Source organism: Pan troglodytes, chromosome 2, assembly GCF_028858775.2.
Source record: "Pan troglodytes isolate AG18354 chromosome 2, NHGRI_mPanTro3-v2.0_pri, whole genome shotgun sequence".
NCBI classification, from domain to species: Eukaryota; Metazoa; Chordata; class Mammalia; order Primates; family Hominidae; genus Pan; species Pan troglodytes.
The window spans coordinates 17,533,041-17,673,945 of NC_086015.1; the positions used below are offsets into that span (position 1 = coordinate 17,533,041).

Here is a 140,905-nt window from a genome sequence, read left to right on the forward strand (position 1 = left end):
ACCATCCATACCCTTTTCCCTCCATCCCTCCTGCCCTCCTTCCATTGAGCCATCCTTCCTTCTTTCAACCCATCATCCATCCATTTCTCCCTCTCTCCCTTCATCTACCTATTCTTCTCTCCCTACTTCCATTCCTGCACCCATCCATCCTTCTATCCCTCTCTCTATCCAGCCCTCTCTCCCTGTATCCATCCATTCTTCCCTTCCTCCAGCCACCCATCTCTTCTCATCCTTCCCTTCCTCCATCCCTCCCTTTATCCATTTATTTATTCAATTTTTCCCACTTTGTGCCAGGCTCTGGCTTGGGCATGGGGGCTGAGGCCTGATTCAGACATGGTCCTTGCCCTTGCAGAGCTCAGTCTCATGAGAGAAGGGTAGTAGGAATACATCTAATGGAGAAAGCCCAGGGCAGAGAGCAATGCCTAAACCGGGCTCTGTAGGGTGAGTAGGAGTTTACCAGGAGAAAGAGTGAGTGCAAGGCATCAAGACAGAGAGAAGAGTATCTGCAAAGGCAGAGGTGTGAATGATGTGGTCTGGCTGGAGGGGCAGATGTTAGGAAATGGGGAGGCAGAGCAGCTGAGCTTGCTCACAGGGACCTTGAAGGCCAGGCTGATGCATTCAGACTCCATCCTGAAGGTGGTGGGGGCCCAGGAAGGCTTCTGGGCAGGGGAATAATGTAGGCAGGTGCATGCCTCCAGAAGGCCCTTCCTGGCCACAGTCTGGGATGCAAACTAGAGAGCAGTTTGGGATGCAGGTGAGGGCCTGTGGATGAGTCAGTACATTTCTCTCTGAGCATCTAGTCCCAACTTCCACAGTCAGGTTTTCATTTGGTGTCTGCTTGTAGCCTGAAAGTCCTGGGTTCAAGTCCTGATTCAGCCACTTCCTTAACCTTTCTGCCTCAGTTTTCTCAGCTGTAAAAATGGGAAGATGATGTCCTCCACTCCCCCAGCCTCAGCTAAAGGCTCACAAGCTCCATTGCTCACAGGGTCTCCGAGAGAGGGAGAACGAGTCCAGGAGGGCCAGCAGTATTTGGCCCTCCGCTCAGCATGGAGGAGTACAGGGAAGGGCAGGGAGCGGCAGGCCAGGCCCTGGCTAAGGGGCCACGACGTGGCTCCAGCTGTGGGAATGCAGGCCAAACCAGACCCGCTGGCTTTTCAATACAGAAAGCAAGAAATACAGATTCTTGAACTGTCGTGAGTTTTAAAGTATCCTGGCAAACAAAATGCTTTTGTGGCCCAGATCGGGGTTGCTGTGAAGATAAGCTGAGGCTGCACGTGTGGATGATGCCAACAAATGCAGCCCCTGACTCTTCTGCCCACCCACATCCCTCCCCTTCTTAAAAACAAGCCTCAGAAGGACTGAAAGCAGTCCTTCTGCAGCAAATCTCCCCAATCTCAGTGTCTGAGCTAGTGAGAGAGGAGCCAGTGCTCCTATGGTTTGACATAATTGCAAGCAGGAACTTGAATAGATATTTGTTCCCCTATGTTCACAGCAGCATTACTCACAACAGCAAAAAATGGAAGCAACCCAAGTACCCATCGACGGATGAATGGATAAAGAAAATATATGGTCTATTCATACAATGGAATATTATTCAGCCTTAAAAAGGAAGGAAATTCTGACCCATGCTGCAACATGGATGAGCCTTGAGGACATTATGCTCAGTGGAATAATCCAAGTCACAAAAGAACAAATACTGTATAATTCCACTTACGTGAGATCCCTAGAGGAGTCAAATTCATGGAGTCAGAAAGTAGAATGGTGGCTGTGGGTGCCAGAGGCAGGGGAAGGGGGAACGGTAGTCAGTGTTTAATGGGGACAGAGTTTCAGTTTGGGAAGAGGAAAAAGTTCTGGAGCCCGATGGTGGTGATGGTTGCACAGCAATGTGAATGTACTTCATGCCACTGAAATGTACATTTAAAAATGGTTATCATGCTACATTTTATGCTGTGTGTATTTTACCACAATTTTTAAAGAAAAGTAGCAGAGGTTCATGTGAGGAAGGGAAAGGCAGGCCAGGAAACTGGTGTGTGGCACTGAGTCAGCTCTGCCTTGCTCCCCAACTCCAGGGATGGCCACCTCTGTAACAAGATAAGGCCTCGTTGAGGCTGGACAGGTACATTTAGTTCCACCAGGGTGGGGCCCCTTGCTACTTCTGTGTGATGGGCCTGGCATGAGAGGTGTTGAGGGACAATTGCCTGCAAGAGCAAACTGGTCTTGAAATAGGACCTGTACACTCATCTGGCCCTATCTTTAATTTTCTGTAGAAAATGAAATATTTAAATATACTTTATGATACTAAGGCAGTTCTTTCCACTGTAGCTTGTAAGGTGTTGCCTTCTGTTTTTTTTTTTTTTTTTTTTTTTTTTTTTTTTTTTTTGAGATGGGGTTTCACTCTGTCACCCAGGCTGGAGTGCAGTGGCATGATCACAGCTCACTGCAGCCTCCACCTCCCAGGCTCAAGCAATTCTCCCGCCTCAGCCTCCCAAGTAGCTGAGATTACAGACGCCCGCCACCTTGCCCAGCTAATCTTTGTATTTTTAGTAGAGATGGGTTTTGCCATGTTGGCCAGGCTGGTCTCGAACTCCTGACCTCAGGTGATCTGCTCGCCTTGGCCTCCCAAAGTGCTGGGATTACAAGCATGAGCCACCGTGCCCAGCCTGGTGTTGCCTTTATTATATACATTTCCCTGTCTCTACTGAGGTGATCATATCACTTTCCTCCTTTACCTTGGTAAGCCAAATGCCTTGCTCTTCTAGGGTTAAGCCAAATTTGCCTTCCTGGATACCTCCTGCTGGCGGGTGATGAACTGCCTTCAGAAGCGGCTGCCCCGGGTTTGTTAGTGTTTGTACTATCGGGTGCTGCATCTCTGTCTCTGCATGAGGCTGGCCTGTGCTTTCCTTTTCTCAAACTTACGACCTCCTATTGCTCAATCACCCCCACCCTGCTCCCCACCCAACCCTTGGCCATGTTCACCAGCTCAGCCATCTGAGCTGGACCAGACACCGAGACCAAGAGCTTGGCCGGGGCTGTGGGGCGAAGCTTCCTGGGCCCTGGGTGGGGATGAGCTGGGGGGGCCTCTGGGGAGGGGAGTTAATGATCCTGGGCACGAGGCCGGTGGCCACTGGGACATAGTCACCGAGGGTGATGGAGACTTCCCTTAGCCTGGAGAGTGGCCATCATGGTGCGTGGGTAAGTGGGGGGCTCCTGTGGCTGAGCCTTAGCCAGACTCCCCTTCCCCATAACCCCCACATCCCTGGCTCTCCTCCCATTCCTCCTTCATGAAGGGAAGCTTCCCAATCCAAGCACCACCAGTTTTGGGGCAGCCTGAACTCTCTGAAGGGAAAGAATTCTCTTTTCCCTCCATCGGTGCTGTCCTCCTGGGCTCTATGGATTCTGGTGTGCCGTAATCTCCATCTGTGGGACATCCCTGCACACTCAGATTGAAAATCCCCATCAGGCTTCTGTCAACTTCCACGCTCCCCCCTCCCCACTGGGTTTGGATGGATGTGGCCTGAGGCACCAGGGATGGGGTGGGGAGGGTGTGGTCTGTCTTTCCCTGAGGCTGGAGACATTGGGGAGGAGGCCGAGTTTGACTCTACTGGCCAATTTCTGTCTCTGTGCCTCCTGGCTGCACTGACCAGTCACCAACGCCAACAATGCCTTTGGTATGGCCTTTGTCCACCAGAGCTTTTGTGATTCTTCCAGAAGTGTTATTGGGGGAGGCCCTCTCTGCATTTGGCTTCTGCTGGACCCCATCCCACCAGCTCAGTTCCTACTCCCATCAGGGTCCCCTGCTGCTGTGGTCCCCCTATGGCCAGGCATCCCTCTCTGGTGTGGAACCAAGGAGACAGCCCATGTCAGGCTCCCTACTGTGGTGACATTTGACTTTCAGAAACTCATGGGACCAACCCTGCCACCCCCCCTTGTCCTGCGGCTCTCTCCAGTTCTCCTCTCCCTGTGCCGATGGGCCCAGGACACAGCACTGCCAGTCTGCTGCATGAGATGACACCCAGGCTGAGAGGGAGGTGCCTGTCTCCCCACCTTGCAGGTGCCTTCAGTCTCCTAGAGATTTGGCTTTGGGCTTTCCTTTGGCTTTTTTTGGAGCAAGAAGGGAAGTGCCACTCCTGCCCCATAGCAACAGTTCACAAGCCTGGTGATTTCTGAGCTCCTTTTTTCTTCCTGGATGTCTGCATATTTAGGCTGGTAGGGCTGGCTGAGGAGAGGATCTTGGGGTGTTGGCAAGGGCTGCTGGCTCTCTTTAAAATGTGGGCGTCTGGTTGCTTCTTTGTCCTGAGTTTTGAGTCCTGGCCACTAATTCCTGCAAAAGGAAAGGGCTCCTCAGCACCTCGTTCTCCTGTAGGAGGCTCAGGCAAGGCTGGTGACCTGTCTAAGGCCCTGTGGTATGTTCTGATTCCTTCGGAGACTGGCATTACCACCTCCTGATTCCCAGATATGAACAATCCCTCTTGTCTTAACATCTGAGGACATAAAAGAAGACCTGGGGCAAGGATTTGGGTGCAAGTAGTTTATTTGGAAGATTATCCCAGAGAGCACAGTGAGGGTGTGAGGCAGGGAAAGGAGGAAGCCCACAAAGGGTGTGTTAGGTCTGGCACAGGGGCCACGCCTGTGATCCCAGCACTTTGAGAGGCCAAAGCAAGAAGATCGCTTGAGGCCAGGAATTTGAGGTGGCAGTGAGCTATGATTGCGCCATTGCACTCCAGCCTAGGGACAGAGTGAGATCCTGTCTCTAAATGGGAAAAGGCATGTTAATGAATGTCATCACTGGGAGCCGCTGGAGCTCAGTCCAGCCAGGATCCAAAGCGACAGTGCAGAGCACAGCTCAGAATTGTCCCAGCAAGAGACCTCCTGCCCTGTCCCCCATTGCTTGAGAGGGGCTCCTGGAGGCACTAACTCAGGACATGCCTGGGCTGCCCAGTCAACGTGGGCCAGATGAGCTCTTGCAAGCAGTGGTGTAGGTGACAAGTCATCTGTATATGCGGGAGCCAACCATGAGGCTGCAGGTGACCTCCAGCACCAGCTGAAGGACTATAGGCAGGATGTTGTCTGCACTGAACTACTCTAGCCATGCCTTTAGAGACCAGCAACAAAATAAACATCCCTGGGGGAACAGTGCACCACAGCCCTGTCTTTCATCAGCTACCGACGCCTGTATCATAAATGTGTGCACCCTGGCTTTTCACAAATTGAACATATTTGTGGAACTGGCACACAGCTCAAGAAACAGAACCTGACCAGCACGCCCAATCCCTTTTATGCCCCTTTACAGACACAACCACCCAAAGGGTACCTGCTCCCAACTTTTTTTTTCTTTTTTTTGAGATGGAGTCTCACTCTGTCGCCCAGGCTGGAGTGCAGTGGCGCCATCTCAGCTCACTACAACCTCTGCCTCCTGGGCTCAAGCGATTCTCCTGCTTCAGCCTCCTGAGTAGCTGGGACTACAGGTGCCTGCCACCATGCTCGGCTAATTTTTGTATTTTTAGTAGAGACAGGGTTTCACCATGTTGGCCAGGCTGGTCTTGATCTCCTGACCTCGTGATCCATCTGCCTCGGCTTCCCCACGTGCTGGGATTACAGGCGTGAGCCACCGCGCCCAGCCCCTGCTCTTCACTTTTAACAGCATAGATGAGTGTTGCCTGTTCTGGAACTTCACACAAAATGTACAAAGTGTGTATGCCATACTTGTGTACTCCTTTGCGTCTAATTTCTTTGGCTCTGAGCTATGTCTGTGAGCTACATCCACCTTGCTGTGTGTAGTTGTGAATTGTGGGTATTCAATTGTGTGGTGGCCCCATGATGCACCTGCCCATCTCCACTGTCAGTGGGTGAGGAGTGGCCTCCGGTTTGGGGAGCTATGGCCAGCCCTGCTGGGGATCTTCTCGTTTGTGCCTCCTGCCTGGAGGACACACGCTGTCCTGAGTGGAAACTGAGGAGGGAGATTTCTGGGTCACAGCACGCACATATGTTCTGTTTTGGTCCCTTCTGCCAAACGGTTTCCCACAATGGTCGCGCCATCCGAAACTCCCGCTGGCGGATAAACATTCCAGTGGTTTCCCTTCTTTGTCCACAGTTGTTATTTTCTGAGTTTCTTGCCTCTTCCACAATTCCAGTGGGGTGGAGCCACAGCTTTTCCATCCTCCCGCCAGCCACCCTTGTTCATATTTCACAGGTGAGAACACAAAGGTGAGGGGAAGGAGTTCCTTACTCCACGTCACACACCCTGTGGGTGGCAGGATGGAGACTGAAGTCTCTCCGGAGGGATGCAGGTGGTAGGGGGAGCCTGGAGGAGCGTGGAGCTGATTTCGGCTGCGTGAAGTTGGCTGTGGGGTTGAGAGCCGCCTCTTCCTTGAAGTTGTCTGGCAGGCCGTATGGTGACATCTCTCTCTGCCCATTCTCGGGCTTGCTGCAGAGAGGCTGCACTGTGCCCACTCTTCTAGAGGGAAGGTCAATATGGGATTTGGCACTTGCTGTGTGCTTTAGAAGACACTGTGGTCTCAGGCAGGAGCCTTGGGGGTGGCCGTACTGTGGGGGTCAGGCTGCCTCTGCCCCTCCTGGCTGAGCCCAAGGGCTTACACCACCACCTCCAAGCATCCTGCATTTCTCATCTGTAAAACGGGCCTGAAAGCAGGGCCTGCCTGGCAGGTTGGCATGAGCCGTGCATGAGACAGGAAGGGTGTATGCTTTGCCTGGCTCCCGCAGCCCCATGGAAGACTCAGATGAGGGCCTGGTGCAGCCGGGGTTGGGGCAGGGGTGGAAGGGAGTTCTCCTTGAAGTCCGTGGCATCTGGCATTCTGGGCAGGGGCCCAGACATTGAGAAGGGTGCTGGGATGCTGGGATGCTGGCCGCCCACCTGCCCCTCCTCCCACATGTTGGCATATGGTTTTGTTCAGCAGGAGCCAAGCTGTGGGGGGAAGTTTCCTCCAGAGAGCCCGGGGAACAAGGCCCCTTTGTCTGGTCTGGGGTCTGCCTGCTCCCTAGGCCTGGAATTATGGGTCAGACCTCAGGCTGGCCATCTAGGGGCACTGTCTGTGATGGAGGAGGCCGGGGTCACCCTCTGTTAGATGAGGAAACTGAGGCAGAGAGAGCAAGAGACTGGTCCAGAGAGCTCAGTTTGCCAGCAGTGGAGGCAGGACTAGCTCTCTGCTTCCCAATCCAGTGTTCTCCCTTCTCCACCCTAAGATGGGTTCCCAGAAGTCCCTGGGTCCCTCATAGAGTTTGTTTGTGTTGGTGTAGCCACTCCTCTTTAACAACCCCCACTCCTCCAGCCCATCCTTCCCTCCTTCCTGTCCTTCCACTGAGAGTTTTAGAGTTTTAGAGTGTGGCTCTGTGCAGCCACACTCCCAGCTACCAGGAATAGAAGTGTAAACAAAACAGTCATGATCTTGGCCCTCAGGGAGCTTGCCATCCAGGGGCAAAGCCTGACGAACCCACTGACATTGATGTCACAGGAGTAGTGCCCCGAGACAGGCGCTCACAGGTGCTGTGGCTGCATAGTCCAGGGGGTGAGAGTGAGCCAGGAGAGCTCCTGGGAGGAGGTGAGGTTTCAGTTAAGACCTGAAGGCTGACAAAGAAGCAGCCAGGAAAGAATGTGGTGCCCTGGGGGAGGGGCAGGGTGCTCCTGGCAGGTGGCACAGCACAAGCAGGAGCTGGGAGGTTGCAGAGAGCAGAGAGTGGGTAAGCCAGTGGAGGAAGCAGGAGTCGGGGGAGGGGAGACCGTGAGCGGAAACAGGAAACAGCTCCCATCAAAAACGGAGACACAGACTGGAGCCAAACCACTTTAGGACCTTGCCGGCCAGGCTGCCGAGTATGGGCTTGACTCCGAGTCCCACAGGGAGCCACCGGAGGGCTTAAAATCAGGGAGTCCCATGGCCAGATTGTGCTTTAGAAATTAGTGATTGCAAAGAAGAAAGCAATGTTTTAAGGGGCAAAAGCCATGAGCAGAAATTTCACAAAAAAGAAAATGCAGATGGATGACGAACATGGCAAGATGTTCATCCTCATTAGTAACAAGGGACATGTGGACTAAAACCACACCAAGGTACCATTTCACACCTACTACACAGGCACACAAGAGTTGGTGAGGAGGTGGCACGCTTGGCAGCAACTGGTGGAAATATACATGGGCACAAACACTCTGCAGCAAGTATTTGGCATGAGCTGATGAGCCTAAATATGTGCATGTCCCATGACCTAGCTGTACGTCTGCCCTAAAGGACTCATACAAATGTCTACAAATGTCACAGGGAGACAGGCACAAGGCGGTTATAGCAGCATTATTTGTAACAGGAAAAACAAAACATGACAAAAACCAGAAAGCAATCTAAATATCCATAGACAGAGGATCATTCGGTATGCAAGAGCTGGTCAGTAGAATACTATACAGTACTGAAAAGGAATGAAGACCACCTGTAGGCACTGATGGATGCATCTCATCTCCTCAGTGCAATGAGGAACACTTAAAGTATGAGTCTCTTTATATCAAGTTCAAAAACAGCCCTAATTGAACAGATTAGGGGTGCATACAGAAGTGGGAACACTTTTAAGGAAACTCTGGGAGTTAGTGTGACTGGGAAGGGGCCCCAGAGAGGATTTCTGGGTCAAGAAGCCCATGCTTTTCACAGGACCCCTTTCTAGTGTTTGCACATAACCCGAATCAGCCCCTGGGCTCGTGTCACATTCTCTCCTGCTGGCTAACATTTTTGCAATGGGTGTAACCTGCTTGTTTTATTATTAGTCACCAACCGCAGGCGACTTGCTTTTCCATCAGACCCTCGCAGTGTGCTTGGCCTTCGGTTCCCAACCTAGTAGGAGCCAATGACCCTATGAGATCTGGGTATTTCTGGGTATCTCTGGGCTCTCATTGGCTGGATCACAGGGGCTTCCACGACTTGAGAGCCAATCACTGAGGAGCTTGATGAAGTCCCCTTCTGTCTGTTGAAAACTTTAGAGAGAACATATTTTAAAAATGTGTGCTAAATACATATCTGACAGTGTCTGAATTTAATGTCCAAGAAATTGACCGGAAACTCAAGGCTGCAAATTTACCTACCCTTTTGGGGCCATTCATGGATCGCTCTCCAGCATCTGGGAACAGCCCTCAGTTTCCACGTGGAGATTCCTCCCACCTGCTCAGGCCTCTGGGCACATATATGACCTGGGCAGAGCCAATCAGCACAGCCCATCCCCACTGCAGTGACTGGTTCAGGCCTGGGCACCTGAATTGAGTCCCTCCATTTGGGGAGAACCTTAAGACCAGTGCAAAAGTGCTGCATTCTAGCTGGACTTGAAGGGTTATGAGTTGAGTGACAAGGGGGGAGAAACTTGCTCCTGGTAACATGTTTGAGAGACTGGATCAAGCTGTGCTTGAAGTCCACCCTTGTACTCTGTCGGTACTGAAGTCAATAGTTCCCTTCTTGACTTAGCCTCTTTGAGTCAAGTATACTGTGACTTGCAGCAGTAAGTCCAGACTGGCACCCTTTCCCAACTTGTCATTCACACCTCCTGAGCCAGAAACCTGTGTGTGTGTGTGTGTGTGTGTGTGTGTGTGCGTGTGTGTGTGAGCCTGCCCCTCCCTTTCTCTGGCGCCCAGCATCACACCAGTCTGTGTCCTCTCCCCACAGTGTCTCTCCAATCCTACCATTGCCCCAATGCCACCAGCCCTGTCTGAACCCCATCATCTCCCACCTGGACTCTTGCACCAGCCTCCTCCAGTGGCTTCCCACCACTCTCAGAATAAACATGGAGCTTCTTCCCATGCCCACAGGCTCCCCCGTGAGGCCTGACCCTGCCACCTTCTCGTCTCCCCAACTATCCCTTCAGTGGACTCCTCAGCTTCCGGATCCCTTTCCCAGAGCCCACTTAACTGTCCTTGAGCACTTCCTGTGTGCCAGGCCCTGTCTGATCCTTCCCACTGGTTAACTCATGGAGCCCTCCCAAAGCCTGGCGATGTAGGAGCTGCTATTCCTATTTTATGGAAGAGGACAGGAAGCCCAAGTGGTTAGGAGCCTCCCAAGTCTGAGTTAGCACACAGCCAGGCAGCCGGGCTCCAGCTGACACTGTCCGCACCACCTCCCCTGCAGCACTGCCTCAAGGCGCTTCTTATTGTGTGGGTGTGAGGTTGTTGGATTTGTATCTGTCTCCCACTGGAATGTGAGCTCCATGTGGTCAGGGGCGAGTCAGCCCTACTCATGGCCAGAGCCCTGGTAGGATGCACAGTACCTGGCACAGAGTGGGTGCCCTGGAAAGGTTTGTTGAGTAATATTAGCTAATACTTATTGAGCACTTACCACATGCAAACCACCTCCTAAGCACTCCTAAGCATATAACTCAGTCCTCACAACAGCATGCCGAGGTAGGCAGTTATTTTATAGTTGGGACCCTGAGACACAGAGAGGCAACTTCTCCCAGGTCCCATGGCTACTAAGCAGCAGAGCTGGGCTTCAAACCCAGGCAGCCTGGCTCCAGAGTCTGACCTGGTAACCACGTGCTACGTCATCCCTGTGTGGGCGGATGGCTGCACAGATGGCTGGATGGACACTGAAGCTATGTTCCTGCTGGGGGTCAGGGTAAGTGGAGATCAGGGGCATGGAGCCGAGACTGGGCCCATGTCCCGAACATGTCGGGAGGCCAGGAACGACAGATGGAAATGAAGGATCAAGGCACACCTTGCGGGGGTCTTCTCTACTTCCAGGGGCTTGGCCAGCTGGCCAGTGTGGTCCAGAGGATGTGGGTCTCCCATCTGCTCCCTCATCAGGGCCCTGGTGAAGAGGCCTGGAGAAAGGAGGGGTTGAAGCACCTGGGGGAAAGCGGGAGGGATGGGAAGAGACCAGAGGGCAACTCAGTGAAGATACCCAGGACAGAGGGACAGACCTGCCCATGGCCAAGCAGCTCTGGACCTTCAGCTAGGAGGTCAAGGGACCCTGGAGTCAGAGTGTGTTGGCAGCTTAATACATCACCCCGAATAACTACTGCCAGTTTAGGTCACATGGCCTGAAGGCTGGAATGTGGAAAGTGAAAGTTCTCTATGGGCCGTGCAGACCACCCTAAGGACCTGTGCTCAGTCCCTGGAATAGTCCTGGAAGAGGGATGGCTGAATTGGCCCCAGGATACTAGAGCAGCTGGGGTGGCTCAGCCTGCAGAAGAGCAGCCTTGAGGCTTTGGCTGAGGAGAAGCAGACAGGCCAAGAGGACCAGAGGGTGGGGCCAGAACCCAGAAGGGGGTCACCTCTCTGTGCAAGGATGACTTTTCTCTCAACATCCAGAGTTGCTCAAGAAGAGAGGGTGTTGCCCTCCCACCCCATAGCTCAGTTCCTGGCTCCTTCCTCTGGGTTCAGCTGGGGCAGGGGCACCTGGGCTCTTTCCACCCAAGGAAGGGGGTTCCAGGCTCTGTCTTTCCTGGCATTCCGGTGGCCCATTGGGGCCCCAGGGCCTTAGGGCCGGATGAGGAAACACAGAGCCTGCTGGGCCGTGGCCCCAGGCACAGGCTCTGGGTTGAGAGGCCTAGACAGAAGAGCCTGGGACTCCAGGGGGCTGTGTGACTCACTCATGCTGCCTGGGGGGACCCAAGCTCAGCTGCCTCTGAGCTGTCTCAGTTTTGTTATCTGTGAAGTGGAGACACCCAGTGTTTAACCTTCAGCGGGTGGAGGACATGCAAGAGAGGCAGCTGTGTCTGAGCTTCATAAAATGTATAATGCAGTGACGATTTCAATCACCATTTCTATCATTGGATTAGTTTCGGTCTGTTAAGAAGCCCAAAGTGATTTTGCCAAGCAAGACAGGATTAGATGTGCAAGGAAATTTTGCAGGGAGGGAGCAGGAGAAGGCAGAGAGAGGTTCAGAGGGCAGCACAATTCTGACACTTGTGCTGGGAGAAGGGGAAGAAGGATTGGGCAGGAGGAGTCTTGGAATGTGATGCAATTCCAAAAAGCTTCAGCCAGGATGATGATTGGGCCTGGGAACTTTTCCAGCAGGTGAGTGCAAGGAGTCCTGGGTCTCTCTGGGATATTGCTGCATTCCCATTCCTAGCTCTGTGCTCTGTCGTTGGTTGGGAGCAGCTCACAGTGGCCTCAGTGCAAATGTGACGGCAGGTGTGGAGGAGCAGTCAGTGACCTATGCTGCAGAGATAAGTGGAGATCTGAGTGATACATCTTCAGGGCCACCATAATCCTAATTATCCAAAACCCGTCTATACCCAAGGTGGGTTGGGTCAAGTCCTGCCAGGTAACCAGAGGTTATTTGGAGCCTCAGAGGCCAAAGTTTGTTATTTAAACAGAGATGTGTTTCCCTTCTTCACATTCCTAGAAGGGGAGGTTTCCAGGTATAACTGGACATTCTTGCCCCATAACAAGGCAACCTGCTGGAGGACCAGCCATCAGCTGCATGGGACGGGCAGCCAGAGGGGCTCGGGGTTAGATTCAAGGGCAGCAATAAATGAAGGTTTCATGGATGGATGAAAAAAAGAACTGGAATAGAATATAGGTAGCTTACTATTCTATTTCTATCTTGGAATAGAGGAAGGCTTTCCAAGCACAACCCCAAAACCATAGACCACAAAGAAAAATACTGGTAGGTCTGTCTACATCAAATTTTTAAAATTCTATGTGTAAAAAAGTATATAACCAAAGCTAAACTAGAGGAGTCTGCAGCATGTGCTTGGCAGAAAATAGGTTGGCACTCCTGCTATACAAAAAATGCTTATCAGTTACTACGACCAAGATGGACACCTCCATAGTATATATGCCCTTTGTCCTTGCAACTTCTTGGACATAAACAAGTGTTCCAAAATATAGAGATTTATGTTTTTTTCTTTTTCTTTTTCTTTCTTTTTTTTTTTTTTAGAAATAGGGTCTCACTCTGTCTCCCAGACTGGAGTTCAGTGGTCAATCATGGCTCACTGCACTCTCCCATCTCTGCCTACCAAGTAGTTGGCATTACAGGTGTTAGAAATAAATTTTCGGTGCTGCAAAAGAAATAGCACTCAAACGTGAATTTTCTCAGCAAGGCAATTTTACTTCTATAGAAGGGTGCATCTTGCAGATGGAGCAAAGGTGAGAGCACACAAGGGAGGGGAAGGGGTTCTTATCCCTAACGCAGGTAGCCCCTACTGCAGTGTCGTTCCCCTATTGACTAGAATTGGACTGCACAGTCTAAGCTAATTCTGATAGAATACTGGACAGCTATTGACAGTGATTCCAAAGATTTCTGTTATTGATATCTTTGGATATTTGTTATTGATATCTGTTATTGATAGAAAAATGACCATAATATATCACATGATGGAAAATATTTATTAGAAGCTGTGGGCAGGCATACATACATACATTCATGTATATGTATAAAACAAAAGCAGTTGGGGCTGGATGCAATGGCTTATGCCTGTAATCCCAGCACTTTGGGAGGCCGAGGTGGGCAGATCACTTGAGGTCAGGAGTTCGAGACCAGCCTGGTCAAAATGGTGAAACCCCCGTCTCTACTAAAAATACAAAATTTAGCTGGGTGTGGTAGCATATCTCCAGCTGCTTGGGAGGCTGAGGCAGGAGAATTGCTTGAACCTGGGAGTTGGAGGTTGCAGTGAGCTGAGATTGCTCCACTGCACTCCAGGCTGGGCGACAGAGTGAGACTCTGTCTCAAAAAAAACCAAACCAAACCAAAACAAAACAAAAAACCCACCAAAAAAACAAAACAAAGCAAAACAAAAGCGGTTGGATGAGATTCTCTTGGGAAGATAGAATCTCCCAATATTGAATGTTTTATTATATGTAGTTTCTAACTTAGTTATTAAAATCAGAGCCAGTCTCTCTCATTTAACAAATGGGGAAACTGAGGTTGAGAGTGGGCAAGAGCCTTTCTGGGACCAGGCCCCCTGTCTCTGGGCTGCCTTCGCTGTCCTGTGGGCCCCCTTCAGCCCCTTAGGATTTCATAGTGTGGCCTTAGGCAAGTCTCTTCCCTCTCTGGCTGGCTGCAGTGGGGAAGGGGCTCTGAGGCTGCTCAGCCTATTTTTCCAGCCTGCTAGGGAGGTCCCAGCCTCTGAGACCAGCACCCTGCCTCCTCACCCTTCCCCCTGCCTGAAGAGTTGGCCCCAACAGCAAGGCTGGGCCAAATTTCATCACACCAGGCAAAGGAATGGGCCAGCATGAGTCACGAGCGAGCCGCGCCATAGGAGGTAGGGGCTGACCATTCCCAGACGGGAGTTGTGAGGCCAGGCGGCTTTCCTGGAATAAGTAGACTGCTTGGGAAAGTGCAGAGAAATCCCAGAGTGGAATAAAAGTTGTAATGCCTCTCCCCTACTCCTCTCCCCAGACACTCTATTCTATGCACTTCAGCCCTTTTTGCCACTCTGCCAAGGGGTCACCCAGTCCTTGTCCGCACACCCCAGCTCCCCACTACCTCACTACGATGTTCTCCCTCTTCCTCTAGAAGGGCAGGGAAAAGCGTGCGGACTCTGGAATTGGGCTGCTCCAGGTGGGGGCCCTAGCTAAGATGCTGAGCCTCAGTTTATTTGTAAAATGGGGGAAATATCTAGTACCTCTAGAATTGTGTAGAGGATTAAATGAACTAATCCGTGTAAGGTGCCTGTTAAAATGCTTAGTACACAGTATATGGTTAACAGACATGAGTTTATTTTTCATCACAATCGCTGCCCCCTTTATTTAAGGCAAACCACCTTTGGAGAGAGCCTAGACATCATAAAAAACGGAACCTCAATGGCAAACACCAGTGTTCAAAGGGGCCTGGGAAGTGCAGGTGCTGGACTTGGTGGGTAATTTGTCTCGGTGAGACGAATTCCATTAGCCAAGGCTCTTGGGTGATAGAAGTGAGCACACCAAATCTCAGGTGCAAGAAACCCCAACTAAACCAACTCAAAAACAAAACCCCTATTCAAATTGGCTGAAGCCCCAAAGAGCATTTATTGACCCCTGTAACTGAAAGATCCAAGGGCAAGGTGGCTTCAGGCCGAGCTATAACCAGGTGCTTAAACATCATACCATCAGAAAGCCTCTCTCTCCTTCCCCTCCTCTCAGCCCTTACCTCTGAGCTGGTTTCATTCTCAGCAAGTTCCCCTAAGAGGTGGTCTCCAAGCTACTGGCTCACACCCCCAGCTGGGCAATAGGGCAGAAACATCATTCCCTCCCCTGGCTCCAGGGCAGGCACAATCTGCCTTACATACAGATGCCCCTCACTAGGGCCACATACCCTTCCCTGAGCCAACCACCGTGGCTGGGGAGGGGATTCCCCAGTGGGCCACACCACATCAACCGAATGAACCACATCAACCCAGAACGGAGCCAAGAAGGCTCTGCAGAGGAGCCTCAGGGGCTGGCAGCTGGAGCAGGGGATGGGGATGGGCAGAAACCAAAGATGTAGACTGCACAAGTCTTCTTGGAAGGCTCTGAGTCATGAGCTTTGGTGGGAGACTAGAGAACACAGCTCGTCTATGACTTCTCAGTAGAGCATTTGAGCTCGATATTGAAGTGGGAGGGGTGGTTGTTAGTTGGGTGTAGGTTAGGCTGTTAGCTATAGCAAGGCTATAAAAGACTCATGTGAAGGTACAGGCCAGGTGTGGTGCTCCTCTGCTGCCCAGGGACTCCTTCCATGCAAATGTGACTCTCACCTGGTAATACCAAGTGGCTGTATCATTTTTTCCTTTAAGGCCGTGAGCCAGAAATTGTCCACATTACTCTGCCCCAATTCAACAGCACGACATGTTTGTGGTCCCACCTGGCTGCCAGGGAGGGTGGGAGTGAAATCTTCAGCCAGAAAGCCATCTAAAATTTCTATAGTTATGTTTCTTACATGAATGGTGGGGGCCGATGAGGGTTTCTGCCACAGGGTAGGAAGGATCTGGGTAGGTGGAACAGCATTCACAGTGGGATGGACAGGCAGAGAGGTGGGGAAGTTCCTGGTGTAAGAGAAGAAATCAGCTTTTCATTGGGTGAGGAGTAGGGCTCTGGGATGTAAGGACGGGGTGTAGGTGGGTGAAGGGCTGGAGATGCAGTGGGGATCCAGACCAGACAGAGCTTGAACTCGGCTCCCAGGAGTGACTGTGTCCGGCTCCCAGGAGTGACTGTGTGCCCACATGTCCATGCTCTGCTCATGCTACCTGCTGGCAGCTGCCCTCGGGCCTGGGCCTGGGGTGTATAGACTGGTGTGCAGTCCACTCTTGGGAGGAGGGAAGATGGGAAGAGACTTGTGCAGGCTTTGGGGGTCAGGGCCATTTCAGCAGGGACTTCCGGGCACTGGCATATGATCTGGAAAGGAGTACGGGGTCATCAGGGACTCCTGGCAGGCACATCTCATTGTTCTCTTAGACTCTTCACTCTGAGGAGGGACAAAGCTGGAAGAGGAAGGCTAGAGGGAGGTACCCCAAGTGGTGTTTTTCAAATCTGGCAGCATCTTACAACCTACTGGAGATTACAAAAAAAAAAAAAAAAGTACTGATGCCCAACTCCACCCTCTGGAGACTGGGATTTAATTGTTCTGGAGTAGAGTCTAGACAGTGGTATTTCCAAAACAACAACAACAACAACAACAACAACAACAAAAAAAAACAAAAAAGAGAAATTCCCCAGGTGATTCAGATGCACTGCCAGGTCTGAGAAGCCTTGTTCGAAAGCCTGGGAGCGGGTGTGGTGTCCTGGGTCTTCGTTGGGCAGCAGGATGGCAGGTGGGGCTGTCCCCTGGGGGAGGTGGGCCTATGTCTAGATATCTTTCCTATCGTGTGGAATTCTTCCCCTCGAGGGTCTTGGGGGGCCTGGACACTGACTTTCCTAGTATCTCTTGCAACTGGGGACAGATGGGAGACCCACACTGCCCCCACTGTGGCTGCAGCTGCTGTCAAATGGGAGGCGGGAGAGATGACTAAGCAGGCTCAGGGCCGAACCCACTGCTGGGGAAGGAGAGGCACTGTGACCCTTGGAGGGAGCTGGGGAGAAGTCCTGGCGGGGAGTCCGGGGCCCACCATTCAAGGAGTGGGCAGCCCTCACGCTGTCTGCACCCAGGTGGGCAGCGAGATTTTGGGCCCCGTCACTGGGCCTTTCTCCCCGAAGCTTGGTTTCCAGGCACACTGTGATCACAAATTTCTTTTCTCATCCAAACAGCTCAAGTTAGTTTATGTTGTTTGTGATTAACAACAACAAACATTTAATGGAGGGCTTATGATATACCAGACACTGCTGTAAGCATCTTAACTTCAAAACAATCCTATAAGGCAGGAACTTCTTTATAGGCTAGGACACTGAGGCCAGAGGGTTGAAGCCACCTGCTGAAGGTCATACAGGGAGGATGTGGATTTAAATCAAAGCCACTGGGTCCCAGAACCCATGCTCCAACGTAGGCAGCCTCCCCAAGGCTACCCAGTGAGGATGCAGACCCAGGAAGCTCAGCAAGGCTTCTCTTCCCAATCCAGGCTGCACAGGTGGGACAAGTGAGCCTCATGCCTGCTGGCCCTGGCGCCTCAGTGCCCAGGGAGCTGGTGAGATTGTCACTGATGTAAATAACTTCGCTGCCCACTGTGATCATTCTGTCTAGGCCTTATCAGCCTGAAACTTCCTCCAACCATGTCTCAGCCAGGCCCTGGGCCCCAAATTCCTGGTGGGTGATGCGTGCTCTGTCTGCGATAACAGTCTTGGAAGGGCTCTGAAGGGACGGCCGCTTTGGCCGCATCTCCGGCTCAGATAACAGGACGGGAGAAGTGTCTCCACTTTATCTTGTGGAAGGCGGGCCAGGCCTTGGGCTCCCTGGGCTGCACAGTGAGCTGCGTCTGGCTCAGTGCCTCTCCTCCCAGGCCTGGGCCCTGTCGGGGAAGGGAGCCTCATTAGCAGTTGCCCAGGGTCTCTATCACCCCAGGCCACTGCCCCTCCTTCCCCCACAGGAGGAAGGATTCAATCTGTCATTTACTCATCAGATATTTACTGAGCACTCCCTTGGGTCAAGTCCCATCCAAAGTACAGATAATCCCTGAATTACGATGGTTCGATTTAGGATTTTTTGAATTTAGGATGTTGAGAAAGCGGTACACACCCAGGAGAAACCCTACTTGGAATCCCCAGGCAATCATTCTGTTTTTCACTTTCTGTGCAGTATTCAATGAGTTACATGAGATATTCAATGCTTCATTATAAAATAGGCTTTGTATTAGATGATTTTGCCCACCTGTAGGCCAGTAATGGAAGTGTTCTGAGCACATTTAAGGTAGGCTTGGCTGAGCTATGATGTTCTGTAGGTTAGGTGGATGAAATGCATTTTCAACTTACTATATTTTCGATTTACGATGGGTTTATGGGGACACGATCCCATTATAATCGAGGAGCATCTGTACTTTCGGTTTGGCTCATTTCGGTTCATTTGATCTTTCCAATAACATTATAAGATAGGCTTTGATGTCGTTATGTTCATTTTACAGTTGAGGAAATAAAGCCCAGAGAGGTGAAGTAACTTGCCCAAGGTCACACAGCTGGTGTGTGGTGACTTTCTTAATGACCAGGTGATCCTACCTATAGTCATTTATAAATGAATAAGAGAAATCAGCCAGTGACAAGTACTGTAATAAGAGTGCGGCCGAGTCCCAGGGTGGAGAGTGGTAGTTGCTACCTCTGCTGGGGTCTCAGGGAGGGCTTCTCTGGGGGTGGTGGGATTTCAGCTGCATCTTAATGCAGGGATGAGTCAGCCACGGTGGATCTGGGGAAGAACATCCCAGGCAGAGGGAACAGCAATGGCAAAGGCCCTGAGGGAACAACAAGCACAGAGCTCCAATGGGGAAACGGGCCCAGAGGGAAGGCACCTGCCTGGGGTTAGACAGAAGTTGGGGCAGGCCAGGCCCAGGCTGCCAGCTCAGGCTTTGGCCTCTCCATCCGCTCCTGGCTCCTCTGTGGGTGGCCCCATCTAAGCCAATGGGCCCTTCCTGGCTCCACCTCCTCTCTGCTGTGCGGCCCTGGGCAGGCAGCTGCCCTGCCCTGTGCCTTTGCTCTTGGCTGCCTCACCCCTGTCCTGGGCTGCAGGGAGACCCCTGGGGGTGGGGGCGGGCACACTTTGGGCCCATGGCTGCTGCTCAGATGTGAGGTGGTGACCACCAGGCCATATGTCTCTGGACAGGGATGGGAGAGACTCAGAGAGACACAGAGACCAAGAGATAAAGTCAGAGGGAGATGCAGAGACCAAGAGGGACAGACAGAGAGATGACATTAGATCAGAGATGGAGACCCCGAAAGAGACCCAGAAAGGGATCGGTGTGGGCTGGGGGAAGAGACACCCCGGGGGTCACACAGTGGTCACAGGCATCCGAGCTGGGCTGAGGAAAAGGACAAACTGAACCTGTTCCAAAGCTGGGGGCTCAGTACCGCCTGCCCAGGCACGTGCAGCAGCAGTGGGGCTGCAGCCAGGCCCCCAGGGTAGGAAGCAAGGCGGGTGGGAGGCAGGGCCTGGCCTCTGGGCAGTTTTGTAGCCGGGCCCCTCAGGCCCTCACAATGTGCCCAAGGCTGCTGGGCCCATCTTCCAGGGGTGATCACTGAGGTTCAGGCTGGCTGAGGCGGCCGGACCCCAACCCCTGGCCCTGCCCTGTGGGCAGCAGTGCCAGGTCTGGCACTCAGAGGTTAGGCCGGGCGCAGGGAGGGTGCGGGCTCCGCAGCGAGCGCGCCGGGCGGCCTCTAGGAGCCGGGTCAGCGAGTCTGGGCTCTGAGCGAGCCGCGCCGGCCCGGCCCCCTCTCCGGCGGGCGGCCGAGACCCCGCCCCGGAGGCGGAGGCGGAGTCAGGGGAGGGGGCCGGCCGGCTGGTCCCGCCTCTCGCGCCTCCGCCCCGCCCCGCGCGCACACAGCCAGGGGCCGCCCGGGCTCTCGACGCGCCGACGGCCGGGCGGACGGACGGACGGACGGACGCCGAGCGCAGTGCCCCGCGGTGAGTGCACGCGGCCCCTCCCGCCCGGACTCATCCCCGTCGGTCCGCGCCTCACAGCTCAGGACTCGGGGGCGCTCGGACGCACCGACGGCTCGGCGGACCCTCGGACGCGCCTCGCGGGCTGCCCGCGCCTCCACCCGCGCCGCCGGTCCGACCGGGTCTCGCTCTCCCGGTCCCAGCGCCGGGACGGCCCGCGAGCGCCGCGACCCAGTGTACAGATGCGGGCACAGAGGCCGGCGCGGGGTGGGGGCCAGGGGTCCGCGGGCGGGTTCCCCCACCCCAGGTCCGCAGCTTCCTCTGCTCTGGGTTTCACTTCTCCCCCCTGGGCCAGCTCCCACCAGTCATCCCCTCTGGTCCCACTGCCCACCCCTACCCCGACCGCAGGACCCTGCCGCCCCTCCATTCCAGAGGGCCGGGTCAACACCCTCGGGGAAAGAAGACTAGAGTCCCTGGTCTAACACTACCCCCTCCATCACCCCCAAGTCACACTCACCGCCACACACGCACTCACACCAGCAGAAGTTTCTGCACGCTCTGCATTGGCGCACCCACCCTCCCTGTCACCACATCCTCCCTCTCCCAGCCCCATGCTCACCCCGCCAGCTCCCCCAGGCCAGAATCTCTTACACTCATCTCACGTCCCCTTAGCACACAATGCTCCACACACACACGCCTTGCACATTGGCACCCCTCCGAGGCATGCCTCTAGCAGACAGTTGTGTCTCTGATAAACACATGTGCCCTTACTGCCCTCTGACACGCACACACGTCTGCCACACAGGGGTAGCTATCACATGCATATCTCCATCATATGTATTACACATGTGTCTCTCACATGCGTGTGCTCCTCAAATACCTGGAATCACAAACACTGGGAGTGCCACACACTGTGAGTCTCACATACGAGTCACAGACCCCCACGACTTCACAGTCCCAGCCCCCCTGGCACTCCATGGGCAGTCCTCCCCTGTCCTAGGGGGTGGGGAGCCGATGTTGGAGGAGGGAGGTGGTTCCTCCTGACAGAGAGGCTGCTTACCATGGGACCTGGGTGGCTGTGGGGAGCATGGGGGTGGCTCAGCCTCAGGCTGGGCCTGACTCCTCACCTCCGTGCATCCTCTCTCCCTTCCCCTGCTCCAGTCTCCGAAATAGGGGTGCCCTTCCTCCCTTTTTTGCTGCCACAAGGAGTTGCCCATATCAGCTTTGCAGTGACCACTTGGGCCAGTCCCAAGCAGGCCTGAGCCAGCAGGCGTCCCCTGACAGGCCAAAAAGAGAAAAAGGGAAGTCAAACAGGATGGTTTGGGTGCTTGTGTCTACCCTGATGCCCCTGAGATGCTGGTCTGGGCCCTCGCGGAGGGAGCCCTGATGAATTGGGTGGCAGCTGAGAAGTGTTCCCTCAGCCTGGCATGGATTGGGAGCTGGTGTGTGTTTGTGGCTGATCGGGGCTCTGGGCCTTAACTTCCCCATATGCCAAATGGGGTGAAGACTCCCCAGCAGGAGGAAGAGAGGGAGGGGGAGCTACTCCCCTGGGGTGCACCCTTGACTTCCCGCCCTCCCCTCCTGCAGCTGAGCTGTGTGATGGGGGTGAGCAGGGGATGAAGTCAAAGAATCTTATTCCGGAGGCACAAACCTGCCAGCCCCGGCTGTGGCTGGCCCTGCATGTTTTGTTTGGCTCTCACCATGTTATTATTATTTTAAAAAATTAATTAGCTGCCAGCATTTACAAATTGGCAGTTTTCACGTAAAAGTCCGGATTTCCGTCTTCTCTTGAAAAATCACAAGGTCTGGTAGTTCAGGATCTGCATCTCCTGGCTGGTGCTGCCCACCCCCAACCCAGGGGATGGGGCAGGGGCGCTGTTTGGTCCCCGTCCCCACCTGGCCCTCTCATGCCTTCTCAGCTCCTGCCTGGCCTGCGTGGCCTTTGTGCGGCTGTGACTGCTGCATGCATTGGGCTGATTTTGCTCCATTGCCCGCCTCAAGCATAGGCCCAGGCTGGTCCTCCATGCATGGCTGGGGAAGCCCTGGGCGGGCCTCCTACCCTTCGAGGCCTTAGTCGTTGAAGCAATGAGTGGCGCCCAGGGCCCTGGGCCACAGGGCATCTTTGTGGTGGTGGCAGACACTTCCTGCTAGGCTGTGGGGGACGGTGGTATGGGGACCCCGTGAAGCAAGAGCTCATGCCAGAGAGCATTCTCCGAGGCAGGCTTTATTCATCACTTTTCTTCCCAGATCCTGCCACCCCTCCTGCAGGGTGGAACTCTTGCACCTATTTAAGAGACGGGGAAGGGGAGGTAGAGAAAGGGCCTCCCAGCAGGCAAGGGGGAGAGCTGGGGTTCAGCCCAGGATCTTTTCCCTCCAAAGCAAAGCTCTTTGCCCCTCTTACTGAGCCACTAGTGGGAGGACTTGGTCTCCTTGGCCGTGGGGGGAGTGCCCTGAGCCCATCCACACCTGACACGCAATAGGTGCTTCGTAAATGCTTGGGGCCTGCTGATGGTAAGTGAAACTGGGTTCTCTGCAGCAAATTCGGGCCTAAGGTGAAGATTGCACAGCCACTTGACCTCCATCTCTTGACCTCATGATCCGCCCGCCTCAGTCTCCCAAAGTGCTGGGATTACAGGTGTGAGCCACCGTGCCCGGCCCCTCCTTTTTTTTTTTTTTTTTTTGTAAAGACAGGATCTCGTCCTCTCTCTCAGGCTGGAGTGCAGTGGTGTGATCACAGCTCACTGCAGCCTCAAACTCCTGGGCTCAAGTGATCCTCCAGCCTCAGCCTCCCAAGTAGTTGGGACTACAGGCGCACACCAGCCAGCTAATTTTCTATTTTTTGTAGAGATGAGGTTTCACTTTGTTACTCAGGCTGATCTTGAACTCTTGGCCTCAAGTGATCCTCACTCACAGCAGGTGCAGGTGATTGGGTGTGATGAGGAGCTGCTGGTGGATTCTGGTTTGGGGAGGGGTGGGGTCTAATTGAGATCCTAAAGGTCCCTTCCCCTACACTGCTGCTGGCAGGGAGCAGGCTGGAGGGCAGCTGTGGGGATCCATGCAGCAGCATCCAGGTGAGAGAAGTTGGGGCTTGGATTAGGGCGGTGGCAGCATTGGAGGTGAGAGTGGTCAGATTTGGACTGACTTTGCAGGTGGGGCTGCCAGGATTTCTTGATGGATTGGAAGTGGAGTGAGTGAAAGGGGAGGCCAGGGTGAGGCTGGCTGTCCTGCCCCGTGGTGGACGTAAGCACCATGCATGGCTTCTGGTCCTTAGCAGCCCTCTGTCATCCAGTTTCCTTCCCCAGGTCCCCGAGTGTGGGCGGTGCAGGTGTCCGTGTGGCTGCAGGCAGCTCTGCCTCCAGGGCTCCTTCTGAATGCTGGGGCTGCAGAGGTCTACCCTCCCAATAGACCAGACAGAGGCGCTGCTCCTGTATGCTGCAGGGGCAGAGGGGACCACAGGGCTGTGCCTCCAGCCAGGCATTATAGGGTGATGGGAGCAGGGGGTTTGTGGCTTCACCTCAGGAGGGCCGGGAGCCGTGACTGGGTGTTGTGTGGGGGCGGCCAGGGAGGGGCTCCCTGGAGTTGGCGTTCCTGCTTTAGCAGCTCTATGAAACCCTTTGCCAGGGAGTGTGCCCAGGGCCTTGGATTCTCTTCATCACCCCACAGTGCTGGCAGTAGCCTCTGGTGTGGGCCAACGTTGTGCCAGGGGCTGGTGTACAGAGGAGCGGAACACAGGGCCCCTTTTAAGGTCATCCCCAGGGGTGCCTGCATGGGTTGCTCTGAAATGCTTTGTCGGGGCCATCCTGGAGGAGAACGCTGAAGCCATGGGAACTGAGGAGGCATCTAGCTGAGCCTGGGTGGTCAGGGAGGGCTTCCTGGAGGTGGTGCAGGCACTGTGATATGAAGGTAGAGGGGTGAGGGGCACCTGGGGACAGGAGAAAGCCTGGCTTCTTTCAGAGTGGGGGCTTGGAGGAAGAGTGGGAAGTAAGGCTGGCAAGGCCAACTAGACCCTGAAAACGGAGGCCCTCCAGTCCTGGTCTGCGAGCGAGCAACAGGCAGCCTCAGGGCGTTCCGAGCAGAGGAGGCGCGGCCAGACTGTGAGGTTGAAGGGTCCCTCTGCAGCCCAGCTGTAGGGGTGGGCCTGGAGAGGACAAGGCGGCAGGTGGGAGGCCTGTGAGAGTGACAGGGCCGGGAAACTGAGGCGCAGAGTGGGGCGTGCTTGCCTGCAGTCACATAGCGACTGAGGAGGAAGAGCTGGGACGGGAGCCAGCTCTGTCCACCTCCAGGTCCTGCCTGGCGAGCTGCCCTCGCGTACGGGGCACCACTGCACGCCCACACCACAAACTCGCCTCATCTGGGCACGTCCTTTCCCAGGGCCCCTCGTGGGTCAAGCCGTGCGTCATTTTGTGCCATTGTCTTCAGTTATTGGAATTTGGAAACGTTGCAGAAATGCCTCTCTCTCCCCTCATATATGGAGATTGTTGCAAAGCAAGTGCTGGTTTGGGGAAAGGTTATTTCCTTCCTCGAGGGTGGGGAGCCTGGCTTTCCTGAGAGGGGCTGTATTGTAGGCGGCCAGTGCGTCCCGCCCAGGTCTGTGTGCTGGTGAGGAAGTGGTGCCACCCACCTGCGCCGGGCCAGGGATGTGGAGGGGAGCACCCATGTGCTCAGGCAGAACCTGCCGGTCCCAGGTCTCACACCTTGTCGGGCTTCTGGTTGCTCATCTGTGAATCGGGGGCGCCCCCCTGGCTATGCTGACATTGTTGCCCAGGAAGAGCCTGAAACGGGAGGAGGGCTCTGAAGTGTGATGAGGCCCAGCTGGGCGCATGGGGAGCACCGTGGGAGTTGAGCGTTGCCTGGGCCTGAGCCCCCGGAGCCTGCATCATGAGGGATTTGTCTCCTATCCTTAGCTTCTCAATCTGGAAAATGGGCCTGGTGGTAGGGGCCCCCAGTAGGGTTGGTGTGAAGGCTGAAGGATGAATGGAGAGCCCCAGGCCCACTCTGGGGAGGCAGACAGTGCTGCTGGCCGTAGCTGGTTCTTGAGTGTGGCTGAGTGCAGCCACCCGTGTCTCCCGTGGCTTCTGTCTTCTGGCCACGGAGACACCATCATCTGTGTCGGGGCCAGCCCTTGGGCTTGTGATCGGGGTACCCCAGTGCTTGATAAGCCTCCCAGAGTTCTTCCCTCCTTAGCCTGGGACCCCCATCCTGGCCCTGAATTCCCAGCCCCAACCTTGGTCCCAAGTTGAGCTTTTAGATGATCCAGAAAGTTCTGTTCTTCTTAGAGTCTCTTCAAAATGAAAACACATCGTCAAAAAACATGGATGAGCACGCATGCGCGTGCCCACACACACGTTCTCTCTTTCTCTCTGTCTCTTGTCTGTCTCTGAAGATCTCGCTCATCACTGTGGTTTCTTAGGTATCTTCCCTAGTCCTTGGAGCAGAGACACTCACTATCCTCGTGGTGGTTGGTGTTGGCTGAGCATCTCAATGTCCTCCCTCATCTCTGCTCCCCTGCATGGCTGTGGAAACAAATTAATTTCACCGTTTTGGCCCATGGGCATCCCAGGGGCCCTGATGGCTGTTGTCTGATTATGGGGCTGGTAGAGGCAGAGGGCTTCTACGGGGACCTGTGCACTTTCTTGGGGAATAAGCCAGAGGGTGTCAGCTTCCTTTCTGACAGAGTGAGGATGAGTTTCACCACCGTGTTTTCGGCTGCATCCTCCTACCTCCTGTCCTTGACATCATACTTAATAACTTAATGTTATTTTAAAAAATCCCTTCCCTGTTTTGCTTATATTTACTTTTTTTTTTTTTTTTTAAATACTGAATTTCACTCTGTCACCCAGGCTGGAGTGCAGTGGTGCTATTCCGGCTCACTGCAACCTCTGCCTCCCAGGTTCCAGTGATTTTCCTGCCTCAGCCTCCTGAGTAGCTGGGACTACAGGTGCATGCCACCACACTGGGTTAATTTTGTATTTTTAGTAGAGATGGGGTTTCACCATGTTGGCCAGGCTGGTCTCAAACTCCTGACCTCAGGTGATCCACCCGTCTTGGCCTCCCAAAGTGCTGGGATTACAGGCGTGAGCCACTGCGCCTGGCTGCTTATACTTACTTTTAAAGGAAACCTTTGATCACAACTGTAGACAGAAATCAGGATCACTTGTCCTAAACCAGCAATACCCATAAAAATAAATATAGCATGAAAAATACAGTGCTTAGCACCTTAGCCACCTTGTATGCCCTGCCACAGCCTTGAGCCCGAGTGAGTGTTCCCTGGTTTTTTTTAATTTATTTTTATTTTTATTTATTTATTTATTTTTTGAGATGGAGTCTCGCTATGTTGCCCAGGCTGGAGTGCAGTGGCGCCATCTCGGCTCACTGCAAGCTCCGCCTCCCAGGTTCACACCATTCTCCTGCCTCAGCCTCCCGAGTAGCTGGGACTACAGGCGCCCGCCACCATGCCTGGCTAATTTTTTGTATTTTTAGTAGAGAGGGAGTTTCACCGTGTTAGCCAGGATGGTCTCGATCTCCTGACCTCATGATCCACCCGCCTTGGCCTCTCAAAGTGCTGGGATTACGGGCGTGAGCCACTGTGCCCAGCACCCTGGTTTTTAAAAAGAATGGTTGGCAAGCGTCTGAGAGGTGTGGGAGGCACACCCGTGCTGCCCAGAGACGGTCTCCAATAGCCAGATTGGTTCAGAGGGATTCGCGGGGACATTTCCTCACAAGATCACCGAGCGTTGGTGCTTGTCCCTGAAATCAGCTGTCCCTGCACAGTCATCTCTATCCCTGCCCAGGAAGTCCCCTGTGGTGGGGGCATCACATACCTCACATCTCCTGGGGCTGCCTTGGCATGTTTCGTGCTAGGCTGGGGTTGATGGAGGAGGCCCCAGCCCTCTAGCAGGAATGTCTTCTCTGAGACCAAGTGTCTGGCTCTCAGGGAGTGGCCATGTCCTCTGTGCCCCCAGCTCCGTGCCCTAAGACTGTCCTGGCGGGTTCCGGCTGCTATAACAAATGTCACAGATGAGTCGGGGAGGAGATTGAAGATGGACATTTATTTCTCAGTTGTGGAGGCTGGAAGTCTAAGCCCTAGATTTCGTTCCTGGTGAGAGTTTTCTTCCCGGCATGCACGTGGCTGCCTTCTTGCTGTGTCCTCACAAGGTGGGGGGTGGGAAGCGGCGGAGGGAGAGAGAGACAGAAGGGAAGAGAGGGAGGGAGGGAGGGAGAGCTAGTGAGCTCTGGTCTTTCTTTCTGTAAGGACACTAATCCACACATGGGGGCTCCACCCATGTAACCTCATCTAAACCTCCTAATGGGGGGCCCCACCCCCTGATACCATCCCACTGGGGTCAGGGCTTTCACATAGGAATGTGGGGAGGACACAGATGTTCAGCCTGTAACAGACTGGTTTAATGAACTGCTGAGGATGGAAACGCTGTAACACCAGCTGCTGGTCCCTGTGTGACCCCAAGGCAGGGTGTGGTGGGGAGGCCATGGCTTCCTGTGCATGGGATAGGAGGAGTGACCCCTCTTTGGCCCTAGACATTGGGGTTCCCAGGGTCTGGTTGGGCATCAGCACATGACACTGTAGCCCACCTGTGACCTGGGCTTGGTCCCCCACAGTGACTTCGGAAGTTGGCCTGCCCATTGCTGGAAGCAGGGGCCCCTTTGCACAGGCTTCTCTGTGTCTGAGGCTATTCAGGAGACGTAGGGGCCCCACTACATCCTCATGGAAGGACTAGTGATCCGTCAGCCCTGGGTCAAGTTGCAGCCACCAGGACCCCCTCACGCCCCATCTTTCTTTTGTCTCTGCCTTTCTCTGTGAGCCTGGTTGATTCTCTCGAAATGATGCCCGCCACATGGCAGGAAATGTGCCCACCTTCAGAACTTGCTGTTTCTTCCCCTGCAGGTGGTCTGTGCTTTCTTTTATTTCCACTTCAAGAGCTCAGGGAGGAGCTGTGACCAGCCCAGCCTGGGAAGAACATCTGCCCTGGGCCAGTCAGCTGTGGCTGGGGAGGGTCAGGAGGTCATGCGTTGATGTGGCCCCAGGCGCATGTCTGGAGCCATTCCCTGAGCCTGGGGACTGAGCAAGGCAGCCTGCTGCCCTAGGAGGGGTCTAGTCTACCGCAGGGACACATAACCCCAGCAACTCAGACATTTTGGGGTTAAGTCAGCCATGAATACAAGAAGGTGGTTCTTCTTTCTTTGTTTTCACAAATGTCAGGATAATTTTGGTTACAGGTGATAGAAAGTACAATTTCAGCAAAAAAGTCATGGAACTAAAAAAGTACAGGGTGTAGCTTCAGGCATGGCTGTATCCAGGGCCTCTGCAGATGCCATCAGGACCGGGTCTCCGTCTCTTGCTCTGCTGTTCTCCGTGTTCCATACTCCCAGGCAGGCTCTGCCGTGTGGTGGTCAGGTGCCCCAGCAGCTCCAGGCTCACCCTCGAGCTCAGAAGCTCTGGAGCAAGGCAGCCTCCTCCCAGGAGCATCAGTATGGGCCATGTGACTGGGTCGTGTGACTGCTCTGACCTGTCACTGTGGATGGGGCAGGGACTCCTCTCATTGGCCATCCAGCAGTCCACGTAGCCTGAAGTGTGAAGGGGGGTTCCCCAGAGGAAAAAGGCTGCAGTGATGAGACCCACTGTGCAGATGAAAGCATTGCTGCTCAGAGGGTCACATGCTCCGAGGTGCCCAGCAGCCTAGTGGCAGGGCTAGGTTCAAATTTGAGCTTTGATCTCTGGGAGTCCAGAGCTTGGTCCTGCTGGCTGTCTCCCTTGGCTTTGGCAGCAGGGGCTGACTGCCTTGGGGGCCTCCAAGGCTCTTGAGCCCAACGGTTATACCACAGACTGGGCCAGACCCCGCTGTTGGTTGTACACTGGCCGCCTCACTGGCAGCCCTGAGAAATTCCTAAATTTCAGGGCCGTGCAAATAAATTGGGCACAGCAAAGGCCTGAGGGAGTCGCAGAGAGACTGGGCTGCCCGCTCCCCTGGCTGCTGCCTCCTTCCAGATGCTGTGGTGGCCAAGGGAGCCTGGTTCTGCCGTAGGCCGGCCCCGCCTGCCTGTCTCCATCGCTGTCTGTCTCTGGCTGTCTGCTTGGCTTTCGGTCTGTGCTTCTCTCCATCTCTGTCTTGGTCTCTTTCTGTCTCACTAATGGATCTCTTTCCTTGTCTCTGTCAGTCTCTGTGTCTCTCTCTGCCTGTCTTTTGCTGGCACCACTCCCCCCACCCCGCCACCCAAGTCTAGGATCTCAGCCCTTTGTGAGACTAAAAGGCGGACACAGGAGTGAAAGTGCCTCTGTATGAAAGGTGGACACGTACCTTGGTTGTTTAGGTCACTTAGCCAGTGACTAGCCAGGTGACTTCAGGGAAGCCTTTTCTGTTTCTGAAGGCCCTTCTGGGATACTCACATTCATAATTCATCCCATCCTCTCTGCCAGCCCTGTGCTCGGGCCATACGGATTAATTAATCTACCCCTCTCCACTCACCCACCCATCCATATACCCACACACCCATCCATCCACCCGCCCACCCACCCATCTGTTCACTCATCCACCCATCCACCCACCTACCTACTTTTTTAGCCACCCATCCATTCACTCGTCCATCCATCCATCCATCCATCCACCCATCCACCCACCCACTTACCTACCTACCCATTCATCCATCTACCTACTTATCCCACCCTCAGGGCTTGGCTTTAAAGCATGGGGTGGGATTTGGGTGTTCAGGGTTCTAGGAGAGTTTCAGGAGAGAGGGCATCGCAGGTTGAGCTAATGATGAGAGAAAGATAAGGGGTTGGGAACTAGAGAGAGTTTTCCGGTTTAGCAGGAGTTGGGTTTGTGAAGGACAACAGAGGGGGATGGGTTAGGAAAGCTAGGTGGGGTTAGTTGGTGAAGGGCTTTGAATGTCTCCGTCAGGAGTTTTTTCTTTATCCTTGGGCCACAGGACTTCAGCCAGGGGTCTGTGAGTGGACTGCAGGGAGTCTATGAAACTCCCTCACATAGCAGTTTTAGGTATGTGCCCATATGTCTGTTAAGGCTCTTGGTTGCAAGGGACAGAAAACCTGGTCCAAGTTAGGTTAATCAAAAGGGGTTCATGTCATTGTGAAGTTCAGTTTTTCAGTTAGCTTCAGGCATGGCTGGATCCAGGTGCCAGGCAGCTATCACTATGACCCTGTTTCTCTTTCTTGGATTTCTTGGCTTTTGTGTGTTTTATGAGCAGGTGCCAGCCTCTGATGGTCTCCACTTGATGACAAGATGGCTTCAGGTACCCTTGATGTTAAATCATCTTAGTCTAATACAGTAGGAAAGAGAGAAGCTGTTTGCCCAGTGTTTTACCTGAGGTGGGTCTTACAGTCTCTAATTGTCCTGGTGTCCATCTCTGAGTCAGGTGCTGTTGCAAGGGGAATGGGAAGTGCTGATTGGAGCTCCAGCAGGGTGATAGGGCCACAGAACGAAATCTAGGGGCTGTTCTTGGAAAGAGGCTGAATATGTGCCAGGTGGTCAGAAACCACCCAGTGTCGCTGCAGAGCTTGGTTCATTATGTGCTTTTTTTGGTGGAGCTGGGTGTGTATTATCCATAGCTTTTTGCACATTCTCCAGGGGCCCAGAGCTGATGGAGAACCATTCAGGGTTTGGAGCAGGGATGAGAGGTGATGAGCAGTCCCTGGATGCAGGATCTCGGTCCAGGAGCAGACCATGTGGAGCATGCCTGGGGATTAGGACTCCCCCCGCCCCAGGCGGGGCATGGGTGTGCCTCCTTCTAGGGTCGGGTGGAGGGTGTGTGGAGCGCCAGGTGGGGAGGGCGGTGATCTCAGCCTTGGCCGTGGGCAGCCTCATTTCTCATCGCTCCCACCCTGGGAGTGTTTCCTCTTTGCAGAGGAGTAACTTGTGGGGAAGGAAAATACCAGCTCCCTTCAATGCCAAAAGCAACATTTTCTTTTCTCAAAGGTTGATTAAAAGTCACGGACATTAATCTTTGTAATTTTTCACGTGCTTATGTTGGTAATGAGATTAGTGATTGTGTATGTAGGGTCAGCTCTTACCTAAAATTTAGGGAGCTTTTTATTCATTTCTTGTTTTTTCTTTTTTTTTAGGGAGGAGAGGGAAGGGAGGGGAGAAAACCCTGGCTGTTCCACTTGAAAGATTATTTTTCCCACGGTTTTCATGAGCTCACCCTGTTGAAGGAAGGCCCAGTGACCAGTGAGCGTGTGAGGAGCATGGGGCACCTGGTACCCTAAGCCCCACCTGCGGCCCACAGCTTGGTCTGTACTTCACGTGTAGGGCTTGCCCTGGACCTGCTGTCTCCCTCCTCCTCCTTGGGGTCTCACACCACCCACCTGTGTCATCAGCCTCACCTGTTCAACAGAAAGGACCACAGACCTCTCCTCATCCTCCTGGCCCGGTAGCCCTTTCCTTGCCGCCAAGCTTCTGGTCTTTTGCACATCGTGCTATTATTAAGACATTTGCCCACGAGGAAATGAAGGCAACTGTAGTTTTCAAGATTGAAGCCAACTTGATTACTTTGCTCTGATAATTTGTGAGTTTCGAATCATTTCCCTTCTTTCTGTTTCTCCTGCCAACACCTTCTCTGGCTTTTGTTTCCTTTTTCTGGATTACTGCAATGGTTCTTTTTTTATTTTCTTTAAAAAGTCTCTCTTTCTCTCTCTGTCTTTTAGATATGGGGTTTTGCTCTGTCACCCAGGCTGGAGTGCAGTGGTGTGATTATAGCTCAATGCAGCCTCCAACTCCTGGGCTCCAGTAATCCTCCCGCCTCAGCCTCCCAAGTAGCTAGATACAGAGTCTCTTTGAAGGGAAAAAAAACCAGACATACAAAAGAGTACCTAAAAGTCGGTGTAGGGTGGTAGAGGAAGTTCTTGGATAACCACCACCTGGGCAAAGCAAGAGGATACTGCCCGCCCCCATAGGTCCTCTGATTTCCCTTACTGGCCACTAGACTTTGATGGTGACAACTCCTGCTTGACTTTCTAGTTCTGGTTCCTACATTTGCAGTCCCTAAATGATGTAGCTTAGATTTCACCAGGTTTTGTACTTTATGACTGGAATCTGTCCCAGATTTCTCGAAAGGGGTGTCTACAGTCTGTTCTTGAATTCCCAGTGTGCTGTGACCTAGTGGTGGCCCTGCCACCCTGTTGGGACAATGTCCACTAAATGTACCAGATGTTTTGCTGAGGTCCCTGGGCCCCGGATTCAGTGAGTGACTGATCGCCCTCTCCTTGGCATCTCTTCTTCCTTGATGTGTGTCCCCACCCCCCGCCACCTCTATCATTTTTCTTTGTGCTGCTCACTTCCCAGCGACCACTCTCTTCCTCCTTCCCTGCATGCCGGCTGCAGTGTGTCAGGCTGGTTTCTGCCTCAGGGCTTTTGCACATACTGTTAGTGCTGCTTAGGATACCATTCCCCAGATCTTTGCATGGCCACCACATTTTTGCATGATATCAGCAAGTAGGTTGCCTCCTAGGCCTCCTCGTCTGACCATTCTTGCCAAAGGAGCATGCGGTCTGTCTCTGTCACAACGCCCTTATCTCTTCCCCCCATCAGAACATTGGCTGCATGCGGGTAGGACTTTCTTTCATCTTGTTGGCTGCCATATCCCAGCACCTGCAGTGGGCTGGCCGGTAGCAACTGTTTGATGAATAGCTGCAAACTAAAGGACTCTAGCTCAACTTTCTTGGCCAGACAGACCTGTTCAAATCCCCACACCTTTTACTACTTATGTGGCCTTGGACAGATCATTTACTCTGTCTGGGCCTCAGTTTCCTCATTTGTAGGTATTAAATGGTTAAGGAAAATAAATATCCCTGGAAGCTCACAGTCCAGTGATTGGCATTGTGTTGGCACTGAGGAAGTGATAGTTAGACACGAACTTGATTAACAGCTAAAATCCCTACTTGATGCTTTGTGCCAAGAGCAAGTTTATTTTTCCCAGTGAACTAGATGACTTCCTCTTATCAGAGAAGGAGCACCGGGTCACCCTCTAATTTCCCTTTTGGCTTTGGCTGCCAGGAAGCATACTGCTAAGGGGAGGTCTCAGGAGCAGCCCTTACTTCCTGTCCATCTTCAGTGCAGTTCTTCTTCCCTTTCTTCTCCCTGTTCTTTGGTTATTTACGTTTGGCTCTACAGTGCACATGTGTGATTATTGTCCTTTATTTTGGTAAAATATACGTAACATGAAGTTTACTTTTTTTTTTTTTTTTGTGACGGAGTCTTGCCGTGTCGCCCAGGCTGGAGTGCAGTGGAGCGATCTTGGCTCACTGCAACCTCCACCTCCTGGGTTCAAGCAATTCTCGTGCCTCAGCCTCCCAAGTAGCTGGGATTATAGGTATATGCCACCACACCTGGAAATTTTTGTATTTTTAATAGAGATGGCGTTTCACCATGTTGGCCAGGATGGCCTCTATCTCCTGACCTCGTGATCCACCTGCCTTGGCCTCCCAAAGTGCTGCTGTTGCAGGCCGCGCCCGGCTGCGATTTACCATTTTAACCTGCTTGAGTGCACAGTTCAGTGGCATCATGGAAGTTCACGTTGTGCAGCCGTTACCACTATCTATTTCCAGAACTTTTTCATTATCCTGAACAGAAACTCTGTCCCCATTAAGCAGGAACTCCTCCTGCTTCCCACCTCCAGCCCCTGCACCCACCATTCTACTTTCTGTCTCTGAATTTGATGACTGTAGATATCTCATAGAAGTGGAATCACACAGGATTTGTCCTTTGGTGTCTGGCTTATTCACCTAGCACAGTGTCCTCAGGGTTCATCTGTGTTGCAGCACAGGTCAGAATGCCCCTCCTTTCAAGGCTGATAATGTTGCATTGTATGGAATATTTTGTTGATCCATCCATCCATTGATGGTCACTTGGGTTGATCCGTGTGACTCGAGTCTATCATGAATAACACTGTAGTGAACTTGGATGCGCAAATATTATTTTTAAAAAATTACTTTCTGGGCCTCAGGTGGTCTCAGGCCCACTGATAAATTAAGGGTAGATTTTTGGACAGTTTCTAGGATCAGGCTGTCTTCCCTGCCTCTGCCTGGTGTGTGGCTGTGTGTCTGTGCTCAGTAAACTCCATGGCCACTGTGGGTGCCCACCCAGGTCTCTCACCTGGAGGTGCACATGTCTCCCAGCGGCCACAGGTGCTGGCTGCTGATGGCTCACACCTGTGCCTTCTCCAGCTGCCTGCCCTTTGCTGGCAGGTGTCACTTCCCCGCGAAGTGCCTGGGAGGTCACTCTCCATGGTCTTTGGCCAGTGACTGACATGCCTCTGAGTGGGATGCACCCGGGGTGCCCCCCACACTGCATGGCTTCTCGTGGGTCACTGGACTCCAGCTGAGATGCAGTCTTGCCCAGCTCCCCCTGGCTCTGCCTGCTTTCCTTTGCCCTTCTCCTGAGCGCTCTCCCCCGACAGACCATGCCCTCAAGCGTCCCTGCCTCGGACTCTGCTTCTGGGGAGCCCCGTCTAAGACAGTGCGCAGCTCACATATTCCTCTGAGCACTGTGGGTCTTGCATTACTGTGGGCGTTGGGTTGGATTCTGATGCAGCTGACCTACTGAGGCCAACTACACCATGTGGCTAGAGGTGGTCTCCTTGGAAGAGGGTGAGAACTCCCAGCATCTATCACATATAGAAGAGGCAGGTCCTAACCCAGGAAACCAAGCTATTCTGGAGGCGACCCTGGGGCGGGGTGGTTGGAGGGGCAGGAGCTCCCACCTTATCCAGGCCTCTCTCCTCCTGGTGTGGACAAGAGACGCTCAGGCCTTGGAGTGTTCAGGCTGGTAGAGATGACTCAGGAAGCCCAACGATGCCAATGGGAAGGGAGTGTGGATCCAAATTAGCCCAGGGAAGCCCTGTTGCTGAGCCCCACAGCTTCAGTGTCAAGTGTCCTGACATTAAATGTTATCATTTTAAACTAATTATCAATGAGTAATATTGGCAGCTAATTTAAAAAGCACCATGTGGGCCCCACAAACACATCTGTGTGTGAACAGGCTGGGTGGCTGGTTTGTGCCTGCTCTCTGCTTGGACTTGGGCCCGGGGGCAGCCGTGTGGGCACAGCCAGCGGGCCAGGTGGTACTGATTATGGGTTTCTTTGTCACTGTCTTGTCTGTGAGTGTCTTGTGTGTTTATTTCCCTGCTGCCATCCCCAGCAGTCCCAGTTTGCAAGTCCCAGTGTTTTGATATAGCTGCTTATTATTTTTTTAAAAGAGATCCCCTGCAAATATTTAAAAAATTTTAAAGCCATACTGGCGCCAACCTGAGACTTTGTTCTTATCTACAGTTGCCTCATCAAATGGAGGTTGCCCAGTTAAGTTGGAATTTCAGATAAGTGACAGATGTGTGCCAAATACTGTACAGGACATCCTTAAATGCTAGACAGTTCTCCATCATTTCTCTGAGATGCCTGTGCACATCCCAGATCTGTATTTGCTGGATCTCATCAGAGCCAGAAGGGTCAGAACTGGAGGTGGGAAGACCTTTCCTTCCTGATCCAGCGTCGTATCCTGTGGCCTGTGTGCTCACTAAGGTGGGACCCCCCCCCCCTTTCCACAGTGGCAGCACTGGGGATGTCCCCCCAGGTGGCCTTGACCTTCCAGTGTCCTTGCCAGCCCGGAGAGGTTTCATCTGGGGCCTGCTGTGGATGAATGTGAAGGTTAATTTATCAAAGGAGGCAGTGTCGCTTTACTATAGGATGCGTGTTTGTTTTTGTGGTAGGTTGGGGCCCAGCCCTATCAGGACAGCAGAGCGAGGAGCTTGTGGCCAGGTGAGAGAGGCAGCTGGGGCCTGAGCCGCATCCTGAGGCACTTCTGACTCTGATGTGCCGGAGCCCTCCCTCCCCATCCTGCCGGCCCCAGGTGCCTTGTGAGGAGTGGGCAGGTCTCTAGGAGACTCACACTGCGTGCTGAGTCACCTGTCCCTGCTGGACACTCCCTGGGGAGACCCTGGCTGAATGTCTCCCCGCCCCCACATTGCCCTGTGCACGTCCAAGTGATGGCCCTGAGTACGTAACCCCAGGTGTGAACCCTGCTGCCACTTTAGAATACCCTGGTCCCCCCACCCACAGCAGGGATTTGATCAACAAAGACCAAAGCTGTGATAGCCCCACCTGCCGCTGGTCCTGTCTGGAGCCTGCTCTTGTGTCTCCACTCCGGTGGCAAAGCCTTGCTCACCGTGCTGGATGCACTCCCAGATGCTAAGTGCTGAGTGCCACTTCATGGTGGCTTGACGTCCTCATTGTCACCTAAATGTCCATTGTCATTTTGGCTCTTCCTGTGAAGAATGGGCCGCCAAATACAGAGGAATGGCTAGGCACAGAGGCTCACGCTTGTGATCCCAGCACTTTGGGAGGCCGAGACAGGGTGATTGCTTGAGGCTAGGAGTTTGAGACCAGTCTGGGCAGCAGAGCAAGATCCTGTCTCCTGCCTATTTTTTAATGCCGTGATATATGTTACGCACATGATACATAAAGCATTCATCTTTTAAAAATGCCAGCAGTTGCCAACCCTCACCCCTCCTAGGGTTGCAGCCTGAGGCCAGCCTGGACAGTGACTGGCCCGGTGGCCTCCACCTGCCAACCTTTCCTGTCCCCAGATGGCAGCCCGGTGACCACCAGGGGCCATATGGACCTGGTACAGACGTCTCTGAGTCGCACACTGGGCGTCAGAAGCACAGGGTCATGGAGTGCATGTGCTGAATTCTCACATGGGTACTGCCTTGCAAAGAGGCTGCTCCAGGTGACACTTCGGCCAGTGGCATAAGAATGATAATAATACCACTATCCTAGTGTTTGCCTTCCTGATGGGTGCAAGGGAGAGGCTGCAGTGGTTTTACTTTGTATCTTGTTGTTTCTTGCGTCCCCACCCGGGAGGGCTGGCTTGGTGCAGTGTGACTGCCTGGCTGGCCACCGCAGCCAGTCCCAGGGGCTTTGTTTGCTGGCCAGGCTCTGACTGCTGGGACTGTCCCCCCGCAGGGAGGTCAGGCCTCCTTCCCCACCCCATCTCCAGGGGCTTCTTTTTTCAGGTTGCTGAGGGGTGGGAGCTGTCTGCAGAAGCCGGGGTTGTGGGAAAACTCAGCTGGAGCTCCCAGGAGGGGCATGTTTGATTCTGTGACCCTGCAGTGTAGAGACTGTGCCCTCCTGCTTCTCTCTTGTACGAGTGTCCCCAGCCCTGCTTGCTTGTCTCTGGCAATAGATAGGGAGCTCACTCCTTCCCAGCAGCCTGGTCAGTCCCTGCCCTGGAGGGAGCGTTCTCCACTTGGAGCTGACATCTGCCATCTCCTCCATGCCCCCACCTCCCGCCCCACACATACACGACCCATTGGAAGCAGCTGTGGAGATGTGAGGACAGTGAGGTCCGCTATTCTCCCAGGTGAGCCACCCCAAGGGGCCTGGGCCCCCTCACCACGTGGGCCACTCCCTCTCGACACATCCCAGATGGTCCTTTCCCCTCCTGAGTGGACATACAACCATCAGACAGCACCAGGATACTCTGAGCTGCATGCCTTTGGGGGGGCCCAGACGACTTGGGGAACCTGGGAGCTCACACCCCATGTGACATCTCAGGGTGGCCAGAGCTCTGTGGCTTGAAACAGGAGTTGGAAACCTGAATTTTTATGTGAACGTTTTCAATTTATGCATGCTGGTAACCAATTTAAAATGAGAAACCCACTGTGTGAGCCAAACGAAAGGCACTTATGGGCCAGATAATGCTGGTGGGCCCCCGACTATGACCTGAGGTATGGTGGAGCATGTTCACTGGGTGGATGCAGAACCAGGGCTCAGAGAGGGCCAGGGCCGTGCCTGGGGTTGCGCAGCAAATGTGGAAAATGCAGAGTCAGGCTTGGGCCTGATGTTCTTTATCATTGCCCTGGGCCTGGAGTGGGGAGATGGGCAAGCCCGAGGTTTGGGATTGCTTGAGCATGGACAGAATGTGATGCTGGGGGCCTGGGGGGCCAAGGGGCCAGCTCACCCTGGGGGCTGTGCCGGTGAGCAGAGCAAGGGGATGGACTTGGTGGACCGGGTGGTGGGGCAGGGTGGGCTGGGAAGGAAGTTCTTCTGGAAGAAGTTCTAGGACAGCCCTGTGCCCTGTGGCTGGGGTACTGTCCTCTCAGGACACAACGTTCATGCCTAGGTGTGTGATGCACCTGAAGGCAGGAGGGCAGGGAGCTTGGGTCTCAGTTCACCAAAGATTTCCTTTTGTTTTGAGACGGGGTCTCCCTCTGTTCCCCAGGATGGAGTGCAGTGGCACGATCTCGGCTCACTCCAACCTCCGCCTCCGGGGTTCAAGCAGTTCTCCTGCCTCATCCTCCTGAGTTGCTGGGATTACAGGCACACGCCATCATGCCTGGCTAATTTTTGTATTTCTGATAGAGACAGGGTTTCACCACGTTGGCCAGGCTGGTCTCGAACTCCTGACCTCAAGTGATCTGCCTGTCTTGGCCTCCCAAAGTGCTGGGATTACAGGCGTGAGCCACCTCGCCTGGCCAAAGATTTCCTTTCTTAAAAGACACTGTCAGCTGGCACGGTGGCTCATGCCTGTAATCCCAGCACTGTAGGAGGCTGAGGCGGGAGGGTCGCTTGAGGTCAAGAGTTCAAGACCAACCTGGGCAACACAGTGAGACCCCTGTTAAAAAAAATTAGCTGGGTGTAGTGGTGTGCGCCTGTAGTTCCACCTACTGAGAAGGCTGAGGTGGGAAGATCGCTTGAGCTCGGGAGGTTGAGGCTGCGATGAGCTATGATCACACAACTGTGCTCTAGCCTGGACAACAGAGTAAGACCCTGTCTCTAAAAACAAACACAGAAAGAACTGTTGAGAGTGGACCTGAGGGCCTCTCCCTTGCAGTCTGGAGGGTCCTTGCTTTTGCTGACTGGGAGTAAAGGCCCTGATTCTCCCAGGGGCCCATTCCTAATGTCAGTGGCTTTACGGAGTCCTCCAGCTTCCTGAGGTGGCACCTCAGCGTGAGGGCAGGGGCGTCAGCCCTTGAGGCCCCAGAGGCTCCCTAGCACTCCACCGGCCCTGAGCCTGGTCTGGGCATGGGCTTCCATCTCCCTGCCTGTCCATGGCCCTCCACCGCAGCCTTCCCTGCCTCGGTCACACAACTCCCCCTTCCAGGCGCTCCTGGACTTCTGTCTTCTGTCCGCTGCATCCTATCCATCAGCAAATCCTGTGGGTCCTACCTTCAAAATAGATCCCCTGTGCCACCATCTCCTGCCTCTCTTCGCTCACTGCCCTGGGCTCTCTCACCTGCTCCCTGCTGGCTCCCGTGTCTCAGCACAGTGGGCAGCTGGGTGGGTCCCTTGCACTGGAGAGTCCCAGGCTCTAGCGCTTGCAGGCACGCCCAGAGGCCCTCACAGCAGGCTGGAAGCCCATTGCTCCGCAGTTACCACCCGTGTGCTGATGTGGCTCAGCCCTGGGGGCCCTCTCTGTCCTTCACCTTCCTGCTGCTGGTCCAGCCTCAGCCCCTTGGCCCTGCCACTCCCTGCCTGACGCCCTCCTCAGAGAAGCCCTCCTCTTCCGCCGGACTGACACGGGCTCCCCTGACACTGCCACGTCCTCCTTCCGTCTCCTTGATTCCCTTCATTTATTTCATCACGGGGCTCATGCCTGCCTGGCGTTCAGTTCTCTGCAGATTTGCTCTTGGGTTTATTATCTGCCCCTCCACCCCTGAGGGGTGTCAGTGCTGTGAGGATGCTGGGAACCTGTCTTGCTGGCTGATAAACCCCTGGTTCCTAGAGGGGCTGGGTGCAGAGGAGGCGTTCCTTTAGAAATGGGGCAGGCCTGGGGACCACTGCTGTGGTAACGAGTCCTGCTGTCCCTCTGTCACTGCCCTATGGGGCTGCACTTTAGGCTGGGAGTCGGAGAAGGAGCTCTTGCCTGTGACTTTGGGGAGCACGCTGTCTATAAGAGGCAGGTACGGCCACTGGGTCACAAGTGGGGCTACAGGCACTGGGGACTTGGGCCAGGGTGGAGGAGGGAGGAGGCATGAGGACTGGTGAGAAGGTGGCATTTGAGTGGCCTGTGCAAGATGAGAGGGGAGAAGAGAGCCCTTGGGGGAGTTCAGGCCCAAGGGCCTGTGGGAGGGTCGGGTTGGGATGGCTCCTGCAGGGCCTTGAGTGCCAGGCTCAGCTGGGAATCCAGACCTTTCCTTTCTGGCCATGGGAAACTGGGGTGGGCTGTGGGGCCGTGGCATGTCGGGGCCAGCTGCTCTCAGGCCAGACTGGGTTCCCTGGGAAAGGGGAGGAGTGGTGGGCAGGGAGGTGGCGGGGCTGTTCCAGTGGAGATCAGAGCTGAGACTGGAGTGGGGACAGGGCCTAGAGATGGAAGGAAGGGGTAGAGACCGTGGGGAGGGAGTGGAGACAGATTGCGGGGAGAATGGACATGACTGGGGGAGTTGGTGGGGTGTTAGGGACAGCAAGGCATCAGGATGCATTTGCCAGTGCTACTGGGGAGGGGGACAGGAGCGTCCCCTGGGGCTAAGCCTGCAGTCCCGAGGGTCTCAGAGGTGTGTTCCTGAGTCCTAGGGTCTGCGGGCTGGGGCTGTAGGGGGGGTCTTGTTCTTGCCCAGCATTTCCCCACTGACTGTATTTTCTGGCCAGCAGCTGTGGTGCGTGGCTGGGGACTGAGTCAAGGATCTGGGGGGAGGGATTGGTCGGGTGTGTGCGTGGGACTGTGCGTGTGAGACCGCCCAGGGTGTGTACTGGCACGTGGGCATGCTGTGGGTGAGACAGCGTGTGTGACTGCATAGAGGATTATGGGGCATATTGCCTGACGTGCCCTGGTGAGTGTGACCGAGTGGGTGTGGGGCTGTGCATGTGTGTGTGTGGGCACGAGGGCTCACTCAGAGGACCTGCCTCAGAATGCAGGTGAGGATGGAGGATGGAGTGGCCCAGCAAACACATGTGGGGCTGTCAGTGACTCCAGGTCAACACCTGTGGCACCCAGCGACTAGACACTCACCTGTGTGTGATCTGACCCATGTGTGGCGGAGCCTGTGTGTGTGTGTGAGGCAGTCCTTAGTGTGCTCCTGGGGATGAGAGCATGCGTGTGAGGTGGCTGAGGCTGGGCCCCCTGCCCGCGTGCGTGCCGGTGTGCACCGTGTCTGTGTATGCACACCCAGTACTGACAGGCTTCCTTTCTGATTCCCCCAGGGTCTTACAGGAGAGGGGACCGTCCTGGGCTGGCCTGGACCATGGTGCTGCTCTGGGAGCCTGCAGGAGCCTGGCTTGCTCTGGGCCTGGCCCTGGCCCTGGGCCCCAGCGTGGCCGCAGCTGCCCCTCGGCAGGACTGCACGGGCGTGGAGTGCCCGCCGCTGGAGAATTGCATTGAGGAGGCGCTGGAGCCGGGTGCCTGCTGCGCCACGTGTGTGCAGCAGGGCTGCGCCTGCGAGGGCTACCAGTACTATGACTGCCTACAGGGTGGCTTCGTGCGCGGCCGCGTGCCCGCCGGTCAGTCCTATTTTGTGGACTTCGGGAGCACTGAGTGCTCCTGCCCACCAGGCGGCGGCAAGATCAGCTGCCAGTTCATGCTGTGCCCGGAGCTGCCGCCCAACTGCATCGAGGCTGTAGTGGTGGCTGACAGCTGCCCACAGTGCGGCCAGGTGGGCTGCGTCCACGCGGGCCGCAAGTACGCCGCTGGCCACACTGTTCACCTGCCACCCTGCCGGGCCTGCCACTGCCCTGACGCCGGTGGAGAGCTCATCTGCTACCAGCTCCCCAGTTGCCACGGGAACTTCTCAGATGCCGAGGAGGGTGACCCCGAGCGACACTATGAAGACCCCTACAGCTATGACCAGGAGGTGGCCGAGGTGGAAGCAGCAGCAGCCCTGGGGGGCGAGGTCCAGGCGGGTGCAGTCCAGGCAGGCGCAGGGGGCCCCCCAGCTGCTCTGGGAGGTGAGAGTCAGCCACTGTCCACCATCCAGGCACCCCCCTGGCCAGCTGCCCTCCCCAGGCCCACAGCGGCTGCTGCCCTGGGTCCCCCAGCCCCAGTGCAGGCCAAAGCTAGGAGAGTGACCGAGGACAGTGAGGAGGAAGAAGAGGAGGAGGAGGAGAGAGAGGAAATGGCTGTCACTGAGCAGCTGGCAGCAGGTGGCCACAGGGGGCTGGATGGGCTGCCCACTACAGCCCCAGCTGGACCCAGTCTTCCTATCCAGGAGGAGAGGGCAGAAGCTGGGGCAAGGGCAGAAGCTGGGGCAAGGCCTGAAGAGAACCTCATCCCGGATGCCCAAGCTACGTCCCGCAGCACTGGGCCGGAGGGCGTGACGCATGCACCGGGCCTGGGCAAGGCTGCTCTCGTCCCAACTCAGGCCGTGCCTGGCTCTCCCAGGGACCCAGTCAAGCCCAGCCCCCACACCATCCTGTCCACATCACTGCCTGATGCAGCCTGGATCCCACCCACCCGGGAAGTGCCCAGGAAGCCGCAAGTTCTGCCCCATTCCCACGTGGAGGAGGACACAGACCCCAACTCTGTCCATTCTATCCCCAGAAGTAGCCCTGAAGGTAAGACCCTGTCCTGGTTCCTTCAGGGCACTTTGTGTGGGAAGGGCAGCCTCGGGCTCTGGCCGCTGCCCCAGGTCTCTGCCTGGGGCTGGGGATGCTGGACTGTGGGGCCAGGCCTAGGGTGGCCACCCCAGGCCCTTGGTGTGAGCAGGAGGCTGTGAGAGTGCACCTTCTCCCAGGCCCAGCTCTTGGGATGGGATGGGTGGGTGGGAGTGGGGTTCCTGTTGTGGGAGGTGCTGGGCCCCCTGGTAGGGCTGCGGTAGTGGTCAAGGGTCCAGAAGGTGCACATCTTCAGAGCTGGGGGCCCTGAGGAGGGTTCCTGCCTCAGCCCGGTAGGCCCCCACGTGTCCTGGCAGGAAATGCGAAGGGCGGTCTCTTCTCAGCTGCCCCGGTGGCTGGCCTGTGGCCTAGGAGCCTAGCATGGCCACCTCTGCCAATTTTTCAACAAATGTCAGCCAGAAAACTGAATTTTATGTGACATCTTCCCATTTCTAAGTGTCTGCAGCAAATTCTAATCTCACAAGCATGTGTTGTAGAAAGAAGTGAACTCGTGGACAGAGGCGAGGTGGGTGGGCCATTTGAGCAGGGGCGCTGGCCATGCTGGGCCAGTGGAGGTGGTGGGGCCACACCAGCTGTACTCTCACTCCATGGAGGCCCCTCTCCGAGCTGGTCAGGCAGCTTCCCATCAGTCCTTCCAGCAGCACCGAGTGCTTACAACCATGTACGCTGTTTCACCCTTGAGGCAACTGGGGCTCGAGGGTGGTGCTGGAGGCTCAGGTCACACAACCAGTGAGCAGTGGGCCTGGAAGGCCCTGGAGCCTGCACTCCTGACCCTATATCCTCCAAGCCACCTGACACAGAGTTCAATACACTCCATCGGGCACATCAGAGCAGGCAGCCAGGACCAGGGCACCCAGGCTTCAGATGGGGACCGGCCCAAGGCTGTGCAGAGGCTGGTAGGCGGCCCAGGCCTCTTCTTGCCCATCCATGCCTGCTCCCAGCAGGTCCTCCATAGCCCAGCACAGTCAGACACCCCATTTGAAGACCCCATGAGCTGTGGCGAGAAGGGGAATGGTCCGCTGAGCCCACCTAAGAACCGTCCTCAAAGGGCGCTGCTGCTAAACAGGGGCCACAGCCCCCACGAGGCCAACCCCTTCCTGCTTACTCTAGGAGCCTTGAACTCCTGCAGGGGGTGATTCTGTCACATCAGCTGGGGGCTTGCAGATCCGGAAGCCTAGTCTAGCTTCCATGGGGACCTGGGGTGATGCTCCTAAGACCCCACGCAGGTTTGAAACCCCCGTGGGCCAACACTGGAGAGGAGAGGCTTCAGGAGTCCTCTAGCAAACAGGTTAATCTGGGTGGATAACCCTGTGCTGCCACAGCCTAGGGAATCTGGGGGCCTCACAGACCCATAGACATTGGAAAGGCCCAGAGCTCCCTCAGTGTGAGAGGGGACAGCCCCGCACCTGGGGGGAGCACCTCAAACACAAATCAGATCATGCCACCTTCTGCCCTATATGGCTCCCTCCTGCCCCTCCCCAGCCTCTTCTCACACCAGTCAGAGCTTCCTTTCAATCAAGTTCAATTCCATCTGGCTACGGGGCCTTTGCACGTGCTGTTTCCCCTGCCTGGAGCACCCCCTTCTCACCACTGCCCACTTATCACCTCATCCTCTACATTGCAGCTCAAGTGGAAGCTCAAGACTCCCTGCAGGGAGCCTTCCCTGACCCCCAGGAGGAGTCAGATCCCCTGAGTGAGGCTCACCACTTCACTCCTCAGCTCATATCACTGCTCAGAACATCACACCTCTGTGAGTGCTGGGGTCTCTATCTCCTCCTCAAAGCCCCAAGCTCCCCAAGGTCAGGGTCTCTGCTGGGTTTTGTGAACCCTGTACATTCAGCATCTTACCGGCTCCTGTGCACATGCTGGGCACTCAGAAGCCACTGTCAGAGGGTGGGCCGGGCGTGGTGGCTCACGCCTGTAATCCCAGCACTTTGGGAGGCCGAGGTGGGTGGATCACCAGAGGTCAGGAGTTCGAGACCAGCCTGGCCAACGTGGTGAAACCTCAAATCTACTAAAAATACAAAATTAGTCTGGCGTGGTGGCAGGCGCCCGTAATCCCAGCTACTTGGGCGGCTGAGGCAGGAGAATCACCACCTGGGAGGCAGAGGTTGCAGTGAGCCAAGATTGTGCCATTGCACTCCAGTCTGGGCGACAAGAGTGAAACTCAAAAAAAAAAAAAAAAAAAAAAAAAGGGAACCACTGTGAGAGGTTGAAGAGCTGAAGAAGGCAGAAGAGAAGCCTGCTTCCACCACTTTCTGCCCCTGTGTCCACAGGTGCCTGAGCTCCCTGTAGCCCACTCTCCACTCCTGTAAACTAAGAGGGCTGTTGTGAGGACTACGCGGCTCAGTAATCACAGAGCGCTGAGCACGGTGCCTAACAGAGTCACCGTGTTGAGGGGCGTCTGCAGTGGACAGCAGCAGTCATTTGAGTTTTAGGGTTTCCCTGTTAGCCAGAGCATCACAGCATTCAGATACTCCTGCCCTGCAGAACCTGCGTGTGTGAGGCCCTGAGGAAGGGGCCCCTTTCCTGCCATGCATTCCTGGGGCCACAGGCTGTGCTGAGAGGCCTTCTGCAGGTCAGGGGCTGCCCCCAGCTGCTCTGGGAACCTCCGACCTCCTGAGGGCCGCCGTGCCCGAGGGTTCCTCCGTGTGGCCCTCCATTGTGCCAGCCCTGCGGGAAAAGCCGCCCTCACGAAGCCCCTTGAGTGACAACAGACGTCAGACCCCTTCTTCCCAGCCCAGGGAGCCGGGCATGTGGCTTCCATTAGGCCACATCTGGACATGCTCAGAGGCAGGGATGGCCTGGCCGAGGCAGTCTGGATCCCTGGCAGGGCTCCAGCTCAAAGACAGGACCCCCAGCCCAGCCAGGCCTGGGGCACTGGCTGGAAACCCCTTCTCTAGGCCCCAGGGCTGCCATGGCAACGTGGCTGGAGGGGTCACTTCCGGCCCCATTACCTCCCTTTCTGCAGGGCCCAGGGCTGAGCAGGGCAAAGCCACCTCCCCAGCTTCTCCTCACCAAGGGCTGCTCCATCATCTAGATCCCCCAAGGCCTCCCCCAACAACAGCAGCCAGGGGCGCTAGGGTCCAAACCCCACTTCCCCCAAGAGGCTCAGTTGGGCAGCCCGATCCCCCACCCGCTGGGCTTCCATCTCCCACCCCTCCCATGCTGCGTGCACATGGCCGTGACCAGGGATAAACCTGCCTGTGTACACCCCTGTAACGCCCTCCTCCCCCATTAGACTCTAAACGAGGGCGAGGTTGCGTCTGCCTTGCTCACTGTCGCAGCCTTGGCTCAGTGAGGGTGCTCTGTGAGTATCTGTTGAAGATATCAGCGGGTGGGCTGAGGACAGACGGTGACTAATCATCGTCACATTTCTAATTGCTCAGCAAGTCCTCAGCTGAGCGTTGGACACAAATTAGCTCATTTAATCCTCAAAGCAGCCCCATGATGCAGGGACTTCCCTGCTGCTTACAGATGGAAAAACTGAGGCACAAAACCATAAGCCGCATGCTCAGATTCTGTGGGTTGAGCCAGAGCCCATGAATTCGTGATGACAAGTGGGCCATGGGTGGGCAGAAGGGTGAGAGTTGGGGTGCGGCTGTGGATGTTTATCTGGCCAGGCCTGAGCTTCTGGGTCCCCTTTGAATTCATCCTCTACCCCTGGGTCCTTAAACCTTCCATTCCCTGCACACCAAACGCTGCAGCTGCCTGTCCCTGCCCTAATTCTGGTCTCTGGGCCTTTGCGTTTGCTGGGTCCCCTGCCAGATCAGCCGTCAGACAAGATACGGGGGACTCAGTTGGGGGCCTCACAGCCAGCAGGCCTCATCAAAGCCCACACCTAAAAAATCTATTTGAGAAAGCTCAGGGCAGAGGGGAAAACTGGGGCTCCTGATAACAAAGCTGCTCTCTAGGATCCCACAGCCCAGACCACAGAGAGGCCTTGGGCATCAAGAGGCAGGACTAGGGGCCAGGGGTGGGGCTGCTTCTATTTCAGAAACCCTGGAAGCTGCACTGCATGCACCACGCTCCTGAGCCTGGCTGCATGCCCTCCCTGGCACACGTGCACTTCATTACACACTCCACCCACAACATGCATGTTCCCCTCCTCCCCCATCCCAGCCCACCACCTCCCACCACCAGGTCCCGCCTGTGACCTGGTGCTGCTAGCCACACCTCTTGGACTGTGCTCTGCTGAGAATAGGGAGATGGAGCCTACCTCCCCAGCTTGTTGGGAGGATCATATCACAGAAACAAGAGCCGGGCACCCAGGAGGTGCTCGGCAAGGGCGAGTTCTGTGCCCTGCCCACCATAAGCAGGCTGGAAGCAGAGTTGGCAGGGGTGGCAGCTGGTAGGCCTGGAGGAACCCACAGAGACCCCAGTTTCACCCTCATTGCATGTGCATGGGCTTTGCACATGGTCCATGCCCAGCAAGTGCTGTGGGAGGACTTGGGAGATGGGAAAACAGGATCCAAGCTGGTTAAGAGCCTTGCCCAAGGCCACAGCTATGGGCAGCAGAATGAGTAGATGGGAACACTGCTGACACTGCAGAGCCCCTCATGCCCCCTCCTTCAGTAAGCCTTCCCAGATATCACACAGGCCTCTCTTCCTCACAGCCCCCAGTGTGTGAACCAAGTCCATACTGGTTCATCTCTGCCTTCCCAGGGACGCCAGGACATGCTCAGAGCTGACACCTGATGAAGGCTGTAGAGTAAATGATACGGGATTGAACAAGACACAGGCATCCAACTGTGGGGACAGATCTCTAGAAACCTCAGAAGGGAGACAGGAAGAAAGTAGAGCTGGAGCTGGGGGAGGGGGCTGAGTGAAGGCACAAAGATTCAGGAAGGCTTCCCAGGGGAGGTGCTATCTGAGCTGGCCAGGAACAGTGTAAGCAAATGCTTGGAACAGAGGGGAGAGAGGTCGGAATGCTCAGGATGGCAGGAGAACTAGGGTGAGGAGGAATTACTGAGAGAAAGGGTGGTCAGGGGGATCCCCCCCCCCCCCCCCGGTGCACTCATTTATCCACCCAGTATTTATAGAGCTCCAACTGTGTGCAGGCCCTGCTAGAGGCCCTTGGGCTCTGCAGAGAATATGAGAGGTATGGTCCCCACCCTCACCTCACAGTGCTGACATTCTGTTGGGGAAGAAAACAGTAAACAAGTCCATGGGAATTATCTGCTGTAATGTCAGGTATTGCTAAGAGAAATTAAAGCAAGGTGAGGCGGCTCACACCTGTAATCCCAGCACTTTGGGAGGCCGAGGTGGGTGGATGGATCACCTGAGGTCAGGAGTTCAAGACCATCCTGGCCAACATGGTGAAACCCCTGTCTCTACTAAAAATACAAAAATTAGCTGGGTGTGGTGGTAGGCACCTGTAATCCCAGCTACTCAGGAGGCTGAGGCAGGAGAATCGCTTGAACCCGGGAGGCAGAGGTTGCAGTGAGCCGAGATTGCGCCACTGCACTCCAGCCTGGGTGACAGAGCCAGACTCCGTCTCAAAAAAAAAGAAAAAAAAAGCACAGTGAGAGGAAGGGTGGGTGGACAGGGGAGTCCTCCCTGGGGCGGTGACCTGAGCAGAGAGCTGAAAGGAGGGGAGGAGCGAGCCACGCGTGCACCTGAAAGAGGGAGCACCTGAAAGAGGGAGCGGCGAGTGCAAAGGCCCCAGGGCAGGAAGGTGCCTGGACAGGAGGCCAGTGGAGCCGAGATAAGTGGGGGAGAGGGAGGGGGATAGGAGATCTGGGAGGTCACTGGGGCAGGCTGTCCAGGGCCTGTGGCCACCATGAGGACTTTGGCTTCTACTCTGAGGTGAGAGCTACAGCAGGGTGTTGAGCAAAGGGGTGACACTGGCCAACTTATGTGTTAACAGGATCCCTGGCTAGGAGGAGTGGCAGAGTTGGTACAGGGCCCTCACAAGGAGCTCCCGAAAGGGAACACATCCTCTCTGTTGTCAGTACAGAGACCCAGAGCACAGCTGTGCATAGAGGCTCTGCCGGAGAGAATGGGAGCAGGTGGCTGCCCCAGGTCCACAGAGCTCCGTGGCTGGACAGGTGCCCTGCATTTGCTGCAGTCCCCTCCAGGCCAGCTCCCCAGGTCTCATTGCCACCAGCCCGGGGGCAGCTGGGTTCAGGCCCTCTGCTCAGGGGCATCTGTCAGAAACAGCAAGTTTCACCCTGTGGCAACCTGGAGATACTCTGCGTGGACATCCCATTTCATGGAAGAGAAAACTGTCATCTTGGGGCTGTAGCAGGGGGCCCCAGTCTCCCAGTGGAGGAGGAGGGCTTGTGGTTCCCATGGGGGACCTAGAGGTACAAGTGGGTCTAGGTGGCTGGTAGCTGGGTGCTCCCTGTGTTTGCCTGCCTGGGCAAAATGCGTGCATTTCACAGCTGGACCCAACCCATCTTGAGGGTCTGGGGCCAAGGCTAGGCCTGCGGTGGGTTTCTTTAATTTTAAAAACTAACTCTGTTAGTTTATGCAAATAAAACCACTTTATTGAGATATTATTTGCATGTCATAAAGTCCCCACTTTGAGGGAGCAGAATCTAGTGGGTTTTAGTAGATTTGGAGTTGTGCAGACATCCCCAGAATCTAATCTCAGAGCATTGTCATCACTCCAGAAAGACACCCACATCTGTAGCAGTCACTTTCCATTCCCTCTTTCTCCCAGTCCCCGGTAGCCAGGAATCTTCCTTCTGAGTCTATGGATTTGCGTATTCTGGATACCCCTGGACTCTCTGGGAATCATGCACTATGTAGTTTCTAGTGTGTGACTCTTTCACTTAGCACGATGTTTTCAGGGTCCATTTCATGTGGTAGCATGTGTCATTAATTCCTTTTCGTGGTTGAATAATGTTGTATGAATATACCACATTTCAAGAATCTGTTCATCTGTTGATGGACATTATTCTTCCAGCTTTTCAGTATTATGAGTAATGCAGCTATATATATTCATGTGTAAGTTTTTATACGGACACATGTTTTCATTCATCTTGGGAACATATCTAGGAGTGGCATTGCTGGGCCACATGGTAACTCTGTGTTTAACCCTTAGAAGAACTACCAGCCTGAGGCCGGGTGTGGTGGCTCACACCTGTAATCCCAGCACTTTGGGAGGCTGAGGCAGACAGATCTCCTGAGGTCGGGAGTTCAAGACCAGCCTGACCAACATGGAGAAACCCCGTTTCTACTAAAAATAAAAAAATTAGCCGGGTGTGGTGGTGCATGCCTATAATCCCAGCTGCTTGGGAGGTTGAGGCAGGAGAATCGCTTGAACCTAGGAGGCGGAGGTTGTGGTGAGCCACGATCACGCCTTTGCACTCCAGCCTGGGCAGCAAGAGTGAAACTCCGTCTCAAAGAAAGAGAACTATCAGACTGTTTTCCAGAGCGACTGCACCATTTTACATTCCCACCGGCAGTGCACAAGGGTTCCAGTTTCTCCACATCCTCACCAGTTGTTATAGCCATCCTAGTGTGTATGAAATAGCATCTCATCGTGGTTTAGATTGCAATTCCCTGATGACTAATGATGCTGAGCATGTGTTCATGAGATTGCTCTAGAAACTTCTAGAATACGCAAGCACACATCCCATTAGCCTCAAAGTGATGACATCATCACACTGTCATGTAGTCTCCGGAGAAGTCCGCTATACACTGTGCTCTGGGGGAGAGTGTATGAAGAAGGCAACCGATGTCCTAATGTTATGACAAACATAATTTTGACCTTATGGATCCCTGAAAGGGTCTTGGAGACCCTATAGGGCCAGGACCACACTTGAGAACCACTGGTCAGTGCAACTACAAGCATGTAGGTGCGTGCACGTATTTTCACAAGCACTAACATAGGATGCACAGCGTTCTGTTCTGTGCCTTTTTCAAATAACAATGGATCTTGGAGCTTTTCCCTGTCACTGCATGGAAAGTCCCCTTTCTGTGTTTGATGGCCGTGGTGCCCCACAGCATGCAGACCCCATCTTTGATTTACCAGTTCCCTTACTGATGGATATTCAGGTTGGTTCCAGTCTTTTGCTCTTAAAAAGCGATGCTGCTGTGAGCATCTCTACACCATGCCCCAGTGTGGAATTGTGAGGTCGATGTATCTGTGCTTTTTTTCTTTGTACGCTGTTCATTGACACATAACCACTAGAACCTGTCAGAAGCACACAACTCAAATGAATTTTCCCAAGTGAACACACCTGTGAAGCTGACCCTCAGATCATGAGACAAGAGCAGGCCCTAGGAAGCCTCCTTTGTGCCCCTCCTAGGAAACCACCTCTCTTGACTTCTAATGGCAGAGGTTAGTTTTCCTGCTCTTAAACTTTTATAAATGAACGACCGTGCCATTGTGTGTATCGGCAGGGGGTCTTTTTGATTGTTGCATAGTGTTCCGTTGTAGGGATCGACCCTGCCTAGCTTGTTGTTCCCCGGTTGGGGGCATTGGGGTTGTTTCCAGTGGAGGCCATGAGCTTTCTCTGCCAGGCTTCTGGTCCTTATGCCTGTGCATTTCAGTTGAGAGGTGCTGGCTGGCTCAGCTCTAGGAGATATGGATGTATTTTTATAGCCCTGGTAGACGTTGTTCACTTGTTCGCCCTGGAGGGTGTACTGGAGTTTACTTAACACCTGCAGTCATGAGAATGTCTCTTTCCTCGTTCTATTCATGCGACAAGTATTTACTGAGTGCCTCTCTCACCGTTGCAGGAGCTGGGGAGACAGGGTGAGCAAAACAGACAAGACTGGAGCTGCCAGTCGTGGGGTGGGGATTCCCACAGTCAACAAAATGAACATCTGAAATCTGGCACGTTAGATGGTGAAAGTGCTAAAGAGGAAATTAAGCAGGTTCTGGCCTTTGCCAGTTTGAGAGGTGGGGAGCAGCCTCTCCTGGTGGTTTTAGTTTGTGTGTGCGTAGCTCTCCACCCACCTCGTCTGAGGGTTCCCCAGTGAGTCTCACTGGTCACACTCCCACCAACACTGCTGTGGGGTGGCCTTCCTGCCATTCTCGCTAAATCAATGTTAGTCTTTCCTCCTTGGACACACCTCGGCCATGTATAAATTACCCATTGTCACAGGAATGCAAGTGAGGCAACCACAGCTCCTCCGTAGCCCACACAGTGCACATTTATTATTGCTCCCAAGTCCACGGGCCAGTTGGGCAGTCCTGCTAACCTGGCCAGGCGTGGCTGACACCAGCTGGGCCTGAACGTGTGCCTGTGGTCACCTGGCAGCTCAGCTGGTCCGGGATGGCCTCAGCCAGGATGGCTCATGTCTGTGCCACGTGGTCTCCAGCTGGTTAGCTCTGGCGTGTTCTCACTGTGGAAACAGAGGTCCAAGAGAAAGATTAGAAACACACAGGTGTTTTAATTTAGGATCTTGAAGATGGAGAGCACTCCTTCAATGATTAAGATAGACTTGAGATGGAGATTGAGATTTTATTACTTCCTGGGGGATACGTGGTGCACCTGGGGGCCACACACACGCGGGGAAGTCAGGGGCGGCAGGTGGGGGGTGGGGGGGGAGGTGTGGGCCTGGGGCACTGGCTTTCACTGGGGTCCAGGATGGGGAACATGAAAGTCCGGTAGTGGTTGGGCACTTTAAAGCAAGCAGGCCTGAGATTTGAAACAAACCAATGCAAAGTCCTTTCCTGGACGGAGGTGTTATTTTGGAATCCCGCTGGCCTGGAGGTCAGGTGTGGGTTTAGGGAGGGAGCTCTCTGGGCTGAAGTAGAGGAAAGACAGCAGGAATTTATCATCTAAGTTAGGTGGCCAATCAGACATGGAGGCTGAGGTAGTACGTGTGCCGTAAACCTCAACACCCACAGACTCTTGCACCTGGGCTCAGAACTAGCAGGGCCGCTGCTTTTGCCACATTGTGTTGTCAGCCAGTCAGGAGGCCAGCCCAGGGTCAAGGCTCCTGGCCACGAGAGTCACTGCAGAGTCCTGCTGCCATGGTGGGGATTAAGGAGGGGGAGAATGCAGGCGGTCAGTTCAGTGGGTGCCCCCGTGCCTGAGCACCAAGCCCCAGACCCCGTGCCAGTGCTTCACGTGCCTCCTCTCATTTAGTTCCCATAGTGACCCTACAGCAAAGGGATTACGAGTCCCTTCCCACCGTGGTGTCAACCTGTGCCTGGCCATGGCCTAGGGCGAGGAAGTGTTGAGCCCAGCTCTGAACCCAGATCTGTTGACATAAAAGGCATCTCTGTGTTTTCTGCTTGGGTCCTGGCACAGGGCTCCCCAGGTTAGAGGCTGGCTCGACCCTTCACTAGCTGTGTGACCTCAGGCAAATTGCTTAACTGTCCTGGGCCTCAAGATTTCTCATCTGTAAAAGGGGCTTACTGATGGCTTCCTCCCAGAGCTGTGTTCTCAATGGGAAGAAAGCCTGCAGTGGACACCAGGTGCAGGGGAGGCCTGCCACAGAGCAGAGCTCCACTCATGGCTGGCGTCCCAGATGCTGTGGTTCCAAGTCCTGAGGCCCTGCTGAGAGGGTGGCGGCCTTCGAGCCCTGGGCTGCATCCTGTTCACGCACCCAGGCCAAGGCAGCAGATGCGGCTTTCCTGAGGCTGAACCATGCCTAGGAGTCCTTGGCCTCCTGAGCCTTCCAGAATCCTGGGGGCCTCAGTGAGCTGGAGTTCAGGATCTGTGCTGCGAGTTTCCCTGCGGGCAATGTCGGCATCCTCTACCTGCCAGCACCTCCTCGAGGCTAGGCCAGGCTGTGGGCCTCTAGGACCTCTGGCCTGCAGCATCCGGGGCTTTGAGGCAAAGCTTCTGGTTGAGATCAGAATTGTGTGGGCTGGGGCTCTGGTGGGACCTCCACCCCCTTGTCCACTCCTAGGCCTCCATGCTGGGAAAGTGGGCTTGGGGCCAAGTTGCAGTGAGATTGAGCCTGCTTTGGCCCTCAGAGAGTGAATTCCTGCCTCTGCCGCTCGTGGCTGTGTGACCTCAGGCAAGCGACTCACCCTCTCTGAGCCTCAGTTTCTGCATCTGTACAATGGGGCGGTCCTGTTAGTCTCAGGATTACTGAGAGGAGCAGGCGGGCTAACGGCAGCCAGCACAGAGTGCTGCTCCGGGCCACGGGCTCCCTGTCTCGTCCTGCCAGAGGTTCTGCAGGAACTGGGGTGGCGGGGGAGGGATGAGAAGAGGGCTTTGTGTTCTTGTTTCTTCAAACAGATGTAGATGTGTATCTTCTGGTGGCCAGAAGTTGTCCCCTCTGGCAAAAGAGCAGAGGAGCCAGGCCTGGCAGGGTTGGGCAGGGGCCGTTCAGCTGCTGTGTTCGCCACTCCAGCTGCCTCCAGATGTGCAGCAGCGTGTTCCTCACTGGCTGTCTCCCTCCCATGCTGCACTCTTGTTTCGGCCCCTGCCAACTGCGTCAGCAAACGCGCGAGCTGCGAGACCCCTCCTTCAGCCATACAGCCTGGCTGCAAGGCTGGCTTCCCACAGACAAGGGGAGGGGCACCCTCCTCTACTGAGTCTGCATGCGGGCCCCTCTTTGCCACCCTCACAGGTCACCCTGCATCAGTGGAGCATTTATTATGTGCCAGGCACTGTGTTAATCACTGGACGCGTATCAGTCCATTATGTGTCGTGACCCCCCTGTGAGGGGATGTCATCATTATGTCCATTTTGTAGACGAGGTGACTGAGGCCCAGGCAGGTTAAGTGAATTGTCCATGGTTCCTGAAACCAGTGAAGTAGATGTTTGCCAACCCCTGACTTGGCCCCCTGCACCGGGCACTTCCACCTCCTGCCTGCTGCCTCCCTGAGTTTGCCTGGCTGCCCAGTGTGAGCAGGCATTTCCCTGTTGTGGGCAGACTGAGGCTTCAGGACTGTCTGGATGGCTGGCCCTCAAGGGGCAAAGCTGAGCCCAGGGCAAGCTGGCAGGCCTCAGGCTCTGCACTCGCCCCCCTGCCCCAACCCCTCAGGCCTCTGCCTGGTACCTTCCTGGTCAAGGTCTAGGCCGGTGGACCTGGTGGGACTGTGGTTCCAAGTATAGTCAAGGGCCACATAAGGACGTTTTGGTCAGTGATAGACCCCATATATAACGGTGGGATTAGCAGGTAGGCAAGCCTGCCCGGCACAGAGGGCCCAGAACCTGGGGGTGGCGGAGTAGGGAGAGAGGGAGTGAGAGGCTTTCTCTCCTGCTTCCAGCCCCATCCTCTCGCCTGCCCCCCTCACCCTTTGGGTGCCAGAGATTCAGCAGGAACCACAAAGGTGAAGACCCTTAGAGATGAGGGTCCCTGCTGTTAACTCCAGCGACTGTGGCCAGACGGCCTTTAGAATGCATGCAATGGAGAAGCAGCACTAGAAGTCTGGGAGTGAAACAGCTTGTTGGAAAGTGGGGGCCGTGGGGACCAGAGACTGTACCTAGAACACAAGGGCAGTCGCTCCTGCTGTTGCCCTGGGGCCGTGGAGGCCTGGCATGGTCCAAGATTTTGGATTTTCTACAAGAAGCCTGGGATCTGGAACTTCATATGACAGCTCCCAATTTGTAAATATTAGCAATTTGTTCACATATTTTTAAAGCACCCACAAAGTACACTACAGGCACCTGCTTGCTGCCATAGCTTAGACTCTCCCTCTGCCACCCCTCCTGACACCACTAGGATGACACAGAGGTCCAGTGCTGGGTGAGGAGCTGGCTGAGAGCTCTGCAGGTGCAGAGGATGGGGGCCCAGGAGCCCTGACTCCAACCCAGGCTCTCTCTGCCCAGACCTCCCATCCCAGCTGAGTCAGAGCTGGTGGGATCAGTGTCACGGTGAGGCTACATGGAGGGCTGAGGGCAGGGACCTGCAGGTTACTGTGCAGTACCTGGACCAGCAACAGTGGGAGCTCCACCCCTGGCCTGCAGGGGAGACTGGTGAGAGCCGAGGCTCCAGGGAGTAGCCGTGGCCATAGGTAGAGGCAACTGTGCCTGTATGGGGACCCCAGGATGCCACCCTCCAGGCCAGCCTCCCTCAAGAAAGAGCAGGGCTGACTGGTGGAAGGTGGGTCTAGGGCAGATAGGGAGTGGGCAGTAGGCTTTGGGGAGGATGGCCGTGCGGGTGTGGTGGTTGGGAATCAGGGACTGTCCGCAATGCCACCACACAGGCATGGGCGTGAGATGAGCAGCCTCAAGCTCATCTCTGTGTGCTCCTCACGTGCTCACACGGGAGGAGTTAGAGTGAGCTCAGATGCCCAGGTCGAGATGCCATGTTGGCGGTGGGAACTTGAGCATGGAGCTCAGGGCACAGGTCTAAGCTGGAGGTGGAAGCTGATCAGAGAATGGCTGTGCTTCTGTCCCTTCCCCACCAAGCTGGCCCACCTGGCAGTTGGGGCTGGGTTGGTGGTGGGTGAGTGATGGAGGACGACCTCACAATTCCTCATCTGTCACCGTGTGGCCCCTGGAGCCCGGATGCAGGAGCAGGGAGGCCAAGGGTCTTGCCAGAGGTTGCTTGGCTGGTGGGGGCATGGCTGGGCTTTGAGTGGAGCTCTCTGGCTTCCTGGCTTTGTGCCTCACACCCCCCACCAGCCGTGGCCATCAGGATAGAAGTGTTTCCTGCTTGGCGTGAGGCTGGTGAGCGTGTTACCCTGACCTCTCCTAGGCACCTTTGATCAGTGCTGATTGCTTCACTTTGAGTGTGCAGAGTGGCCAGTTATTCTGCAGGAGCAACTAGACAGAGGAAGGATGTATTTTAGTTGGGGGTGTGCATGGGGGAATCAGATCAATCAGTGCCTGGTCAAGTTCTAGGAAGGCGGGCCTGGTGGTACAGTCAAGTGCTGCATAATGACATTTCCATCAATGATATACTCTATATGTGATGGTCCCATACGATTATGGTGAAGCTGAAGCAGCTGAAAAATGCCTTTTGCCTAGTGACAGCGTAGCCATTACTCGTGTTTGTGGTGATGCTGGTATAAGCAAACCTACTGCACTGCCAATAGTACAAAAGCCTAGCACATGGGCTGGGCGTGGTGGCTTATGCCTGTAATCCCAGCACTTTGGGAGGCCAAGGCAGGAGAATCGCTTGAACCCAGGAGGCGGAGGTTGCAATGAGCCAAGATCGCACCATTGCAGTCCAGCCTGGGCAACAAGAGTGAAACTCTGTCTCAAAAAAGCAAAACAAAACAAAAAGCCTAGCACGTGTAGTTAGTTACAGTGCATCATACTTGATAATGAATGTCTGTGTTACCAGTTTATGTATTTACTATGTTTTTGTTGTTATTTTGGTAGGCCTAGGGCACTACTGTGCGCTAGTGTGTTATTTGGCTTTCTACTTATTTGAAAAATAGTTAACTATAAAACAGCCTCTGGTAGGTCCTTTGGGAGGTATCCAGGAGAAGGCATTGCTATCATAGGAGATGACAGCTCCCTGCATGTTACTGCCCCTTAAGACGTCCCAGCAGGATAAGATGTGGAGGTGGAAGGCAGTAATATTGATGATCCTGACCCTGTGTAGGCCTAGGCTAGTGTGTGTGTTTATGTCTTAGTTTCTTTTTTTCTTTTTTTGAGATGGATTCTCGCTCTGTCCCCTAGGCTGGAGTGCAGTGGCGTGATCTCAGCTCACTGCAACCTCTGCCTCCTGGGTTCAAGCTATTCTGCTTCAGCCTCCTGAGTAGCTGGGATTACAGGTGCCTGCCACCACGCCAGGCTAATTTTTGTATTTTTAGTAGAGACGGGGTTACACCATGTTGGTCAGGCTGGTCGTGAACTCCTGACCTCGTGATCCGCCTGCCTAGGCCTCTCAAAGGGTTGGGATTACAGGCATGAGCCACCACGCCTGGCCTATGTCTTAGTTTTTTTTTTTGTTTTTTTTTTTATTGAAATGGAGTCTTGCTCTGTCACCCAGGCTGGAGTGCAGTGGCGTGATCTTGGCTCACTGCAACCTCCACCCCTGGGGTTCAAGCAATTCTCTTGCCTCAGCCTCCTGAGTAGCTGGGACTACAGGCGCATGGTGCCACGCCCAGCTAATTTTTTTTTTTTTTTTTTGTATTTTAGTAGAGACGGGTTTTACCATGTTGCCCAGGCTGGTTGCTAACTCCTGAGCTCAGGCAATCCGCCTGTCTCAGCCTCCCAAAGTGCTGGGATTATGGGATGGAGCCACCGCACCCGGCCTATGTCTTAGTTTTTAAGAAAAAAGATTTAAAAGTTAAAAAAAAAAAATTGAAAATAGGCTGGGTGCGGTGGCTTATGCCTGTAATCCCAGCACTTTGGGAGGCTGAGGGCGGATCACCTGAGGTCAGGAGTTTGAGACCAGCTTGGCCAACATGGTGAAACCCCATCTCTACTAAAAATACAAAAATTAGCCGGTCACAGTGGCGCAGGGCTGTAATCCTAGCTACTCAGGAGGCTGAGGTAGGAGAATCGCTTGAGCCCGAGAGGCGGAGTTTGTAGTGAGCCCAGGTCGGGCCACTGCATTCCAGCCGGGGTGACACAGCGAGACTCCATCTCAAAAAAAAAAAAATAAATAAAATAAATAATTAAAAAAATAATAAAAACACATATAGAGTAAGGATATAAAGAAATATTTTTCTATAGCTGTACAATGAGGGCATTTATGTTTTAAGGTAAGCGTTATTACAAAAGGGTAAAAAATTAAAGTTTATAAAGTAAAAACATTACAGTAAGCTAAGATGAATTTATTATTGAAGAAAGAAAAATATTTTAAGCTAAATTTAGTGTAGCTGAAGTGTCCAGTGTTTCTAAAATCTGCAGTAATGCACAGTAGTGCCCTAGGTCTTCAAATGCACTCACCACTCACTCATTGAGTCACCCAGGGCAGCATCCAGTCCTGCAAGCTCCATGCATGGTAAGGGCCCTATAAACCAAAAATAAAATTCTAAGGCCCCTGCCACCAACCGTCTAACTGGACTTCCTTCTCAGCAGGCGCTCTTAAAATTTAACTTGAAAGACTGGTTCAGGCCATGAAGGGAAGTGGGGGTCACAGAGGCCTCATTATACCTCTCACATTAACATCAGCACAGACTTTAAGTCTGATAAGAAACATTTTACAGCCTAGCTAAAAGCTTCATCTGCATGATAAAACTACACCATGCACAACCTCTTATCCCAACCCAAACATCATTCCTTTCTATTGATCCCAGGTCTTTAGACAAACTCAACCAATTGTCAACCAGAAAATGTTTAAATTTACCTATGGCCTGGAGGCGCCCCCCAATCTTGCTTTGAGTTGTCCTGCCTTTCTGGACCAAACTAATGTGTTTCTTAAATGTACTTGATTGATGTCTCATGCCTCCCTAAAATGTACAAAACCAAGCTGCACTCCAACCACCTTGGGCACAAGTGGTCAGGACTTCCTGAGGTTGTGTCTTGGGCATGTATCCTCAACCTTGGCAAAATACTTTCTGAATTAACTGAGACCTGTCTCAGATTTTCTGGGTCTGCAGGCCCTATACAGGCGAACCACTTTTTATCTTTTATATCATACTCTTACTGTGCCTTTTCTGTGTCTAGCTTTGTTTAGATTCACAAATACTTACCATTGTGTTCCAGTTGCCTGTAGTACTCAGTACAGTCATGTTCTGGACAGGTGTGTCGCCTAGGAGCAAGGCTATATCATGCAGCCCAGGTGTGTAGTAGTCCATGACACTTAGGTGTGGGTAAGGACACTCTTATGTCCTCACACGATGACGACACCACCTAACCACGCATTTCTCAGAACGTGACCCCTTCGTTAAGTGACGCATGATTGTGTGGGGTGAAGGGAAATGGAAAGCTGCCAGGCGGAGGCATGGGGCATTTGGTTCTGGAAGGGCCCCAGCCTGGCCCTGTGGCTTCTCATTGGGAACCCTGAGCTCCAGGTCCCAGACCACCTTGGCTTTGCTCTGGCAGAGCACGGCTGGTGGCTGCTCCCAGGGTGCCTGCTGCCTCTTCTCCAGGCAGGACTTCTGAGTCAACGCCTCCCCGGTCAGCACAGATCACCTGAGGCTTTGCAGAAGACCACGCTGGACAGTGCTGGTGCCCCACTGCCTGTTTACTTCTAAGAGAAAAAAAGATCCAGTTTATATTATGTGATATTTTTACTTTTATTTTTTATCAATCATTATTTATGTTTCTAAAAAGGTATGTTTACATTTCTCATAGTAAATACTGGCGTGGGAACACCAAAATTGCTATGTAGTTAAATATCTCTTATTAAACTGTACGTATGATGGGCTGGAAATTAAGCGAGAAAGAAAAAACAACAGAATTAAATCATTTATAAGATTCATCTATAAGTAACACAAAACATCATTCTAAGAATCAGAATTACATCAAACTTCAGTTTGAGCAGAAGTATAGTCTCTTAGGTAATAGCAGTTCCTTAAATAATAATGAAAGAGGGAATTCATAGTTCTTTCTGAGAAGGGACAGTGCACACTTTTAGTGTCTTGCAAGTTCCACACATTCTTTTTAAACAGAGTTAAACTTGTCAAGAATTTCTGTGCTTCTCCTGAATCAGGGCAGCCAAGAGTTGTGCAAGATACTTGTCTCTCTTTTGCATGGAGTTGGCCCCTAGACATCGCAACAAAAATAACCCATGAAAATGCGGATGACAGTCGCACACATCACTGGTTCCCTGGAAGGCTGTGGAAGGGTGAGGCTTGTCCATGGGTCATCTGACTGCGAATATACCACTTTCCAGAGCTTTCTAAGGAGCAGCTGGAAGTCAAATACTGTGGGGTCTCACAGCCCCTCCCACCCATGTTGTTGAAGCCCACCATCAAGCCCCCTTTGGTAACTGTGACTCTCCCAGCCGCAGCTCACTAACATCCCACGGTTCCACCTGGAACCCCAGTCCACACTAAGCAGCTGGGACAGACTTTCAGTGGGGCTATTTGAGGGGCAAGGGGGCTCAGTGAAGAAGGGGCTCAGCCTCATCATTGTCCAGTGCTCTCTTTCATTTGGGACACACACACACACGGATATTTCAGTCTTGACACTGTATCTTGCAACTCTAAAAAATAGCGATATTCTCTAATATTATCACATACCATGACCCTATACTTCACACAATTACCAATTCCCTAATGCCTTCTAATACTCCAACTATATTAATCTCTCTCTTCTTCTTCCCAAAGGGTACCGTATAGCTCGTTTTATAAAAGCAATGTCTAATCAAGGATGATTAGATATTTGGTTTATTTTTGGTTGTTATGTCTCCTGAGTTTCCTTCTTTCTTAAAGTTTCTATTGAAGCATAATGTACATGCTCTTGAGTGTCTTTTAATCCAGATTAATGTAACAGTACTCGTCTTAGAGGTTTTTATTAGAGTAAAATGTATAGACAGTAAAGCAACAAGCCTTAATAGAACAGCCCAGCAAGTTTCTTCTTATGTGTAAACCCAGGCATTCCACAGTCAAGATAGAAAGCATTTCAAGCACCCCAGAGTTTTCCTGGTGCCCTTTCTCAGTTCTTAACCCCATTGCTGCTGGAAACCATTATTTTGACTTTTATCACCATCTATTACTCTTGCCAATTATTTTTTATTTTTTTGTAGAGATGGGTTCTACCTATGTTGCCCAGGTGGGTCTCAAACTCCTGGCCTCAAGCAATCCTCCTGCCTCACCCTCCCGAAGTGCTGGGATTATAGGCAGGAGCCACCATTCCTGGCCTAACTCTTGCCTAGTCTTTAATTTATTTATTTATCGAGACAGAGTCTCACTCTGTTGCCCAGGCTGGAGTGCAGAGGTGCCATCTTGGCTCACTGCAACCTCCGCTTCCCAGGTTCAAGTGATTCTCATGCCTCAGCCTCCCAAGTAGCTGGGACTACAGGTGCCCACCACGATGCCTGGCTAATTTTTGTATTTTTAGTCGAGACGGGGTTTCACCATGTTGGCCAGGCTGGTCTTGAACTCCTGACCTCAAATGATCCACCTGCCTCAGCCTCCCAAAGTGCTGGGATTACAGGCGTGAGCCACCATGCCCAGCCCTGTTTTGTTTTCTGTTCTTGAATTTATTTTGAATGATGGGAACATACAGCGTGATCTTGCTTGTGTTTGGCTTCTTTAGCTCAAGGTAAAGTATTTGAGACTCATGCATGTTGGTGCATATAGCAGTAGTTCATTTTTAGAAAATTACTGCTTATGATTCCATTGTAGGAATAAATCATAGTTTTAAAAATCAGTTTTAGTGTTGATGGACATTTGGGTTCCATGCTGCACACTGTTGCTGTGAGCATTCTCGTCTGCGTCTTTGGAAGACTTAGGCATCCATGTCTGTTGGATACATACTGAGGACTGGAGTTGCTGCATCAAAGGTTATGTTTAACGTTAGCAGATACCGCCAAATGGTTTTCCAAAGTACATTGCCAATTTGCATCCCTACCAGCCATGCATGAGAGTTCCATCTGCTCCACATTTCTGCCAACTCTGGCGGTTGCCATTCTTTGTAATTTTGGCCAGTCTGGAGGAAGTGCAGTAATAGCTCACTGTGGCCTTTATTTGCCTTCTCTTACAAGTTATGATGTTGTCTACATTTTCATATTACTCTTGGCTATTTTGTTGTCATTTGCCTATTTTAAAATTAAGTTTCTTTGTCTTATTGATTCATAGGGGTTTTAAAAATATGTTCTGGTTATGAGTCTCTTGTTGGATTCCACATAGGTGATCTCATTTTATGACTTGCCTTTTTATTCTCTTAATAAAACTTTCTGATGAATTCATTGCAAATGTTGTCATCCGAGGAACACAAGTTCCAAATTGGAATGAAGTATCATCTATTGATCTATATATTTATGTTAGTACATTTTGTATTAACAAATGGCCCCTAGACATCTCACATGGGGTTTCACCATGTTGGCCAGGCTGCCCTTGAACTCCTGACCTCAAGTGATCCACCTACCTCAGCCTCCCAACGTGCTGGGGTTACAGGCGTGAGCCACCACACCCGGCCAATGTTTTCTGGCCTCTCCTTTCTGTTCCATTATCTATCTTTGCACCATTACCACTCGGTCTTGATTACTGTAGCCTTGTAGTAATTTTTAATATCTGCTAGTGAGAGTTTTCCAGCATTGTTCTTCTTTTTCAAGATTGTTTCAGCTGTTCTGGGTCCTTTGCATTTCCATTGAAATTTGGAATTAGCCCTTTTAAAAGGCTGCTAGCATCTCAATTGGTATTGTATTGAATCTGTAGCTCAGATTTGACAGAATTGACATCTCAATATTAAGTTTCCAGCCCATGAACATGATATATCCCCCTATTTATTTAGGTTGTTTTTATTTTCTTTTGGGAGTGTTTTGTCATTTTTAGTGTAGAGTTCTTGTATATCTTTAATTAGATGTATTCTTAGCTAATTGATGTTTTTAATACTATTGCAAATTGTATTGATTTTAACCCTTTATTTTCTAAGTATTTGTGGCTTATATTAGTTTGCTTTGGCAACAGTTTATTTAGCTCATTCTGTGAGCTGGGAATTTGGGCTGGGCTCTGCTGATGGGGGCCAGGTGTGGCTGAGCTCGCTCAGGTGTTTGTGGTCAGCTGGGAGCTCAGCTGGGAGATAGCTGGTCTGGGATGGCCTCTGCTGGGATGGTTGTCTATGCTCTCTCATCCTCCATCAGCCCAGCCCGGACTACAGAGTCCCAGGAGAGACAGCAGAAGCCACAAGGCCCCTTTGGATTTCACATGTGCCATATCCTGTTGTCCAGGGCAACATAGTCACGAGGTCAGCCCAGATTCAACAGGTGGGGAAATAGATGCCACTTCTCAATGGGAGGAACTGCAAAGCATTGAGGTGATTTCTGCAGTCATCACAGATAGGATGGCAATATTCACACTGAATTTAGCAGGCACCTCTGGAGGGTTGGATCTTCATTGGAGTCCTGCACATGTTAACTACCCGGGCATGGGTTAAAGTTAATCTGCACACTCACATTGTGATATAAACATAAGGAAATGTTTTCAAGTTTGTCTCTGGTAGACAACAGCCTGGGCTTTGGGGACAGGCAGAGCTGCATTCCAATCTCAGTACAGTCACTTTCTTCACCTTTAAGGGGAAGGTAATTGGCTGGGCGCAGTGGCTCATACCTGTAATCCCAGCACTTTAGGAGGCTGAGGTGGGTGGATCACGAGGTCAGGAGTTCAAGGCCAGCTTGGCCAACATGGTGAAACCCCGTCTCTACTAAAAATACAAAAATTAGCCGGGCGTGGTGGTGTGCCCCTGTAGTCCCAGCTACTCGGGAGGCTGAGGCGGGAGAATTGCTTGAACCTGAGAGGCAGAGGTTACAGTGAGCTGAGATCGCGCCACTGCATTCCAGCCTGGGCAACAGAGTGAGACTCTATCTCAAAAAAAAAAAAAAAAAAAGTGGAAGATAATTGCCCCTAGCCTGCAGGGTTGTGGGGAGAATTAAGTGGGTGACATATTCAGAAGTCCCCAGCGCCGGCGGCTGTAACCATTAGCAAGTATGAATTCTTCTTCTCTCAGCCCTGGAAGCAGCCGGTCTTAAGCCAGTGTACCTCGTCTTCCTGTGCCCCTGACACTGCAAGCTTTTATAACACTCATTTTACCTCCACTTCAGAGTTGAGCTGAGCTACAGTTGACAAGCTGGTATCTAGTAAAATGTATAGACTTTTAAGTGAACATTTTCCCAGTTCTTTTCTGTGGTTGTCTCTTTAGATTTTGGAGCCATTATATTTTCTTCCCAGGCACAGGAGTCAAGCATTTTTTCTGGAGACTTTTGGAAAGCTCATAGACCCCAGTGGGTGGGTAGGATACTGAGGGTGCGGTTAAACCCACCCTCCTTGACGTTTGGGGGCTGCGTGTTGAAACATGGGCAGAGTTCCGTCACTCAGAGACCCACTTGCCCGGGCTTGATGGGCTGGGGGTGGTGCTGGGCGGGGCAGAGGTCCCTGCTATGATGGGCTTCTCTCTGGGCGGGGCAGAGGTCCCTGCTGTGATGGGCTTCTCTCTGTGCTCAGACCCCGTCTCTCACCATTCCTGGGCTCAGGGGACCTGCAGCTTGGGCAGCTTTGATTCCTGTCCTGGGGATTGGGGATAACCTCACAAAGTAAGCCTGTCGTTTAAACCCTGTATGTTTAAACCCTTGGGCACATCACTCTGCCTCCCTGGGTCTTGGTTTTCCCAGCTGGGTGGTGGCTGTTACTGAAGTGATCCTGGCTCCGTGGGCTCTGGAGGGAGGGGGAGCCCTAGCCCCCGACCTGGGCCCAGGAAACAGCTTTTGCCAGGCTTCTCAAGCTGGCAGAGCTGAATGGTCAAGCTGGCTTTCAGGTGACACTCAGCTGGGGACACAGAGGGACCCCAGAGCCCGGGCTCCCAGGTCCAGACCCTATGCAGGATGGTGCCCAGCTGAGAGCCTGCTGTGAGAGTGGGCTTGGGGAAGGGGCCAGAGGGGTGGCAGGGAGGGCCTTGCTTCCCTTGGAAGAACTGATGAAGATGGGGACTTGAACTTCCGTTCCCTTCTTTCCTTTCTTTGATGCTTGGCTCAGGAGCCTGCACTCTGGAGCCATGCAGCTGGGGTGAGATCCTGCGGCTGCCCTGGCTGGGTGTGTGGTCTGGGGCAAGCTGTGCCTTCTCTTTCCACAGCTGTCTGCTGGTCTGCAAAATGGGGGCTGAGGCGGGGACGTTCCTTCTAGAGCCAGAGGGAAGATACCGTGGGTGCAGGCTGGGGTCCAGCAGGCAGCTCTGCCAAGCCTGAGATCCGGCCGGTTGGCTGGACTGGCCAGGCTGGGGTGTCCAGACAGTAAACACCCACAGAGGAGAAGGTGATGTGAGGGCCACAGAGAGCAGTGGGGTTGCAGAAGCCGGTGCTGAGGGGGCTGCCTGGGGCTGCTCTGCCTGCTGAGGAAGGCATCCCTCAGGCTGAGTTGGGTGAGCTCAGGCAGACCCCGCTGCCTGGCCGCTCCTGCTGTTTCTTAGCCATCCCCTGCTGGTTTCTGTGATCCCGGGGAGGAAGGCAGACCCAGGTTCAGAAACCCTTTCTGTCTGTCCATTTTACAGTCCTCATAAAAAAAACTCAAGGCGCCTCCACAGACCTTCAGGTAACCCTCCCACCCTGTCCCTCCACACCCCCAGGAGAACACCAAGGCTGGCGGGAACATCAGGGCTGCAGCCTTCTCTGTGCTGTTTGCTCAGGCCCCACAAACATCCTGTCCAAACAGGGGCCTGGCAGAGATGGCCCTGTCACCACCCTCCTGCCAGGTGTGGAAACTTCTCTGCAGCATTTTCAAAGCCGGAATTCTTTAAGGCTTTAATGTCAAGGGACGGGGACTGGCTAGAGCGGTCATGACCTCTGCACTGGATTGTTCAGGGAACCCATTGTCCTATGATCAAAGGAGCTTAGAATCCTCAGAAAATGGGTAATACCTGCATAAGATAAGAAACAAATACAAATTACAAAAGGGGTAAACAGTCAGTTTCCTTCCTCCCTCCCCAGGGCTGAGTCCCTCCCCAAGATAGCCACAGTTACCAGTTTCTTGGGTATCCTTCCAGAAATAATCCATGCATATCCATGTATCTTTTTAGGAAGACAAATGGTAGCTTATTAGAGATACTATTCAGGATTGACCCTTAAAAAATTCTTCATGGTACATGTGGAAATTCTCTCATGTAAGTGCATGCAGATCTAACGCTTTTTAACAGCTGCATACGATTAGATGGATATAGCATCAGTTTTGCTTTGTTTTGAGATAAGGTCTTGCTCTGTCTCCAGGCTGGAGTGCAGTGGCGTGATCACTGCTCCCTGCAGCCTAGACCTCCTGGGCTCAAGGCATCCTCCTGCCTCAGCCTCCCAAGTAGTGGGGACCACAGGTGCATGCCACCATGCCTGGCTAATTTTTAAAATTTTGTTGGGAGATGGAGGCTCACTGTGTTACCTAGGCTGGTCAGCATCAGTTATTTAATCACTGCCCTGCAGATGGGATTTAGGTTGTTTCTGGATCTTTGCTGTCACAAATGCAGGTGCATCAGAATCTGTGATGCTCCTGTTTGTTTTCATGGGAGCATCTCATCTATCAGCAGATTAGATCCCTACAAGGAGAATTGCAGGGTCACAAATTTTTTACACTGCAATGCATTTTTATTATTTTTTAAATCACATAACATGACATTTTCCATTTTTAGTTGTGCTCTTCCAAGGCATAAATTACATCCACCTCGTTGTGCAGCTGTCACCACCATCCACCTCCAGAAATTTTTCATCTTCTCAAACTGAAACTCTGTCTCCATTAAACCCTAACTCCCTATATCCCCACTCCCAGCCCTTGGCACCCACCATTCCATTTTCTGTCTCTATGGATTGACTACTCTAAGGACCCCATACAAGTGGAATCATAGTCTTTATCCTTGTGTATCTGGCTTGTTTCACTTACCTTGATTTTATTTTTTAAATTTATTATTTAAATTTAAAAAATAAATTTGTTTTTTATTATTTAAATTTAAAAAATAAATTTGTTTATTTATTTATTTATTTTAGATAAGGTCTTGCTCTGTTGCCCAGGCTGAAGTGCGGTGGCACGATCATAGCTCACTGCAGCCTTGACCTCCCGGGCTGAAGTGATCCTCCTCCCTTAGCCTCTCAAGTAGCTGGGACTATAGGCACACACCATCATGCCTGGCTAATTTTTAAATTTTTTGTAGAGATGGAGTCTGGCTATGTTTCCCAGGCTGGTCTTGAACTCCTGGCCTCAGGCAACCCTCCTGCTTCAGCCTCCCAAAATGCTGGTATTATAGGCGTGACCCACTGCATCTGGCCTGGATCTATTTTTAAAAGACTCTTTTAGGCTTTAGTCTTAGAGTTTTCTGATCATACTACCTTTTTCAGTACTGTCTTTGTTTGGGAGGAGAGCAGTTCAGGAAGTGTCCACATGGGCAGCAGGACAGAAACCATAGGGTTGCCCCTGACACCCCACTCCAGTTACCACCGTCCTGATGGCAGTCAGCAAGAGTTCCCTCCTTTTCCTTATAATTTTACCCCCGAACAATCTTGCTTCATTCTTCTCTGTTGTTGAGTCTCACATGAAAGGCTGTGTGCAGTATTCCTCTGTGACCTGCCTCTTTCCCTGGTGCAGTGTTGGTGTGCTCCTTGTGGGTTATTGCACGTGGTGGCAGTGAGGTGGCTGGCATCATGTGGTCACACTGCAGCCTATGGACCCTTTCTCTCATTTGTGGGCACTTGGAAACCACCTGGAGACCACCGGAATACTCAGGGTCGTGGGTGTGTTGCCTTTTGCTTTACCAGGGGACAGTGAGTGGTTTTCCAGAATGGACCTGCTCTGTGCCACTCGGCGTGGGAACAGCGGGGTTCCTGCTGGGCAAGGGTTGTGCTCACCCTGCTGCCAGGCCCGGAGCCCTGATGCCGTGAAGTCAACCGTGGCAGTGTGTTCTGAAACTGGGATGTTGCTGGGCCATGTCACTGCCAATCCCAGGAGGCCAGAGAGAATCTCTGAGTTGAGGCTGGGCTGTCAGAGTGGGAGAGCACCTGCGTCTCTCTTTCCACAGTGCTGCTGAGAACCGGCAGGTGGGGAAGGCATTGCTCCCCCTCGGCCTGAGCTCCAGCAAAGCAGCAAAGTGGACAGAAATGGAGAATTCTCGAAAAGCCAGAGGAAAGAGGAGGCAGGGTAGGCGTGGCTGAAGGCTGCACCAGCTTCTGCTGCTGAAGGGATGGTTGCTAATCCTTCCATGGATTTGTCTGCCCCTTTGTTAATTAACTTGGAAAGTAGTCACCAAGCATCTTATATGTGCCAGGAGACAGGAGGCTGTGTTTACTGAGTACCAGCTATTTGCCATGCAATGAGTCTTACGTTCCCACTTGTGAAATTTGGGTGGGGAGAGTTACTTGCCCATTTTACAAGCAAGGAAATGGAGGCTCAGAAGCCGAGTGACTCACCCAAGTGCCCCAGCCAGTGAGTGGTAGCCCAGCCACACACCTGTGCTTCCAGCGGTGGAAGGACATGCCTGTGCTCATCTTGTGACCCTGGTAGCATCTGCTACATAGAAGTGGTGTAAGGGGAGGTGGCCAGTAAGGGTTTGCATTCTTCCTTGTCATTTCCCTAAGGCTGTGCCCCTGGGCTCCCTCTCTTAAACTCTTAGAACCTCTTTTTACACCTCTGGGGCAGGGAGATCATCCCACCGACCTCTTGTTGTTGATGTGAGCTTTACATGAGATGATATACACCAAGAGCCTGAAGTATTTCATCCAGCCCCAGATTTTACCAGGGACCTGGTCTGTGCTGTGTGCTGGGCACTGGAGACCCTGAAATGATTAGGCTGATTCTTGGCCCATGAGACCCTCCCAATCTGGTGGTTGGGACAGCCTGCCACCCGACAGGGACATCATGGTCGAAGGACATGAGTGAAGTCAGAGGAGGGAGCTGCTTTTCCTGGGTGCTAGACAGAGCCTGCTGGATGCACAGACAGGCGGGGAGTCACATTTGGACTGGCTCATGAGGGATGGGTAGTTGGATACTCGCCAGTTGGCCAAGGTAGAAGAAGGGCATCCTAGCATGGAACAGCGTGTGCAAAGGCGTAGAACAAGAGAAGGTGTATGTGGCTGGGAGCTGAGTCTGGGCTGTGCTGTGAAGGCCCTGAGTCTCACTCCAGAGAGAGGCACTTTATCCTGTGGGGCAGTGGCTTTTCTGTGGGATCTGCGGAGCCCCAAGGCTCCCCAAGATGACTCAGGGATGTGGAAGGCCAGGGCATTGTGAGGACGACCAGGTAAGATGATGTGATGAGGGTTGAGTAGGAGTTAGTTTAGATATGGAAGTTAGGGAGACCCTCTCTGAGGAGGAGAGACCCCCAGAAAGAGAAGGAGCCTGTCCCATAGAGAGTGGGGGCAGCAGATGGCACAGGGAGAGGTGGAAGATTCCAGGCAGGCAGCATGGCAAATGCCAAGGCCTTGGGGCAGGACTGAGTCTGAGGAGCTCCTGAGTAGAGAGAGTGAGTGGGAGAGTGAGTCAGAGAAAGGAGGTCAGGAGGGGAAGTGGGCAGGACCCCACCGTGTAGGACTTTGTAAGGAAAGTGGAGACCACGGGGGGCCATAGGCGCAGGAGTGATCCAATCTGATTTGTATTTGTGGACAGTCATTCTATAGCCCTGTGGGTGATGGGCTGGAGGGTGACAGAAGTGGAAGCAAGGAGGGCAGGAGGGGGTGGTGGAGGAGGGGGTGGCTGGTGGACTGAGATGCCTTTGGAGGTGGCCCTGTGAGTGATAGACTGGAGGGAGGCGGGAGGTGGGGGATTGGCCTGGGAGCGACCTGAGGATGGTAGGGCCTTTGTTGACACAGGAAGACCCAGGGAGGGGGTGGCTTGGGAAAATCCGGAGCTGAGCAAATTCCAGCTGGGGAAGTGCCAGGGAGACATCTGGGGTGGTTTCTTGGCCAGCTGTGGGCATGTGCATGTGACATGGGGGGCGGGGGCAAGAGGAAGGTGGCATCGGAAGCTTAGAGATGAGATCAGCCAGGCCAGGGTGTGTTGGAGAAGAGAAGAAGCCCCAGTGCTGAGACTCCAAAAGTCTGGTGCTCAGGAAGTTAAAAAACACGACAGAGAGAGAGAGAGAGAGAGCGAGAGAGAGAGAGAGAGAGCGCCAGGCAGGGGCTAGGGGACCTGTGAGAGGTGGTCTCAGAAGGAGACCTAGAGGAGAGGAGGTGGCTGCTGGGCGGAGCCTTGGAGAATCAGGGTGGAGGGCGGGGGCCTCTGGACATGAGATGAGGGTACTCACTCATCGTGCTGGGCTTTGCCTGGCTCTGCCTCCCACATTTTGGATGGCACCTGGCAATGCTACTCATGGCACCTGCACAATTTCCCCTCCTGCTGCAACTGGGTGGCCCTCCCAGCATAAGGGTCGCAGCTCCTGAGCTTTGTTTGAGAAGGAAGGTGGCCAGGAGAGAATGGGGGGAAACCTGGCACCTGATCAAGGAGGAGCAGGCAGAGAGCGCCATTCAACACCCACGAAAGCAGAGCCACCTCTCGAGCTGGTGATGGTTAGAGTCCCAGAGACGACCTTCAGGATCGGCTGCATTAGGTCACCTGTGCAACAGACATGGGGATGCTCAGGCCTGGAGAAGGGAGAGTAAGAGGGGAAATTGAAGCTTGCAACTTCTTTTTTAATTTTGTACACTTTTTTTTTTTTTGAGACGGAGTCTTGCTCTTGTCACCCAGGCTGGAGTGCAGTGGCGCCATCTCGGCTCACTGCAACCTCCGCCTCACGGGTTCAAGTGATTCTCCTGCCTCAGCCTCCCGAGTAGCTGGGATTACAGGTGCCCACCACCATGCCCAGCTAATTTTTGTACTTTTAGTAGAGATGGGTTTTCGCCATGCTGGCCAGGTTGGTCTCAAACTCCTGACCTCAGGTGATCTGCCCACCTCGGCCTCCCAAAGTGCTGGGATTACAGGCGTGAGCCACTGCACCTGGCCATTTGTACACATTTATGGGGCAGGTACATGTGAAATTCTGTGACGTGTATGTGATTCACAGTGATCACATCAGGGTGTTGAGGGTGTCCATCACCTGACTACCGTGCATTTTTGTTAAGGGTAGTCACTCTGCTCGGGATTTCTAACTCCCCAGCTCATCTGTGAAATAGGAATGCTGACAGTTCTCACTCTTAGCAACTGTGAGGTTCCTGTGCTGGGACCCTGCCTGGCTGGTTGCTAGCACTGCTGTATTTCAGCTGTTACTGTTATCCTCATTGGGCATCCCACTGATGTCATCTGGCTAAGAGCCAGGGACCATAATCTCTGTAAGGCAATCTTGGAAGAGGTTTAGGGAGGAAGGATTCGGTCCTGTAGAAAAATGTTGTGAGTCTGAGCTGTGCAGAAGAGAGGATAAACCGCCTGGGCAGAGTCGTCTCCTGTCACCAGAAGTATTCAAATAAGGAGAGTCTCCCACATGCCCAGAGTATAACAAGAGGGGACGAGACATTGAATGGTGGCGTCACTCTCAGTGGCCACAGAGACTGAAGTCAGGACTCTGGCATCCTGGGAGGTGGAGGCAGGACTCTGCCTGGCACCTAGTGCTCCTGAGTCCTGGGACAGACATGTCGGAGCCATGTTCCATTCAGATGGTGAGCACTGATCCCGGCCTCCGACACAGCGCCTCTCAGTTGCCCAGGGTCTCCTAGATTCATTCAGCAAATACTCATTGAACACCCACCATGTGCCAGGGGGCTGAGATATGGCTATGAGGAAGATAGATAAGAGACCTACCCTCTGGGGGCTGACATTGCAAAGGAGGAAACAGAGGACTGAGAAAGTAAACTCATCCACAAGAGGCTCTCACAGTGCTGACTGCTGTGAGAGGGTTATTTATTTGTTTCTTTGAGACAAGGTCTTTGTCACCCAAGTTGAAGTGCAGTGGCACAAGCATGGCTCACTGAAGCCTCCATCTCCTGGGCTCAAGCAATCCCTTCCCCTCAGGCTCCTGAATAGCTGGAAATGCAGGCATGTACCACCATGCCTGGTTAAATTTTTTCTTTTTAAGAGACAGTCACACTATGTTTCTCAGGCTGGTCTCAAACTACTGGCCTCAAGTGATCCTCCTGCTTCAGCCTCCCAGAGTTCTGGGATTACAGGCTATGGATTTTGTTTCTGAAGAAGATTCTCTTTTTTCTAAAATTATCTTTGTAAATTTTATTCTAATCCTGCCTTTATAGATTTGGAAGTTACTTTCGTGTATGGTGTGATGTGGGTCCCAGCATCATAAATTCTTTCCCTGCAAAGTTTGAATGCCACCTTCATCATGTATTCAATTCCCGTATGCACATAGGTCTGTTTCTGAAGTCTTTTCTCTTCCATTGAGCGCCTTGTCTTCTTGTTTTAATTATTAGAACTTTGAAGTGTATTCTGATACCGTTAGAGAAAGTCTACCTTCTCTGTTCTTATTTTTCAGAAATGTTCTCGGGTATTCTTAAGCATTTCATTTTTTGGATGAATTTTAGAATTAACACGACAAATTCTGTGACAGTTACACTTTGCTTTGGTTGGAATCGCATTGAAGTTGTAGAGTAAGTAGAGGAGAATTGACATCTTTAAGGTACATATTAGATACATGGTATGTATTTTGAATAAAGTGTATGTTATACCCATTAGACAATCAAATTTTCGTCTTCATGTGAATCAAGCATGTTCACTGTAGATTTATTTCTAGGTTTGTTTCTCTTTTGAATGGGAATTTTTTCCTGTTAACTTTTCTATTTAATTGTTATGGGGGTATAGGAAAGCCACTAATTTGAGTGTGTTGTTTTTGTTTTGGCTATTGTATTATAGTCATTATTGTTAATTGTATTAATTCTAATACTTTGTGAGTTTTGAGTCTCTTGGATTGTCTAGGAAGATGAAACCATAACATCTGCCAATAACGACTGTTGTTTCTTCTTTCTATTATTTCTTTGGCCCTTTTTTCTTTCTTTCTTTCTTTTTTTTTTCCCAAGACGAGTCTTGCTCTGTCGCCCAGGCTGGAGTGCAGTGGTGCGATCTTGGCTCACTGCAACCTCCGCCTCCTGGGTTCAAGCAATTTTTGTCCCTCAGCCTCCCGAGTAGCTGGGATTACAGGTGCACGCCACCAAGCCTGGCTAATTTTTTTGTATTTTTAGCAGAGACGAGGTTTCATTGTGTTGGCTAGGCTGGTCTTGAACTCCTGACCTCGTGATCCGCATTCCTCAGCCTCTCAAAGTGCTGGGATTACAGGTGTGAGCCACTACGCCTGGCCTCCTTTTTTTCTTTCTTTTTTTTAAGTTTTTTTTTTTTTAAATTATACTTTAAGTTCTAGGGTACATGTGCATAATGTGCAGGTTTGTTACATATGTATACATGTGCCATGTTACATGTAACAGGTGTGCTGCACCTGTTAACTCGTCATTTACATTAGGTATTTCTCCTAATGCTATCCTTCCCCCCTCCCCCCACCCCACGACAGGCCCCAGTGTGTGATGTTCCCCATCCTGTGTCCAAGTGTGCTCATTGTTCAATTCCCACCTATGAGTGAGAACATGCAGTGTTGGTTTTCTGTCCTTGCAATAATTTGCTCAGAATGATGGTTTCCAGCTTCATCCATGTCCCTACAAAGGACATGAACTCGTCCTTTTTTATGGCTGCATAGTAGTCCCTGGTGTATATGTGCCACATTTTCTTAATCCAGTCTATCATTGATGGACGTTTGGGTTGGTTCCAAGTCTTTGCTATTGTGAATAGTGCTGCAATAAATATATGTGTGCATGTGTCTTTATAGCAGCATGATTTATAATCCTTTGGGTATATACCCGGTAATGGGATGGCTGGGTCAAATGGTATTTCTAGTTCTAGATCCCTGAGGAATCGCCATACTGTCTTCCACAATGGTTGAACTAGTTTACAGTCCCACCAACAGTGTAAAAGCGTTCCTATTTCTCCACATCCTCTCCAGCACCTGTTGTTTCCTGACTTTTTAATGATTACCATTCTAACTGGTGTGAGATGGTATCTCATTGTGGTTTTGATTTGCATTCTCTGATGGCCAGTGATGATGAGCATTTTTTCATGTGTCTGTTGGCTGCATAAATGTCTTCTTTTGAGAAGTGTCTGTTCATATCCTTCGCCCACTTTTTGATGGGGTTGTTTGATTTTTTCTTGTAAATTTGTTTAAGTTCTTTGTAGATTCTGGATATTAGCCCTTTGTCAGATGGGTAGATTGCAAAAATTTTCTCCCATTCTGTAGGTTGCCTGTTCACTCTGATGGTAGTTTCTTTTGCTGTGCAGAAGCTCTTTAGTTTAATTAGATCCCATTTGTCAATTTTGGCTTTTGTTACCCTTGCTTTTGGTGTTTTAGACATGAAGTCCTTGCCCATGCCTATGTCCTGAATGGTATTGCCTAGGTTTTCTTCTAGGGTTTTTATGGTTTTAGGTCTAACATTTAAGTCTTTAATCCATCTTGAATTAATTTTTGTATAAGGTGTAAGGAAGGGATCCAGTTTCAGCTTTCTACATATGGCTAGCCAGTTTTCCCAGCACCGTTTATTAAATAGGGAATCGTTTTCCCATTTCTTGTTTTTGTCAGGTTTGTCAAAGATCAGATGGTTGTAGATGTGTGGTATTATTTCTGAGCCGGCCTCCTTTTTTCTTGTTTTACTGCATTTGCTAGTATCTCCAGGACAATGCTATATAGTAGCATGGCCCGTGGGCATTATTTTTGTAATATTTAATAATTCAGCGAGGGATGTGTCTAATGTTCCCCCATTGAGTATGATGTTTGCTATGTGCTTCTGGTAGACACCAGTTCTCATTCCTCTCGGTGCCTCAGAGCAGAACAGTAACAGGTTGTGATGGAAGCTGTTTTCCCTGTTTTACAGAAAAGGAATGAAAACTTAGGAAAGCTTGGTAACTTGCCGTGCCTGCTAAGGCGACGCAGCCGATGACCCTCAGTGAGCTCTTGCTCCGGCTGGAGTGTGCAGGTGCCGTCCTTCACGGCATCTATCCCTCAGCCCTGTGCCCTTACGTGAACTGCTCAGGACATTTAGAGGGCTTTGTGGGCCTTAGCACCTACACAGCCATTCAGTCCTCATACAGAGAAGGACACTGAGTCTGTAGGGAGGAGAAGCGGCTGTCAGTGGTAACGCTGAGATGTGGACCCAGGCCCATCAGGCTCAGAGGCACTCATCTGTTACTTGTTGCCCTCAGCACGAATGTCTAGGCATTCTGTATAAACTTGACTTAGGAATGTCACTTTAGACCTCCGGGGCAAACGCTTGGGTGAATTACACGTCTCATTTCTTGGCATGGCTCTTATTATCCTCTTTGCAAGGCTCTTGTTTTATTTATTTATTAATATTTTATTTCCTTTCATCTTCTTTCTCCATTCCCATCCACCACCTCCATCTGCATAGCTGACAGTTTCATCTCATCAGTGTGTTTTTTGCTGTCATGTGTTCTTGCAAAGTATGCATTGTTATTTTATGTGTGATAGTTTAAATTTGTATAGTAGAACTGATTTGGCTTCTTCCTTTTCTTCCTTAGTGCTGTGTTCCTCCACACTTCTGTGTGTCTGTGTGTCCAGTTCACGCTGCTGTGTGTGTATCCAGTCTGTTGTTTCTGACAGCTCCTGCATGTAGCATGGCCCCAGATTTTCCTCATCTTCCCCCCCAGTGACGGACACCCAGGCTGTCCGCAACCCCCTTACACAAATAACACTTGACATGGGCATCCTTGTACTGGTTGTGTTATGGGCTGTCATGAGGACTTCCCTGGCACAGACACCAGGAGAAGAGCATCTGGGTCCTTGATGTTGCGTGTGCTTAACTGTATAAGTGGTGCCACATCTCTCCAGCTGGCCGCAGTCTCCACTCCCACCCCAGATACACGGACATGCAGCAGTGTAGAGGAATACAGCACTAAGGGAGAAAAGGGGGTCCCCACCTCTGTGTGGCATTTCTCACTCTTACTCATATTTCTAGTTTAATGGATATTTTATTATTATTTTTTGAGACAGAGTCTCATTCTGTCACCCAGGCTGGAGTGCAGTGGCTCCATCTCAGCTCACTGCAACCTCCAACCCCCCTCCCCATCCCTGGGCTCAAGCAATCCTCCCACCCCAGCTTCCCGAGTAGCTGGGCTAACTTTTTGTGGAGTTGGAGTTTCGCCATGTTGTCCAGGCTGGTCTCGAACTCCTGAGCTCAAGTGATGAACCCACCTTAGCCTCCCAAAATGCTGGGATACAGGCGTGAACCACTACATCTGGCCTAAGGAGTATTTTACTTTGGAGTTCTTTTTTCTCTTGTTAATTTTCAGGAGTTTATTATGTTTTGTAGATGGCAATTCCTTGTCAGTTTTGGACATTCCAGAAACATTTCTTAATATGTCAGCAGTCTATTATATGTGTACATGGAGTTCTTTGTTATACATATTGGAATTTTGAGGTAATCAAATTCATTAATTTTTGTAACCTATAGCCTGTGCCTTTGAGTTTTAAGACATTCTCCCCTACCCTTGACTCCTTCCAGCCTCCCCAGTCACAAATACAGTTGAACCTTGAACAACTCAGGAGTGAGGGGTGCTGACCCGACTAACAGTCAAGAATCCACATGTAACTTTTGACTCCTCAAAAACTTAACTAATAGCTGACTGTTGACAGGAAGCCTTACTGATAGCACAAATAGTCAATTAACACATATTTTATATGTTATATATATTATATACTGTATTTTTTTTTTTGAGATGGAGTTTCACTCTTATTGCCCAGGCTGAAGTGCAATGGAGTGATCTCGGCTCACCACAACCTCCGCCTCCCAGGTTCCAGTGATTCTCCTGCCTCAGCCTCCCGAGTAGCTGGGTTTACAGGCATGTGCCACCATGCCTGGCTGATTTTTTGTATTTTTAGTAGAGACGGAGTTTCTCCATGTTGGTCAGGCTGGTCTCAGACTCCTGAACTCAGGTGATCCTCCTGCCTAGGCCTCCCAAAGTGCTGGGATTACAGGCATGAGCCACCGTGCCCGGCTGACTATATTCTGTATTCTTTTCTTGTTGTTGTTTGTTTGTTTGTTTTTTCCCCGGGACGGAGTCTTGCTCTGTCACCCAGGCTGGAGTGCAGTGGCACAATCTCGGCTCACTACAACCTCTGCCTCCCGGGTTCAAGCAATTCTCCTGCCTCAGCCTCCTGAGTAGCTGGGATTACAGGTGCCTGCCACCGTGCCTGGCTAATTTTTGTATTTTTAGTAGAGACAGGGTTTCACCCTGTTGGCCAGGCTGGTCTTGAACTCCTGACCTCGTGATCTGCCCGCCTCAGCCTCTCAAAGTGCTGGGATAACAGGCATGAGCCACCGCACCCAGCCTATATTCTGTATTCTTAAAGTAAGCTTGAGAAAAAAAAATGTTATTAAGAAAATCATAAGAGAAAATATGTTTACTATTCATGCAGTGGAAGTGGACCATCATAAAGGTCTTCATCCTCACTGTCTTCAGGCTGAGTAGGCTCAGGAGGAGGAGGAGGGGCTGGTCTTGCTGTCTTAGGGGTTGCAGAGGTGGAAGAAACTGCTGTGTTGTTCCAGGGGTCAAGTGTGTATTCAACATAAAACTTCCGTGAATTTCCTGGATGAGCTTAAATTTCCCTTGCTGCCACTGCTGCTGTTTTCGTATCTCTTGTCCTGTCTTAGCATCTTAGGTTGGGTTCCTTAGAAGCAGAGCCTGAGTTGGGGGGTCTTGTGCATGTGTTGGTTCATTTGGGGAGACCTCTCAGGAGAAACTCTGAGGAGTGAGGGATGAGAGGTGGACAAAGCTGTGGCCCACGTGAGGTCTGACCCTGTGGGAGCTCTAGAGTGTGAGTGGCCCCCATAGAACTGGCTGCTTTGAGAGTGGGGGCTGAGCTCTAGCCCCATGTTAGCCTGTTATTGGCTGGGCTCCTCCCAGCCCCCATAGGGAGGACTCCACCTCGCAGACAGTTCACCAAAGACAGTTGTGTTGTGAGCTGTTAGCGACCAGCATGCACAGCAGCAGGGGTGGATGAGTTTGCCTGCCCAGTAAAGGAGACCTGGACAGGCCCCTGCATATCTGCTGGACTTGGTGACTTATGAATGGTGACTCTGCCTCATGTTGCTATCCACAGGCTCCACCAAGGACCTGATCGAGACTTGCTGTGCAGCCGGACAGCAGTGGGCCATCGACAATGACGAGTGCCTGGAGATCCCTGAGAGTGGCACTGAGGACAACGTCTGCAGGTAGGGTGGGCTCCCTGGAGCAGGCGGAGCTGCCCATTTGCCTTCTTCAGAACCCTGCTTGCCTAGGACCCCAGGCTCCAGGCAGCCCAGAGAGAGTGCACCTTCACATGCCTCTGGGGCATGAGGGTGATTGGGTGTGGCTGCCGTGCACCATCTGGCCAGGCTTTCTCCAGGGGTGGAAAGTCCAAGACTGGTCCTAGGAACAAACCAGCCACATAAATTGGTAGCTGGCCTAGTGAGCAAGATCCGAGGAATGTACAATTTGAAACAAGTTTTAAAGGAGTGCTGTCCCCTAGGAATAGTCGGGTGCTCCCCTCACCACATTCTGCAGTTGCTGCCACACTCATGCCACTCGGGCTTTCTCTCCTCTGCCCTCTTCCTTTCTCTGCTTTGCTACCCTTGGGTCTTCAGGAGGCTGGCCTCTCACTGTGCTCCCTTGCTGCTGTGCTGGTTGTTTCTTCTGACTTTGATACCACAGCAAAGCAATCCTTTATCCCCATGCCTTCCCTTTTCCAGGCCCAGGAGAGCTCTTGGTCAGCTGCTCATGCTTTGTTTTTTTCCAGGGACCCCGTCTAACCTACTCATTTTTCCAAATAAGAAAGATTAAGTTCAGAGAGGCAGTGTGATTCACTCAAAACTACACAGCTCACTGGCAGCATGGCTGGGATTAGACCCCATGTTTCCCAATGTCCAGACCACTCTGCTTCCTTTAAAAAAAATTTATGTTCTAACCTTGTCTTTCCCTTCAGCCATTCTACCAATATGGGGCAACTTAGGAGTTAGAGCATGCAGCACTGGGACCCCTGGAGTTTGGGGCTAAGCGGTCCTAGTGCATGCTTGCATCCGTCTTGTGGACGTGTCCCACTTCAGGGGGTGCTGAGCCCTGTCCCCCGTAATCCCCGCCGCCCTGTCCTGGCTCTGGTCTCTGCAGCTGATTTGTCAGCCACCTCTGCCCCAGGCAGCCCAACAGTGACTGGCAGGCAGTGACCAGGGACCCGGAGGCTGTGCTCCTCCAGGCTGACCTGCCAGCCTTTTCTGGGATTAGGTCTCTCTGTCCTCCCCGACCGTTGTGGGGGTGGGGACTCTGATGCCAACCCCTCTCTCTCAGAGGTCATGAACACACATCTCCGAGTCTAGTGGGACCCAGGCCTGCATCTTCATGGTTAAGCCAAGAAATGAAACCCATGCAACCCAGTGGAGGTTGTGCCGGCTCTGCCACCTGCACCGGCTCCCTTGCTGTGGACCTTGGGCAGAGCTTCCCTCCTCTGAGCCTCACTCACTTTCCACTCTGGGAGGATGAGGTGGGCGATTGGGGGCTAAGTTACCCCCTCTGTTTCAGGACAGCCCAGAGGCACTGCTGTGTCTCCTACTTGCAGGAGAAGAGCTGCATGGCTGGCGTCCTGGGAGCCAAGGAGGGTGAGACCTGTGGGGCTGAGGACAACGACAGCTGCGGCATCTCCCTGTACAAGGCAAGCCTGACCTGTGGCCTTCAAGGCAGGGTGGGGTGGGGCGGGGCGGGAGGCTGGCCTGGGCCTGAAGGTCCTCGTGGGCCAAGAAGTTAGGCTGTCCTTGGGGCTCCTCCTGGGAGTGACCCTCACGCCTGGGGTGGAAAGACTCTCAATCTGCGCAGGAAACATCATCAGTTATTATATTGACCAATTAATTCACAGAATATTTGTAGAGCACCACTGTGTGCCCTGGGCATCAGGGATGTAGCAATGAGTAACACACATGGCAGTTCCCGCCCTCCCAGGGATTTCTTTCTGGCCAGGAAGACAGAGGAAGGTCACGATGAATATGTTAGCACCTGGCGTGGTTGCAGGCGATTGTGCTAAGGAGAAAAACTTAAGGAGAGGCGGGATAAGTAGTGTCAGGGCTGGGGAGGGACTGCAGTATCAGCTGACAGTGGCCAGGGACAGCCTCACTGAGGAGGGGACATTTGTGCAATGCCCGGGGTGGGGGACGTCTGTGAAATGCTTTCAGGCAGAGTGCAGCACGTGCAAAGGCCCTGGGGTCAGAGCCTGCTTGGCATGTCTAGGCTGTGTGGCTGGAGTGCATCGAGTGACAGGGGGCAGGTGGAGCTGAGCCCAGAGAGATGACAGGGCTCCTGGCCATCATCGGAAGGACTGTGGTTTGACTGTGGGTGAGGTGGACCCCATGGAGAGTTTGAGGGTCTCTTCTGGCAGTTGTGGGGACCAGTTACTGAGGGTGTTTCTCTCACATGGGAGGTGGGATTGGGATGGGGTAAAACCCCACCAGGCAGCAGTGGTGCAGAGAACAGTGTGAACTAACACACAGGCGAGGACGTTGGGAAATGGGGTGTGTGGTCCAGTGGTCTGGCAGCAGTAGAGACAGGCCACCGGGAGTCCTCAGGCTGGACCATAAAGGACAGTAAGTGCTGAGAGCTTTGGGCTTCAAGCAGAGTGTCTGTAAAGCCGTGGGAGGGATTTGCAGCAGGAGATCAGTTTGTCTACTAGAGCTCATGGTGGCCACTGGGGGACAGGGTGTCAGTTTGGCTACAAGTAATGGAAAACTTCCTGGAACACTGGTTTTTCTCTCATATGCTGCAGGCTGGAGGAAGGCGGGGCTGAGTTAGAGGAGTGACAGGCTCCATGGTCATCAGGAATGGGACACAGGCATAGTGGTCTTGCCCTGCCAGCTCTCATTTGCCACCTCTTGGTCCAGGATGAACTCCAGAAAGGGGCAGGAGAGCCCCCTTGTTTTAAATTATTATTATTATTATTATTATTATTTTGAGACAGAATCTCTGTCACCCAGGCTGGAGTGCAGTGGTACGATCTCGGCTCACTGCAACTCCACCTCCCGGGTTCATGCAATTCTCCTGCCTCAGCCTCCCGAGTAGCTGGGATTATAGGCATACGCCACCATGCTTGGTTTTGTATTTTTACTAGAGATGGGGTTTCACCACATTGGCCAGGTTGGTCTCGAACTCCTGACCTCAAATGATCCACCCACCTTGGCCTCCCAAAGTGCTGGGATTACAGGCATGAGCCACTGCGTCCAGCTGAAATTAGTTTTGATCATGGTGAAATACACATGATGTAAAATTGATCGTCTGAACCATTTGTAAGCGCACAGCTCAGTGGCATGAAGCACATTCACACGGTTGCCCAGCCGTCACCACCAAGCACCCAAGGAACTTTCTTATCTTCTCAAGCTGAAACTGTTCCCATTAAACACTAACTCCCATTCCCTCTCCCCTGTAGCTCCTGGTAACCACCATTCCGCTTTCTGTCTCTGTGGGTTTGACTTCTCTAGGGAACTCATGTAAGTGGAATTATACAGTGTTTGATCTTTTGTGTCTGGCTTATTTCACTTAGCATAATGTCTTCAAGGTTCATCCATGCCATGTGTAGCAAATGTAAGTGTTTCCTTCCTTTCTGAGGTGCAATAATATTCCATTGTGTGGACAGACCACATTTTCTGTATCTGTCCATTCATCGATGGACACTTGGGTTGCTTCCACCTTTTGGCTATTGTGAATAGTAATGCTGCTGTGAACATGAGCAGCAGAAGAGCTCCCTTTTTTGAGGGCAGACTGTAGTTCTGCTTAGATTTCATTGGCTGGAGCTTCATCTCCTGGCTACATCTAGCTGCAAGGAAGACTAGGGAATGTAGTGTCTTTATTCTGGGAGGTCAGGTGCCCCAATGAACATGAGAAAAAAGGGAAACAGACATTGGGATGGATCGCTGGCTGTCTACAGCAGAGGTGAGGGCAAACTACGACAGTGGCACAGTTTCAGGAAACCTTCCAGAAGGGACCTCATCCTGACTGAGGAGCGGGAGAAGGAATTGAAGAAGCCCAAGGTCTCAAGCCTGGGTGATGGTGACAGACTGCTGGATGGTTCTGGCATTTGGGAGAGGATTTTGACTTCAATTTTGGTCATCTTGGGGTCAATTTTTTCCTTAAAACAACTAGTATTAGTGAGAGGATCCTGTTGACAGGGTCTAGAAATGTTTAGTATCCCCTTTTCTGTCTTTATGTTTGACCCTGGACTGTTCTCTTTTCTTTTCTTTTTTCTTTTATTTGCCTTTTCTTTTCTTTTATTTTCCTTTCTTTCTTTCTTTCTTTTTCTTTCTGTCTGTCTGTCTGTCTCTCTGTCTGTCTGTCTTTCTTTCTTGACGGAGTCTTGCTCTGTCGCCCAGGCTGGAGTGCAGTGACGCCATCTCAGCTCACTGCAAGCTCCGCCTCCCAGGTTCATGCCATTCTCCTGCCTCAGCCTCCCAAGTAGGTGGGACTACAGGTGCCCGCCACCATGCCCAGCTGATTTTTTTGTATTTTTAGTAGAGACGGGGTTTCACCGTATTAGCCAGAATGGTCTCGATCTCCTGACCTCGTGATCCACCCACCTCGGCCTCCCAAAGTGCTGGGATTACAGGCATGAGCCACCATGCCCGGCCAGTTCTCTTTTCTGAGCCTCAGCTTTTCTATCTATAAAATGAGGATAATAATCTATGTCTTTTTGGGTGGTTGTGGGGATCAGAGATAATGCAAACTAAGTGTTAAGTATGCGATGGGCCTTCATTAGTGGGAAGTGTTCAACACTGAGAGATGCAAGAATAGAGTATCAGTTAGCTGTTGCTGGGTAACATACCATCCAAAACCTAGTGGCCTGTTGCTGGCTTAATGCATGAATTTGTGGTCAGCTGAGTACTTCTGCTGACCTGAGCCATGCTCAGCTGATCCTGGGGGCGGGGGTGAGTGCTTGCTTATGTGGCTGCTGTCAGCTGACGGCTCCACTGGAGCTAGATGACCTAGGATGGCCTTGACTGGGATGACTTGTTTCTGCTCCCTGCAGTGTCTCAACCCCCAGCAGGCTAGCATGGGCCTGTTCAGTTAGTGGATGTGCAGAGTTCCAAGAAAATAAATAGAAGCATTCAAGGTCTTTTGAGGCCTAGGCTAAGAACTGGCACACCATCATGTGTATCTCATTCTATTGGCCAAAGCAAGACAGAAGGCACAACCAAGAGGTTGGGAAATACACACTTTCTCTTAATAGAAGCAGCTGCAATATCACATTGCAAAGACAGTGAACACAGAAAAGATTGAATAATTGTTGCTGTTATTGCAACCAAAATACTACTGTATTTTAAAATAAATAAAACCAATTTATTTTTGAAGAAAAGCAGCCTGGGCTAGGGTAGAGCTACATCTTTAGGAACCTAGTCTTCTATTTTTATGTTTAATTATCTTTAACTTGTAGCTTCCATCTTCAGGGTCACTTCATGGCCCAAGTTGGCTGCTAAAGCTCCAGCCATCACATATGTGCTCCAAGAAGGAGAAAGAGGGGGAGCAAAAACGATGTACTTGATTCAAGTAGAGTCATCCCCAGTTTAAAGCCCTCCTGAAGGCTCCGCTGAGTGAATCTATCTCTAACTGCAAAGGCCCCTGGGAAATGCCATCTTTTAACTGACTTGAATAGAATTGGGGTTTGCTAGTAAACATGAGGGGATAATGAGTGTGGCTGGGGGGTTATAGTTCCTTCAACAAAAGGCCATTTACTTGTTATCTGTTTCAAAAGACTTACATTAGTCCTACCTGTGCCAGACTTGGGAAATAGAGGCAGAGGACCCCTCTGCCCTGGGAGAGCGCATAGTCTGGCAGAGGAGATAAGATAATGGTGAATTCATCTCCATTTATCAGTCCCTCCCCTGAGCCTAGCTCCAGGCTGGGGCCAGAGATTGGGCAGTGATAACTGTCTCTCCCTGCAGCAATGCTGTGACTGCTGTGGCCTGGGCCTCCGCGTGCGGGCCGAGGGCCAGTCGTGTGAGTCCAATCCTAACCTGGGCTATCCCTGCAATCATGTCATGCTCTCCTGCTGTGAGGGTGAAGAGCCTCTCATAGTACCTGAGGTTCGCCGACCTCCAGAGCCCGCAGCTGCACCACGGAGAGGTGAGTGCTGCTCTTCCCTGGCTGCGGCATATGGGGCGAAGGCTGGTTGACCTCTGGCCTTCTGTGGGGACCCTGGGTCCATCATCACCTGTGGCTTGAGACACAAGTTCTGCTCTAAACAGAGTTCTGAGGATGGTGATTTCATTGTTTTCTGTGGACTACCCACTCCACCAACTTAACCACCAACTACCACCCATCACCCTTTCACTGTCCACTCACCACCCTCCCCTCTCTTTGTCTCTACATCTTCCTCCCTGTCTACTTTGTCTATACATCTTCCTCCCTACCCACTTATCAGTTTGCTCCTTTTCCATCCATTGCACTTGTCTCCCACCCATCCTCCCATCCTCTTGTCCATCTCTCCATCCATTCATTCATTCACTCCCTCATTCATCCTCTATCCCATCATCTGTCCATCCATCCATCCATCCACCCATCCACCCACCTACCCACCCAATTATCCATCCATCCATCCATCCATCCATCCACCCATCCACCCATCCACCCATCCACCCATCCACCCATCCACCCACCTACCCACCCATCCACCCATTCACTCACCCACCCATCCATCTATCCATCCATCCATCCATTCATCCATGTATCTATCTACCTATCCACTATCCACTCATCCATCCGTTTGTTTATCCATCCATCCATCCATCCCTCATCCATCCATCCATTTATCCATCTACCTACCCATCCATTCATTCATTCATCTGTCCATCTGTCCATCTATCCATCTGTCTGATCATCTATTCATCTATCCATCCATCCATCCATCCATCCATCCATCCATCCATCCACCCACCCACCCATCCGTCTGTTCATCCATCTGCTTATCCATCCATCCATCCATGCATCCATCCTCGTTGTCCTTGGTGTCACCCCCTTCTTCTTCCCTTCTTGTGCTGTAGTCACTGTTCCAGTTGCCATGTCCAGTCCCTGTCCCCTAGCCAGGGCTGTCTCCTGGACCCATGACCATTAGCCTCCTCTGTGCCTGGTGGGTCTGCAGGAGCCTGATGAGGGTGCCCCAGTGAGTCAGCAGGTGTCCTTTTTGTACATGGGCCTTGGTGGCCCTGGGGCTGGTGCCGTGAGAGTCCTGGCAGGCCTGCTTTGTTGGTGTCCACATGTTCAGCCTCAACTGGTTGGGGACCAGATGTCCAGGTGGGTTCCAGAACCATCAGCCCAGTTTTTTCGCTGTTCCTATGGACCGTCATCTGGGGCCCCTGTGGATTTGTCCTGGGCACTTCATGGAGTGGGAATTAAAGCCACAGATGAGGTCCTGGTATCAAGATTAAACTCTTGGCCTCTGGAGTCAGGCAGACTTGGTTGGAATCCTAGTTCCTTTGCTTACCTGGGGCAGGTCACACAGAAGGAAGGCTTCTTCTCAGAGCCTTCACTGTGGCATCTGTCAAATGGTCTTGTATTCTTTACCTTGTTCAGTGCAAGGATGAATGATAGGATGCCTGTCAAGGGCTTTTGGCAGTGCCTAGTGATGCATTCAGCATTGCCACCACTGTTGCTGTTACCGTTGCCGTGCTTCAGCAGCTCAGAGGGGGAAGATGAGGCCCAGAGAAGGGCAGGATCTTGCCCCAGGCACATGCCGGGTCTTTGGCACAGCCAGGACTGGACACCTTGGCTCTAATGACTCCCACTTCTGCCCCAGCCTTCCTGATGCCCTGAGTTTTATCTAGACCCAGTCAGCCTTGGTTCCGATTGACCCAGATCTCTGTCACTATAATGCAAGATGGCAGAAGTCTGTGCGTAGGGGTTAAGATGCCTGCTGTCCACAGGTGCCAGGGCTCAGGAGATCCTACAGGAAGAGCTCATATCCTGTGTGGTACAGGTGGGAGAACAGATACCTGGATCTCCCATCAGGGTGAGGCAGAGGCAGGGGTGAGTGTGTGGGGGTTGGACCAGGCCAGACCTGGGCAGATCAACCAAAACAGATGTACCAACCACCCTTGCCAATCCAATGTGGGTACAGAGAGTAAGTCCAGTCCAAGGAAGTGCTACTTGCTGAGATTGGCTCTAAGGGGAATGGTTGAGTACTGGTGTGAAGGCCAGGTTAGTACCCAGAAGAGTCTGGCTGAAGGTAGAGTTTGGGAGGAAGTCCGGCTTCAAAAGTCAAAGGCAGGTGGGTGGAAGGGAGTAGGTGGGCAACAGAGCCAGGCACGATCCTGGCCAGAGATCCATGCTTCCTCCTGTGAGGAAGATGCTGGTGAGGGTGAGCTGAGCCTGAATCCTGGAGGTACTGTCTAGCCTGTGGTGTGCTAGGAGGAGCCCTGGGTCCAGGTCTGTCCGCCGCCTGCCTGCAGTGCTGAGTCTCTGCAGGACCAGACCGTCAGCCATCATGGCCCTGCCTGGAGGCACCGGCTGGGACTGATTGGGCTGCAGCTTAATGTAAACACCCTCCATATGAAACACGTTCCTCAGACGTGACTTCATGCAGCTACTCTCTCTGTGGGCTCTGCTGCCTGGGTGGGGTGGGAAGGAGGCCCTGGGCTGGCACAGAGCTTAGAGGGGCTGTAGGCCTCCCCCTGAAGTCCTGGCTGCATGCTTTCCCCACAGTTGTCATACAAAGAGCTTCCCAAGGCAGCTCAGCCTCAGGAGCCTTCTTTTCCACTCTCACCTGCTCCCCAGCACAACCCTGGGAGATGGGTTTATTCCAGAATCTGGAGGCACAGAGAGGCCTAGTGCTGCCCAAGTTGACCCAGCTAGGGAAGGCCCAGGTCAGTGGTCACATCTGATCCAATAGAGCCCAGATTTGGAGCCCTTTCTGCTGCTAAGGATGGTCCTCCTTGATGTCACTGAGGTCAGGGGTCTGAATCCATTGTAACACTTTAGTGAGAGCTTCTTTGTGGATCTGACCCTGTCCTATTGTAGAGGACTCAGTGATGAAGACTTGGACCTGGCTCTGATGGGTTCATTCTTACTGCTTGAGGTCTGTTCATTCATTTGCCCATCCATCCATCCATCCATCCATCCATCCATCCATCCATCTATCCATCCATCCATCCATCTACCTACCTACCAATCCATCCATCCATCTGTTCATCTGTCTGTCCACCCGTCCATCTACCCATCCACTCATCCACTCTTTCATCTACCCATTCATCCATCCATTCAGCCCCACACCCATTCATCCATCCATTCACGTATCCATCCACCTACCCATCCTTCCATTCACTCATCCACCCATCCACCCACTCACCCATCCATCTATCCATCTACTCATCCATTCATCTACCCATCCATCTATCCATCCACCCACCCATCCATCCATTCAGCCAAATACTCATTCATCCGTCTACCCATGTATCCATCTATCCACCCATCCTTCCATCTACCCATCCATCCTCCTTCATTCATCCACCCATCCAGTTACAACCCATCCACCCATCCATCCATCCATCCATCCACCCATCCACCCACCAATCCATCCACCCACCCATTCATTCACCCACCCATCTACCCACCCATCCACCCACCCATCCATCTAACCATCCATCCATCCATCCATTCATCCACCCCCTCCACCCCCCCACCCATTCATTCACCTACCCATCCACCCACCCATCCATCTACCCATCCATCTACCCATCCACCCACCCATCCACTCACCCACCCATCCATCCACCCATCCATCTACCCATCCATCTATACCCATCCATCTATCTATTTACCTGCCCACCCACCCATCTATCCATCCATCTATCCACCCATCCACCCACCCACCCATCCATCCATCCTGCTTCATCCATCCTTGCTGTCTGCTGGGCACACAGAGGTCTTGATGAGGACCTGCACTAGTTTCCCAAAGCTGGTTGTCTCAGCCACCTACTCTGACCAAGCTGGCTCTGTCTTGAGCTCTAACCCCTGTCCTAGTTTCAGAGGCAGAGATGGCGGGCCGAGAGGCCCTGTCACTGGGCACAGAGGCCGAGCTGCCAAACAGCCTGCCGGGCGATGACCAGGATGAGTGCCTTCTCCTCCCGGGAGAGCTGTGCCAGCACCTTTGCATCAATACTGTGGGCTCTTACCACTGTGCCTGCTTTCCTGGCTTCTCACTGCAGGATGATGGCCGCACTTGCCGCCCAGGTAAGGGCCCTGATGGCCAGGGCAGGGGCTATGGGAAAGGCTGATCTTGCCAGGGGGTGTGGCATTCCTGGGGTGCACACTGTGGGGTCCTTCACTTCTTGCTACCCCACACGTTGGAACCCACAGAAGCCTGAAGCTTCCAGTGATAGGGGATTTGTAAGGCAGGAAAAATAGAAGCTTTCTTCCTGGGGCTCCATCTGCAGGGACCTGGCCCCAGCACCTTGTCCCATATTCGAGCGCAGGGACAGGCTCAGGCCACAGAGGCTCTCATCAAAACCCAGCTATCTCCCCAGTGCTGGGCCCATGGTGATCCTGAGGGATTTCCTCCCAGCCGCTGGTCCCAGAATTGATTGGTTTTTAATCCAGACACTCTTTTTCCTTTCCCCCCTCTCTTCTTCCTTGCCTCCTTTCCTTCTACCCCCTCTGCCCCCAGTAGCTGAGACTGATCTTTCCCAAGGTATATGCACACTCCAAACCTCATTTTCCTCTCCCGTGAAATGGGGTGGGGGATTAAATGTCAGTGCCCTGCATGAGAAGGGCAGGTGCCTGGAAGTGCCTGAGGCCTGGCTGAAGACCTGAGACCTCCCCGCAACCCCCACTCTGCTCTACCCATGACAGAGGGTCACCCTCCACAGCCGGAAGCCCCACAGGAGCCTGCACTGAAGTCAGAATTTTCCCAGGTGGCCTCTAACACCATCCCGCTGCCACTGCCGCAGCCCAATACCTGCAAAGGTAAGTAGTGTGGGTGGTGTCTCCAGGACAGGGCCCAGGGTCCAGGGGGTGGGTCTGGGCTGCTTGCAGGTGGTGAGCTGTCTGGTGCTGGGTATGTGCAAGATGGCCCCTCCAAAGGGTGTGCTTCTGTTTTGGGGATGATGGGCTTACCCGGGGCTGAGTGAGGAGCTGAGGAAGTCACTGGGGAGATGTGGTGTGGGGACAGCCTAGGGCCTGGTGTGTGACCCCAAACCAGCCAGTTAGCTGCTTTTTGTCTCCATTCTTATAACGTTGAGGTAGTCAAATCCTGGTTTGCCGACCTGTTGTGGAGGCTGTGTTCAGCACTGTGTAGAGAGTCCTCTTCTTTGTTGTTCTTCTCCGCATTCCCTTCCCCTGCTTTTTTCCCTGCCCCCTTCCCTTTCTCTTCCTCCTTCTCTCTTCTCCTCCATCTCCCCACTGTTCTTGCTGTCACTCAAGGCATGGGCTGGGATCCGAGTGGTGGGGGAGGTAGACCCAGAACGTCATCCCCGACACCAGACGGTGTTGGAGCAGACTTAATGGATGAACCTGTGAAAAGGACCAGGAGTGGCGTTCCTTGTCTCCCAGCCTCCCTGCCTTCTAGGGGCCTTGTTTCTGTGTCTCACTAGTAGGTTAGAGCCAGGGATGGGGAATGAGCCAGTGTGGACCAAGGACAGGGCCTGGTGGTCTCTGATTTCTGTGTGGTTTCCTCCAGACAATGGACCCTGCAAGCAGGTGTGCAGCACTGTTGGGGGCTCAGCCATATGCTCCTGTTTTCCTGGCTATGCCATCATGGCGGATGGCGTGTCCTGTGAAGGTGAGTGCCTTGGGGTGCCCTCCTACCTGTGCAAACCTGAGTTGGCCTGTGATAGGGGCCTCCAGGTGGGGGTGGCTGAGACTTAAAACTTGCTGAGTTTGTGCAGGAAGAGTCTTGGCTGCTGTGATGAGCACCCCTAGTGGAGCAAGTTAAACAGTCACTCCCTCTCACCGTACGTGCGGTGTATACATGCACTCCAGGGTGGGCCTGCAGTGTGGCTGCATAGGAACGGGGCCCGGGCTCCTCACATGGTATTGCTCCGCATTTCCTGGAGCAGTGCTTCTCCTGCTGAGTGTGCACCTGAGTCCCTGGAGGCCTGGGTCAAACAGGCAGTCCTGAGATTCTGCCGAATCCCCAAAGATCGAGTCAATAGGTCTGGGTGGGTGGGCCTGAGAATTTGTGCTTCTGACAAGGTGATATGGATGCTGCTGGTCTGTGGACACCACCTCCACTCACCTTGCCCTTGAGGGTTGCCCTGGTCTGTGCAGCCATGTCCAGGCCTGGGTGGAGAGGGGGAAGGGGAAGCAATGCCGGTTGTTTTAAGGGCAGCCAGAAGTGTCCCCGATGGGGAGTGGGAGGGAGGCTGGACAGCAGGAATGCCTGGCTGAATCTGTTCCCAAATGAAGGACACTGGTGATGATTAGCTGTCCAAGGATCACATTCCTTCCACCCCCGTGGCCCCGCCTAGGTCTGGGTCTTGTCTTTGTGGGGCCTCTGTGGGCCAGGACCCCCCACTGTAAAATGAGGCCATTGGATCCAGCACCTGCTGGGTTGGTTCCCACAGTGAATGGCTTCTGAAGAACCAAGCTGAGAGGTCTCAAGACTCTACCTCCTGCCTGGGGGCAGGACAGAAATGGAGTATGCAGAGTCTAGGAAGTATGGCTGTTCTGGCTCAGAGATGAGACCCTGGTGGGTGTCTGGGGGAGAATAGAGTCAAGTCTGCCTGGGTGAATACCCACATCCCTTCCAGAAGCTGAAAGCCCGTGTCCATCCCCAGCCAAGACTGTTCTGATGTGGACAAACACCGTCCTACGAGCCCAGAGAGGACAGTAGATTTGCCCAGGGTACATGACGTGGCAGTGACCGGCAGGCCTTCCTCTCCGATGCTGGGGGCAGCTCTCGGTCCAGGTGGTGCTGGGTTCTCTGGGCCCCGCCCCCCATCTCCCCGGGCCCTGAAGATGTAAGAGCTGCATCTTTTCTGGGGCAGGCCTCCTTTGGGCCCAGCCCTGTGAGGCCCCTCTGCCTGTGCTGGTCATGCAGCCTAGCCCATGTCTGCGCATCCCCAGGACCCCCTCCCTCCTCTGGAAGCCCTGGCAGTGAAAGCTGGGGTCCAGGTTGCCATGGGCATTCAGAGAGGCACCTGCTCTGCGGAGGAGCGCTGCTCAACTCTGCTGCATTGGAAATAATCAAGTGAGTTCCAAACGTGTTGAGCACAAGAATGATTAAAACACTTCCAGATTTTAGGTTTCTCTTGGTGTGAAATCTGCATACAAGGGGCCCACACCCCTGTCCCCTTTTGGATGGAGCACAGACACTCAGTGTCCTGGAGACCCTGTGGGCCCTTCCCTGGTTTATGTGGCTGGCCTGGTCCCCTAAGTACTGGACTTTGCAAGCTCTCGGTGGCATGGTTCTCTTGGCGCCTGTGGATGTGGGAAGTATCGAGTGCGTACGGGAGGCAGCCTCTGGTCCTGTCCCCACTGTGACCGTGGGCAGCCACCCACCCTCTCTGAGTCTCACCTCACCACCGTCCTTACTGGGGCAGTGGGGACCAGCTCTGCACACTCACACTTGGGCCCAAGGCCCAGCTACACACAGTCAGCCGGGGAGGCCCCAGACAGGCCCCTGCCCCTTGCTGGGTCTCATTCTCCTGTCACTGGATGCTCCGTGGCAGCCCATGTCCCTCTAACAGTCCTTCTGTTTTTCCTCCTGCGGCTGCCACTAGACCAAGACGAGTGCCTGATGGGTGCTCACGATTGTAGCCGGCGACAGTTCTGTGTGAACACCCTGGGATCCTTCTACTGTGTCAACCACACAGTGCTCTGTGCCGATGGCTATATCCTCAATGCGCACAGGAAGTGCGTGGGTAAGCCAGGGCCCCGCCTGCCGCCCGCCGTCACAGCTCTCCGCTCTGCTCCACGCCAAGCCCACCACACTGTGGCCACATGCCAAAGGGCCTGCCCTTTGCATGTGAGCTCTCAGCACAGCCGGCATCTCCGTGCTCTATGTTGTGCCCTTGTGTCCTGGCGTCTTGTCCCGCTTGGCTGCCAGCTCCACCCGGAGGCTGCTTTCCCCAGGGACGTGTCTATGTGTCAGGGAACTGGATGTGTGGCCTGGTGGATCAGGGACCCCACCTGGGCTGCAGGAAAATGAGGGGGTCAGACATGCTGGGAGCAGGATAGCATGTGTGGGGTCTGGAGGCAGGAGGCCTAGCCAAGCAGGACCCCCAGAAGCTCCGTGGCCTTGGATGAATGACTTGTCTTCCCCCAGCTGTGGTTTTCTCATCTGTAGTAAGGAGGCTGTTGATCCTCTTTTGACGATTGTGTGACATGTATGTGGGGTAGCACAGAGCCTGGGCACCGTGAGCATGCTACAACAGCTACATGCCTTCCCCAGGGTCCCCCGCAGAGGCTGGTGGATGGAGGATGGGGTCCAGCAGAGCCCGCCTCGCATACCAGCTTGGCGTTCCTTTGCTATGTGACCTTGAGCAGCGGAGCTCTCCTCTCTGAGCCTGCCTTTCCTCCCCTCTGACCGTGGGGCCAGAGGACTGGGTGAGGGCTCATACCCGGCACCTGGCCTGCACATCGCCCGGGTTGGTGCTCAGTGATGCCTCTTCCTTCTCCTCTCTTAGGCCCCATGTGGGCCAGGCGCCGTGGCTGTGGGAGTGCTCTGTGCGTACATGTCTGCAGCCTCTGATGTTTTCAGAGAACTGTAAACCCTTGCGTCCTCCAGTTTGTGGTCCCAAACGGAGATAGACCCAAAGTAGCTGGAACTCAGGGCAGACTGTGGTAAATGCCATCACAGAGACACGCGCAGAGGGCGAGGTCATTCCAGCTGGTGGCATCGGGTTAGCATTTGGAAATCCGTAAGGGCATGCAGGGTAGAAGGAACAGCTCAAATAAAGGTATAGAAGTAGGATCAGAACATAGTGCGTTCAGGGCATGTGACCAGAGCCCCGTTTGTCTTCTCTGTGCTTGGGGACCATGTCCAGCCTGGACATATCCCCTTCCTTCCTCGCCTTTCAGCACTGGGCACACGGGCCCATGGTGCTGGGCTGAATGCCTGCTGCAGACATGTTTGCCCTAGGCCTCTAGCCGTCGGCACAACATGCGCCTCCTGACCCTGCTTGCCAGCAGCCAGCCAGCTCTTCCTGTCTGGGTTGGGTCCGTGTGTGTACGTCTGGGAAGGCGGATCCCACCAGGGCCCACGAGCACCCCTCCCATGATGCCCTGCCCTCTCGCGGTGCCTGAGTACGCAGGCTTGTCTAGCTGCCTGGAGATAAAACATACTAAAAGGGATCCCCAGGCAGCTGCAAAGTGGGTTCTGGGAATGAAAGAGCAAGGGCACATTCCATTCAGCAAAATTGATGAGCTCACACGCATTCCTTTATTTCTTTCCCTCCTTGTTCATCCTGTACAAACCCGTCAGCACCTCTTCTTCATCCTTCCATGCCCCTCGCACACGTGTTCATCCCGTCGTGTTAGTACCTGCTGCGCGTTCTTTCCGTCATTTGTACATCCACAAATGTCCACTGGGCTCTCCTGCAGTTCATTTGTTTGCTCTGCACTTGTTTATTAACCCAGGCAGGTGAGATGCGAGGCTCATGCTAGGATCCAGAGTGTGGCCTTTGCAGCCAGCCTGCCTGCCTGTGCTGAAATCCTGGCTCTTTCAATTTTTAATCATAAGACCTTAAACCAGTTGGTTAAACTCTCTGAGCCTCAGTTTCCTCATCTGTGAATGAGATAACAGCACCTACCTCAAAGAGTCATTGTGGGGATTAAATGAATTAGTCCATTTAAAGAAGTTGCTACTCTTGTGACATCATTGTTATGATTCAACCAATGTTTCACTGAGGCAACCTGCAGAGGTAGTAAGCTCCCCATCACTGGAGGTATGTAAATCAAAGTGGGACAGTATTGGGTGTGACCTGTGCCAAGGACTCCCCTGTGTTTACCGTTTGCCTTTTGTGGTCTGTACTTTGAAGACTGTCTTGGGCACAGGGAAAAGTGTTGCAGGTGGTCCAGGCTGCAAGATGTGAGGGAGGCAGCCCCCAGCTCTGAGCCCCCCATGAAGTGGTGCTGCAGCAGTGCTTGAATGATGGGTACAAGGGTACAGCTCTGGGCCAGGCACTCTGGCTTCCGTTCTTGATCTGCCACATGGCTGTCCGTGTGACTCTGGTCCAGTCACAGCACTACTGGGAGGCTGATTTCCTCCTCTGAGAAATGGGGCTTGCAGAACCATGTCCTCTAAACCACCTGACCCTGGTGAGCCTCCGCTCATGGTGCTGCTGTTATTACCATAATTCCTCCAGGCTGTGGGAGGCTCTTGGGTTATGGGCATTTCTGGGGTCCTGGGAATGGTCTCCCTCTGTAAGTCCAGCCTGTAAATCAGAAATCTTTATCTTGCCCAGCCAAGCCTTCCTTGGAAACCACTGGCCCAGAACTTTCCCTTTCCCTCCTCCCCATTCCCAGCCATCCCCGGGTCTGCCTGGCCTGGACACTGTTTGGTTCACCTGTGAGTTTGGGAGGGTCTCTTTCCCCAGGGCCTTGGCCTCCACCTCTCCACCTGGTCCTCTAGTCACCCCTGTAGACTCATCTCGAATGTCACCACTCCTGAGAAGTGGCTCTGATGGTCCAGACCACAGCAGGCAGTTCTCTGGCCAGAGCCCCCAAGCCTCCACCTGCCTGTCCTTGAGGGCCGGGGCTGGGGCCAACACACCCACTTGGTCACAGGAGCCTAGCACAGAGTTATGTGTGTGGAATGGATGGATAAGCAGGGGACTAGTGCACCTGACCGCCGCCACAAGGTGCAGCACCAGGAGGGGGTAAATGGGTCAGCCTTCCACACTGGCTTAGCGCTGGCCTTGGGGCGGTTTCTGAGTTGGTGGCCTCTGTGGCCCCTGGGCAGTTCCTGAGTTGGTGGCTTCTGTGGCCACTGTGGCCTTGGGATGGTTTCTGAGTTGGTGGCCTCTGTGGCCCCTGAGCAGTTCCTGAGTTGGTGGCTTCTGTGGCCACTGTGGCCCTGGGGTGGTTTCTGAGTTGGTAGCCTCTGTGGCCCTGGGGGTGGTTTCTGAGTTGGTGGCCTCTGTGGCCCTGGGGCAGTTTCTGAGTTGGTGGCCTCTGTGGCCCGGGGGTGGTTTCTGAGTTGGTGGCCTCTGTGGCCTGGGGGTGGTTTCTGAGTTGGTGGCCTCTGTGGCCCCGGGGCAGTTTCTGAGTTGGTGGCCTCTGTGGCCCTGGGGTGGTTTCTGAGTTGGCGGCCTCTGTGGCCTGGGGGTGGTTTATGAGTTGGTGGCCTCTGTGGCCTGGGGGTGGTTTCTGAGTTGGTGGCCTCTGTGGCCTGGAGGTGGTTTCTGAGTTGGTGGCCTCTGTGGCCTGGGGGTGGTTTCTGAGTTGGTGACCTCTGTGGCCCGGGGACAGTTTCTGAGCCTCTGTGGCTCCCCACCTCCTTTATGCGTCCTCTCTCTCCTTCACTGGCTTCTTCTCTCCCCAACTGCTTATCCCTGGAATCTCCCAGGAGCTGGTTCTTGGCCTCCTCTCCGTGTGATCTCTCCCCTGGGTGGCCTCAGCCATCTGACCATTCTCAAGTTAGTATTCCCACTCAGACCCCTTGTGTGAACTCCAAGGCATGTCCTCAGCTGCCTCTTCACCCTCAAACTCTCATGGCCAGCAGGGCTCCCACCTTCCCCCACAGCCTACACCTCACAGCCGGCCCTCACTGCCACCTGTCCAGCTGCTTGGCCAGAAGCTCTGGGCCCCTCTTCCTGCCTCACCTTCATCTCATCCATCAGTGGGTTTTGTTGGTTCCAGCTTCACAATACTTCAGAATCCAGCCGCTTCTCCCAGCCCATTGAAGGTAGTCCGAGCCACTGAATCTCCTGCCTGGATCCTCACCCCTATTCTCCAGCCCCTGCCAGGGATCCTTGCTCCAAATAAATAAGACCACTTTCTCTTCTGCTTGGAACTCTCTATGGCTCCCTCCATTCCTCCTGCTCACCCTCTTTCTCCCTTCTCTCCCCTGCAGCACACCCACCTCCTGGTGGGCCCTTGAACCTGCACAGCTGGCTTCCTTCTCAGGGCCTTTACATCCCTGACCCCTCTGCCTGGACTGTCTGCATGGCCCAGTCTGTCATCTTGTCACATCTTTGCTCAGATGTCTTCTTTTCTGAGAATCCATCCCTGACCCATCCCGCCCAGCGCCCCCCGCTGTACCTGGGCACTCCCTGTCTCCTGCGTCCTGCTCTGTTTTATCCATAGCACTCATCACCACCTCCATTTATGTTTGTTTATGTATTTATTGTGTCCTCTCCCCTTGAGTGTCTGCCCCACAAGGGCAGGGATTTCTGTCTTGGTCACTGATGTACACCCAGTGCCAAGAACAGTGCTTGGTGCGTAGCAGGTGCTCAATAAATCTTTGTTGAATGAAGGGATGTTTGGGTGCCGAGACATCAGCCACATCTCTGAATGGTGAGCTCCCTGAGGGCAGGGCCTGGAGCTCTCTCCCTCCTGGTGGCCCAAGGTCTGCTGGCTGCACTCAGCCACTGTCCTGGGGACTCTGCAGCCTCTGATGGCCTCGCTCTCCCTGCAGACATCAACGAGTGTGTGACGGACCTGCACACGTGCAGCCGGGGTGAGCACTGTGTGAACACACTGGGCTCCTTCCACTGCGACAAGGCACTCACCTGTGAGCCAGGCTATGCCCTCAAGGATGGCGAGTGCGAAGGTGAGAAGGGCCCAGAAGGACCAACTGGAGGCCCCGCCCCATGGCCAGTTTTGCCCCGCCTCTCCCTGGTCCCACCCCTGTCCTGCCCTGGCCACGCTTAGGCCTGGCCATGCCCCTCTCCATCCCCTCCTTTCTAGCAAGCTCCCCTTAGTTGGGTTTCCTGCTGGTGGGAAGACCCCACAATGGTGGTGTTTGGGGCGGAGATGGGAGTCTGAGGCAGGGTGAGGGCAGGCTAGGTCCACCCCGGCTTTGCTCCTGCCTGCTGGTGTCTGGGTGCCAGTTATCCCCCGTGCTGTGGCCTGGTTTGTACACTGAGGTGGAGCCCACAGAGGGCTCACTCTGTCCCTTTCACTGGAAAATTCCAGCCTTCTAAGCAGAGGGAGGGGTTTCATCCAACCCTTTCAACAAGTACTTCTTGAGCTGCTCTTATGTGCCTGCTGGGTCCTGGGTACCAGGGATCCAGGGTGGGGTGCTGTGGCCCTTCTCTGACCTTGTGGTTGGGGCAGCGGGGTCCACACAGGCAAACAGAGATGGCAGAGTGACTGGGGGCTGGGGGCCCCTGTAAGTGGTGGGTTCAAGGAGGCCCCTGGAGGAGGTGATGTTGGAGTTGAGACCTGAATGAGAAGCTCCTGGGGAGGGTGTTCAGGCAGGGTTCAAGGCCTGTTGGGTGTGGGGAGGAAGCACTCTTGGCATGTTCCAGAAACAGAAAGACAGTCTCCGGGGTTGGAGCCTTCTTGCTACCTGTGCTACCTCCCTAAAGTGTGAACACATGACCTTACCTTAGAGATTTAGGCTCACGGTGGGGATATCCCCACTTCCGCCCCCTGCAAGTGTGGGACAGCGGCTAACAAAGCAGGCTTGGGAGCCAGTCCCCCGGGTTCTGGTCCTGGTGCAGTGCTCCCCAGCGGTAGAGCCTTGTCTCTGCCTCAGCTTCCCTCTTTGTGAGATGGGGCTTGTCATGACATCTACTTCTTAGGGCTGTGTGGGGATTAAGGAAATAAATCCATCTCGGAGTGCTCAGAACAATGGTGGGACCAAAGAGAAGCGCAGTAAACATGGTCACGTTGTTATTACTCCTGGGACAAAGGCCATGCCGGCAACAATGTGGCTGTGCCAGCTTCCCAGGGAGATCTTTGTGGCCATCAGGGTCATGGGTCTGAGGGCAGGGATGTGTGGGCAGGGCTGCTGAGTGTAAAGGCAGGACCTGCCCCCCAGCCCTTGACACCCAGCCTCTCCGCTGCAGACGTGGATGAGTGTGCGATGGGCACGCACACCTGCCAGCCGGGCTTCTTGTGCCAGAACACCAAGGGCTCCTTCTACTGCCAGGCCCGGCAGCGCTGCATGGATGGCTTCCTGCAGGATCCTGAAGGCAACTGTGTGGGTGAGCGGGGGCTGCAGGGCTAGGGATCTCCAGCCTAGGGCTCTACTGGAGGCATTGTGGGGGCTTTGAGGGCTTTAGAGACCAGGGAGGCCTGGCTTGCTGCTCCATTCCTCTCCCAGCCCCCTTGTCCCTACCTGTGAATGGGCATGTCAAGTGTTCAACCCTGGAGGCACCACTGTCCCCAAAGTGTAGCTGCTCCTGTTACCTTGAGCTGTGAAACCTTGGCTGAGTTATTATTCAGTGGCCTCTGTGAAGCTATCTGTGGGGTTGGACTGGATGTGAATGAGTATCCCGTTTTTTTAACCAGTCAGCAGTGGCTATGTGATAGATCATGACCTGGCACAGACATCTACACACATCCAGGAAGAACTGCAACACCAGTGTCCCCACACAGTACTGCATGTGACACCCACTGAAATTTCCCATTTTCAGAGAATGCTAGTGAGACCTCCTAGAGTGATTCCATGCCGTACTCGAGGGTTGAGACTTAACAGTTTTACAGATGCTGGCCTAGTCCCCAAGTGGGTCTGAGATTCTACCTGCTCTGCGCCCCCCATCAACTCCTTCCAAAAAAGGGTTTGCTTAGTCTCTGTGCCTCTAAAACTTCTTGTTAATGTGCTGTGCTTCCCGGGCAGCTAGACCCCTGGCACGTGGTTGGTATAGTTATCCTAGCACTCAGCCTCGATCCCGCCCTGCCTCCAGCTGCTCTGTTGGGCAGATGTGAGAGGGCGTAGGGCCAGCCATCAGGTGCTTGGGTTCTGGGAGGTGTATCCCTTGGGTAGTGGGGCACAGGGGTAGGACAGTCTGGCCCTGCAACTCTGACCAGGGCAGGTCTGGAGCCCAGGACCGACCCCCTCCCAGTGTGGCCCTGGGAGGGGCTGGGGCCTGGGAGGACACCATGCCGGGCTCCCTGTCACCTACACCTCCCTCTGCAGACATCAACGAGTGCACGTCACTGTCCGAGCCATGTCGGCCAGGCTTCAGCTGCATCAACACAGTGGGCTCCTACACATGCCAGAGGAACCCGCTGATCTGCGCACGCGGCTACCACGCCAGCGATGATGGGGCCAAGTGTGTGGGTAAGGCCAGCCGCCTCCGCCCTGCCAGCCAGCCCGGCCTGCCCGCTTCCCCACCCCTGGGAGGTGTGTGTGGAGGGAGCCCCAGGCCTCAAGGTATCCTGCTCACCCCCCACAGACGTGAATGAGTGTGAGACGGGTGTGCACCGCTGCGGTGAGGGCCAGGTGTGCCACAACCTCCCTGGCTCCTACCGCTGTGACTGCAAAGCCGGCTTTCAGCGGGATGCCTTCGGCCGGGGCTGCATCGGTAGGTAGGCTGGTGGCCAGGACCCCTGGGGAACACCTGGCTGGGCCCCTGCCCTCTGTGCACTCCACCTCCCCATGCCCAGCACCTCCACTGCCTGAGTGGGGCCCACCTGCTGGAGCCCACAAGGTCGCCTTCCAGCTGGCCTCATCCTCCTGCTGGGCCTGCCAGGGCCTGGCTCTGGCCCCCGCCCCCACCTTCTCAGTCCCTCCTGTCTCATCTCTGTGCCTCTGCCCCTCTTACTCTGGTCTTTCCTGCTTCCCTCGGTCTCTGTCACCTTCTCTTCTTGTCTGTTGCTTTGCCTGTGTCTGTCCCTCTGGCCTCTTCCTCTTGCCTTCCTCCAATACCCTTGCTGCCTCCCTGCCACCTGGTCTCTTTGCCTCTCTCTTTCCCTGTCCTGGCCTCTCCCTGTCTTTCCTTCTGGGTCCCTCTCCCACTTAGCCTCCCCTTCGGCCCTGGATGGCCCTTGGGGGTGGAGGGAGCTGGCTTTAGGGCCACCTAGCCTGTACCTGCTGCCTGCCCTCCCACAGACGTGAATGAGTGCTGGGCCTCGCCAGGCCGCCTGTGCCAGCACACGTGTGAGAACACACTCGGCTCCTACCGCTGTTCCTGCGCCTCCGGGTTCCTGCTAGCAGCGGACGGCAAGCGCTGTGAAGGTAGGCTGGCCCTCATCTCTGACCCTATGCCACCTGGTATCTGTAGTGGGCAGACCCGCCGTGGAAGGCCCAGAGCCTTCTGTGACCCTTCACCCTTACACCTTCACCCTCACACCTTCACCCATGCTGGCCCTTCCTTCCTCCTCTGTCTGGCCCAACCCTCTCTGGCCTCCACTCTCACCTTCCTTCTGTTGTTTTCTGCCCTGAATTCCCCTGCTGAGGTCCTGGGGCCCCAGCTCCCTCAGTCCAGAGAGGCTGAGTCTCTGTGTCATCTGTACCCACAAATAGGGTATCTGAGGCATCCAAGGTCTGTGTACCTACCTGTGCGGGACGCGCCTGTGGCTGAGGGAGGGGCTGTAACATTATTCCCATGTGTGTTCATGGTGCTGTTGGCCCCAGCTCAGTGGGGACTGGTGTGGAGTAAGGCCACCAGGCTGCTCAGTGAGGGGGCGAGGGGCCAAGCCAGAAGGCCATGGGGTCTTGGCCCCATTTACCTGGCATGGTCTTTCCCAGCCCCTCCCCAGCCTGGAGGCAATTTCCTCATTTTCTCCTGGTGAGGTGAGTTGGCTGAGACCCCTGGGAGGCCATGGATCCCTTCCCAGTCACCAGGCCTGGCAGGAGAGCTGGCCCTCGCATAGGTCAACCCCAGTCCAGGCCGGGGAGCTTGGTGGGCCTGGCTGTCAGATAGCATTTGGATGGGCTCTCCAAGGCAGATTTGGGCCCTGCCATGACTGCCTGCTGGTGTCCCTGCAGACGTGAATGAGTGTGAGGCCCAGCGCTGCAGCCAGGAGTGTGCCAACATCTACGGCTCCTACCAGTGCTACTGCCGCCAGGGCTACCAGCTGGCTGAGGATGGGCACACCTGCACAGGTACCTCTCCCCTGTCCAAGGGCCCCCTTCCAGAGAGTCACTCCTTTCCCTTGTGCCAGGCTCCCCGAGAGTCCCTCCTGGGCCATGGACACAGAAAGGTTTTAGCATCAGATCTGAGTTCAAGCCCCAGCCCTGCAGTTTCCTGGCTGTGTGACCTTGGGCAGATTGCCTCTCCACTCTGACCTCAGTCTCCTCCACTGTAAAATGGGAAGAATGGTCCTGACTTCAGGGGGATGAAGACCTAAGTTTACATAGGTGCCCATGACTGGCATCTGATTGTCCCCTCAGCTGGTAGTAGCAGTCACGGAGCAGCCCTAGGGCATAAGCACTGGAGTGGGAGTCCTGTTTTGCTTCGTGGCCTTGGGCAACTCTCTTCTACTCTCTCAGTCCCCTTGTCTTCATTTAAAAAATGGGCCCCTAAGCTCTATGGCTGTGACAGGGACAGGCTGACTGTCAGTGGCTGGGCTCTGTGGGTGGACGAGGTTCACCAGGGGCTGAACCTCTCTCTGACAGACATCGACGAGTGTGCTCAAGGCGCCGGCATCCTCTGCACCTTCCGCTGTCTCAACGTGCCAGGGAGCTACCAGTGTGCATGCCCTGAGCAGGGCTACACCATGACGGCCAACGGGAGGTCCTGCAAGGGTGAGCAAGTCCCCCCACACGCCCCCGCCTCCATCAGGGCCTTGGGCAGACTCCAAGCAGGCACAGAAAAGCTCACACAGCTTGCATGCACTTGGAGCCCCCACACCCAGTGAATAAATGCAGGATGGCCAATGCTACCAGTGGCCATGTTAACTGAGGTTGTGCCTGGGATGAAGAACGTGACAATCTTGCTGCTGCTCAGTCCAGCTTAGAATCTTCCAGGCTTGTGCTCAGCTCTGGACCCTGCCCTGAGAGTGGAACAGGGATACTATGGGGTGGTTCTACGGAGGCATGAAGCCTGCCCAGTGAGGAGACTGCAGAAGAGCCGCAGGGGTCCCAGGCAGTGTCCCGAGTCTCTGCAGTGTTATGCAGGGACAAGGGGATCAGGCAGGTCTGTGGACCCAGAGAGTAGGGCGGGATCCTGGGGAGTAGAGAAGGGTGTCATGGGGAGGCTTTTCCCAACCCTGGTACAGAAAGGCATTCTCCTCATCAGAGCTGTGTAGAGCTGGGAGGGGCTGCACAATGGGAGGGTCCCCCACTCCCCTGCTATCGAGGATGTACAAGAGCTGGGCAGTCACCTGTGGAATTTGCAAGAGAGGGGACTGTGTCCCTGGATAGAGACCGTGTTCTGTGGTATTTAATGTTCCTCCTCTGCTAGAGAGTCATAATTCTAAGTTCAGTGCCATTTGCCACCGGATTCTGGGCCTGGTAAGCCACCAGGGCAAGGTGAGGGGCCAGGACACAGAAGGGGTCATTGCCCCAGGAGAACCAACCACTCAGCCCCATGGCCTCTTGGCCCCTCGCTCCCTTGGCCCCTCGGTCCCTTGGCGCCACAGAGCTCAGACCTCCTCCTGACTTCAGTGGCCAGGTCTTCCCCACACATGGAGCTGAGAACCTGGAGTTCCCTGGGGTGCAGCTTTCGGGGTGTGACCAGGGTCCTGGCCCAGCCTTGGGCATCTTCTTGGCCCACAAAAGCAGAGGGGTCAGAGTTAGCTCCCAGAAGGGTTTGGAGTTAGCTCAGCACAGTGCAGGCTGGTGGTTGCTACCTGTCAGTGGATCCTGAGATCAAGTCGATAGACTTCAGCCAGCTGTCTGTGTTCTCCTTTCCATTAGCATAGAACAGAAAGCAGCATAGGGCAGGGTGGAGTGGCGTGGCATGGGGCAGGTCAGAGTGCAGTGTGACCCTAGGTTCCAGCCCTTATGTGTGTACCTAGTCCCAATGCACAAGGAGTCCTTTGTGTGGGTGGATGCAAACATATCAGAGTCATAAGTTAAATCAGAAGACCGTGAGAAGACCCTATAAATCACTGACTGGGAGGGCTGCTGGGCCCACAGAAGCTGGCTTAGGTCTTGCTGGCTGCAAAGCCCTCTTCTTTTTAATTAAAAAAAAAAGTCGGTATGGACTCCGTAAAAGGTAAGGATTCTATTCACCATGTGCTCAGCTCGGCAGGAAATACAACTTTATCCTTCTGGATTGTGATTTCACATGTGACACCAAGGCCCTGTTCCTCCTGGTGGCAGAACACAAGTGTGGCCACTTCAAGGAAGCCCCATCAGACACTGCAGTGACATTTGCTCTTGGAGGAGTTTCAGGATGCAAACCTGTCTACATTGAGGACAGACTCTCCCTGGCTGTTTATTTTCTGACCTACACCAAACACCTTGGGGGTGCTCAGGACACCTGGATGCCCACATGTGCCTGGCTAGCCACTAGAGAGGGTTTCCCGGGACCTGGCATATGCCCATCGTGGGTGCACCTGACCCCAGCGCTTCTCTCCTGCCCGGGCTTGCCCGCCACCCCGTCTCTGCATCCTCTTCTTGGGGTGGCTGCTCCTCTGCCCAGACGACTTGCTCTGTGTTGAAGAACTGGCGAGGCCAGGTCCCCTCTGCAGGCCCCCAGTGTGCCACCAGCCCCACCAGGAGGTTGGGGCAAGGTAGAGCCCCACACCTGCACATCTGCCGCCCTCGCTTGCTCTCCAGACCTTCCTTCTGGAAGAGCCTTCTGACTCACATGGAGGGCGAGGGCACAGTGGGGGCTGCCGGCTCCCCGGCCTCATCCATTTCACAGGTCACTCCATGTAGCCACTTCTGCAGCTCCTGACCTTCAGAGCTAAGAGGCTGTCCTCTTCTCCTGTTCTGGCTCGGGCCAAACCCTGAGGTCTCTCGGCTCAAACAGGGTGGGGGGAGGCTGGCTTGGGGGAAAGAATGTGTTGGATAATGTCTCCGTTAGCCTTTAGCCTCTCTCCAAGTTAAAAAAGAAAAAGACAGGAAAATCCGAAGGAATTTAGACTCAGCCCTCTCACCTGGCATGCACACTCCATGAAGGTAGGGCCCTATCTGTCCGGCTCACCAGCATCTAGAGCAATGCCCAGCACATAGTAGGTGCTCATTGGGCAGTTGACCCCATGACTGAGCTGAGAGGGAACCACTGCTTATGTTTGCATGCATTTCCCTCCAGTCTTTCCCTTAGCAGATATAAACACACACACACACACACACACACACACACACACACACTGCTGAAAGTCACTCTGAGTCCCGGTCGTTTCTGTGTAGTAAGAGCCCATTTCTGCATGCCGCTCGATGGGGCAGGCCAGCTTTGAGCAGCACTCTCGGTCTTGCCCCTGAGCTCTTGTGGGCTTCTGGGCCTCAAGTCCTTCAGAAGCCCTTGGAAGCCTCTCTTCCGGGGCTGCATTTTGTAGGACTCCCCTGTTTCGTCCTTTTTGCTCTGTCACCCACTTTTGCACATCTGAGTTGTGGCTGACCCTGGCTGTCTCTGATGAGGCTGTGATGGCAGCCCTGGATACAAGGCCTAGTCCAGCTCCCACGTTAGCCTGCGCTCTCCAGGGGCCTGGCAGCGCCGATGGGCGAGGCCCTGGGGCGTTAGGGAAGACCTGCGACTGACCGCCTCCCGCGAGCTTGGTGAGGCCAGGCTGTTGCCGCTCACCCTTCTTGGCCCTTCCCTTCTGGGCATCTCCATCAGCAGCAGCCCAGAGCCAAAGCAAAAAGCTCCCACATCCTTCCTGCCCCACCCACGTAAGCTCCAGGGTCACTGGAGCGGGCCACCCGGGGCATAGGCCAAGGAGCAGGAGGAGGCCCTCTCCATGTGGAGTCCACGAGTGAATAATCAGCAGCCTGGGACCACCCGGTTGGGCTCTACCCTGCCTGGCCTCTTGCCATGTTTTCTCCCACTCACCTCTGCGCCACCCTGGGGCCTATTTTACGGAGGGAGGGAAGTGAGGCCTGGAGAGGTAAATAGATGTGAGCTGACCCGCTACAAGAGAGCCTGGTGGCCAAGAGCCCAGAGTCTGAGGCGGTCCAGGGGTATTGAGTCCTGGCCTTGCCCTGGCAGCTGTGTGACCCTGGGCACATTTGTGGACACCTGCACCTGCCCCGTGGGGTTGGCGTGGGTGCAGAGTCCCTCAAGCATCACAGGGATGTCAGGCAGTAAACTCTGGAGGCAGGCTGACTATTGGTATTATTACTATTATGTTGTTGTTATTGTTAGGAGTCAGCTTGGCATCATGACTGGGTCCCAGATTTTGGCATCAGGCATGCCTGACTTGCTGCCCCGCTCGCTGCTGTGTGACCTTGAGCAAGGCTTTGCCCCTCTCTGAGCCTCCACACCCTCCTCTTTCTGAGGAAGCCAGTGACCCTCGCTGCACAGGGCTGGTGTGAGGACTGAGTGAGGACAAATTCCTAAATGGTGTCAATATGGAGGATTGGAAAACAAAAACTGAAGCCCTCTGTGGTTGCCCCTGGAACACCCCCTGCCCCTACCCCACGGGACTTTCTGGAGGCCTCCTGAGGCGGCCCTCTCTGGGCTGAGCAGCTCATCCTCAAAGTTTCTCAAGAACCCATTTCTAAGACCTTTTGTCCTCCAGGGTGCCTGTGGGTTACACACACACACACACACACCCACACCCACACACACCCCTACCCCACCCCTGCTTCTCTGAGCTTTTGTGAATGGTATCTATTCATATGTCTGTTGACGTTTATATGTGTATGTTTCTTTGTCCCAAATGGGCCTTCTGTGTGTTTGTTTCTGTGCACCTGTGGGGGTGTGCGTGTGCTCACGTGTGTGCTGAACCTATGTGCCTGTTGGAGTTGCATATGTATGTTTGCTTCTGAATGTACAGGAAGTGTGAGCACGTCTGTTGCTCATGGGGGACATTGACTCATAGCTTTGCGTCTCGGAGTCGGGACTTGCAAGTGATGGGTCTTGGACTTCCATCCATCAAGAAGTATTGAGCGCTGCTCCATGCAGGCACTCCACTGGGCACTGGGGACAGCATGGGAATGAGAAAGACAAACACCCCTGCCCTCCTGGAGCCCAGGTTGAGGGGGGACGGTAGAAACATACAAAACATGCAGCCATACCAAACAGCCTCGGTGTGTTGCAGAGCATGGAGCCATAGGAGGATGATAAAATGGGGTGGGATGGAGGGTGATGGGGCAGGAGGACCACTGTAGAGTGGTCAGGGAGGCCATCCTGGAGGGGGTGACTCAAGATCTGAGAGTTAAAAGATGAGAAGGCGCCAGCAGTAGGAAAAGCTGGGGATAGCGTTCCAGCAGCAGCAAAGGCCCTGGGTAGGATAAGGGTCAGGCTATTGGGGCAGCCCAAGGATGTCCAGCAGGACTGTGGCCTCTGTGGAAGAGAAGGGGCTTAGAGAGGCCAGAGAGCCTTGCACTGTGTGGCTTGGCATCCAGGGGAGGGAGCTGGGCTTTATTCTGGAGCGCGAGAAGCCTTGGGAGGGCATGACATGAGGTGATTGACACTTTAGAGCCAGGCCCCCTGCTGCGGGGTGCCGAGCAGGTGAGATGGGGCATGTGTGTGCAGGGAGGCACGCGGGCTATTCTCACAGGTCCGGCTGCTGTGGGGCCCAGGCCTTTCATGCAGGCTGGGGAGTTTCAGGCTGGGTCCCCCAGCTGTGGGGACCCTGCCATTGCCCCTCTTCTCCCCCAGACGTGGATGAGTGTGCACTGGGTACCCACAACTGTTCCGAGGCTGAGACCTGCCACAACATCCAGGGTAGCTTCCGCTGCCTGCGCTTCGAGTGTCCTCCCAACTATGTCCAAGTCTCCAAAACGTGAGTGTCCCCACCCCAGTCCCAGTCCCAGGGAGCCTGTCCTGGTCCTGTACTATCCAGGGAGAGGCTGAGAGATGGGCGCCTGCCTTGATCACCTCCCTCTCTTCCCAGCCCCTGACTGCTGGGTCTGTGGGCTAGGTGACCAAAACAAATATAAGTAGCTTTTAGAGAGTTCAGGGTTGAGAGAAGGAAGGGGAAAAGACACACAGAAAACACCAGCCCTCTTCCTCATACACACACATGGTAGTTACTGCTGTGTGACCAGTTATCCCAACCAACATTTAGCACCAGAATACAACAGATACTTACTCTTTGTCACGCAGTGTGTGAGGGCTAGGAGCCTGGGAGTGGTGTAGCTAGGTGGTCTGGCTCAGGATCTCAGGGGCTGCCTGTCCAGGGTGCGGGGTCCTGCCACTGCTCATGTGGCTCTGGGCAGGAGGCCTCAGCTCCGCATCACATGAACCCCTCCACAAGGCTGCTTGTGACATGCCACTCCCCAGCTCAGTGTATCAGGAGTGCCAGCGGCAGCCCCTTAACCTCACTTAACCTCAGAACTGACAGACCGCTACTCTGCCACCAGCCACACGGCCCAGCACTTGGGAGGGACCCTGGGAGGGACACTGGGTGCACTGGGAAGAAGGGAGAAGGAGGAGGAAGGGAAGGGGAGAGGGAAAAGGAAGGAGAAAGGAAGAATGGGAGGATGGCAGGAGGGAGGAAGAAAGGAGCATGGGGACAGGTAAGAGCTGTTAACGAGCCTGGCCAGTGCCATGCTAAATTCACCCATTCCAGTGAGCCTGTGAAGGTTTTATTAACCTCATCTCGCAGGCAAGGAAACTGAGACCCAGGGGACGTAAGGGGACTTACCTGAGGCTTCCAGGCCATTAGGGAGAGAGCTGGCCCTTGATCCTGCCGCTGAGCTGTGCCATCTGTGTCCCTGTCTGGGGATGAGGGGGGTGGGCGAGCTGTGGGTGACCTGGCCTATCCTCCCTGTAGGAAGTGCGAGCGCACCACGTGCCACGACTTCCTGGAGTGCCAGAACTCGCCAGCGCGCATCACGCACTACCAGCTCAACTTCCAGACGGGCCTCCTGGTGCCTGCGCATATCTTCCGCATTGGCCCCGCGCCAGCCTTCACGGGGGACACCATCGCCCTCAACATCATCAAGGGCAACGAGGAGGGCTACTTTGGCACGCGCAGGCTCAACGCCTACACGGGTGTGGTCTACCTGCAGCGGGCCGTGCTGGAGCCCCGGGACTTTGCCCTGGACGTGGAGATGAAGCTCTGGAGGCAGGGCTCCGTCACCACCTTCCTGGCCAAGATGCACATCTTCTTCACCACCTTTGCCCTGTGAGGTGCCAGCACGGGCCACCTGCGGGTGTGGCGCAGTCCAGGGCTCACACTGCGTGGGAGGGACTGGGTCACTATTGTGGTTTTTACTATAACTTTGTAAATTAACTTAATTTTGCTGACTTGACTCCTGTGGGCTTCTGGACCCCTCCTCTGCCCCGCAGGAGGAAGTTCCACGGCAGGTGGTGCGTTCCCACGCAGGCACCAAGTGGAAGCTTGCACGGTGGGCCACGGCCGTGGCGGGTGCCCTGTGGGTGAGGCTGGGTGATGACCTGAGGACCAGAGACACGCGACCATGTTGGGGCTCTTGGACTCCTCTGGATGACCCGTCCCCAAAGTTGACATTCCATTTCATGTTCCACTGTGATTCATTCTTTTCTTTTTTAAAAAATCATTTTAAAGTTTTTTGTTTAATTATAAAGTAGTACATGTACATTATAAAAAAAAAAGTTCAACTAGTATGAAAGGGTTATAAAGTAACAGAGGAAAACGCCTCTTGGTCCCTTTACTTTTGTAAAGTGTTTAGAGTTTGACAACGTTGTCCAGATGTCACAGGGCTCTATGGCCTGGCCAGCATGTCAATTCATTGATGAAGACCTTGATGTCCTTCTCAACGAGCCCCGAACCTGAAGTTCACTTTGGGGTGAGGGCACCCCAGTGTGAGCAGTCACTGACCAGGCTCTTTATTCTGCTTTTACCACTTCAGCTTTCCCTCCTCCCTCCTCCTCCCTCCTCCCTCCTCTGCCTTCCCCAAATGAAGACCTCCACTGATGGCCTGTCACTTGGATGTCGTCCAGAACTTGTCCTGGCCCCTGTTGCTGAGCCGTCAGGTCAGGCAGTAGACCTGGGCAGGAGCCTGAAGGAACCTGGGAAACTGAGGCACTGAGAGCGGAAGCGATGTGCCCCCAGCCCTCAGCGAGCATCAGAGCAGGTGTCGGGACCCAGCTCTGAGGACCCTGCTCGGGCTCCGTGGGTCTAGAGTTAAATATAGGGGGCGGCAGCCAGCACTTTTAAAATGACGTAGAATAGAGCAGATGAGATATGAGTGCTTCACACCCTGTAAAGAGAAGAACTGCTTCACCAAACCACAGTACATGGGGCGTGTGCACCTATGCGTGGGCACGCTAGCTCTGGCTTTTGGTAGAAAGTGTTTCTCACTGTGGGTGGAGGGAAGCAGGCCTGTCGGGGCGCGCTGGGGAGCACACGCCCTGTGTGAAGGGGGCGGCTACACTTGGCTTCAGCAAGGCCGCCTTCTGGGTGCGTGGCCCGGGATGGCCAGATGTTCTCATTGCTCAACACAAGCTCTCCCAGTGTTAAGAGGTGGCGACTTGTTCAGGCTTCTAAAGGACAGGTGTTTGGGAGCCTCTTGCCGGAAGCCTGCGGTGGGGGCCCTCTGTCCCTGCTCCTCGCTGGCCCCCATCCCCAAGGGTGAAGCAGAAGCCAGGTCTTCCCTGTCCCTGGCCGGGCTGTCTCTGTTCCTTCTATTTTGCTGATTTTCAGAAAAACTAGATCCAGCACCTTTGTGGTGCACAGTCCCCACCGGCGGGAACCAGTAGGTGACAGGCTCCATTCAACAGGACAGGCAGGTTAGGGACACCCCTGGCTGGCAGCAGCGGTTCCTGCTCCTACCCAGCCCCGGTTACTCCTTCTGGGACCTCAGGCAAGTGACTTCGCCTCCCCTCACTGGTCTCCCCTGTGAACAGGGGCTCCAGCTGTTCTTCCTGCACAGGCCATCGAGCCAATAAAATGAACTTGGCACCCAGCGCATCCATACGGAGGGTCTTGGAGAACAACTTCTCTTCGGACCTTAGAGTTTCTAAGGTGATTCTAGAATTCCATGCCGGCAAGTTTGGCAAACTGCAGCTTCAGGGAATAGCCCCTACAAGACTACCCTCACTGCAGACCAAGAACTGCACACCAGAAACAAGCTCAGGCATCCCTAGGACCACCCTCACGTCTGAGCAATGGGCTACAGATTTGGGGGTCCTTAACGTCCACCCTCAGGCTCATTAATTCACCTGCGTGACTCAGACAGTTTATGGTGAAAGGAAGCAGGTTAAAGTCATTGATGAATTCTAGAGCAGAGTCCAGGAGAGCCCAGTCACGGAGCTCCCGTGTCCTCAGGATGCAGCACAACAGAATAGAGCTGAACAGGGCACCTTTGGGGTCCAGATGTGTCTGGGAGCTTGACCACCTGGCTGTCAGCGTGGGTGGCCCTAAGTCTCCAGTCCCTCGCAGAGGTCAGAACTGAGGCAGCAAAGCCCCTGGAAACGCTGGTACTCCAGTGCCAGCCAGGACGTTCTGGGGGCCGAGAGCTCACCCTGCAGGCCACCCCCGGCCCCGGCCCCAGCGTTCTCGCAGTGGAATAGTCAGGTTTGTCTGGGCAGCTCCTTCAGCGTCGCCTGCTTCCTCCCTTGTGGCAGGGCTGCCCGTGCCTATGAAGCATGTAAAGAACCACCGTGTGCAGGCGTTAGCCCGGGGTTGGCTCCACCTAGCTCTTCCGCAGGTGTCATTCTCCATCGTTGCTACATCCTGAGGAGGCTGGAACTCAGGGTTTCAATACATTTGCCATCACCATCAACGTTATAACCTTACCAACCGTGCCAGGTAGGACCATATTGCAGTCTGGTGGATGTCACCTAAAAAGGAAGACCGGAGTCCCCCTCAGTCATAGCAGTTTATCTAGTCCATCACCACATCAGACCAGCAGATGTCCTCCAGGGCGAGGCCACTCAGGTTTGCAGGCTGCCATTCGACCTTGTCAAGTTCCAAAAGCAGAGGCGGCCTTGGCGTCACCCTTTCAGGCATCTGGTGTAGTTGAGCTGAGATGATGCCCTCCACGCCGCTCTTAAGGTAGTACTGTAATGTAGGATTCACGTAAAATTGGATTTCCCGGCCGGGCGTGGTGGCTCACGCCTGGAATCCCAGCACTTTGGGAGGCCGAGGTGGGCAGATCCCCTGAGGTTGGGAGTTAAAGACCAGCCTGACCGACATGGAGAAACCCCATCTCTACTAAAAATACAAAATTAGCTGGGTGTGGTGGCACATGCCTATAATCCCAGCTACTCAGGAGGCTGAGGCAGGAGAATTGCTTGAACCAGGGAGGCGGAGGTTGTGGTGAGCTGTGATTGTGCCATTGCACTCCAGCCTGGACAACAAGAGCGAAACTCCATCTCAAAAAAAAAAAAAAAGGATTTCCCTCACTACATAACCCACGTACTGGTTGCTTTACCCTCAGCTCCGGTTCCTCTTTTTCTCCATTTGTATCCAGGTATTTCCACTTTTGGAAGGGCCATGAGGTTCGGCCATGCTGTTGGGCCGGATTGTCAGAAGCAATGCCAGCCTAGCAAGTGCCTCCCTGACAGTCCACTCCGGTTGGTGTAGGATGGGGCTTCACAGGTGTAGAACTAGTGGGCTGTCTCCACCACCAGGCAATGTGCCTGCCCTCACTAGCAGCCCTGATTTTTCCGGATGGGGTGAAGGCACCATCCACTCCATCAGCCCTCAGGAGCTCTGGCATGAAGCTTTGGAGCTAGAGGTGCACCCTCCTGCCTAGGAGTCATTGCTACCTCAGCACTTGCAGCTGCAGCCCTGGTCCTGGGGCCACTGCAGCAGATAGGAAAGGAGGAAGGCGAGGTGATGTGGAGAAGAAAAAAAAAGTCTTACCAGCAACCTCCCTTCCCCCGTTCTCTTAGAAAAGGCATAGGAGGCCAGGCACAGTGGCTCACGCCTGTAATTCCAACACTTTGGGAGGCCAAGGCGGGTGGATCACTTGAGGTCAGGAGTTCGAGACCAGCCTGGCCAATATGGTGAAACCCCGTCTCTACTAAAAATACAAAAAAAAAAAATTTAGCCGGATGTGGTGGTGCATGTCTGTAATCCCAGCTACTTGGGAGGCTGAGGCAGGAGAATCGCTTGAACCCGGGAGGTAGAGGTTGCAGTGATCTGAGATCGCATGACTGCACTCCAGCCTGGGCGACAGAGTGAGACTCAAACAAAACAAAACAAAAACAGAAAAGAAAAGGCGTTGGACTCTATCTAGCGGGGACCCTCTCCTGGCCCCTCTCATGTTTGGGGTGGACACACACTTGTGATGGCGTGCAAGTCACTCTTTCCTGCCCCACCACCTCTGTTTTAGACAACCAGTATCCATTACATGTTCCGGTTCTCTATCCAACCTTACGCCAAGGATGAGAGTGCTCTGCCCCTCGTGGGACATTCAGGGCTGTAAAGTGTGTCCCTTGGTCTGGAGAAGTGTGAGTGGGCAGTGCAAATTCGTGCACTGTCTCCCATCGCCACACTTTTATAGTACCTCGAGCGTCTGCTGCCAGGGAGGCAAAGCCCAGGCGAGAGTCAGTGTCTTGTCTTTCCCTGTCAGGGCCCTTTGGTGGCCTCCTGGGGCTTCTATGTTTGGTTTGTCTTGCCAGCTCCATGCAAGGCCTTCCCTCATGGGACTCTGCCACACAGCCATCGGCAGTCTCTGTCTCTCTGTCTGTTGGCAGAAAGAACAGCTCTTATGAACTGTGCCTAGGGGGTGCAAGAGGAATGTGTCTAGGTTCATCTGCAGCCCCAATGTCCACTCATTTCGTGGACCCAGGGGGCCACCCGAAGCAAGCACACTGGGACGCCTACTTGCCATCCCAATCACTTCTTGATCCTGGAAGGGGGTTCCTTTGATGGGCATCAACATGCCCCACTTTAATGCACCCCTCAGATTCCCAGGGTGATTCTGCAGGGCTGTGCTCTACACGGGTATCCCTTTAATAGGCCAGGTTTCCGCTGCCCTCCTGCCTGACCATAGGGTCTGACAAGGTCACCCACGAATCAGTAAAAACACAAACACACAACTGAACAGCACGCAGTCCCTCCCACCGAGCTGATTCATTTTCACCTTCTTCCATTGGAGGGCTGGCCTTCCAAACTGTGCTGTCCGCATACCTTGGAACCATCATCTATACACACTGGCCATTCAAGAGCACTCACAGAGCATCAGCCAAGTGACAGTAGGATCTGGCAGCCCCTCGGGTGGTTCTAAAGTTGGCCCTAGGGGAAAGCCTGTCTGCTCGTGACTACACCAAGTACCCCTTTGCATCCCCAGGCAGCACATTCCTGCACAAACCATTTCCATTTTATTAAGAAACTCTGGGGCCGGGCGTGGTGGTTCACACCTGTAACCAAGTCGGGTAGATTGCCTGAGCTCAGGAGTTTGAGACCAGCCCAGGCAACATGGCAAAAACCCATTTCTACAAAAAAATCCAAAAATTAGCCAGGTATGGTGGCGCACGCCTGTAGTCTCAGGTACTCAGGAGGCTGAGGTGGGAGGATGGCCTGAGTCCAAGAGGCGGAGGTTGCAGTGAGCTGAGATGGCACCACTGCACTCCAGCCTGGGTGACAGAGCTGGACCTTGTCTCACAAAAAAAAAGAAAAAGAAGGAAATTCTCCCCATTAGGGTGTTTCTTTGACATCGTCCAGAACATTATGTGTATTTCAGATTTTTAGATTATTTTATAGCCTTCAATCATAAGGGTGGCCTCAGTCAAAATCCAATCATTGTCTCTCAAATGAAAATTTTCTAGTCCCAAATCCCAGTGGTCACCCCTGGGTGGCACTAACAGGCTTTTGCCATACAGCCTGGTCTGTGTAAGGACTCCAGCACTTTTGGGGATAGTTTTATGGGAAGGAGTTGCAATATTCCTGGACGTGGAGTGTGTACCCTCCAAAGTCTGAATCAGCTGACCAGATGCTGGTCTTCAATCACTATTGCCAGAAGGGCAGGTTTACCTGCCTTCTATTTTACAGCAATCGGTGGGAGAAGCATTCCCCAGCCAGACCATCTCTATCCCCAGCATATGCTCCGATAAAGCAGGTGCAGGCACTTCACAGAGAATTTGTTCCAACATTCCAGTTTTCACCTAAGTATCCACTTTAATTCCATCAACCATCACATTTCTAAATCCTCCCCATTGAACGAGAGCCTCCATTCGGGCTTCGCTGACAGGGTTTGGAATCACAGAGCAGAGGCTCCCACAGACGGAGTCTGTTCTCCTCCCCCGGCCATTTTACTCACCCGTGTGTGTACGGCTTTGGGTCCCCAGCTAGGGGGTGGGCCGAGAGACTCAGGCCTTCTCCTGGTTAGATTGTGAGACCACTGCCTCAGGCAACTCGAGATCAGAATTCTCACTGTCATTTTAGGCCTCCCAGGTTTTAAAAATCTTCCGAACTAGAATGAATAAAGCAGGTTTTTTAGGGCCTTTTCACACTGGGCGGCCGGCAGGGTCCATCCAGCTTCTGTGAGTGCTGCATTGAGGCCGTTGTTTCGTCCTCATCAATATCCACTTTATTCATCTTATTTCTTAACACCTGTTTAAAAGCTTCCACCCTGCTGGGATGAGTCCCTTGACTCTCTCCTTGGTCCTACCCCTTTGTTTTGTCCATGCTCTTATGAAAACCTTTACTATCTGTTGTCTCGGCACACTTTTCCCTTCGGAGGAGGCTCTGAGGCCAGTAGCTACACCTTGGGTCAGCTGACTGTACCCTGGCCTAGCATCGGAATCTACCCCACACATTCCTTGGGTAGGGCTTCAGGCTAGAGGCTGTGGTCCAGGCTGACCAGAATCTTGGCTCAGCACCAGGGTCCCTTCCTACACTCACCCTTACTTACCTTTTAACCACTGCAGATAACAATAACTAAGAGATTTCACATTTTCCCTTTTTGTTGTTTCTTTGCATTTCCTTATACTCTAGTGAGCCAACTGCTTAGGAGTTGGATCCCTCATTTCTAAATTCCATTGATAACTTTTACCTTACAAAAAATTGATTGTATTGGTTCTACCTGCAAGTGTATTTGAAAAAAAAAAAAAAAAAGACAAAAAATGGATTGCAGCACAGCCACCACCAGGAATGAAAGTTTCCTCAGCTCCTACCCTTTTACTCTTCCCAAACCACATGTTCCAGCGAGTCAGGGTTGGTCTAGAAAGTCCCAACTCTGCCACCAACTGTAAGGAGTTCAGCAAATGATAGAGTTTAAGGAAGGAGTCCCCACCAGGCTGCTCTTACTTCAGGCACCAGCCGAGAGTGGGGTTTCCAGGATCACCCTCCCTTCAGACCAATTGGTGACATAGTCAGAGGTCCCCGTAACCACCCTAAGGTACAACCATTCACTAGAATGACTCAAAGAAAAGTATAGCACTCAGGAAAGTGCTATACTTATTACAATTTTATTATAGTGAAAGCATACAGATCCAAGCCAGCCAAGGGGAGAGACACAGAGGGCAAAGTCCAGGAAGGGTCCAAACATGGAGTTTCTGGTTGTCTCAGATGGTGTGACCTCTTCCCAGACATGATGTATGATAATACACAAAGAGGATAAACAACCAAGGAAGTTTATCTGAGCCTTTGGTATCCAGAGTTTTTACTGGAGCTCATTGGTGGTTGGGGCACAGATATTCCCCAGCACAAGGTGGCAGCACGATTGCTAAAGATGGCACCAGTGGTGGCCCGGGAACACTCACAGGGAATGCTAGTAGAGGGAATGCTGTGGCTGGGAATGCTGATGCAGGCATTGGAAAATTTTGAGGGAATGATGACTACAAAGACAGAGGAATTGGACTGCTGAGTTACACTGCCCTGCAGAGGGATGAGAGAGTCTGAGCTGTGAGTTGGAGGTTGGCGGCTAAGTGGGAGGCAGAAAGCCTATGGCAGCTCACAAAGCGGCACCTATCTCCTGAAGGGGAAGGGCAGGCAGAGCTGAGTGGCAGGCCGAAGACCTGATTGTGAATTTTCTGTTGAACATAATAAAAAAAAAGTCCAGCTGGATGCAGTGAAAAGCAGGGAAGGGCATGCCAGCCCAAGGGAACAGCATGTGCAAAGCTTCTGAAGTGGAGAAGCCTGATTTGCCTGGAAGGACTGGATGAGGGATGAGGGTGGAGGGGGTGGGGTGAGGCAGGGTCAGCAAGGCACCACGAGCCTCCACCAGGGCTCTGAGCAAATCCCCAGAGCATTGGGAGCAGCTGAAGCATGGGGCAGTGGTGACAGCCTTGGAACTGCATTTCCCCATACCCCTCTGGCTGTAGGCTGGAGAACGGATTATAAAGGAGGCCCTGCTGGAGCTGATCCCTCTGGGGATATTGGAACGCTATGGTGTGGGGTCCTGGGACGCCAGTCGTATCATTTGGGCTGTATCTCATGCCTGGGCCCCTCTCTTATCTCAGGGACAAGCCAGTGACTCACCCATCTCAGACTGGACAAGCCTGGCAGACCCATCTCAGCTAGAGCAGCGACATTCACACCCTTGTTCATGATCTCCGCCCTCCAGCATGTGCGCTGCTCTCCCGGCCCTGAGGAGGGGTGTGTGGAATGGAACACAGGTCCCCAGACCCCAGACACACTCATATGTGTTAGTCCCACACGGTCAGGGCAGCACCCAGCCCACCTGCTGGCCTCCCCTGCCAGGGCCTTCCTGCTGCCTGTGGGGCCCACACCTGGGTCAGCCTGCCTGTCCTCTCTGGGCATGGCCAGCCTGGGACCAGCTAGAGATGGGCACACCATGATGGGCAGGTCTGTGCAGCTGCCCCACCATCAGGGCATGCAGAGGGCATGTGGGGAGTGCCTGGGGCCCCTGGCCTTCCTGTTGGGTTAGTTTTGGAGAGCTAGGGGGTGAAGGCTGGCACTCACCCACACCACTGTCCCTGGGGGCTGTGTCAATATCCCCATCCCTGCCCCGCCGGCCTCCATCCTAACACCTTCATTGTGTATCTCTGTGCTGAAAATTGGTTTAGAAAATGGGTACTGTGGTGCAGTGGGCATGTATTTTTTAAAATAAAGTTTTAGTTTTAGAATAGTTTTTGATTTCTAGAAAAGGTACAAAGATAATTATGAGTAGTCCCCCACCTAATTCCCTTTACTGTTAACACCTTACATTACTATATGTGCACAGTGAGATATGTGTCAATCAATATTGATACATTCTTAACTAAAGTCCATACTTTATTTAGCTTTCCTTTGCTTTTATTTAATGTCCTTTTTCTGTCCCAGGACCTCCTCTGGGATACACATTACGGTTTCTTAGACTAGCTCTGGGATTTTGTTTTTGTTTTGAGATGGGGGGGGGGGGGTCTCTCTATGTTGCCCAGGCTGGTCTTGAACTCCTGGTCTCCAGCAATCTTCTCACTTTAGCCTCCCAAAGTGCTGGGACTACAGGTACACGCCGCCATGCCTGGCTGTTGCCTTGGTTTTGACGATTTTGACAGTTGAGGAGGACTGGCCCGATACATTGTAGGATGCCCGCTACTGGGGTTTGTCTGACACTTTTCTCATGATTAGACTGGGACTGTGGGTCTGGGGAGGAAGATCACAGAGGTAAAGTGCCCTGATCAGCACATCCAATGGAGGGCAGCTGCTGTCAACATGAGGCATCCCCTGTGATGCTGGCGTTGCCCACCTGGCTGAGGTCGTGCTGATTGGTTCTCTCCACTGTGAAGTTTCTCTTCCTCCCCACTCGCTGCAGCGCACTCTTTGGTGCACATATTTGCAGTTGCTTTGCAGCCTGGTGTTACGGATGCCACTCGGCTCCCTGATTGTGTAGTCAGCAGTGTTAAGTGTTCCTTCCTGTTGGCGCACATCTTGTCTGTTGCTGGTGCCTGCTATGGAGTCCTCCGAGGGGCACCCCACACTTTCCCTGGGATCACGTGTCCAGGCTGCTCCCAGGTACGCACCCCACAGACTCTGCTGCAGTGAAGGGGGCCCATTTGTGGACTTCCCTGGACATGCAACCAAGGAGCGAACTGCTGATCATGGGTGTCTGTACTCCAGTTTTGACCCCATTTTTTCAGGCTGCCCTCCAGAAAGCCTGTGCGTCCCCATCAATCATCCCACTTCCTGAGATGTGCCAAGTGGAGGGGCGTGCCGCGCTTGCTTGCCGGCTGTTCTGCACACGGGCGCTAAGGGTTCTGCTTTCTCTGAGTCACTGAGCTACACCCAAAACCAGCATCCCATCCTGTGGGCTGTAGGCTCAAGTGGGTCATTGCTTGGCTTGGGTACAATATTTAGAAAAGTTTTGAGCCAACATGTCAACACTGAGGAATTTCACGTGCCCTTTTAGGTTTTGGGCTTCTCTGGAAACCCCAAACTGCTTCTTTCTTATGGTTCCCAAGGTAAATCTGTTCTTCTCAACGTTTTTCATTTGGAAGACCCTGTTGCCCCACAGGACCTTATGGCTTCTGCAAAATAGACTGGGTCCATTGCAAAGCCCTTTCTCCAGGCAGAGCTTTTCCCGCCAAGGGCTGGGCAGCCTGGCTGGAGGCAGTGAGCACCCATCGCAGGAGGTATCAGAGCAGCCCCAGCAGGTCCCGGGTGTGGGATGGGGCCACTGACGTTCCCCTCGTTTAGCTTCCATAGCTTTGTGAGACAGGCATTCTCCTCGCCTGCTGCTCTGCAAGCTGGTGGGACAGAAGCACCTTCCAGCTTTGTGGATGAGTTCTGACGCAGCTGCGGGGCAACAGTGCCCCCTCGTGGCTGCAGCCCCAGCCTGGCCGCTCTGCCTGCAACTAATGGAGGGGTGGATTTGGACAAGTGGCACGGGGGAAAGGTGTTTCTGACTGCAGGAAGGGCTGCAAGGCTTTCCCACAGCCAGTGTGGCTGGAGGGAAAGGTGCGATGGGAGCAGAGGCCAGAGGTCTGTGGGGACCAAGTGGGGAGAGGATAGGATACTGAGTGAGGGGTGGTCCTTGAGGGAATTTGGGCAGAGTGGCCACCCCTCCCTTGAACAGTAGGTCTGTCCATGATCCCAAGGGCTCCCTGGGGTCTGCTCCTCTGACCCATTCCTAAGACCAAGGGATTCCAACCACAGGAATCTTCCTGCAAACAGATTTGTGGGCTGGCTTGGCCTGGCCTGCTCTGCCATGGATGGAACCATCGTTGATAGCTAGGGGCTTTAATGATGGAACTGTGGGCAAAATGCACCCCCAAGGGAATGGAGGTGACTCAGTTCCACCAGCATCTACCGGCAGCCCCTGCCGTGTCCAGGCTCTGTGCTGGCAGGCTCTGCGTTGCTCAGATCCTGTTCCCACCTACAACCTGGAGGGAGGGCTCCCAGCCCCATCTATAGAGGTGGAAACTGAGGTTCAGAGAGAGTGTATGACTTGCCTAGGGCCACACAGGGATTCAACTCTGTAAGGGAAACCTCATTGCTCAGGAGAATGAGAAGAAAAGCCACAGACTGGGAGAAAATATTTGCAAAGGACATAGCTGATAAATGACTATTATCCAAAATCTACAAATAACTCTTAACACTCAATAATAGGAAAACAACCCAATTAAAAAGTGGGCAGAAGATCTAAACAGACACCTCATTCAAGAAGATACACAGATGGCAAATAAGCACCTGAAAGATGCTCCACATAGGTATATCATTAGGGAACTGCAAATTAAACCAACCATGAGATACTGCCACACACCTACTGGAGTGGCTCATATCCAAAGCACTAACACACCAAATGCTGGTGAGGATGTGGAGCACCAGGAACTCACATTCATTGCTGGTGGGAGTGCAAAATGGCACAACCACTTTGGAAAACAGTTTGGTTGTTTTTTTTTTTTTTTTTTTTTTTCAGACAGGGTCTTTCTCTGTCACCCAGGCTGGAGTGCAGTGAAGCAATCATGGCTCACTGCAGCTTCAACCTACCAGGCTCATGTGATTCTCCCACCTCAGCCTCTTGAGTAGCTGGGACTACAGGCATGCACCACCACGCCCAACTGATTTTTGTATTTTTTGTAGAGGCGGGGTTTTGCCACGTGGCCCAGCCAATCTGAAGCCAATCTGAAAAGGCTACACACTGTATGATTCCAACAATACAGCATTCTGGAACAGGCAAAACTATGGGAACAGTAAAAAGATCTGTGGTTGCCAGGGGTTAGGGGGAAGGGAGCACAGGGGATTACGGGTGGAGCTTAGAGAATTTTTTGGGCGGTGACACTATTCTGTGTGATACAATAATGGTGGATAAGGGTCGTTGTACGTTTGTCCAAACACATGGAACGTACAGCTTCAAGAATGAGCCCTCACGTAAACCATGGGCTGTGGGTGACACTGATGTGGCAGTGCAGGTCCCTCATGCACCCCTCTGCTGGGGATGTTGATAGAGGGGAGGTTGTGCACGTGTAGGGGCAGGGAGTGTGTGGGAACTCTCTGTACTTTCTGCTCAATTTTCCTGGGAACCTAAAACTGTTCTAAAAAATTAAGTCTACTTAAAAAACAAAACAGCCCACTGCGTGGCCCTCCCCATACTCCCAAAGCTCACACTCTAGTAGGGAGTCAGACACAGAAACAGACACAACCATGTTGGCAGTCACTGCAATGATGAGGCAGCCACAGGGGGCTGTGGAAACTCAAGAGGGGCCACTATAGTGGCATCAGGGAAGGCTTCCTGGAGGAGGTGTTGCCTCCAGTGGGTTTTGACGTGCAGCAGGAATTACCCAGCCGGAGATCAGGGCAGGCACTGCAGGCAGCATGCTCAAAGGCACCAAGGAGTGAGCTGTTGGGGGAGCAGCGGAAGTTCCTAGTGCAGCGTGGGGGTGCTCCGTGCACAGATTAAGCTGCGGGCCGCGGGAAACAGGACCCTGGGGGCCCCCTAGAGCCTCGCGGAGTGGCTTGCGGAGGAGCCTCGGGGCCACGGCGTGTGTGCAGCGACACCTGGCGGTGGCATGCGGAACTGCGGACGGCTGCGCAGGAGCGGACAGCGGAGAGGCGGTACTGACCGGTGCGAGGCGGTGCTGACCGGTGCTGACCGGTGCGGACCGGTGCGGACCGGTGCGGGCCGGTGCCGGCCAGTGCAGGCCAGGCCCGGCCGGGGCGAGGCAGGTGGCCGCGTCCGAGGACCGCGTCGCACAGCAGCTTCCAGGACCTGGAGAGAAATCGAGGTGGGGGTGCGTGAACGTGGATGGGCAGAAATAACATCTTTTGTACTCTAGTTGGAACATAGCATGTCCTTTAATTATGAACGCAATGAGCTACAGTAGCACTACTCATTTCAGAGATGGCGCAATCTCGCTTTCCTTCCTTAGTACTTTGAAATTGCAGTGGGTATTAGACCCGCTGCTAGACCGTGTCATTCACTGGGTTAAGAAGGAAGCCCACGTAGCGCCACGTCACAGACCCCTTTTAGTATTTTGATAACTATAATTTAAATCTAATTGGCGTTTAAGAGCCTACAGGCTTGCCCAGACTGCCAAAGGCGTCTCTGGCACACACACACACACACACACACACACACACACACACTAACATGCACACAAGCAGACACACATGCACGCAGACACGCACATGAACACATGCACACACACTCTTGCATGTACACACGTGTGTACACATACATGCATGGTTGAGAACCTCTCTGGAGAGGAAAGGCAACACCAGTGTGTCCGCTATGTAGTGGTTTATCAGATAGTTTATTGTGGACATGGACATGAATAAGAAAGGGGCACTGCTAATTAGGCCAAGGCAGTGGATATGAGGTGGGACTGTCCCTAACACACTGGGACCAGGGCTACCCTGAGGCCTGCAGGACACGGGGAGCTGTGTGTGAGTTTGCATCTCTGTAGGCGCGTGGCTGTGAGTGTGGGGGAACCTGGTGAAATGCATCTGAGGAGGGGAGGGGGTGTCTGCCACTGTTCTGGGTGTGTGTGTGTGTGTGTGTGTGTGTGTGTGTGTATAGGGCATTCTGATCTCTAGTACCTGGGTTCTAGCAGATGCCTGACCCACAGCCCTGTGTTCAGCCTGGTCATTCCAGCTCTCAGAGAGACCTTGCCCAGCCATTTCCTGGGGTAGCAAATGGTCCGGAACCAGTCTGTCTTGCCTCCCCTGAGGGAGACAGGCGGGCTACCTGTGTAGCCTTCTTACCTCACTAAACTCATCCTTCCTTCCATGATGATCCCCATTTTACAGACACAGAAACTGAGGCCCAGAAGAGCTGAATATTTGGCCCAGGCCACACAGGGAGTCCAGCCACGGGTGATGAGGGGCTGAGGATCGGGGAGGGACAGGAAACCTGGCCTTTCTGAGCCTTGCTGTCCTTATCTGCTGCGTCAGGAGGTGAGAGGAAGATGTTTGGGGCTGAGCTAGCAGAGAGGACACTGAGCTTTTGGCCTCTCCCCTGTGTAAACCCCACCATGACTCCCCATTGCCACGGCATCAAGTCCCAGTTCCATGGCCTGACATTCCGGTCCCTGCCCCCTTCAGATTCATTGCCCATCACTCCCCGTCCACTCCCTGCACTCCAGCCACCCTGGCCACCAGCCCTTCCTAGCACCCTCCAAGACCTTCTCATCTCCACGCCTCTGCCCATTCTGTACCTGGCAAACTCCTACGCATCCTGCAATGCTCAGCTCTGAGCACCCCACACAGAGTTGGCATCTGCCTGCTGTGTGCCCCCACCGCCCTCACACATCCCTGCAGGTAGTCCTTCTCAGGACTGATGCAGCTAAATATGATCCCAGTCCCCAGCACCTAGCACCGTGCATAAAGCAGGCACTAACAAATGCGTGTCGAATGAATAAGCAAATGTGTGCGTGCACACTCCACCCGCCCCCCTCCTCATGAACTGCTTGAGAGAAGGGCTGGGTCCTTTCCAGCTACTCAGGTGGCAATCGGAGTTTGTCCAATGTCCAGGCTGGAGCCAGAGTTGAAGGGAGGAGCAGGCTGGGGGTGGTGGTGGCTGCATTTGGGGTTAGGAGGCCCAGGCTGGGCCTGTGAGCTGGACACCCCACCCCAACACCTGAGGTATCTGCTCCAGGTCCCTCTCTGCATGCTCCTGGATGGGGCTTGGCTGTGGCTTCCACTCAGGCCCCTGGATATCCCCACTGCAGCTTGGCCCTCTGTGACTCACTCTTTCTTGGCCCTAAAGGTCAGTGCAGGGCCAGGCCTCGTCCTCTTCTCTGTCCATTTATCAGGTCGGAAGCTCAAGGCTGACCTGGCTGGGGCCAAGGTTTATGTGCTTGTTCACCCCACCCAGCACCTCTGACCCTGTGAAACATGCCAGGAAGGGTGGGGACAGGAAGGTGACAGTAGGGCCTCTGTGTCTGCCCCGGGGCACTGTCAGCTGGGTCAGGATTTATGCCCTGATGTTCCCACCCCCAGACCTGGTCACCAGGCCCACGCCCTAGGTCTGGTGCTGAGCCATCCCTGCAGGGGGCCCAGCAAAGCCTGAGGGCTGGGAGCTGGCTGGGGTGCGGGGTGGGCTGGGGTTGGGGGTTGGCAGGAGGCAACTGCAGATTAGGTCCCAAGTGAACACTGCTAGCGTCTTTGTCCTGCTAAGAGACATCGGCTGGGACATCTTGCCTCCTGGGGCCTGTTTCCGCAACTGTAAATGGGCATTGCCTTAGTAGCCACCCTTTGGGGCCCTTGGATAGCACATGTCCAGCTAATGTGCCCGCCTGCAGTGTTCCCCATTTTCTTTTGGGGAGCTCCCCTTGCCAGTACCAGTGCACATGGTCTTTGCTGGGCCATCCTTTGCACACTGTATCTCCAGACCTGGGGCTTGAGAGGGCGCCTCCTCAACAAGGGCCCCAAACGTGGGCTGGGGCTCCAGGGGCAGGAGGTAAGGGGAGAGGTGGTTTTAGTGGGTTTGCTGGCAGCAATCTGAATCCAGGGGTTGCAGCGGAAGGAATTGGAGATGGGAGGAGGCGCAAGGCCAGTTGGATCAGGGGATACGCAGGAGATGGTGTCTTTGGTCACCCAGTTGCTCAGTCAGAAACCTGGACAGCCTGGCCCCTGCCCGTCCCCTCACCTCCTAGCCAGCGGTGAGTCTTGCACAGCCCTCCGCCCACCCACTCCAGCACTCGCCACTTCCTGCCTCTTCCCCTACCTCTACTGCCCTGGCCTGCTTCCACTACCTGCGTCTCTCACCGACATCACTGCAATCGCCTCCTCGGAGGCCTCTGCTTCCTCTCTTCTCCACACCCTCACCCTCCATTGTCACTACCTTGCTTCTCACAGCTGGCTAAGCCCTTATGACTAATGACTGTTCTCAGCTCCCAGCCCCATGGTTTCCATCACACCAGGATACAGTCACATTCCTTGCCGCGGCCTGTGAGACCCACAGAGTCCTGGCACTGCCGCCCCCGAACCTCCTCTCCCTCCCCTTTCTCTGCCATGTCCACAGCTCAGTGAGCCCATTCCCACCTCGGGGCCTTTGCACTTGCTGGTCCCTCTGCCTGGCACATACTGGCTTCAGGTTCATAAAGCTCCTTCCCTCCCGTCACTCAGGTCTCTCCTCAGATGTCACCTTGTCAGAGTGGCCTGTCCTGACTGCCATATCTACAATACCCTCCCCAACGCCTGGCATCCGCCTCCTCACTCTTGTATGAGTGTCTTCAAGGCATGTTCACTTGTGGCTATTGCTTTATATATTTAGTTGCAGGAGTATAATCTGGGGGCCCCTGGGAGACAGACCCTGGCATGATGGGTGTTGTGATGGGGGAAACCAGGGCATGTCCTGGGGACTGAGAGCAAGTTGCTGCCCTTCTGGGCCTCAGTTTCCCCTTCTGTTCCGTAAGGCCCAGGCTCTCTCCCTGCCCGCTCACGTGTCCTGGGAATGCTGAGCCTTTGCTTTGTCCTGGAAGTGGGGTTGCCATGGAAACAGAGGGAGGAGGCTCCAGCAGAGGCAGCATCCGCCTCCCTTTGTTAGACCCAGGGCCTGCTTTCTGGGGGGCCCCCTTCTGTGGGGGAGTCTGTGCTTCTTGAGGGGCCAGTAGCCTCTACTTGGCCCTACTCTGGCCGTCCTGCTCCCAGCCCCCAGCTTGCAATTTGCTTCACTAGATTGTAAAGCAGATGATGAAAGGGCAGAGTGTACCAGGTTAGGAGTGGAAGGTCAGGGGCATCAGGACCCAGGGCACCGGGAAGCAGGAGTGTGTCCTCACCTCAAGTGGCTTTAGACAGTTCCCCCATCGTCCTCTGTGCCCCTAGCCCTGGCACTCCCTCTGCACACAGCTTCGCTTTGATCAAACCAGTGCCTGGCCCACCTCCCTGCTCCCATGCCCACTGGGGCAGGATGTGGGCTTGGCGGGGAGTGACACATGGCAGCCCTAGGCGTGGCGACAACTGGAGACATCCCGTCTGCCTCAGGTTCCCCCTTAGGGCCGGGCGATACAGGAAGGGGGACCTGCTCGTGAGCACAGCTGGGCGATGGGATGCCAACTCCTTGCCCAGGTAGCCGCAGGACGGCGCTGCAGCAGGAGTGTCCCTGATCCCGGGTGGTCGCTCTCCAGCCCGCCAGGCTCTCCGACGGGCTCAACCCGCAGCCCCTGGCCGGGGCGGGGGCCGGGACGCCAGGCCCCTGTGGGGACGGTTCCCTCCAGCAGTTGGCGAGGCTCGGCCGGCCAAGGGGCCGGTTCCTCCCGCTGGCAGCCGCCCGGCCGCCGCCTTCCGCCCTTGCCCGCCCGCGGCCGTCCCCGAGCCGCTCCCGGCCGGGCCTTGAGCACCTTTTCCTCTTCCCGGCGCCCCGGCCGCCCGGCGCGTCCAGCTAAGCAGGAAGGGCCCGCCCGCGCCCAAGGCCAGGGCCTCAGCCGGAGGTCGCCCGCCGCCAGGGGCCGCTGCGGCGCCGGGGACGCGCGAGGCCTGAGGGTGTCCCAGGCGCGCCCAAGACCCATCCGCGCCGGCCGCCTGCCCTGCTGCGTCGGCCCACTGCCCCTGGGGCGCGTGATGGTCCCCTCGACGCTCCGCCCTGGCTTCCCCCATTAGTGCCATTAGTGCCTGTGTGAGTGGGACCTGGGTTGGAGGGACCTGCCAAGCTAACCCTAGGGGACCCCTCCTCCAGGGAGCCACCTCCCCCTCGCACTTTCGAGGGGAGTGGCTGCCCAGAGATAACCAGAGACTACAGGGCGCCTTGGGCCACCTCTCTGGAAGGCACAGACAGGTGCCATCCTTTTCTGGGCCTGAAGGCTTTCCCAGAGAGCAGGAGGAGGAAGTCCCGGGAACATCCCGTTAAGGAGATGACACTGTCTTAGGTGTCTATAATATCGCTGCTTTGGAATCTCAGCGGCAGAATTCAGGACCCCTGCCCTCAGAGTTTCAGTACAGTGTAGCCATGAGGCACCCGGATGGCTTGGGTTCAAATCCCAGCTCTGCCATTTTCCAGGCAAGTCCCCTAACTTCTCTGGGCCTAGGTTTCCCATCTGTGAGATGGGGCTGGTGATGGTACCAGCCCCATCGGGTTGTGGCAAGGACTGGACACCCAGTGCAGTTAAGCTCTAGCACAGCACCCAAGGTGGTGATGACCATCACTCGCTACAGTGGACTGGACTCACAGCGTCAGGAGCCCAGAGACTTACACTGGAGCACAGAGATTCAGGGTCTTGAGAAAGATAGCAGGATCTACCCTGCAGGGAGTATTTGGTCCAAAATTTTCTCTTCCTGGGAAGAAAAGGAAAATGAGAGGCCCCAGTACATTGAGCCACAGTGGTGAAGTCTGTGCCAGGCCAAGACTGAGGCCTTGGAGATGCAAACCAGCTAGGTGGCAGGGGCCAGTTGCAAAACACTTTGAGCCCCAGGCTCCCCATCTGTAAAATGGGCACTGCTGCCTCTCATGCGGGGCACATCAGGGATGGGGTGTAGCACACATAGGTGCTTAGCAAACATGGGGAGGAGTCTCCCCTACTTTGTCACACAGCAAGGGAGGCTTTCATGGGGAGACTGGGCCGGCTGTCTCCTTCTTCCCAGGAGAGAGTGATGACAACAGCTGTCGGGCCATCCTCGAAAGGTGCTGGGCAGGTGGAGGGCAGCCCTCGGTGCCCCTGGTTGTCCCCTGAGCCATCCATCCCTCTTCCCTGCTGTGGCTTCCATGCCCTGAGCAGCAAGTGGGAGGTGAACAGTAGTAGGAGAGGGGGCAGGTGGGCACACCAGGTGTGGGTGCTTATGAAGGCACAGATTCAGAGCAGGGACAGGTTCAACATCAGTGAGATGGGGGCTTTGTGACCATCTTCAGTAGCCTCGCACTGTACCTACATGGAACTGAAGCAGAGGAGGATAAGGGACTTGCCCAAAGCCACATGGCCAGACAGAGGTGTGTAGGACGAAGTGGGCCAAGCCCGTATGTCTCTTGCATGAGCAATGTCCATGCCTGATTCATTTCTATAGACCCCTCTGTATCAGCATGGAGCAGCATGAAGATATATTTGTTGAGTGGATGACTGTGTCCGTCAGGCCACATTACCAAAGGTCTATACTTGCAACGAGGGAGGGGACATCCAGTTTTGCTTTATTCTCTGAGCTCTCTGGCTCCTATGCTCAGCTCCGACACATCAGTGGACCCTGAGATGAACAGCAACCCCTGGAGACAGCATTCTGTTAGGAGATGGGGTGGCTCAGCTTGGAGGGGATCCCCACTGCTGTCCCTAATTCTCTGCAGGGTTGTCCTGGGGCAGAAGGGTTAGGAGGAGCTGGTAGATCTGTGGGCAGGACCGGGACCTTGGGAAGACAGGTCCCAAGCTTATGAAGTCTCCCAGTTTTACTCACAGCTGCCGTATGGGGGTGAACAAGTTGGGACAGCTATTTAGTGGAAATGTTCATGCAGTTATTTTTCCAAAAGTCTTTATCGGGCACCTACTGTGTGCCAGACACTGGAGCTGATATTATTTTACTGGAGAATTTGACAGTCAACAAATAAACAAATCGATAGTATGACGTTAGATGGAGACAAGTAGGAAGATGAACAACAAAGCAGGACTGGGGTCAGAGGGCACCAGCGAGGGGCCTTGGTTAGACAGCGGGGCTGCCATTGGGCGGGAAATGGGATGATGTGAAAAGCGAAGCGAAGAGTGCGCCAGGCAGAGGGACCTGCAGGAGCAAAGGCTGGGAAGTGGGAATGTGCTGACAAGAGGCGTGGCTGGAGTGTAGTGAGCGAGACTCCCGGGCAGGACTGTGCCCTGCACCCCAGTGCCCCCTTGCCTTCTGCCCGGTACAGTCACCCCTTCCTTACTCAAGCCCGTTCCACAGCCCCAGAGCTCCACAGCCCCAAAGCTCCACGGCCCCAAAGCTCCACAGCCCCAGAGCTGCGTGGCTCCGGAAGGCTGCGTCAACCCCAGCGACCACACGGAGGCAGCAGAGAACACGGCTGGGACGAGGGCGGAGGGTGAGGACTGAATCTGAGCACCCTGGGGACTCCCAGGTAGCCGGGGCTGGAGACAGGACCCCTCCCTTGCTGCTTCTTTGTACCCAGCATCACAGCTCTCTTCGAAAGTTCCTCCCTCCTAAGCAGCATGAACAGTGCCTGCTGAAATTACAGCTCCACTCCACTGCTCTGGAAGGCTCATCTCTTCAAGACTCCATGCCTGCATCTGTGAAGTGGCAGCAAGCAGAGTTTCCTCTCTAGGGGGGTACATCGCAAGTGCTCGGGAACGTTGTCTTCTTGCAACCATGTGTGCCTCACACAACTACCTGTGTGACTTTGGGCAACTCCCTGAGTCTCAGTTTGCACCCTCGTAAAGTGATGGTAGGACTATGGTGTGGGGATCTTCTGTATGCCAGGTACACACGCATAATGCATGCACAGATCCTGGCACTTAGTCAATGCCCAGTGACAATAACTAGTAATCATGACAATTGCATTGATGACCTGGGGGCTTAGAGTCGGGAGAGACCTGCTATTCGGAGGAGAACATTGAAGCTTGGGAAGAAGAGGTGTTTGCCCACCATATACTCACCAGGAATGAGAGGCCGAGGGGCCCCCTCAAGACTTTTGTCCATTTGACAGATGGGGACGCTGAGGTTGGGAGAGGGTTGGCAGCCTGGCCAAGGCCACCCTGTGGCAGGCATAGGACTAGAATCCAAGATGCCTGCTTCCCTTCACGGCTCATCCAACCATGTCTTGGGGCCCTCCCTTCTAGGGCAGGTGGTTTCTCAGGCTGCAGCTCCGGATGTTCCTTTTTCTTCTCCAACTTCCCCCCGCCCACACCCATGCCAGACTGTGTAATCTTGGAAAGCTGCATTCTTGGAAATCTGGTCCCTTCTAGTCTTTGAATTCTTCGAACTTCCTATTGGAGCTGCGGCCCCTAGTTCCCGATGGTGCCTGGGAGGGAGCCTCCTGATTTTGATGTTTTTCAGAGGGAATGAGGTGTTTCCAGTAGGTGGGCAGCCCAGGGTGGGTGGAGGTGGCAGTGTGGATGGCAGTTGGATGCAGAGAGGAGGAAGGGGACTTGGGGGGCACCTGTGAGCCCCCTTCCACGAGAGTTTTCCCCGGGGTGCACTTTCCCCCTTGGCTTGGAGAGGAAACAGTTTTCCACGTTCCTTTCTCTCTGTGTGCTTGGGAGACACCCACAGCCCTCTTGGAATAATTCCTCTGAAACCTCCAATACCTCCAGCGTCTCCCGGGGTATTTTTCTTGTGGTTAAGGTGGTATTTACAGTGAAAACAGCTATTGAAACGAATCGCAAAAATAATGTCAGTGTTTCCACTTTAGACAAAAATGGGAAGGCAGGTGGTTTCATGTCTGCGATAAGCGCATTGCTCCTGCAATAATTACTATTTGAGATAATTATGAAAAAGAATTTAAATACTTAAGGCATGCACAGGGGCCAGGACAACTTTCTTTTGCCTTATTCATAATTTCTGCTGCAAGTTGGAGTCTTGTCCTGACTGGGACATGGGGTGGGCGTGGGATGCTGAGGAGCAGTGGGCCAGTGGCAGACCCAGCACTGAGACCTGCTCCAGGTTTGAGGGGCATGGTTGGGCCCAGAAAGAGTGCACATCTTGGAGTGGGACACACCTGGGTGGAAGATGAATGTTTTAGCAAGGCCATCCTAGGCAACTTTCTCTGCACCTCAGTTTCCTTATCTGTAAAATGGGGTGAATATTTGGGCCTTCCTTAGAGCATTGTATGGAAATTGAAGCAGACAGTGTATGAAAAGCACTCAGCGCTCTACATGGTCTACAGCCAGGGCTCAACACGCGCTGGGTCCCTTCCTGTGACATGGGAGGCCTGGGTGAGCTTCCGCTGCTCTGTTATCCACTGAGATCAAAACCCAGAGTCTGAGAAGGCCCCAGTGAGTCTGTATTTTCTTCCCTGCTCTCTCCTGCTTGAACTTCTTCCCAAAAGCAGAATTCAGAGAGTGGCAGGGCAGCAAATGCCCATGAGATTGGAGAGAAGCAGCCTCAGGGAGTCCTGGTCTCTGCCCCTGCGTGAGCCCAGAGGGTAGGCTGGGGCCAAGGACTGGAGGCCAATTCCAGCTCTGTGTGTGGCCCGGGTTTCCCAGTTGGAACTCAGCAGGACTGGGCTGGACTGGCAGGGAGGAACCATTCTCCCAGTCACCTGAGATGTCCAAGCAGCACCTGGGTGACCATCTGCCAGTAATGCTGTGAAAGGGGCAGGTGTTGGGCTGTTGGACCCTTGAAGACCTCTAGTCCTGAGACTTAAGGGTGAGTCAGAACCAAGGTATCCTAGGGGCTCACAAGAGGTCAAGGCAGGTGCTGTTAGTTCTGCCCTGGCTCTGCCCTGACTCATCGCATGGGTCAATGCCTGACTCAGGCCTCACTTGCCCCATCTATGCAATAGGAGGGTTGGGCTGTAAATGAAAAACCCAAAGAACAATGGCTTCAAGAAAGGAGAAATTTCTATCTCATTCATATTTAAGCCTCAAGGTAGGTGGTACAGATCTGGCATGGGGAACAGCTTCCTTCTAGCTCCTGGCTCCACCTAACCAAGGAGGAAATCTGGTCCTTGTGGTCCAAGATGGCTGCCAGAGTTCCAGCCATCACATCTAAGTTCTAAGTAGGAGGGAAGAAGAAAAAAGGACAGACTGTGGGTATCAGATGTCTTTTAGGAAAGGCTCCTGGAAGCTGATGTGGGACACTTTTGCTTATATCCTACTGATCAGAGCTTCATCACACAGCCACCCTTAGATGCCAGAGAGGCTGAAAGTGAGGGCTTTATTCTGGGAGCCCAGCTGAAATTCAGGGAAAGAAGGGGAGGATTGTCCTGGGGTCTACCAGCTGACTCTGCCACAGGACAATCTCGTCGGGTCCTTCTGCTTTGAGTCTTGGAGATTCTGAGGCTCTGGAAAGGTACAGTTGTCCATGACCCAGGCTTTAAGAACAGAATGTGGGCTAAGCTGAAATAAATGGGTTTTCAAAATTATAAGATTCTGGAATTTCCAAACACAGTGTGTGTGTGTGCATGGCATGTGTGCATGCATGTGTGTATGTGGCATGTGTGTGTGTGGCATGTGTGCCGAGGAGCACAGGTAGCCGATGTGGGGCTGTCGCAGGGCGGGGGCTGCTGGTGCCCCTTGGTGGGCAGCCTCTCTGGGCTCGCAGGCTGCTCCCTCAGCTCCTGGAATCTGCTCCTGCCGGCCTGTTCGTACACGTGCCTGTGTGCACTAGAGCCCCGGGGCCGGGGTGGTGGGAGGGGGGCGCCCAGGAATGCCTGCTGTTTTTAAGGCAGAGTTGTCTGTGCAGACTCCAGAGGTCTGGCTCCGTTGACGGGTGACTAGGGGGTGAAGGGCGCCCCAGAGCAAGTTCCAGGCACCAAAGTGGGTGCGGAGGGGGTTATCAGGGTCAGAGCTGAGCTTCCATCTGATGGCCTCCCGGTTCTGAGTCAAGTATGAATTTTGTACCTACTTTGTGTAGGTTCTGGCCTTTAGGCGGTTGGGCCATTTTAATGCCTGTTCTGGAGGCAGGTGGAGGCCATGATCTGATTGGGCCTACACTGTCATAGGCCCTGGGCAAAGGAAAAGTCTCTGCCCTCCAGGAGTCAATTAATACAGTCAATTAACAAAACAAATAGGCAAATAAATGGCCTGCACTAAGCTCTAGGGAACAAACCCAAGCAGGAAGTGGGGTGGGAGAGATGTCAGGGGTTGGAGTGATGGCGAGGCGATGGTCAATGACAGACTCACTGGAAAGGTGACTCTTGGGCAAACATTTGCAAGAGGAGGAGTGAGCCAAGTAGGCGTCTGAGACAGGGGCCTTCCAGGCGGTAGGCACATCCCAGGCAGAGGCCCCCAGGCAGGCATGGGCCTGGTGTGCATGAATACTGTGCAAGGCCAGGGAGTAGCAGACTGGGTGCAGGGCGATCAGAGAGGCCACATGGCCAGATGGTGTGCAGCACCTTGAAGCCACAGTATGGAGTTTGGTCTGGGTAAGGACTTTGGGCGGGGACCCTGTCAGGAGGTTCTGAACAGTGGAGGGTGGTGGTCTGACCTAGGTTTACATGGCGTGCTCCTGGCTGCTGTGGGGAGAATGTAGATGAGATAGAGGGTGGTGACTCAGTTTCCCCACAGGCTGTCTTCTCTTCCCCAGTGCCACAGAGCTCCAGGTTTCCCGGTTCTCTCCAGAGTCCTCCTGTTCTGGCCCCCTTTGGCCCTTCTCCACAGCCATTGTTCTGGTTCAGGGCTCATCTTCCCTTACTGGCGACTCTCTTGCTCCTGCCTCCTCTGGTTTTTAACTCCCTCATGATCGCAAAGTTGCTGCAGTGGTACCAGGCGTCTCTGGCAGGATTTCCCGCAGAGCCAGCAGAGGTTCTGGCCTTTGGACCGATTGGCCCATTTTTATGCCTGTTCTGGGGGCAGGAGGAGGCCATGCACTGATTGGCTTGGACCTGGTTCATCTGGACCAATCGTGGAGAGAAAGGGGCGGGATGTCGTAGACTGGCCTTGGGTAGCCCGGCTAGCCGTTCCTAGCGGCCCGTGTGTGGCGTGGTGGGAAAGGGAGTACCCCGCCGTGCCCACGGCTGTGCCCACGCTAGGAATGCGGTCTTCCCCAGGGGTAGCTTAGTGTCCCGTGGGAGGCGTGCCTGGGGCTCCCTCATGCCCCAGCTGCTCCTGCCCCACGCCATCTTCAGGCTGGATTATTTAATATATATGTATATATATACACACACACACACACACACATATATATATACACACATATATATATTATTATACTTTAAGTTCTAGGGTACATGTGCACAACATGCAGGTTTGTTACATATGTATACATGTGCCATGTTGGTGTGCTGCACCCATCAACTCGTCATTTACATTAGGTATACCTCCTAATGCTATCCCTCCCCACTTCCCCCACCCCACAACAGGCCCCGGTGTGTGATGTTCCCCTTCCTGTGTCCAAGTGTTCTCATTTTTCAATTCCCGCCTATGAGTTAGAACATGCGGTGTTTGGTTTTTTGTCGTTGCGATAGTTTGCTGAGAATGATGGTTTCCAGCTTCATCCATGTCCCTACAAAGGACATGAACTCAAGGCTGGATTATTTTGCTATGGGGCTTGTAGCAAATTCCCACAAATGGGGCAGGTGAAAACAACACACACTTACTCTTTTGACGGTTCTGAGGGCCAGACATTCAAAATGGCTTTTATGGGACAAAATCGAGGTGTCGCCTGGGCTACATGCCTTCTGAGAAGCCCTTTCTGGCCCTTTCCAGATTTTGGAAGACACCTGCTCTCCTGGGCTCAGGGCCCCTCCCTCCATCCTCACAGCCAGCAGCGAGGCCACCCCATCTCTTCCACTCGGACCTCCTGCCTTGCCCCATCTTTTTTTTTGGAGACAGGGTCTCACTCTGTCGCCCAGGCTGGAGTGTAGTGGCAGATCTTGGCTTGCTGCCACCTCTGCCTCCCGGGTTCAAGGAATTCTCCTTGCCTCAGCCTCCGGAGTAGCTGTAAAGCGGGTCCATCAGTCCCAGGCATGTGCCACCAAGCTCGGCTAATTTTTTGTATTTTTAGTAGAGATGGGGTTTCATCATGTTGCCCAGGCTGGTCTTGAACTCCTGAGCTCAGGCAATCCACTGGCCTCAGCCTCCCAAAGTGCTGCTTCCCTCTTATGGGGACCTTGTGATCACATTGGGCCCACCTGGGCAGCCTGGTGTAATCTCCCCATCTCCCCGTCCTTGATTAAACCACATCTGCAAGGTCTCTTTTGCTCTGCAAAATATTCCTGAGATTAGGATGTGGCCTTTCTTCTTGGCAGGGCGTGGGGGAGATGCAACATTTTCCTACCACAGTGGCTTCATCCTACTCGGTGCTGGCATGGGGACTCTCTAACCCCGACTCCTCTCGGCCGCAGGCTGCCCCGATGGCTCAGGGTGGGTAGCTGAGTCCAGGCAAGCCCTGTGGCTGTCCCGTCTGCTGTCTCAGCTGCTGAGAGGTGTGTGGTGTTGGACGTGCCCTGGGTGAAATGCATAAGACTTGAGGTGGGAATGGTTTCCTTTTGCTCCCACCTCTGAACCAGAGCCTGTTCCCAGCTCTCCCTTCTCACCCTTCCCATGCGGGCCTTCCCACCTGCTTTCTGGGCTGGGGAGAGAAAAGGAAAGTGTCAGTGAAGACACAGGAATTGCCCCAAACCTGCAGCCATGGCTGCAAATCCAAGGGTGCACACTGGGGTGTCCTTGGCCTGAGTGCCAGCCTGCGGAGAGCAGGAGTGGGCCACTTGGGGACCCCATCCCACCAGGAAGCCTGAGAAAGCCCAGGGTGAGCCCGGCCCTGTGGAATTCTGGAGAGCCCGAGAAGCATTTGCAGAGTCACCCAGCCGGGTTGGGACTGATGGACCCGCTTTACAGCGCAGGGAACTGAGGCTCCAGGTTTAGGGCCAAATTCCCCTCCCTCATCCCCAAGTTTCCCTGCTCCCTCACCACAGGCGCCCTTCCGTCCATGAGGGCCCTCTCTGGAGGGGCCTTCTTCAGCTTGCAGGGAGGTTTTATCTGAGACTCAGTGTTTTAAGTGATTCAATGAGGAGATTTCACATAGAAATCTGGATTTTTTTTTTTTCAAAAACAATATAATAACACCAACAGGTGCAGCTGAGCTGCCTCTCTCATCTCCCTTCTGCTACCTGCGTTGACTTTACAGCCCCAGCTGGTGCAGGGCCTCACCTCTCTTAGCCCCTCCTAGGACACTCTGTCCCAATGCTCTGAAGCTGGCGGGGCCTGGGAAGCAGGGACACACTTCGAAGCCTCGAGAAGCCACGATATCCTGGTCAAATCTGATACAGGGATATCAATCCCCAGGGCAGGGTGCTGAGGACAGGCCCTGTCGCTGGAGGGACACATGGCAGCTGCCCGCTAATGCACAGGGGCCAAGCGAGTGGGTGGCTGCAGAGAAGGAACCATCCTGCCACAGCCTTCTCCAGATCACAGGCTTTGAAGATTTCCAGTCCCCGCAGGCTTGGAGTGTAGACACCCAGCCCCGTCTTTGACTAGCTCTCTGACCTTCAGTGCTCCCTTGACCTTTCTGAGCCATAGTTTTCCCACCTGTGAACAGGTGCGTGGGTTGGGTGACATGTTCTATAAGAGGCTCTCCAGCCCAAGTGCTGAGATGCAGCCCTGAGCAGCATCTTAAAGTCATAAGGTGCTGGGTTCAAAGCCTGTTTCCATGTTACCCTCCCCAAACCTCCACTTTCCCATCTGTAAAGAGGAGTCATTGGTCCCCCTGCCTCCTTCACATGGTTGCTGTTAACTGTGATAACAGTTAACTTGAACTTGCCTTTATTAAGCAAGCCCTGAACTTGCTTTATTAAGCATCCAGACTAAGGAGAGGAGGGACTTAGTGTATATGAAGTCCCTGCTGTTTGCCAGGCACTGTGTTTGACAGTGGAACCTCATGGCCATCCAGTAAGTTGGATTCATCCCTCCCTTAGTCGCACAGGGAAACTGAGGCTCAAGGAGGCCATGTGAGCTGCCCCCATGGGGTGGCAAGTGTGGGGAGATGTCTGGATTCGAACAGAGGCTCCTTCCTCCCACCTACAGTGAGCTCAGCACAGGCGAGCCGCTGGGGAGGGAATGAGTTTGCGCTCCCTGAGGATTTCAGTGCTGGCTTCCAGCCTGCTGTGGTGGGCGTGGGAGGTAGGTCGAGGTGCTGGGCAGGGCTGCCCAGGGTGGGGGCAGGAAGACAAGGGGGCCTTGGGTGCTGCCAAGAGGTATTGATTCCAGGCACCAGGCACTGGGCTGGGTCCCAGCCAAGAGATGAGGTCATGAAGGACGGGGACGGTGACTCCGGGGGCTGTGGCGTCCCCGCCGATGACGTGATTGCCAGACGTGAGGAATCTCTGCCTGGAAGATGCAGGCTCTCTCCTTCCTTCTCCTTGACAGTCCCCTTACTCCAGCCTGTTGTGTCTGGGGAAGGGAGGCTTATGGGCCCTGCCTTGCTGCTCTTGGGCTGTGTGACCTTGGACAAGTCACCACCCCTCTCTGGGCTTCCTCGGAACTCCAGGGCTCTGGCAGAACCTCTAATGGAGACCTTTGATCAGTTCTCACCCAAGGCTCTCAATCTCTTGGGAGGTTCAGACAGGCACATTGGACTGTCTGGGAAGTGGGTCATCAGCAGCTCCCTGCAACCACTCACAATTGCCTCGGCTTCCCCACCAAGTCGTTAGGAATAGAAGGCAGTTATCCTCCTGGCTCCCTCAGGACTTCCCCCAGTATGGAGGCGGGAGTGTGCAGTGGGGAGTCAGGGCTCCAGGCTCTGCCACTTCTAGGCTGGGTGGCCTCAGGGAAATTGTTTAACCTCTCTGTGCCTAGTTTCCCATCATGGTGAGGGCATGTGTAAAGCTGCCCTACACAGGGCCCGGCATGTGGTTGGAACTGAGAAATGGTGAGTGGGTGGGTAGAATAAGTTGTGCTCTCATCCAATCACAGGCTTCCAGAGTCTGTTTGAGTTTGGGTCCCAGCTTTGGCGATGCTTAGCTGTGAAACCTTGGGTAGGTTGCCACCCTTCCCTGAGCCTCAGTTTCCCCATCTGTCAGGTGTCAATAGTATCTCCCAGATTGGAATCTGTGCGGGGTAAGCTTGGACACAGGGCTTGGCACCTGAGGGCATGAAAGGATAGGTACTGCATCACCAGAGGACTGCAGATGGCAGATGGACCCATCCCAGGGACCAGAGTCATGAGGCCACCATTCTGGGACCCCTCTTGGCTATAGGACGACAAAGCCATGCATCTCTTTAAACTTTCCCTGTGAACTTAACCTGGGAATTGAAGTGGCTTTTAGGTGAAAAAATATTCAGATAAACAAAAGGAGGACAAGAGTACTTGCCTGCAAGTCCCTCTCGTAGAGACGGTCATTAGCATCGCTAATCTCTTTTCTTATGCCCATATATACATATGTATATTTAGAAAGAAAGGACCATGCTATTTTTCATTTTAATACTATATAGTGCTCATGAATTTGTGCTGTTAAACATTTATCTATAATACCATTTCACATGGCCGCATAGTATCCAGCGCCTTGGCAGGGTGTGATATGTGCAGCTAAACCCTCCATCAACACTGCAGTGTTTCCTAGGTTTTCCCTGCTGTGGTGAACATGCCCCTGATCACCCTTGCCACTAAATCTTTGTCTACATGTAATGCTGCTTCCTTAGAATCAGTGTCTTGAAGCAAAATTGCCTGTTCAGACTGAGCATTTTTAATGTTTGATTCGTGACACCGGTTCCTTACTCCCATAGCTGTGTGTTAGGTTTTATGCAAAATGTTTTGGGATCAAAAGTGATCCATGCTACGTTTGTTTCCTCCTTCATACAGAATTCCCCATGCTCTGGAAGAGCTGATACCCTCTAGGGAGGCAGGCTTTCTTCCTGGGATCCTTAACGCCAGCCTCATCGCCTCCTGCTCTCTGAACTGGATGGAGTTCACTCTGGGTTGCATCATGCCGGCCACCTCATTGCTTCTGAAGCATATGCCAAACATGTTCCTGCCTCAGGGCCTTGGCACCTGCCGTTTCCTCCGCCTGGAATCTCTTCCCGCAGATAGCCACCATCTATCTTTTTCTCCACAACTCAAACTGTATCTCCAGAGAGGTTTCCTGGTTACCCACGCTGGCTTAAATGTGCCTGACCCGCCCCCATCCCTTCACTATCCTATCTGTCTTCATCACGGCAGGATCACTTTGGGAATGTGTCTTTTTACATATTTGTTTGCTTGTTTAAAGTCCAGATCTCTCAGGGGTACGGTGTGGCACCAAATAAAGGTAGTAGTGGGTGGTGGCTGAAGGTCAATCCTGGTCTCTCCATAACAGAAAAAGCAGGGACCTCATCTCTGTTGCTCCCCGCAGCTCCTCAGAGCCCAGACTGGCGCCTGGAAATGAGAATCAGAATAACTGTGAACTCGGAAACAGGTGGGCAGTGACCCAAGTGTGGGCACCTTTGCTTTCTTGTTCAATAGAACACAAAGTGGCCATTTTTGGGGTAGGGAGTGCAGCAGGCTGGGCTTCCTTCTTCGAGTCTCAGTTTCTCCAGCTGTAAAATGTGAACAACTTTCTAACTAGCATGTGTGCTGTGAGGAAGAAAGGTGAGGATGTATGTGGTGTGCCCAGCACTCTGTCTAGCACACGGTAGGGCAGACATGCAGAGCTGCTGCCCATTTCCAGGTGGGGGGACCGTTCTTCACATTCCATATAGACGACCTCATTTCATCCTTCTAACACTGTGTGGTGTGGGGTGAGTCCTATACTAATCCCATTTTACAACTCGGCAAACTGAGCCCAGAGAGGTCAATGTCCAAAGACACCTGGCTCATGTGGGATGGAACTGATATTCCACCCCAGAAATGTGTCTCCCTTGTCTAACCACTGCATGGCCCAGATTAGTAAGTGCCGGAGATGCCTTAATAGAGCAGGAATCCAGTCTGGCCCCAGAGGTACTGGGAGACCTTTGACCAGCCCATCTTCTCTACAGGCTTCTGTTTCCTCATCTGTAAAGCACACAACACACTCGTGTCATGTCCACTTTCAGGGGTTCTTGTGGGGAAGTGGGTTGAGTCTTTAGGAAGCTTCTGGCTGGAGGGGGACTGCAGCCCCCAACCCAGGATAATGGGGGAAGCAAAGAATGGAAAATGAAGACACTGGGAGGAAGGGCAAGGACCAGGATCTGACTGAGGCACTCACCACGAGGTCACTGTGCTGCCCTCCCCTCTTCCACTCCCCCTGCCTACCATGGCTTCCTCAGGGAGAAATGTCTCCATATCTGGCTCCTGGCTGCGCAAAGAATGGTGAGGGGCATTGGGCTGAGGTGGAAATGGCTCAAAACCCTGACTCAGGACTCACAATGGCCTTGTCATATTGGCAGGAATCATGCAAAGTGAATTTGACTAGGAATAAATGTCAATTCCAGCACTTGGGTCCAAAAAGCAAACTACACATGGCCAGGATAGGATGATATGGCTTAGCACTGTTCATGGTGCTTAGGGGCTCAGCCCCATGTGGCACATAAAAGCAAATGTGCCCAGAGGCCACATTACCTAGGGCATAGAGCCTAGAAGGAGGGAGCTGATTGCTGCCTCCACCTCTGTACTCTTCAGAACCCCCTAAATGTTGCAGCTGGGATCCTTTACTGAAGGACAGGCATGGACTAGGTTGTGTCCAGTGGGTGTGGCCAGGCAGGAGAGACTTCACTTCGTGAGGGGCAATTGGAGGAGCTGGGTCACTCAGTTTGGAGAGGCAGCCTCAAGGGTCCTGGTCACTACCTCCTCCAGTGTTTGCAGGGCTGCCCTGAAAGGGCCGGAGGTGGGAGGAGCAGGAAACGATGTGGGCTGGGACCCTCTATGTATAGGTGTCTGATACTGAAGGAAGCTGGGAGCTCTGCCTGAGTACGTGCTTGTTCCTGGTCCTAGTTTCTGGGAAAGAGAAGGGATATCTAGGAAGACATGTATTCCATCCATCCACCCATCCATCCACCCACCCACCCACTCATCCACTTATTCAGCCACCTACCCACCTATTCACCCACCCACCTACCCATCCATTCATCTATCCACCCACCCACCCACTCATCCACCTATCCACTCTCCTACCCACGTGTCTGTCCATCCATCTACCCATTCAGCCACCCACTGACCTACCTATCCACCAACCCACCCACATATCCACTCACTTAGTCATCCATCCATTCAACCCACCCACCCACCTGTTTATCCATCCCTATCCATCTATTTATCCATCTAATATTTATCAAGACTTTGTACTAGCCTGGGGAGAGTGATGAAAATTGGCACCACCTCTGCCCTCACAAAGCACACCGTTGAGCTGGAGTGAAGACTAAACAAGCAGTAACACCTAGAAGGCAAGCACCTGACTGTGGAGGTGGAGAGGCGGCTTGCTGAGGAGGACTTTAGTTGTCAGTCAGCTAGGAGGGTGGGTGACATGACCTTGGGCTCTGTCAGTAGGAAGGGGCAGGTCATATGGGGGCCCTGACCTCAAGCTGTCGTTGGCCTTACAGACCCTGATTCCTAGCCCTGGAGGCGATCCAGAGCATCTCATCCAGGGAGCCGAGAGGTCCTTCCACCACCCCGCTGGGGTCCAGCGCAGCTGGGCCAGGAGAAGGGTGGTGCATCACTCCTGCGAGTCGAAGGCGAGACAGTGTGTGAATGGGGCCTGGACTGCCCAATTCCCTCTACCAAAGCAACTAGAACCTTCTTCTGCATTAGGTGATGGGTACCTGCGTGAGCTGTCATTTGAGGACAGGGTTCCAGAGCACAAACAAATTGGAGCCCCTGGTCCTCTCAGCTGGCATCTGTGGATTTGGCCTGCCTGGCGGGCCAGGCCAATCGGAGAAGAGAATGCCCTATTGGGCACAGTGATTGGGGCTCTGGCATGGTCACATGACATGAGACAAGCCAATAAGCATGGATCCTGAGATTCTGCTTGGCGTCTCCTGGTCTGTACTTCCTGCTTTGTGCTGGGATTGGGGCCATGCGGCTGTAAGTCCAGAGCTACTGCAGGCCTCTTGCCACTGTGGGGAACCCAGCCTAGGATGAAGCACAGGAATGGAAACAGCTGAAAGAAGAAAGACACGGGTCCTGACCACATCTTTTGGAGCCTGGATCCAACCTTACCTGGATCTGCAACCACTACTGAGCTTTTCATGTACTTGGTGCCAATATATTCCATGTCTCCATTTTTAAAAGTAAATTTGAGTTGGATGTCCTTTTGCAACTAAAACAATCCTGACCTATATATTCTTTGGCATTGTCCCTGTAGAGAAAACTGAGACCCACAGAGGGAAAGTGACTTGCCCAAAGTCATCCAGTGAACTGGTAACAGACCCAGCCAGAAGTCTCCTGCCTGTAGCCAGCACTCGCTTCCCACGGTTT

At 53.6% G+C, this 140,905-nt stretch overlaps 2 protein-coding genes across 4 annotated transcripts; one reads left to right on the forward strand and one right to left on the reverse strand.

Annotated features, from left to right (window-relative positions):
* Positions 1-19,797: 19,797 nt before the first annotated feature.
* Positions 19,798-108,340, forward strand: FBLN2 (fibulin 2). 3 transcript variants are annotated; one of them, XM_016940523.4, is made up of 18 exons: positions 19,798-19,907; positions 41,044-42,390; positions 77,931-78,042; positions 79,382-79,511; positions 83,776-83,956; positions 87,848-88,057; positions 88,676-88,789; positions 89,502-89,603; positions 91,546-91,686; positions 96,405-96,539; positions 97,783-97,920; positions 98,856-98,999; positions 99,115-99,243; positions 99,771-99,896; positions 100,650-100,766; positions 101,280-101,408; positions 106,378-106,501; positions 107,495-108,340. In XM_016940523.4, the coding sequence occupies exons 2-18, from the start codon at positions 41,085-41,087 to the stop codon at positions 107,850-107,852; spliced, it is 3,696 nt and encodes a 1,231-aa protein (XP_016796012.3). In that variant the 5' UTR covers positions 19,798-19,907; positions 41,044-41,084; the 3' UTR covers positions 107,853-108,340. The 3 variants fall into 3 exon arrangements, with proteins under 3 accessions (XP_016796012.3, XP_016796014.3, XP_063662688.1); XM_063806618.1 differs by lacking the exon at positions 19,798-19,907 and adding an exon at positions 39,465-39,806; XM_016940525.4 differs by lacking the exon at positions 91,546-91,686.
* A 9,430-nt stretch (positions 108,341-117,770) lies between these two features.
* LOC107970432 (uncharacterized) lies at positions 117,771-119,379 on the reverse strand. Its single transcript, XM_054680333.1, has 2 exons — positions 119,374-119,379; positions 117,771-118,667 (listed from the first exon to the last, which is right to left on the reverse strand). Exons 1-2 carry the CDS (start codon positions 119,377-119,379, stop codon positions 117,867-117,869), a joined length of 807 nt encoding a protein of 268 aa, XP_054536308.1. The 3' UTR covers positions 117,771-117,866.
* Positions 119,380-140,905: the final 21,526 nt, after the last annotated feature.

What these genes read in the sequence shown, in the direction of transcription:
- FBLN2 (XM_016940523.4), top strand. Translation starts at nt 41,085, where the DNA reads ATGGTGCTGCTCTGGGAGCCTGCAGGAGCCTGGCTTGCTCTGGGCCTG. An exon ending in GCAGCCCAATACCTGCAAAG is followed by an intron (nt 88,790 to 89,501) that starts GTAAGTAGTGTG and finishes GGTTTCCTCCAG; the next exon opens with ACAATGGACCCTGCAAGCAG. An exon ending in GGATGGCGTGTCCTGTGAAG is followed by an intron (nt 89,604 to 91,545) that starts GTGAGTGCCTTG and finishes GGCTGCCACTAG; the next exon opens with ACCAAGACGAGTGCCTGATG.